Here is a 144,179-nt window from a genome sequence, read left to right as displayed (position 1 = left end):
CCAGTGAGGTGTGTGGACCGGGATGCCTAAGAGGGAGACACATGGAAATGCCTATCTTCTGATAAGGGAGTCCCTTGGCCATGGAAACAACCAGAGAGCAAACAAAGAACCGCAGCCCATGCAAATGACCTCACCTCCCGCTTCTGGCCTTGCTCTTATCTTCTGTCAAGTGGGAAGAAGGCTCCGAGTGATCTCCAAGGGCTCTCCCGTTCTGCATGTGAGCTTCCTATGAGCAGGGAAGTTGCCTGGCATGGTGCCTCATGTGAAGGACACAGGGAAGACAGGGAGTTCGCCCCATCCAGCGCCAACGCCCCTGCTTCACCTTAGCTTGGGCAGGTCAGAATTTCTCATCATGAAGTCAAGCTACCTGCTGTGGTCTCCTGCAGTCTCTTTTGAAACAATGCTAAGATATGTAAATACACAAACTAAACATGCTTTGCAGGCCTAATTTTTATGAGATGAGGAATGGAGGGCTTGTACCCGATTTCATGGAATCCAACAGACTATACACATGCGACAAGCCTATGAACTTGGCAACCACCTCTGAGTTCCGGGAGGTAGGTGAACAGACAAGGACAGGCTGGCGCCCCCACCCAGCACAGCTGCCTCCCTGCAGAGGACACCCACACATGGGGACTTGGTGTGGGTCTTGGTGGCATAGGGGAGTCTACCTTGGCCAGAGGAGCCCTCGGGCCCAGTCCCAAGAAGGGAGGTGCCACAGGGAAATGGAGGGCCAGAGGAGATTAAAGTGGAGATTTGTCTCTGTGTATGGTGCAGAGAGGTCCCCAGGGACAAACTAGCATGTCACGACTGCAGGGTAGGTGCAGGGCACCTCAGAGGGCATGTGCAGGGAAGCATCCCCGCTGACTAGGCACCTGAACACAGTATGACCTGCAGACCCATCCTTCCCAGAGGCTCTGTACCCACACACTCTCTGATCTCCCTCACCTGGGCTTCTATTAGCTTGCCAAGGCCACCAACAGCCACAGAAATGCGGTGGGGCAGAACCCATCCAGGAGTCCACCTTTGATCCTATTTATTTAGGCCAGTTTGTGACTTGGAGGAACCATCTGACTGATACAGATGGTGCGTCAGCTAGGAAGCACTGTGTATAGGCTTTGAGCTCATTCTCACAGATTTAGTGGTCAGAGAAGAATGGGCAATACCTTGGAGAAGCTTGGGAAACTCGGGCCCAAGAGATGAGGGTGGGGTGGGGGGGTTAACTCACTCAGTCTCCACTGGCAAAAGCAGATTTGGAAGCAGCTAGAAAACCACACTGAATAATGTAGTCTGGCTTGGCCCCCCGCATTGCCTTGTCGTGGGCTTCCAAACCATCCACTTGGAAGTGCCCCATCACCAGCCTCTAATGAAATGCAATTGGTGTTTCTGACCACTTCCCCACCTTCACCAGTCCCTCGGTCCCAGCCACAGACACAGGCTGCAGCAGCCCTCAGTCCCGGCCGCACACACAGGCACGCCACGCCAGCTGCACCAGGCCAATCTGCTGTGAGATGCCGGGAAATGGTGCAGATATTTATTACTTTCCAAATGTATCACACTTGGCCTGGTACCGTGGAAAAAGATGGTTTTGATTTCACCATGGATGATCCGGAAGCCCCAGTCTGTGTCTTGCTGGAGCTGGCTGTGGGTACTGAGGCCGGGGCCTGTGCTCAGAGAGGGGCTGGATCTTCTCAAGTGGTCCTGCTGCCGAGAAAGATGCCGGCCCCTCCACTGACCACTGGCCACCTTCGGAAGCCCACGCGGCCATGCTGGGCCTTTCCCAGCACTTTCCAAGCCGGCAAAGGTGATCTCTCTCTGGCAAACAGAAATCTGCGCAGTTGGGAGACAGAGCAGCAGGGATCTATCTTCCCAGAGCCATCCTGAGCACCTGGTATGCACCATGTTGTTCGCACAGAACTCTCTCTCCATCCCTGTCTTAGCGGCCCCAGCAGGGAGCCAGCAGCAGGCCTGAGGAGAACGAGGGAGGGGCCCCCCAGCCGTCCCAAGTTAGGAGAGTACCCCAGGCCCAGTAAGAGGGTCCCGGTTGCCCGTCATAAACACCCAGTCTCAATCTGTGGCTCTCAAGCTCCGAGTCTTCCTGTCTCTCTCTCTTTTCTGTTTCTTTGTGTCTTCTCTTCTGTCTCCCTCTCCCTCTCTGCTTCTCCATCTCTGTCTCTCCTCTCTGTCTCTGTCTGTCTCTGTCTCTCCCTCCTCTCCTCTCCCTCTTTTTTTCTCTCCTTCCTCCCCCTTTCCTTGCATTTCCCAAAGGGAAATGGAGTTTTCCTCCGCGTCACTGTGTGGCTAGGCAAATCAGCCCTGACCTTTTCTCTCCTGCATGAGAGGAGAAGCCCCCACAAAGTCCCTCAGGTTCCGTGGTGGCCCCTCCAGCCAGATCCCCCTCCCAAAACCCTCTGAATCACTGGCTCTGGGAATGGGCAGAGCCCTCCTTCCCTGGTCCTCACTCCATCCCAGACTATTGAGACCAATGACCTGGAGTGCCTATCGCATGCCTCAGGTCGCCCTTTAGGGAAACTGGCCACAGTAGGGGATCACAGCCAGATTGCAGGTCATGGGCAAGGGGCTGGGGGTTCATGTCTGTGAACAGAGGGGCCTTGAGGGGCCCAGGCAGGGAAAGACAGTGCCAGGAGTACTAAGGAGAGTGGTGGGGTCTGCAGGAAGCTGCCACCAACTAGATTGGGCACCCGCTCTCCTGCCGCACGCCTCCTTTCACGTCTGTGGCCAGAGCCTCTAACTTTTCAGGAGAAATTGCAGATCTAGATTTTCATATGAAAATGTCAAGACATAATTCAAAGTTTTTGCAGAAGCATTCTGCAAGCCAAATAAAACGCAACAGCAGGACGGATCTGGCCGGCACAGCACACTTATGACCTCTGTTTGGTGTCCCCTAACAACCACTCCTGAGCCCCAACCACCTTCAGGGCTGGCAGGGAGGCCTCGGCTTCCAGGGCCCACGCTCCTCCCTTCCCTTCTTCCTGGTCACGGGGCTCTGCCTTCCCCGGAGCTGTCCCAGCGCTCAGATGACCCCTATGCAGGAGCCCATGCTGAGTACACAGCCTCCAGACTGGTCAGCCCGTGAGGAAGCCTGATCGCTCTTCATGTCCCTCACCCTGCCCGGCTGGTCACGAAGCAGAGGTCCAAGGCCCAGGAAGCCCAGAAGCACCAGCCTGCAGAGGAGAGGGGCTTGCTGGGGCTTGATGGCCCTTCTTTGCTGTTACCAAAGCTCATGTTTAAATGCAATTACTTTCTGCCCCACTCAGGCAACCCAGTTGGCACACCCTGACAGGGGCCAAGTCCCATGGCCTTTAAGGAAACCCCAGCATGGGATAGCTGGTTCTTCAGACGTGAAAGGCAGTTAGTAACTTTGCTTCTCATTAGCTATGGGGCCTCGGCAGGTGACTTAGTTTGGATGGACTCAGTTTCTTCATCCATAAAATGGGAACATTATCTCATACTAGATAAAAAGGGACACAATTAGACAAATTGGATTAATTCCCTCCCACCTTCACCCATGTGCAAAAATCCTGGAAGAAGAACAAAAGGAGGAGAAGGAGAAGGAAAAGGAGATAGAGATGGAGGAGAGGAAGAAGGGGAGTTAACATTTACTGAACCTGACGCATGAGGCACCTTGACAAGGGCTCACAAATGTCATCTCAACTCACCCTCCAATCAGCCTTGCAGGCTGCCATCCCACTGTTCACGCAGCCCTCATTTCCACTTCACAGACGAAATCCTGAGCTCCAGAGAAGTTGAGCTATTTGTCCCTGGAAGGGCCCAAGATTTGAACCAAGATTCAAATTTGGTCGGTCTCAACATCAAACCTAGAAATCCCAGGGCAGGACCTGGGGCCACCCAGCCAGCTGCAGTGACTCCCCCCGCCCCGCGGTGCCTTCAGTCCCCCGGCCCTGAACCAACACTCCCTCCCAAGGAGCCTGCATTGGCCCTAGGCTCCAACATGTGTGGGCTCAGGCTCCTGCGCCCTCTCAGAGGCTGCCTGCCTCTGCCACCCAGCCCATGCTTCCTGTCTGTGCCGCAGGGGCGCTCAACCCCTTGCTGGCCTCCTCCTCTTGGGGTTGCAGGTGGCCTGCCAATGCCATTCCATGGCTTAAATGGAACCTGTGGACAAGAAAACACTCCACCATTCACTGCCTTCTTGGCCCAGCCAACTCCTTCTCATCCTTCAGAGCCCAGTTCAGACATACCTTGTACTGAGGGCTGTGCCAACAACCCCAGCTCCCCAGGCTGGGCTGAACGCCTCCTTGGGCCACACCAGTACCCACCTTAGCCTTGATCTCATGCTCTGTTGGAGAGCCGCTCTGCAGAGAGGGGCGCCACCAAGCTGAGGTAAGGCAGCTCTCCCAGGGCCACTACCTTAACCTGAGGGTCCCAGCAGCTGTCCCCGGGGCCCCTGGTCCTTGCCTCTGATGCTACCCTCTGATGCCACCTTCTGATGCCACCCTGTGCTGCTGTGTCCCACTCTCAACCAAACCACACCCTGCTGGGCAGCCCTGGGGCTGCAGAGGCTGTGAGGACAGAGCCTGAAGTCTGTACTGGGGCCCCACCCTGAGCTCTGAGAGAACCCCCAAGTTGAAACCCCCAGCCTCTGGGTTGCACTTTGCTCTCCGTGTGGCCGCAGGTCCTGGGCTGGGGACCGAGCCACCTTCCCCTTCTCCTGCTTTAGTTTCATTCCCAGCTCTGAGTGTCTTCTTGTCAGAGCCTGTGCATGTCTTTCTCAGGGCTGAGCAGAGCTGAGGGGTCCAGGAGCCCTGGCTACCTCCAGGTGACATCCCATGGCATTCCTAGCATGGGAAGTGATGCAGTGAAGGCATCTTGTCAGCTAGGCGGGGACGACATGACCATTTAAGCAATGTCAGAGCAGAGCAGGCACTCAAAAATGTACAAACGTGTCTTCCAGCTGTTGGAAGGGCTTGGGCCACCCGGGGACACAGCACCCCCTGCTGGCTTACTTAGCTCCCAGGCTTTTCTCTGCTTCGTCTCGCCAGATTCCAGAGCAGGGGAGTGCTGGGCAGGGTGGGTAGGGGTGTGCATGCATGGGCCATTTCTCACCCTCTCACGTATACACACTCTGACACCTCTCTTAAGGACCTCTTGTGCCCACTGGCAATTAATTACATAGCCAATTACATAACCAATTACATAGCCAATCAACAAATTAACAAACCAGTGTGCACACACTGGCCCAGACTTACCTTACCTGGATGTCCTCGAGCTCCACTCCCTATGTTCCATTTGCCAGAGCCCTCCTGTCCCACCTTCCATGGCCCCCACCCCACAGAACTGGCCTTTGTGCGTTTCCTCCTCATCCAGGTCCTCACGCCCCCCCAGGACACACTCCCAGGGCCCAACCAAGGGGACTGGCTCTGGATCTCCCTGCACCCATCCATCCTGCACACCGCCCACACTCTATTCCTCTTGCTAAAAACACTGCAGCGCTCTCACCACGGGCGCCATGACCTCCAGGGCTTCCCTGTCCTTGAGAAAGAACCCAGGGAAAGCCTTGGGTGATCGGACCCAACCTGCAGACGCAGCCCTGCCTTCCTGACTCCTGCTCACATCTGCCCTCTAAGCAAACCTCAGCAGCACATCACCATTCCCGGAAAGCAGCCCTCACAGCAACCTCCACACACCTCCACGGCCCCCACCTGTGCAGGCGCACTCAGCCTCACTGAGCCCCCGCCTCCCCACGGCCCTGGCCCCTGGCTCCTGCGGAAGACTCATGCCAAGACCATCTTGCCCATTCCCATTGCACGTGGACCCACCAGGCCACTCGCCTCCACCTGAGCCCCCCACACCCAGAGTACCCACACCCCGGACACCCCCTCTGGTGCCCACCCTCCCACCCGCACTCAGGGCTCTGTGCAGAAAGGAGGGATGCAGAAAGCATGGTGAGCACAGGCTTTGATGACCAGTTTCCCTGGAGAAGCTTTTCAGAGGAACTGCTTTCATAGGGCAGCTTTGGTCCTCAGGGAGGGCAGCGGCTGAGGAGGGGACAAGATCGGGCAGCCAGAGACCATTGTTCACGCCTTGGCTGCTGGAGCCGGGCCCCTACCCCAGCGCCCCTTATCCGTTGGAGGACGAGGTCTGGTATCCGAGGGGCCCAGTGACCCGTTTGAGCAGCTCCCCTCAAGCAGAAGTTTCCCACATGACCTTCCAGCCAGGCCCTGGCTTTCCTGCCTTCGCAGCAACCGCAGCCCCTCGCTTGGCACTGGTTCTTGGCCCAGGCACAGGGGAGGGGAGGAAACAGGGACAGGAGGAGAGGATGTGCAGGCCTGGCCCAGGCTCCCAGCTGGCAGCAGCCCTTCCTGTAAGAAATTCTGGGCCCTTTGGGTCTTCTGATCGCCTCTTTCCACCACCCAGAACTAGTCAGGGCCTGCACGAGTTTGGGGACCCAGCGGGCTACACCACATCACTGGGATGCTGCGAAGCAGCTGTGTGATTCCAGGCAAGTGTCAGGACCAGAGGCGCCTCATACCCTCCTGGCTAAATCAAGCTCGAAGGCCCACACAGAGATCAGAGGGGAAATGCACACTCAGCCCCAGGAGCTGCACCTGGCATCAGCAAAAGGCGTTCCCTTCCAACACGTTCTTGGGTATCGCCTCCACCCAAGGTCTGTTTGTCCCCACATTTGAGCTTCCTGGGTTCTACATTGGGCCCAGTGGTGTAGTCTCTGCCCAGCTGGACGTCAGCCTCACCTCGGCCTCAAGGGCCCAGTGCCACCAACCGTGTCTCCTGACCATGACTCTGAGCAGTACTGGCCCCTCTCTGAGTCCCGGGAATGGTGCTTGTCTGCTACACGTGTCTCCACTCCAGAGAACTTCCTCGCCCGTCCTACTGGGTCATCCAGGGCTTGTGGCCCTCTTTGGCCTTCCGACAGCCTCTGCAGCAAGCCCAGACCCTCCTCACTCTCACTCCAAGCCGCCCAGCATCAAGACACCTTAGCAGGGGCTTGGCCAAGGGTGACAGGGCCAAGTTGAACACACAGGTTTCCTCTATGAGACTTTGTGGGGAGGTTGGAGGGCCTGCCGGCAGCCTGGTTTCTTGTCCCGTGCCCTAGGCCCTTTGAAGGGAGCCCCTGCCCTGCCCCTGTGGCCTCTCCACATCTTGCACTACTGCCTTGTGTCCTGTACAGACCCTCACACCTCCCAAGCCCATGTTGGCATGGAGGCCCTGCCACTCACGGACCACACCTGCCATATCCTTGGAGTCTTAGGATGCAGGTGCTGAGAGTTCAGTGTTGCCTGCAAAGGTCCCCCTGGAGGGGTCCCTCCCATGAGGCCTGGAGGCTTGGGTCTATATGCATGCATCTACAGGGGGCATGACTGTTTTCCAGAACCTCAGAGCCCAGCCCACCTGTCCACATAGACCACACCAGCTGACCAATGACAGTGAGGCCGATCATCAGGCTCCTCCTCGCTCTGAGGCCACCCTGTTCCGACTCTGTCCTCAACCTTTAATTCCTCCTTCTTACAGCCCAGCTCCCCCACTGGACTCAGTCCTGGGATTTGGGATCTGGCTGTGACCTCCAACCTTAGACTGTGTCTTGGACTTGGCCCAGTCCGTGCTCAGGTGGGCCGTCTGGAGCCACTTGGGGCCTCTCAGAGCCTACTTCTTTTGGTGATTGGTGCTGTGGACAGAGAGGGGTCTGGGGGAGAGGGGAGCTGAGACATGCATGACGCTGGTTCCAGGAATGGCCGGCGCTGAGCCACTGCTGCCTGGAACCACTGGCTACCTCCTCTCTGGAGCTTGTCTTTGCCACAGTCTGTGAGTCTGGGGCCCATACCCCATGAAGCACCATGGCCAGACCCAGGCAGCAAAGGTGAGGTTGGCCCACAGAGGGACCCGTGGACTCTGGCCCCTGCCCCATCCTAGGCTCACCCTGCAGCACAGAAAGCCCAGAAGATCCCTGGCACTGGAACTGGAGCCTGAGGCATCTCTTACAATGTCCTCCAGATTATAAAAAATATTTAATGTGACATCTCAATTCTTCTTAAACAACATGAAGTGACATCTATAGGGCACTTCCGTTATGCTGAACATCTGGGTCAGCAGTAGAAATGACTCCAGCCATTGGGCTGGTGCCTAATATACAGATGTCAGGCACCAGGGAACTCAACTTAGGGACTAAGATCCTCACGTGGGACTGGTCCTGGGGGCCGTCAGAGGCAGGGCCATCACTCGCAGGTCAGCAAGTGTGCACATCTGGATTCATTTCCATGACTCAGCATCACACTAGGCAGCATTTGGGCCCCAGGAGGGATGAGGGTGGCAGGCTCCTACCCTCCTCTTTGTTCTGGAAACATGAGGGCCTCCCATGCCTCCTCTAATACCACCCATAAGTGCCACCTGTGAGTGTCTGGCACACAGTAGGTGCCCAGTGAATGCCAGTAAGTGCCTGCTGACCAGAGCTCTAATCGGGGAGTGCAGTTCCCTGGCAGGCTGGATACCAGCTGTGTTGGCCCACATGTGCACCAGCCTCGTCTCAGCCCGGAGAGTCGCGTCCGGACAACAGGAAAGCTTCTCCCGTTCCCCTGCCAGGTGGGCCCAGCGCCAGAGCCGTGATCCAGGGTGTTGCTGCCAAGTTTCCAGGCTCCCATCAGGCACCGCTCCCACCCAGAGGGACCCTGCACTGCCTCACTTCTTTAGAGACAGATCAAATTGGAGAGAGTTGGCTTGCATCGAAGACAAGGCCTATATTGTTTACAACATTTTTGGGGGAAGAAGGAACAAATTATTTTCCTTCTTGTCCATAGGATGCCGATAACGAGCTCTGGGGGAACCACTCAGAGGCACCTGTTGAGAATTCCCAGGGCAGGGCGAGTGGAGACGGAGCGACCCGCCTACAGTGCAGGCTCCTGATTTCTAAGGGAAAGTGCAGCGTGGGTTCTCTAAAGTCCAGAGGCAGCAGCTTGCAGGAGACACTGGGGCGCTCACAGTGCCCTGAAAGTCACACGGTATAGAGGCCACGGTGGACGATGCGTGCTGAAGACAACAGCAAGAAGGGCAGGTCTCCACTCAGCCCGAGGGCACTTCTCTCCAGGGCCTGCACTCCTGAACTCCTGGGCACACTCATCAGGGTCAAGGGGAGAGGCAGGCTCACGGCCCGAGGTCTGGGGCACCCTGAAACACCCACACAGTGGCGGAGCCTTGAGGGCAGGTTGCTGCCTGCTGTAGGTGTCCCAGGGAAGAGGACGTGGGGATCTGTGCCTGCCCCATTGGAACGCCTCCCCCACAGGGATCGCTGCATGCTGGGTATCTCTGGGGGAAACCTCACCAGGACCCTGCACAGAGGTTTCCCTAATGCACTGGAGCACGAAGCAAGGATAGTCTGCCTGTCCCAGGGGCACCCTGTCTGGAGAGAGTGACCATGGCACTGGCCATCCTATCAGCAGGGAGCCTCAGGGAACTGAGGAAGGAAGAGTCTCCAGAGGAGGTGACAGCTCAGGTGAGCCTCACATGATGACCTGCAAGAAAAAAATTTCCACGAGGGGAGCATGAGTCAACCGCAGGAGTTAGGACTCTTGGGGGTGCGTCTATTTATTTTATTTTATTTTATTTTATTTTTGGCTAAAAAGAAGAAAGAAAAGTCCCATTCAGCTTTACCATCCAGATCGAATTCAGCAGAGGCTCAAGGAACCTGTGTGTGCCGCCCTGGGTGGAGGAACGCTCTGGTCCCTCCTCCCTGCAAACCTGGATACCAGTGTCCCTCTCGCTGAGGCCTTCCCTGACTCCCCAACACCCGCACCCCATTTCCCTTCCCTGCCCTCCGCTCTCTGCAGCCTGAACATCACAGACATAGCATGGGCTCCACTCACTTGTGGGGACTGCCAGCCCCTCCGTGGCAGCGCCTTGCTTTCACAGGGCTCATGGTCCTGAGCTTTGCTCTGAGTGCCTTCCATGCACAGTGTTCATTCGTTTTGGTTCATTCAGCACCTTCTCATTTTACAGGTGGGGAAATTTAGGCCCAGAGAGGCTAAGTAACTTGTCCAAAGCAACCAGATGGTGCAAGGCAGAGCAAGGACTCCATCCAGGCTTCCTGACCCTAGGGTCTATGCAGCAAATTCTTGGGCCATAGTGTCTAAAATGTTAACGTTACCTAAATTCCTAGATTTTTGCGGTTGCAATGTTCCCAGAGCCGAAAACACATAATGAGAGCTTCATAAATGTTTGTGAAGTGAATAAATGTAGACCATCTCCCCAGCCCTCCTGACACTGGATTTGCAACCCGCCCCCCTCCACCATACACATGCATTACAGCGAGAGACGTTTATCATCTCAGATGCACTGAACCACGTGGCATTTCAGCCGGGGGTCCCCACCAGCTGTGTCATAACCCTGTGAAAACAGCGCACCCCATGCACTTGAGTACGGATCAACCCAAACTACCAGGAAGCAACGTTTGTGTGCAGAGAGCAGGACCTTTGGGCCAAGCAGAAGGTGCTTTCTTTCCCGTTTCTCCTCCTGCCCACAGTTCTCTTCCCTTCCCAGAACAACGTGGAGGTCAGAAGCCTCTGTAGAAGCCTCATTGAAGAGAAGGCAGTTTGTTACTAGAAACTTTAGGGTTAGCACTGGGGTTGAATCCTACCATTCCACTCAGAAGCCGTGTGATCCTGGGCAAGTGTTCCAACCTCTCTGAGCTCCAGATACGTCTGAATTGACAGCAGGGTCAGGGTTTCTCCTTGAGAAGTAACTTTCTAACACCTTGGCATACACACTCTCTAGGCCTGTGTCTGAACCCACTGGGCCAGTTTCAACCTGGAGGCGGCAGCAAGGCCCCTGGACGACCCCTATGTTAAAAGTCCCCTTGCCGCCGCCTCCAGCCGCCTGTCTGCCATTCCCCAGGCCTCAGCGCTATTCTGTGGCGAGCACAGAAGTGTCCTTGCCCAGTCTCAGTTTTTATTTATTTATTATTGCCAGCTTCAGTTCTTACGATCTTACCATTTCCTTAGAGCAAGGTATATTTTTGACGACTTTATCCGCTTTTACCTTAAATCAAGGTGTCATATACGGAGCTCCAAGACTAAAGATGCTTTTCAACATAAAAATCAATTTGATGATGAAAAGGCTGTTGAGAATCCCTCTGGAAATTTCATCAGCCAGTACTCAGAGGGCTTCTGGATTTGACTAACACAGTGGAATCTCCTCTTGGTAAAGGACCTCAGATCTAGATGTTGTCCCAATGGAAAAAAAGAAAAAAAGAACTTTTTCCAACATTCCTTTATAAGGAAGCTGGCACTTGGGATATGATGCCCACTTCACTGGGACAAACCAAAATATCTTGATAAGTGGAAATGTTTTTTTACAAACAATCTGCTGTTGGAAATGTAAAAAAATAAGTAAATAAATAAACACGGTTCTGTAATCTAGGTCAAGTTCAGTGGTAAATTATATAAAAAACTTTAAGAACTAAGAAAGTCGATTGTCATCTAGGAACCAGTAAACTCAACGTAAGTGGTGGTTCGACCAGAGAGCTTAGGTTTTAAAAATGTGCTTTAAATTTTTTTGTTAATTTGAAAATGTACTTTTAATTTTCTGAAATGAGTTAACTTCTTAATAAAATCTAAATAAAATGTCAAATATGTTATGTATTAAAGGCTGGCATAAAATAATTTCCATGCATGCGAAGTCTGCACCCATTTAGCAGTGGGGACTATGATCTTTCAGAAACTGGAACTCTCCCGACAACTTTAGTGTCTTGCTCTGCAAATTGGGAATGACGGCGCCTACCTCTCAGAGTTGACTGTTCACTTCCCCTGCCCCGCAATCCAGGTGAATCCCCGAGACTGGGTGCTTAGTTCCCCAAGTCAGGATTTAAGCCCAGGTGTGTGGGTCCCTATGCCACATCCTGAGTGACAGCATGCAGGCTCTGCCTCTTAACACAGCCCTTCCCTCCCTCCCTTCCTCCTTCCCTTGACTCCCACCTCCACATGGAGCATCTAGTGGGCATAGGTCAGTCAGTGCTTTAGGACTTGGTGATACCACCAACAGTGAGCAAAGTCTCTGTCCTCACAGCGCTTACCATGTAGAACAAGAAGAAAGATATTAACGGAACACACAGATGTCTAAAGTTTAATGCAAATACAATAAAAGCAGAGACAGTAGAGTCCCAGGCCTTTCCCACCCTCCCCCTTTCCAAAGGAATCCCATCTGCTTTGCATGCAGGCTTCTCTCCTTCTACCCCAGCCCAGATGAGGACATTCAGAGAGCTCCAGGGGGAATCAAATGGGGGAATCAAATGAGGTCTCGCCATCTTGCAGCCACAGCGGCGAGTGGCCACTGCCTCTGTCCAGAGTCCAAGCAAGCTAAGAGGGCTTGGGTCTGGTCAGCAGCCACAGGCCACACTTCTTCCAAACCCATGTATGGAGGCAGGCAGGTGCCCTGCTGTGGCTGTGGGGCAGGATTCAGGGGATGGACCAGCTCCAGGAATGGGTGTAGGGCAGATTCATGTCGCAGCCTGGTGGGCAGTTTGATCATGCCAGCATCAGAGCACAGGCCTGCCATGGAGGCTGGAACCTGTGGGCTGGACTGCCAGGCTTTGGGCTGGCAGAGGAACACACCTGCCACTCGGGATGGGGCTTTATCTACAGCGCTGCCTGGCAGACAGTGGGGTTGGATGGGGGAGCAGCAGAGCAGCAGACCAAGCCTGGTCCATCCGCTGTGGCAAGCCCGGTTTGGGGACTTAAGGTGGCTGTACCCTCATAGTGGTTATTACATGGGTTTTCAGAACCAGTCTTAGGATCAAATCCCACTCCTGCTCCTTCTCAGCCAGGTGACCTTCAGCGAGGCTTCCTCATCTGTAACTTGGGAACAGTGACACGTGCCTTACAAAGCTGGCTTGAGACTTGCAGAGATGGTGAAATCTAAACCTCAAACTAAAGCAAGTGGGGAGACAATAGTCACTGCTGTGAACAGACGTATCAGCAACGGCTGTGGTGCGTGGCAGAACATTCCCCACCCCCACAGCATCGTTCCAGCATGGCTGAGTAGGCTGTGCGGGGCCAGCACATTCTTACCCTGCCCACCTACCAGGGCCTGTTTGTGTTAATGTCACAGCTCTGAAGTATTATCACCAGAGGCCATGAGATTTCAAAGGCGTTTCCTTTGCAGAGTCACATTGCTCTATCCATAATTAGCGCAAGTTTTCATAAGCATGATGAGGCCAGAGGAGCTGCCCTGCGGGCTGGTTTGTTAGTGTAAAACATTCCTGGGGCTTCTGCATAGCCTGGGCTGTGCTTCTCCTGCCCTCGATCCCCATGGCCCCTGCCCTCAGCAGCCCCCAGGCCCTCATTAAGGGATTAGCGACATGGGCCATGCAATGCCTTGGCCATCTGCTCCAGCACTGCTGAGCTCTCTGCTCTGGGCCCCTGAACCTTATCAGCGGTCCACCCGAAATGTTTGTGCTGCCAAAATCAAAGCGGGGCTTGGGCGGAAATTATAGACCACTGGTGTCATGAGCTAATTAAAGATTACAGGGTCACACACAAGGGAAAGGACACAGATTTCTCCCACTGTCTGTCCTTCTGCTAATGGGAAGCACATTAACTGAATAGCACAGACCAGGCAGAATGCTGAGAAAGCCAACAGCCCGTGAGAGTGTGATAAAGGTGACAGCGACAGGCTTTGCTTCACCAAGTACAGATTGGGGGACGCTCCTATCGGGGCCCAGCACCCCTGTCACAGAGGGTGTGGCTGCGGGGCCTGGTGGCAGGCTAGGAGCACACCCCCAGCAGCCATCCAGAGCCTGAGGGAGGGGGTCTGTGGGGGGACAGTCTCGTGTTAATGGCAACACATTTATGACCTAGGAGGACATTTAGGACAGTTCCGAATGTCTACCTCTTCATCATCAAAACATAGATTTGAATTCAAGAATAATCCTGAATAATGGAAAATAGGCAGACAGAGAAAGACCAAAATGTAACCTTGAATAGTTTCAACTGTTGTTCTCTGTTTACCAGGAGGCTGTGGGCTTCTTGGAGGCCTTGGCTCCCTCACATGCGAGGTGGGGGCATGGGGTGATCTGAGTGAGTGATGGGAACCTTGCACGTGGGGTGAAATAATACCCTCAGGTACCATCTGAGTATTCTCTCCTCCCCCACACTCACCCCAGTTCTCAGACCCAGGCAGATGGACCAGAGACTCCACTGCTGGAGTCTCTAACATAAAGGCTGCAAATGTATGACCACTGGAGTCAATATCTGGTGACTTAGGTCCTGACTAGAGCATGTGGCATGGATTCCTGCACAGAGGGTGATCCTATACTCCGGGACTGGCTCCAAAGCTTCCACAGGTGAGGGAAGGGGTCGCAGAAGCACACCCCGATCCAAGCAAGTGTGATCCCTGCCAGGAATAGTGGTGCTATAGTAGCCTTGTCCAGTCCCCTGTGGTCAGGCCCCCCAGTGGTGGCACATGTCATCCAGTTTGGAAAGATCATCAAGCCTTAAGACCGGGCAGCACTCCCCAACTCAACGCACCCATGTGGCCAGCCCCTCTAGGCGTCCAGGACAACTTTGGCCTCCCTCAGTGGAGGGTGCGGGGTATTTGAGGAAGGACTTCCCTGGCTGTCAGGGGGTGCTGGAAGCAGATGCTGTATGGTACAATTCAATAATTTTCTGGGGAGACCTTCTGAGCCCCTCCCCTTCCTTCTGCCATTCTCCATGCCCCTTTTTGTTGAGCATAATTCTCAATTTCTTTATCACTCAATCAGCCTTCTCTGGCAGAGGAGAACCTACTATTTCCCAGGAGAGGCTTCTCAAACTAAGACCTGGAGGCAAAATCCAGCCTGCTGTCCATTTTTATCAATAAAGTTTTATTGGAACAGCCAGGTTCATCTATTTATGCATTGCCTATGGCTACTTTCAGGCTACGATGGCAGAGTTGAGTGGCAATGAGACGCTATGGCCTGAAAGCGAAATTTACTATCTGACTCTTAGAAAGTTTGCTGTCTCCAATCCTAGGAGGTATAAAAAAAAAACTATTTTAGTTTAGCTTCGTAATGTCCCTTGGCAATAGATCCCGACTTTCATTTGAAGGAAAGCCACTGAGGTTTGGGAAAGTCAAATAGAACCCAGGTGTTAGGGACGGTGTGGGGGGCGGGTCTCAAACTCACATGCATCGACTCTGAAGTCTGTCCTTGGCATTTGCCATGTTGCATCTTTGGCAGAATAAGCCACCCAGCCCGACCTCCAAGTTGACCTCGGTGGTCAGGCTTGCCTTGATTCCTGCCTGTTTCCCATGCCTGTGCCCCAGGCTTCTCTGTCAACCACCCCATCAATTCAATACATTCGTTTTCTACTGAAGTCAGCCCACACCTGTGCAGAAACGGAGTTCGAGCAATTAGGTGTCTTGTCCAAAGTGATAGCAGATGGGAAAAGACAGAGCTGGGATTCAAGCCCAGCTCCTCTGAACCTAACAAGCACAGGCCTCGCTAGCTCACACCCCCTCAAGGAGCGGCACTGCTCTTTCTAAACCCTCAGAAATGGGCCACCTCCCAGATGCCGCTTGAGTGTCCCGACACCCGCCCCTCACTCTCCTCCCCAGCCAGCACTCCTCTGATGAATTTTTCCAAGACAGCCTCTTACACTAACGCCTGCCTTCCTGAGAAACACCTTCAAACCCGCAGAGGACGAAGTGGGCTCCAGAAGTGAAAATGGAGTGTTTTGCCCTGTGTGGAGCAGTAAGGAAGGGAGGGGTGGGCTTGGAGAATGCAGTCCGCCTGCGGTGAGCAGCCTGACATGTCAGGCCCCAGGACGGGGGGCACTGGGGTCTCTAGTCCCAGGAGGCCCTTGTGGGGACAAGGCCTAGTTGAGGAATGAGGCAGAGGGCCAGGTCCCAGCACACCTGCCAGGCCCCACACCCAGGGCCTTGAGGTGCCAGAGATTTTCCTTCAATGCCTAAAGCTTTGCTCTCTGAGCCTAAAGACATGTGGACGGGACAAGGCAGGACAGCCGTAGACTTGACATCCGTCCCCTTGTTCCCTGAGCCACACCCTCCAGACATGGGCTGGCTGCACACATAGGCTGGACACTCAGGGGGAAGGTCAGACTCCTCAATTTGGGACCCTGATTTTGCTATTCATGGCCAGGTGTCTTTGTCCATTAGCTGTGGGCTGTGTTCACCAGGTGTGCGTCCCCTCAGAAGCTGAGAGGCTCCTCCAGTGGGAGCGTTAGGAGAATAAAGGAGAGTGTTCTGCAGGTCCGCCCTGCTGTGACTGCGTGTGGCCGAGTGCCCCACACTCTGTGCACAGGGCCGCCTGTCTCCCCTATTACAACTGAATATGCTGACCAGGATATTCCAGATCTAGGTTCCTCTGGTGGTAAAGGTGACCCTGTGGCTCCATCTCAGGGGTGTGGCTCCCTGAGACAGGCTTTCACCCAAGAGAGACTTGCCGGAGATCAAGACAGCAAAGTACTGAAGCCCAGCTGCCCCTCCAACCCCTCTCTGGCCGACCTCAGGAATCCGGAGGCTCCCCACTTATTTCCTCCCATGTTCCAGGGCTAAGCCTTTGGCTTGACACACACACCTGCCTGCATTTAACACCTCCAGTCATCAGCCCTGCTCGAATCAGGTTGCTTATCAGCCAGGGAAGTGGCGGAGGCGACCGCTCCTGACCATTCACCAGCCCCGCTCCTGGCTGGGAGCAGTGAGGATGGAAAAGTCATTTTCTCAAGCATTGGATGGAGGCTGGAGGGAAGCAGGCACGCTCTATGGTGGGCTTTGGGGACACAGATTCCTTGTTCTGGGTGAGCAGTCGTGAGGTGATCCCCATTTTCTCATCTATAAAATGGAAAAAGAACCTGAGAATGACCTCATGACCTCATTGTGGGGTACACACAGGAGGGATCAGTCCCGTGGTGGGCGATGCCCCTCCACGGCAGGTGCTCCAGCAGTGACAGTCTCATCCATAGCTGTGGCAACCCCCCAACACCCCCTCCTTACCTTGTGGTCATTGTCATCCGCACCCTCCCTGTCATTAACCTCCCCACGCCCCACGCCCTCCCTTTCACATCCTGGCCGGGCAGTCCATGGCAGCTCTCCAGCAGCCCATGGAAATCCGGACAATGATTGGAGGGAACAGTAATGAATACAAATTTTTCTCCGGGCACCGCAGAGCCTCTCTTGGGTGATGCGGCCTCAGGGTGCTAACCATCCTTGGTCCCTCCTGGAACGGCTGTCAGGACACCGAGGCCGTAGGCTTGATGAAGACGGATGATGGCCCGCGCCTGGGTGATGCTGTGCGAATGCAGAGCCCAGCGTTTAATCAGAGCTCTGCTCTCTGCCAGAGCCGAGTAATTGGAGGCAGGTGCTCGGCGCAATTGGAATAAAATGTGGAGTTAATAAGGACAGTCGACAAGGATGTTACAAGTCCCCTGTCCAAGTTTTCAACAGGAATTGGAAGGCAACTTGGAGGCCTCAGAAACTGTGAGTTAATTTCCTACGTTTCTCTTCAAAAACAAGTACCATCAACTTTAGGGTTATTTTTAAAGCTTTCGCATTTTCACATTTGCGATTCAAAAATAAGGTGGTCAGAAACGCAGTACACGTCTAAGATACTTGTGATGGACTACAGGGGACACCCACTCCATGGAGGCCCAGACACCCCTTTCCCTGCCTTCATGCTCCCACGTGGCCCCAAAGCCCTCCAATCTGCCTCTCTGGCTGTTCCCTTCTCTCCCAGACCATTCCTCCCAGCTGCCGCACCCCTCACCTCGTATCATCCAGGCCCTGGCTACCAAGGCAGTCTTGCTAGTATGTACACGCCCTGCAGAAACTCCTATCCTCTCCCAAGTAGAGCTAAACCCCAAGTCTCCCTGGCGTGGCCCGAGCTGCCCCCCAGCCTTATCTCCCACTGCTCCCATTCCCTTTTGCTGCTCCAGTCATGCTGAAAATCCTCCACCTGCCCGGAGGATCCTTGCCACTCCACCCTTAATACATTCACTCCCTGGTCTGCAAGGGCCTTCCCTTCTTCATTGGCATGCTCAGATAGTGCCCCAAGACCTGTCCCGAGCCTCGCGCCTGCTTCCTGTGCCCAGTCATCCCACCAACAGCATTGTCTATCACATCACACCCTCCACAGGCTGCTGCCAGGGTCCTGTCTCCCATCCCACGACACTCTGCAGTGCCCAGGTCAGACTGTGATGCACGCAGGACTGCACCCGGCACAGCACCTGCACCCTGTCAGGCGCCAGGGAGGCACTGGACCTGCCTGAGGCTGTTCTTGTATCATGTGCTATCACTAGCCAATATGTTCCCTCAGAGCTGCACAGGTGACTTTGGCATGGCCTGTGCCCACCTTCATCCTCAAAACAGTCCCAGTTTGTGATTTCATTTCATAAATGACCGCCCACCCCCCAACCAAGAACCAGAACTATAAGAGGCAGATGAATGAAAGGAAAATAGATTCAAGCCTGAACCCTCCCCGACCAGCCAGCAAGGCTGCCTCGAGTGCCCTCTCAGGCTCAGTCTGCAGCGAAGTGACATCTGGTGAGGATGGGTTGTGGATTGTCCCCCTCACCAGCTAATACACCTGGAGTATACAGTCGCCTGGAGAATGAGCCTCAGATTGGCTCACTTCAGGGCCAAGCGGACTTGAGATCCATGAGACCCAGCTCCCATGCGAGGGGACCATTCTGCATTATCCACACAGTTGGAGTGCACGGAGCTACCATATGATCCAGCAACCCCACTGCTGGGTCTGGACCCTGAACAATCAGCTTATCAAAGCGATATCTGTACTCCCATGTTTATTCCTGCACTATTCACAAGAGCCAACATGTGGAATCAACTTGTGTCCATCAGTAACTGACTGGATAAAGAAATGAGTGGACAACGGAATACTATTCACCCATAAAAAAGAATGGAATTCTGTCATTCATGCCACATGGATGAGCTTGTAGGACATCATGATAAGTCCAACAAGCCAAGCACAGAAGGACAAATATCACATTCCACTCATATGTGGAAGCTTAAAAAGTGGATCTCATGAAGATAGAGAGCAGGTTGGTGGTTACCAGTTGCCAGGAAGGTTAGGGGGAGCAAGGGATAAAGAGAGGTTGATTGACAGGTACAACTATATGGTAACATAAAAGAGACAAGACTTCGTGTTTACTAGATCAATACAGTGACAATAGTTTAAAAAATCTATTGTACTTTTTAAAGTAACTAGAAGAGAATAATGGGAATGTTTCTAGCATAAAGAAAAGACAAATGTTTGAGGTGATGAGTATCCCAATTACCTTGATTTGATCTTTACACATTACATGAATATTTCAAAATATTATATCCCTAAAATATACATAACCATTATGTAGCAATAAAAAAAAGTTGGAGTCCAACTTCCCCCAAGACACCCCAGGGAAGGGATTTCATGATGAGCAACAGCTCACAGGTCAGAAAGCCCCCTCTAACTCTTGCCAAGACCCTCCTGTCTCTGGCAGGAGGCTACAGAGCTACCCTGGAAGCAAATGCTCCCTTCCCCACTGCTCAAATGGAACAGTCCCTTCTGGACATTGTTCCAAGCCCATCTCTTTCCTGCTCAGCCACAACACCTCTTCAGAGGACCCTGGTGGGGTTTGAGCAGCCCCGAGGAGGTCTCACTCCATTTGGGCAGTTCTGCCTCTATGGAAGACAGAAGCACAGAGAGCAAGAGAGTGCCCTCTGGAACCCTCTGTGGCTCTGGTTCACACCCAGGCATGACCTTCCCTCTCCCCAACCCAAGTCTCTGATCACGTGAGGGGCTTTGCACACAATGTCCCTAATTCTCTTGCATCCTTGTCCTCAAGTCAGAGTGGACTCTGCAAAGTGCAATGATCTGAGGGCTATGCTCACGTGAGGCCCATCCAGGCCTGTTCTTTCCTGCCACCCCCAGGGGAGTGCTCCCACCCCCACAGCACCCCCAGCCCCATCTTCCCTGGCTCCAAACTCCAGGCTCCAGGCTCCATTGCAATCTGAAAGTTCTATAGGCAGCTCAAACTCAGATCCCAAATGGAACTCATTATGGATTCCTCCAAACTCACTCCTCCTTCATCTGCTGCTCCAAAGAATGACGTCACCACCAGCTGGTCCCCACGCCAGAAACCTGGGAATCATTTGAGATGTCTCTGACCCTCATCTCTACCCCCAGCAATCAGTCAGCATTGCGGCTGCACCAGCCTGAGGGTTCCTGAGCCCAGCCCACCCCCGTGCCCGCTGTCATTCCCTGGCCCAGGCTCTCATCTTTTGCCAAGGCTGTTACTGCACCAGCGCCCTGACTGTCCTTCTGATTGTAAGCTGGCTCCCTGCCAGTCCTCCCCCAGCACAGGTCTCAAGACGATCTTTCTAAGGTCCAACATGGTTGTGTCATTCCAGCTCTAAATCCCTCAAGGGCTCCCCCTACATTTCAAGGAGAACTCAAATGTGGTGACAGAGAGGGAGAACTTCAATACCTGACTCAGACCTGTGCCTCCTCCTGGGTGCCATTCCTTCCTGCAGACTCAACACTCCTTTTATCTCACTATCATCCCTTGTCCTCCAACCTCATCCCTGGGCAGTGGCTCTCAAACCTAAGTGTACATCGGAACCAACATAGGGGCTTGTTCAAGCACACAGGACACTGGGATCCCCTTGGGGTTTCTGATTGTCGAGTTTGGGGCGGGGCCTGAGAATTTGCATTTCCAATGTCAAGTTCACATGATGGCGCTGCTGCTAACCTGGTGGCCACACTTTGAGAGACAGCACCACTGTTAAAAGACTTCAATAAGTGCTACAAAGGACCCAAAAATGTTGGATGAATGAATGAATGAGTGGCATATGTTCTGGCCAGACAAAGTGTTGCAGCCACTCCTTAGTACTCTGCTGAGTGGGTCTCATGTATGTGACTGATCTTGAGTGGAATTTCTGAATAAGTTCAAAGAGACAAAGCTACATGCTGCCTTTATCGGGGTTTGGAGGACCCCTGTGAGTTTCTCTCTGCTGTCAGCTCCTGCTGTGCGCCCTGAGGGTCAGTATCTTTCCCAGACGCAGAGGTGGAAATTGGAGGGCCTGGGCCTGGGACCTCTGAATGCATTCCTGTTACGTCATTTGGATTTCTTTATAGACTGGAGAGTTTACAACATCATCAAAACACATGTTTTTGTGATTTTCCAATAGCCCTGATTCCTGCTACCATGTCCCGTTCCCAGGCCACCACCGAGCACAGCAGACAGATGCCAGCAAGCATCTGAGCTCTCAAATGCACACAGCATGTCCCTTCTCATGGGCAGGGGAGCTTTGGAAAATGGGACACTGGCTGTGAAAGACCCAGAAAGGGCTCTGTGAGGCTGTGGGAGAAGGGGTGAGGGTGGGGCCAGCCTGCCGGCCAGGCGGTAACTGTGGAGACTCCGTGAGTTTCCAGAGTCGTGATCAGCATGAAGAAGCCCCTGGCACCCAGCACAGCCATGATGACCAGCACAGTTGGCCCACATCAGCCACTGACGGCCGGGGCCCCATGGAACTAGCGGGGGTGGTGCTGTTATCCTGCTCCTCAGCTTATCCGGACTAGGAACCCCGAGGTGGCCAGGACACCCAGGGGAGCTGATGGTCTGTGGTCACATCACTCTTCCCCTCAGACCCACCAGGCTGAAAGGGCAAATTCCAGCCTCCTTCAGAGAGTTCTCCCTGGGGCCTTGGGATCCACTGCTCTCTTGGGGCGCTGTTATGGGCTAAACTCTGCTTACAAAAACTTCAGATGTTGACATCTCAACCCCCAGTACCCCTGAATGTGACCGAAGGTAAGGCATTTAAAGACACGACTGAGTTAAAATGAAGTCGTTAGGGTGGGCCCTGATCCAGTACGGCTGATGTCCATATAAGAAGAGGCGATGAGGACATAGACACACACAGGGAGGGCCGTGTGAGGACACGGGGAGAAGGGGCGTCTGCAAGGCAGGGAGACAGGCCTGGGAGAACCGGCCCTGCCAACTCGCTGATCTTGGACGTCCAGCCCTGTGGGAACTATGTGGGAAACTGCGGGAAAAGGACTGTCTGTAGTTTAAGCCCCCTCGTCTGTGGTTCTTTGTTTCAGCAACTCATGCCGACTGAGATAGAGGCTCCAGAGCCCTGGCCAGTGCGGGCCCCTCTGCTGGGTGAGGAGCCAAGCTGAGTGTGCCTCGTGCAGGGGTGCAGGGGTGTCCCTGAGGCCTGTGCCCACTGCCTGCTCTGTCTTCCCCCTGGGGAGGCCCCTTCAGCTCTATCTGCCCCAGGCATCTCAGCCCAGTCCGGACTTTCCATTCCCACAGGGCGAGCTGCTGGAAATGCAGATGCGCTCCTTGAGAAAGCAGTGCTGGCCCCGGGTTTCCAGGCAGTGCTCTGCGGACTGAGCCCCCAGTGGCTGCACTTTGGGTCCCAGCCCCCAGGCGCGGCCTGCTCCCCTGGAGCTGCACAGAGGATGTGGGGCTGTTTCCCAGAGCTGATCCTTGGTGCCATAAAGCCCTCTTCTCTCTGGACTGAGCATTAGTCCTCTCCCCAAGGGGGTCCCGCCTCCTACCCTCAGAGGAGTGTGCTTCCCTTGAATTTCTTGCTTCTTCCATGAGGATCTGGAAGCCACCCTGCTTCCGGGTAGGATCTGGACCACACACCTGTAGCTGGAGATGCTGCCACGGAAAGGGGAAGGAAGGAGGTGAGATAACAGTAGGGGTGGGTGACAATCCTCTGACACCAACAGAGGACCCAAAATTCAGCTCAATTCTAACCCTGCCTGGAGGTAGCACAGAACCCACAGGCTAGGGACGCTACCCTGCAAGATGGCACCCACTTCAAGACGCCAGCCACAAATCTCAGGGCCTGGGCTATCCGCGCTTCTGCCTAGCAGACTTCCCACAAACTGCCCCCTTGAGAATTTGCTAGAACAACTCACAAAACTCAGAAAAGAGCTGTCCTTACTATTACAGTTTGGGATAAACACTACAGATGGATGGCTGGATGAAGAAGTACTTGGGGCCAGATCTGGGGTGGGGCACAGGGCTCCCACGCCCTCCGGATCCCCTTCCAGCACACCCTTGTGTTTCGGCATCAGAAACCCCGAGCCTACTGCTGCAGGGGCTTTGTTGGGGTTCCATTACACAGACATAACCATGCAATCGCTGGCCATGTGATGGAACTCAGTCTCCAGCCCCGGAGCCTCCCCCAGCCTCTGCGCCTCCCTGGAGGTCAGAGGTGGGTAGGGCTGACAGCACCAGTCCAGTAATCGAGTGCTTGGGTTTTCGGATGCCCACTGCTACCTCATCCCACTCCAGGATACTGACCGCCGGCTTCTCAGCATCTTCATGTGGCAGAAAGAGGGTGAGAAATATTCTGGGGGTCCCTTTCATAAGGCACTAATCTCACTCCAGAGGGCTCTACCTTCATGACCCAAATCACCTCCCAAAGGCCCCAATTCTAATCCCATCACCCTGGGGTTTAAGATTTCAACACACAAATTTGGGGGGACATAAACATTCCATTCATCATCTCTCCCCTCCCTTCCAAGTGACCTTCAAGGGCTCCTGGGTGAGGGCTCCACCCCGGCCTTCAGGCCCCACTCCTCCTGCCACTGCCGAAGCTGTCTAGACCCAAAGGAGAAGACCCAGCCCCGAGGCACGCTGCTCCCACACTGCAGCCAGGCTGCCGGGATGCTGGGTGGGGGTGGGGGGCTGCAGAGGCAGGCAGGGGCCCTGAGAGCGGTGTTAGGGAGCTCCACCCTATCGTCTAAGTGACAGGGAGTGGGGGGCTGTTTTGCTGTCCATGTGGAGAGTCATATCATGGTGTACAGCCTCAGCAAAGTTCTCACTAAACCATGCCTGAATGGAATGGGCGGGGCCTGAGGCAGGGAGGTTGAGGGGAGCCTCCATGCGTCTGAGACCTAAGAGCAGGGCTAACTTGGTGACTGCCAGCTGAGTGGGCAGAGCAGGGAATCCGGTCTTCTGTCTGGGCTGTGAGTAGCCTCGTGGACGCAGGACAGGGAGGCAGGAAAGAGCGTGGAGATGCCATTCCTGTGGAGTGGCATCATTGCAGGCATACTGAGGATGAGGACATGGGAGCCTACAGAGGGGCAGCCACTGGACACGGGGACACCTGTGCCTGGAACTCAGAAGTCAGGGCTAGAGGCACAGAGCTGGGGCTAGCCATGCCGTGGCTGCTGGGGAGGGCATGCTGGGGCTGGATGGAGAAGTCTCCCATGTAGCCCTGTCCCCGACCTCCCACCCTGGCTCTCTCTCTCTCCCCAGGGCATGGCTTCCCAGAAAAAGAAAGTCAATCCTATGAAATATTGGTGGTGTAAGCCTGGCAGCGTCTGTAATGCTCTCACTGCGCTGTTCCTTATTGAGGCTAAGTCAGCCCCACCAGCAGCCTTCCCGAAAGACTGGGTGAGGCCACCCTGTGGAGCACCTGGCCCCCAGGTCTGTGCTCTGCCATGCCCTGGCTGGGGTGGGCACTGGTTAGCCCTTCTCCATTGGCCTCAGGATCTGGGTTTCCAGGCTTGTGGAGACTTGTGCCCTCTTCTGATTAGGCAACTGTGGAGGCTTCCAGAAGAGCAGGGTGACAAGCCTGGCCCCGTGAACCCCATCAAACGCCCAAGTGCTTCCCTTCCCACTCCGATACCTCTGCATCTGAGGCTGGGAGGTGCCTGGCTTCTTTCCAGGGCTCTGGCATGTCGTCTCACCCTGGCAAAACACTCATAAAATGTTAACACAAGACTGTTGGGGCACTGAGGCAGCCGATGGGGAGAACCCGACAGGTGTGGCCTCAGGCTGGCAGCTTCTGACCAGCCCTATGACCCCTGGGTGGCCACAGTTCCCTTCTCTACAAAGAGGCCATGAGTGGCCCCCTCCTCGGGTGGGGTGAAGCCTTGAGATGGAACCCTGTCTGCCTGGCACCCAGCTCCTACTGGCACCGGTGGACCTTCAGTGCAGGCCTTCCCTCTGCCCTCCCCCTCCCCACCTCTCCTATCCTCACTCTGGTTTCTCCGGGGGCCCAGGGCTGGGCAGAGGGCTCGCTGGATAGTACAGGCTCCTCCAGAGCCCAACTCCCCGCTTGTTCTACCCACCAGTGCCTTGTGGGCAAGTTCCCCTCCCACCCAGAGCCCGAGGGCCCAGAACAGCAGCCCCTCTTGACAACTGCTATGAGGTCTGCTTGTCCAGTCAGGAGCAGTGGCCAGGCTCCTGGCTTCTGGCAGAGGCCTGCTGGGAACTCCAGGAAGGGAGTGGCGCCTGGGAGTCCCTGGCCTTCTTCACGTATCGGGATGGTGAAGGGCTCAAGGCAGCTGGGCCCCACGAGAAGCCTGGGTCAGAGGGGCTGGGCCCCGGGGTTGGGGGGTCAGGAGAGGCCAGAACCAGTACGCACTGGGTGCAGGTCCAATCCCGCGGAATCTTCACCCTCTTCACAGGAGGTGGGTACTCTCATGAACCCCATTTTATGGAAGGTGAAACTGAGGCTCAAGGAGGGTTAGTTCCCCAGCATCACACAGCTGGGGGCAGAGCTGGGGTTAAACCAGCTTGGATGGAGCCAGGGACCCTGGGTAAATGCACCACCCAGGCTGCCCTGCAGGACCATGTGGAGATAAGCACAATGACCAGAGGTGGCCTTAAGGGTCAATGACATTTGCAGGCAGCAGTATGGCTCTGGCTGCCTGTAGCATTTCCTGCAGGGAGGCAGCAGGCAGACGGGGTCTCTGCCTGAGTGCTCTGCAGGGAATCTGTCGTCTTAGCACCGGAGCACCTGTGGGCACCTGATCCTGTCCAGCTCCAGCTCTGTCATCCCCAGGAGGGGACAGAGTGGCAGACAGACCTCAGTGCCCCTCCTCAGGAAGCTAAGGGTGACTGGGGTTCACGGGCCTCCACCCAGCCTGGACTCCTCTCTCCCAGGCTTCTGGGAGTCATCTCAGAGGAGCTGGGGCCCAGAGTCCAGCCCATCCAAGGGCCACAGACTTGGATTCCTGCAAGGGCCAGGAGGGACAAGTAAAGTGCTGAGGACGGGGCCTGGTGGGGGCTCTGGCCACCCAGAAAGCACCAGCCTCTAAGAAGGGCACAGCCACTGACTGCACCTCTGTGTGCCACCAGGCTACAGCCTCATGTGGACAGGGTCGGTGAGCTGCCACTCACACAGGTCTGAGCTCACAAAGCCACACAGCCACCCTACTGCACCACATGGTGGGGGTGCGGGGAGCAAAGGCCCCCGACTGCAGAAGCCCCTCCCCATCTGCTTCAGTCTTCTGTCTCTGGTCCTGATGCCCCCACACGTTCCCTACCCTGTGCCCAGCACGCCCTCTTTCACCAACCTTTCCAGACTCCCTCTGAGAGCAGGGCACAGGCAGCAGGCTACAGAAGTGAGGGGCTGTGGAGTTAGGCCTGGCTCCCTCTGCCTCCCCGCTGTGTGACCCTGGGCAGGGGCGTAACCTCTCTGAGCTTCGGTTTTCTCACTTGACAGGTGGCTGTGAAGATCCAAAGCAATAATGTGCGTCAAGTGCTTCGCATGGAGCAGATGAAGCCTTCCTTTCCTCCCTGAAATCAACACGTGCAGCACTGGGAAATGGAAGTCAGGCCTAACATTAAGTCCATGCTCAGACAGGATGTGGGTCTGATGGCAGAGGTTTCCAGCTGGGGCTCATCTCTTAGCCATGAACTTCTGACCCAGAACAGAGCAGCAGAGGCAGGTTCAGCAGCTGAGAGTGTGGGTGGGGAGTCCGATCCTACTTCCCGGGAACTGTCTCTGGCTAGGCCCTGATTGCTGCGCAGGCGGGTAGCGCCACCTAGTGGGCTTACTTAGTGCTGTGACTCAGGGCGGAGTTTGTCCTCTCAATCTTTCTCTCTCTCTCTCTCTCTCTCTCTCTCTCTCTCTCTCACACACACACACACACACACACACACACAGCCGTGAACACACACCTCAGGCCCCTACCCACACCTGCACCTGCACACAAAAGTTTCCCAGCCACCTACCCCTTGGATCCCATCTTGGAGCTGACCATCAGCAGCCATGAAACCAAACGTCCTTCCTCTTTTCAGAAGCTAATTTGGGGATTCTGAGGACAGCCAGCTTGTCTGAAATGGAAAGGGGGTGAGGTCACATATGCTAAGGGCATGCTAGCGCACGCCAGGCTCCAAGCCATGAGGGAGGTGTCTCTGTCACGCTGAAAGGTTAAGAGCTTGCCCAAGCCCACCCAGAGAACACAGGACTGCAAGCCCCAGGCTGTGCAGCTGGACCGCCTGGTTCCTGCGAGCTCCAAAATTATTCCATCATAAAAAAAGGTTTGTCTGGATCCTTTAACTTCCTTCTTGAACTAGGTTTTATTTGAAATGGAATCAGCTTGGCTCATAATTCTATTTAAGATCCCAAGATGATTTTCTAAGTGACAGCAGAACCTGCATTCTCAGCAGCCACTGTCTAACCTATGCTGTTCTCCTCCTCCTCCATTTCCCAGCAACGGTGTGTGTGTGTGTGACTGTGTGGCTTGTGTGTACACAAATGTATATGTGCATGTGCGTGTGCATATGTGGTGTGTGTGATGTGATGTGTGTGATGTAGAGTGTGTGTGGTACGTGTGGTATAGTGTGTGTGGTGTGTGTGTGGAGTGTGGAGTATGTGTGGTGTGGTGTGTATGTGTCTGTGGTATATGTGTTGTGTGTGTGATGTGCTGTTCATGTCTGGTGTGTGTAATGTGTGGTTTGTGTTGTGTGATGTGTGTTTGCAGATTGTGGGTGGTGTGTGGTGTGCATATGTGTGATGTGTGTGATGTATGTGTGTTATGTGTGGTGTGCATGTGTGTGGTGGGTGTGGTGGGTGTAATGTGTGGTGTGTGTGGTGTGTGTGTGGAGTGTGTGGTGTGTGGTGTGTATGTGTATAGTATGTGTGTGTGGTGTGGCATGTGCGGAGTGTGTGGTATGGTGTGTGGGGTGTGTATGTGTGTGGTGTGTGTGGTATATGTGTGGTGTGCATGCATGGTGTGTGTAATGTGTAGTGTGTGCAGTGCGTGTGGTGTGTGGTGTTTATGTGGGAGGTATGGGGTTTGTATGTGTGTGGTGTGTGGTATGTGTGTGGTGTGTGTGCTGTGTGTGGTTTGTGTGTGGTGTGCTGTGCTGTTCATGTGTAGTGTGTGTGATGTGTGATGTGTGTGATGTGTGCGGTGCATGTGGTTTGTTGTGTGTGGAATGTGTGGTGTGTATGTGTGTGTTGTGTGTGTATGTGTGTGGTGTGCTGTGCTGCACATGTGTAGTGTGTGTGATGTGTGATGTCTATGATATGTGGTGCATGTTGTATGTTGTGTGTGGAGTGTGTGGTGTGTATATGTGTGCGGTTTATGTGTGTGGTGTACTGTGCATGTGTGGTGTGTGTGGTGTGAGTGCGTGTGTGGTGACTGGGGTTTGAGCACTGACAGGCACTCAGAGTGGGGTTGAGCCCCTGCTCTCACTGGAGATCCTGGATGTGCTCCTGTGGAACCCCTGACTGAACTGTGGGCTACTCCTGGTGTATTGCTTCCAATGAACAGAACCAGGAAGAAGTCATCAGCAGCCACTTCCAACATTAGGTCACAAAAAAAACTCCAGGTTCCACCCTGGGTGCCTCCTGCCTGCTCGCTTGCCTGTTCCAGGGAAAGCCGGTGGCCAGGCTGTGACCTGGAGAGGCCCACACAGCAGAGAACTAAGCCCGGCCTCAGCCTACAGCCCACAAGTGACAGATGTGCCAGCCACCTCCTGAGTGAGCTTGGAAGCAGAGCCTCTGTGTGAGGGGAGCCTGTGGGACCCCCTGAGGCAGATGACCCAGCAAAGCCACCCTGAATCTGCCCCATAGCAACTGTATGAGGATAACTGTTGTTGAAAGCCACCAAAGGGAGTGCAGTTTGTGATCTTGCCACAGAAAACTAACTCGGTGGGCATTTCTGTGCCCTTCTGAGCCCCACACTACCTGCTATAAAGTAGGGATTGGGTCACAGGCCATGCTTGCTTAACACAGTGCTTGGCACCAAGGACAGACTCAACAAAACTCCCTTTTTCCTGTCCACACTCAGAGGCACGCTCACCCAGACAGCCTGGTGGTGTGATGAAAACCCTAAGTCAGGCTCCATCCACGGCTGACAGCCCCCCCTTGCCAGCCGCAGCAGCTGCAGAAGCAGGACGCCAGCAGCAGGGCTGGAGAGCAGATCTGATGTCATTAGCTCAGGCTCGCTCTGTCCACACCAGGCTGGAGTGTGGCCATCATGCCCAGCCATAGAAGCTCCTTGATCTGTGACCTCCCTGGTGGGAACAAGCCCTTCTCCAGGATGAGCCAGAACAGGGCACCTGCGCTCAGACAATCTGTAGGTGCTCTCTAGATCAAGGCTGATGGCCCCGATGGAAGGGTAACGCCTTGCCTTTGGTACCATGAGCCCAGGAAGAGGCATCTATCCACCACCCACATTTATGGGAGACATGCTTAGCCAAATCTTGCTTCTCTAGCCTCAATCCAGGCCCCTCCAAATGCTCCATCCATCCCCCTGACTAAAGGGCAAGAAGCAGCCTCCCACCCTCCAACCCCTGCTGCTGCCCCAGGTTAGCTCAATGAGCCCCATCTACAGTCTCACGGGGTGGACCCCAGGACCCTGAGTCTCCAGGGTGTGCCCTGGGAGGAGTTTCAGAGCTGCTATCTCCCAGGGGGAGGCTGACCCAGCCCCTCATATCCTGATCTCCCTCCTGTCAGGCACAGCACCCCTGGCTCTGTGAAAGTACAAAGACCTCACCTCTGAGACCCATAAACCTTTGAAGCTCTAAAACCAGGATTCTCGCATGATCCACCCTAACAGCAGCCCTGAAAAGATGTCCTTTCTACTTTCTAGATGAGGAAAGTCACACTCCAAGGCTCCGAGTCATACAGCCAGGGTGGCAGTCTTACACATAGCCCCAGCATCCCTTGACCTTCCTTCCATCGAGGGGCGGGATTCATGCCCTCTCTGCGGGCCTAGGCTCTGTGGCTGCTTGGCCAAGAGAACACTGTGGACGTGATGTTGGGCCGGTTTCTGGGCTCAGGCTATAAGAAATCTGAATTCTCTTGGAACCCAATCACCCTCCTATGGGGGTGCCCAAGTGGTCCCGGGAGAGGAACCAAGGCCTCTAGCGCTTTGTTCTGGCTTGGCTCCCTGCTGACAGCCATGTGGTGTGCCACCTCGACCGTGGACCCTCCACCCCACCTGGAGTTGCCCAGGTGATGCAATGGGGAGCCATCCCATGAAGACTGACCCACACTGCAATGCCATGAGCTAAATGTTTTTTAAAAAAAACCACTAGGTTTCAGGGTAAATTTAAGTAACTGATACAGCGAGAAGAGACACACCGTTCAGATGACATCCAAGTCCGTGGTCTTTTTGATTCCCAACCATGGCTGCCTCCCTGATTCTCACTGCATTCGTCTGAAGAGCTTATTAGAGGAGGAAGAGAGGCCTTGAGAAGACCCCTAAACTGAACTCCCCTTCCCACCAGGGCCAGCCAGCCCCCACCAGGAACTTCCTTTCAGGGCTGTCCTCGCTGCATTTCATCTCTAGCCCTGTGGTAGGGGTAGGATTCTCAGATGACCTGTAATGACTCTTGTCTTTTTTATAATCTTCCTCGAGTAAAATGTGAGTGTGAAAATCAATCACTCCCGTGACTATGTTACTTACTTGGTGTGAGGACTCTGCAAATGTTATGAAGGTCACTAGTCAGTCAGTTGATCTTAAGGAGATTTTTTTCTGGGTGGGTCTAACCCAATCACAGGAGACTTTTAAGAGTAGAACATTTTTTCTGGTGGTGGGAGATGAGGTAGTCAGAGAGATTTGATGCCTGAAGAGGCCTGGACACTAAGGAGGTTCTCTCCTGAGATGGGGGGCCATGGGCCAGGCCCTGAGAACAGCCTCTGGGAGCTGGGGTGGTCCCCAGATATCAGCCAGTAAGAAAGAGAGGACCTCAGTGCAACAACCGCAAGGACATGAATCCTGCCCACCACCCGAATAAGCTCAGAAACAATTTTTTTCCCCAAATTGTCCGGAAAAGAATGCAGTCCTACCAACAACTCAATGTCACTCATGAGATTCTGGGCAGACAACACAGCTGAGCCCACCGAGACCTCTTTTCTACAGAACTATGAGATAAATGAGTCGTTTTAAGTTGCTAACCTTGTAATTTGTTATATAGGAATAACAAAATTAATACGACGCCATTCTTGTTTCCAGACTCTTCCTTCTCTGAAAGTGTCCTTCCTTTTTTTCACTGCAGACCTTGTAAATGGGGTAACACGTAGATCTTCAAGCCGTGGCTGGGGTGTGGGTCTACAGCCTTGACCAAGCCCCCTGGGGCAGCCCTTGGGAGGAATGTTACCACCCATTGCTGAGGGCTGAGTGTGGACCCACAGTGGAATGCCTGAGCGTGCACTAGCTGGGCCTGCATGGCCTCACAGAACCTTCCCAGGCTGGGCCAGCTGAGTTTCTGAGTTCTGGGGATGCCTCCAATGATCAAGTTCCCAGACTTCCTGTTAGGGTGACTCAGCTCAGCCTTAATTAGGTGGCCTCTGATGACCTGGACTCTCCCAATTTCCTCATTTCTAAGACAATAATGGCTCTCTGTTCATACCAGACTTTCCTCCTGAAGAACCAGCCCAGACTCTTCACACAGTTTATTCAATCTTCTCCCTGTGAAGCCCAGCCTTTCCCATCTCTTACCTTCTCTGAAACCCAGAAGCACTTACAGCACCAGCTCACACAGCTGTACAGGCAGGGCTGAGCATGCACGAAGCCCCTCCGCCTCCCCTCCTCACCCCAGTTCTTGGCCTCGCTCTAGAAGGCAGACAGCAAGGGTCTTCTTATGTCCATCTTTCAGATGAGAAGCCTGAGGCCCAGAGCCCTCAGCAAGGAACGCAAGGCTTTGAATGCAAACCTAGAGGGTTCCTAGTTACTTTCTGTCTCTGCAATTACTTTCCAGGTTTTTACGGCCAATGATGTTTGTCTTCTATCACCACTCCTTCAGAATGAAGCGTCGGTCTAGATATGCAACAGATTGTTTTAGAAAAAAAAAAAAAAAACTTTCTAATAATTGCAGGGTGGTGTATTTACTTATCATATCAAGCAGCAACATATGATTTTGACTCTCCATTTCCTTACCAATCATCTTGTCATCTGTGCAGTTCCTCAGCTTCTATAGAAGTAAATGAAAATCTGCCATTATGATTATCGTTTTCCGGTGTCTTACCATTTGCCTCCTTTATGCATGTTGAGATGACAGTTTCACATTCTCTAGTGCACACAGCTCATAATTACAGATTGTTCTTTATAAGATAATGTATTGTCCAGCATTATTCCTTGAATGCCTTTTTCTTTCTTTTTTTTTTTTCTTTTTTTCTTTCTTTTTTTTTTTTTTGAGACGGAGTTTCGCTCTTGTTACCCAGGCTGGAGTGCAATGGCGCGATCTCGGCTCACCGCAACCTCCGCCTCCTGGGTTCAGGCAATTCTCCTGCCTCAGCCTCCTGAGTAGCTGGGATTACAGGCACGCACCACCATGCCCAGCTAATTTTTTGTATTTTTAGTAGAGACGGGGTTTCACCATGTTGACCGGGATGGTCTCGATCTCTTGACCTCGTGATTCACCCGCCTCGGCCTCCCAAAGTGCTGGGATTACAGGCTTGAGCCACTGCGCCTGGCATGCCTTTTTCCTAAATCCTATTTTATCTATTATTAACACGGCTTCATCATCATTACTTTGGTTTGTGTTTGCCTAGTATATTTTTTTCTAACCCTTCATTTTTCTGTGAAGTTTTGAGTTGGGTCTCTTGTAAACAGCATATATTATAAATGAATTTTTAAAATTTTCATCTGATGGTATGTAGACAAGTAAATCTGTTTACTTTTTTGATTACTCATATATTTCAACTTCACTTACTTTATTTTATAGTTTTTATTTCCCATAATTTTCCTTTGCTTTCCTCATGGTTTTGAAGTTATATATTATTTTTCTGCTCCTGTAGTCAGTACTCTTACCTTTCAATCTGCATATTGAATTTTTACCTTTTCTCTGAGAAAACAAATTATTATTTTATTCTTCTCTCAAGCAGACTTGGCATTACGGGGACCTTGTCAGACTTTGACCACCGAATCACCTCTTCTTCTCAATTTGCTATTTTGTCTAAAGTTAGTTCTGTCTCTCATCTTTAGATATGAAATGTTACTTTTAACTTTTCCTATCAAAAGTGAATTCTAGTGTGTGACACATGTGATCAAGTGCATGGTCACCATAGTTTCCTGCCTCTCCATGTCCCCTGTCCCACCTGTTTTGTCCTTGTGGAAGTGCAGGCAGCCCTCACTGTACCATCTGAGATGCGTGAATTTCACTTACTGCAGTTTCCTTAAGTGACATCGTCCCCAACAATAGGGCTCAGATTGCTATTACTATTACATGGTAACTGCAAGGTATTATGAAAAATACAATTTCTGCTGCTAGCTCTTCAGTTTGCGAATCATGACCAGTGACTGATAGCCTCACTTCTTCAACGTCCTCCAGCGATGGCCGCCATATGCCAGTCACTCGGTTCACACGCAGACCACAAACACGCAGTTGCATGGCCTCCCTGTTGCCCAGTGATATCTTACAAAAGCAGAATTTTTCAAAAATGTAATAGGCTGAGAAAAAATGAACAATGCAGCACAGAAATAAAAAGTGATAATGTATTGAACAGGGAAATGCTGTTCAACTACTTTTTCCAAGTTTTTTAACGAAGACATAAAAGGATAATCCCTTTATTCATATTTCTAATATGTTAGATTCTAGTGTTCTAAATATGTATTATTTTGCCTATATTTTTGTCCCATTGATGACAATTGCTTTCTTGACTGAGTCTGCACAGCTGTTTGTATTTGTCTCACACCACCAAGCAAAGCAAAGGGCGCCTCTGCATATTGTGGTAGTATCTCTTTTCCCAGGAATCAGAAGACAGTAACTTTCACAGTATTGGTTTATATACCCTTATATTCTTACTCTTGTTTTTCAGCTTAGCTGATATGAAAGTCAGGTGGTAATTATTTTCCAAGCAGCATTTGGAAATTGTTACTCAATGTATCCTGGCATCTTTTGCTGCTGACGGGACATCTGTCATCACCGTCATTCCTTTGAAGGTTGTCTTTACCCTCCTGCACCTTTATGTACCTTTATCTTTTTTGTTTTACTTATTTTCCTTTTTATTTTGAAAGAATTATCAATTCACGAACACTTGCAAATAGTACCAAGAGGTCCCATACAAACTTCACCCAGTTTCTTCCAATGGTTTTTGTCTTACGATCTACAGTACTGTACTGAAACCAGGAATCAGACATTGGCACATTGAGTGCATGGTTCTGAGCCATCTTATCACTTGCATAGATTTATGAAAACACTGCCACAATCCACATACAGAGTCATTCCACCACCACAAAGATCTTCCTCCCTCGGGCTACCCTTTTATAGACACATTCACCCTCCATCCCTAGTCTCTGGGGACTGCTAATGTGTTCCCTTAACTCTATGATATTGCCATTTAGGGAATGCTGTCTAAATGAAGTCATACAGCATGTGACCTTTCCAAGCTGGCTTTTGTCACTGAGCATCCTGACCTTCAGATCCACTTCGGAAGTTGTAGCATATTTCCAGAGTCCATTCCTTTGTGTTACTAAGTCGTATTCTATGATGTGGATATACCGTGTTCTATTCTAAGACATTGTGGTTGTTTCCAATTTGGGGCTGTTACAGATAAACCTGCTATGGACAGTCACGTACAGATTCCTGCGGAGAGAAGTTTTCATTTCCCTGGGACAAATGTCCAAGGGGGCAGTGGCTAGGTCCTATGAGAAGAGTATGTTTAGTTTTATCAAGAATTACCTAATTATTTTCCAGAATGGCCAAACATCTTACATTTATACCAGCAGGGTATGCGACACCCAGTGCCCCAGTCGTTGCTAGCATTTGGCTTTGCTATGTTTTTCCATGCTGGCTGTCCTGAAGCACTGTGAGATGTGAGATATCTCACTGTGATCTTAAATGGCATTGACCCAATGGCTGGCCAGGCTGAGTGTCTTTTTAGTGCTTATTTGCCATCCATATCCTCTTCCATGAAATGCCTCTTCATGTCTTTTCCCATTTTCCAGCAATGGATTTTGAAAGTCTTTATGTATTCTAGATGTGAGTGCTCTGTCAGACACATGGCTTATGAATTTTTTATTTCTGCTTCACTTCTGAAGGATATTTTTACTGGATCTAGGATTTCAGGTTGACGATTCTTGTATTTCAGCACCTAAAGCACTTCATTCAGGCTCCTCCTGGCTTCCTTTTCCGATGAGAAATCCATCACCATTCTAACTGCTTCTCCCCTGTAGGCAGCGTGCTGTTTCTCTCACTGCTCTCAAGATTCCTTTCTTCATGTTTAGTTTTCAGATTTTTTATTCTTGTGTATCTTCTTGTGGATTCCTGAGGGTTCATCCTGTTTGGGATTTGCTCAGGTTCTTGAATCTGTATGTTTATGTCTTTTTCGAAATTGGGGAAATTTTGAGCCATTACTCCTTGGAATCCTGTCTCAGCCTTACCTTTTTTCTGTTTTTCTGAAACTCTCATGACATGAATGTTAGATGTTTTATAGAGTCCAGTGTGCTGAGGCTCCGTTCTCTCTCTCTCTCTCTCTCTCTCTCTCTCTCTCTCTCTCTCTCTTCTCTCTCTCCAGTCTATTTTTTATTCCCCATGGTTGGCTCCAGGTCTTCATCTTCCTCAATTTTCCAGAAGCCTCGGGCGCCATAGTCCCCTCCCCGTTCCTGGACCGCCTTCCCTGACGGCGCTTCTCCTGGGTTTCCTGCCACACTGTGGGCACCTCGTGATCTTATTTGCTGGAGCTTTCTCATCTCAATGGTTGAATGGTAAGTTCTTGGTTTTTAATCTTCTTTTTCCTTCTACACTATCCCAGGTGGTTCAACTTGTTTCATGGCTTTTACTATCTCCTTGATGTTAACATTGCTGAAATTTATATTTCAGGCTCTGATCTCTCCCCAACTCCAGATTCAACATCTCCACTTAGATGACAACTGCAGAGTCATGCAGCAACCTTCCCCTTCCCCCTCCTGTCTTAAAACCGCAGCCCCCGACCCTCTATTCCCACCTCCATCTCAATTCCACTCACCAGTTTGATGGCTTCAATATCCACTCAAACTCTCAACTTCTTTTCTCCATTTTGGTGGCTCTTAACATTTTCAAATCCCACCACTTTCTGTCTCCCTGTCTTAGGAATATCAATTGCTGTTCTAACACCTAGCTTTATTACTCATGTTGACCTCATCCCATCATGTACGTTATTCTGTGACTCAGCACCAACATTTGAAACACTCATAAAGAAAACAGAGTTTACCTTCGATTTTGAGACCCCCTCCCTTGCTATCGCCCCACCGTGTTATCTGTGTCCACTCCACGATGGCGTGTTCACTACATCACTGGAAAATAATGCCACTCCCTGATAGCACCCCGGACAAAGTTTCCTGTCTTCTCAGAGGATGGGGGCCCAGACTCTCAGCACCCTCTTCACTCTGCCCCCTGCCATTGTCTCCAGGATGGAGGAAGAGAGGACACCAATCTCCATGCTCCGACTCTGCTGGAACTCTGCTCCCAGGTCCTCTGGTGGCCTCTGACTCCACTCTTCTCAGCCACACACAGAAACATCCTCACCTTGGGTTTCTTCATCCCTTGAGAATCATACCAGCTCCCAGGCCAAGCCCTCTGACATTGCCCTCGTTGGCCACAATCTGCCTCCCCTTCACCTCTCCGCAGGCCTGGTTCACCTTTTTATTTCCATAAAGAACATCCCATTCTTTTATCCTGCAAGTCCCTCCTAAAAACCATTTTTAGCTCTCCCGTCACACACAGACAAAACCCTTTCAGAGTGCCACTTTCTGTGGCTGCCTTGTCAGAAACCCACCATGGATAAGCCACCACCTGCTTTCCTCTCGCTCCTGGCCAGTGCAACATCCCGGGGAAACCGTACAACTGTGTGCCTTGGCTCCTTGACAAGCCAGGCAACCTCCACCAGCCCCCCAGGCTGCGGCACAGCCCAGCTCTTTGTCCCTTGCTAGCGTCCCAACAGCTGTTCCCAATCTCCTTCTTTTCCCCTAGTCGACAATCCCACCCCCACTTCCCAACTCATACCAGATGAATTCACTTTGTAATTTATTGAGAAGTTCATCTCATAACGACATTCTCACCTTCTCTCCCCTTCTCCTCAGAATGTCTCTATCTTCCCCCAGTGTGTCTTTTTCTGAGAAATATCCTTTCTCTTTTTGAGACAAACATTTCCCTCTGGGCTCTAAATCTCTGAGCTTCTTGATTCTTTCCTGAACTCCTTCCATTTTCCTGTATTCTAACTTCTGCCAGTTTTCTGTCTCCTAACTTTTTAAACTTTTATTTTTCAGCTGTATTGAGATAGAACTGATATACAGAAAATGGCACACATTTAATGTCTACATACATCTTGATGAGTTTGGACATATGCATACACCATCACCACAACCAAGAAACTAAACATATTCATCACCTCCAAAAATTGTGTACTTTTGTGGGTCTTTTTTTTTTTTCTGTAAGAACACATAACGTGAACTCTGTCCTCTTAATGTATTTTAAAATGCACACTACTATATTGTTAACCAAAGGTACTATGCTGTACAGCAGGTCTCCAGAATCAACTCACCTTGCACGACAGGAACTTTATACCTTGAAAAACAATTCTCCATTTCTCCCGCCCCCCAGCCCCTGGCAGCCACCATTCCACCCTCTGTTTCTATGAGTTTGACTATCTTAGATACCTCATATAAGTGACATTCTGCAGCATTTGTCCTTCTGTGACTGGTTTATTTTACTTAGTATGTCTTCCAGGTTCATCCTTTTTGTTGCAAATGGCAGGATTTTCTTCTTTTGAAAGGCTGAACAATATTCCCTTGTGTATATATGCAGTTTCTGCATCCAGCCGTTGACGGACGTAGTTTGACTTCTTATCTTGGCTATTGTGAATAGTGCTGCAAGAATGTGGGAGTGCAGAGATCTCTTTGATATACCAATTCCTTTTCTTTTGGGTTAATTGATATACCGATTTCTTTTCTTTTGAATTCATGGAATGGCTGGATCATACAGCACTATTTTCAGTTTTTTGAGGAACCACCATGCTGTTTTCCATAATGACTGTACTAATTGACATCACCAACAGTGTGTCAATGTTGCCCTTTCTTCACATCTTGCCAGCATGCTATCTTTTGTCTTCTTGAAAATAGCCATTTTAACTGTGGCGAGATGATATTGCACTGTTTTGATTTGCGTTTCTCTGATGATTAGTGACGTTTAGCATTTTTTTCATGTATCTGGTGGCCATTTGTATGTCTTCTTTTGAGAAATGTCTATTCAGATCTTTTTCTCATTTTTTTTCATTGGATTGCCATTATTATTCTTGCTATTGAGTGATTTGAGTTCCTTACATATTCTGGTTATTAATCTCTCATCAGACAGATATTTTGCAAATATTTTCTCCCATTCTGTAGGTTGTCTCTTCACTTTGTTAACTGTTTCCTTTGCTGTGTACAAGTTTTTCAGCTTCATGTGATCCCATTTGTCCATTTTTGTTTTGGTTTCCTTCACTTTTAAGGTATTACTTAATGATCTTTGCCCACACTGATGTCCTGAAGCATTTTGAACTGGGACACTTTTTAAAGTGAAGGAGGTGTCATTAATAATTATGTAGGTCAATAGGCATCAGATGGACTACCCTCATCACCCTACTCCCAGGGCTTGCTGTAAGGATATTTGGGATTTGTTTTAATCGGGTGTGGTAAGACATGCAGGGATTAAAATGACTGTCATGAAGGAAGAGGCTTCCGCACAGGTCCCTAGAAACAGAAGCCATGGTTTCCCAGTCAGAGCCCAACAAGGAAGTCCTGGGTTTGGTCAGGGGGCAAGGAAAGTTGGGGATCTGTAGGCAAGAGCCTTTATTGAGGTTTCTGAGAGAAGCTACAGGCAAGGCAAGGTCAACAGGCCTAGAACGGCTAACTTGAAAAACAGAAGAGGGCTCTGGGGCACGGGGGCTGCCCAGGTGTCTGGCACCCAGTCCTGGGTGATTAGGGCAGGTGAGTAGCAGTCATGAGTGAGAGTCCCCTGGAGGGGGTGGTTCAGGGTATAGGCTCTGGACTGGTTGGTTTGTGCCTGAAAAGCACAACCTTGGGTGAGTTGTTCACCATCCTTAGGAACTGGCAACCCTGGGAGGGGCAGCAAGGTCCCACAACTGTCAGAGCAGCAGAATACAGAAAATAAAAGGCCTGACGAATATAGTGACTATCAGAGTCACTCAAGAGGCTTTTTCATAAAGTACATGTTCCCTTCCCATCCCCTCCCCTCCCCCAGGTAAGAATGACTGCCTGAGTGAGCCAGAGCCACCCATATGCATGTGCACACACCAGATGTGCACTGGAAAAGGGAAAGTTTGAGAGACAGGGTTTGCCTGCTGCCCCCGCCCCCAACCCCAATCTTATGCTGACTTGACACAGCTAATGCCTCAAGTCTAAGTCTGTGTCCTTCACCTGCTAGACCGGATCCCACCTCCTGCCTGGTGCTGCTGTGACTCCTACTTTCTCCTTCACCTGGAACGCCTCCTCCCTCCACCTGTCAAAGACCCAGCTCTCTCAAGTCCCCCCTACAAGGCTGTTTCCTGGAAACTCAGCACAGGCCTCTCTCCTTGCCTGAGTCCTGGCCACAGTTCGCACTCTCTCCCAGCGCCCCATCCTGCCTTCCGCCATGTCCACCTCTCCTATAAGTGTGCACTTTCTAACCAGCTCCCCTGGGGCAGAGGAGAGTGCAGACACCCTTAGAATGAACGATGCTGCCCACCTCCGGGGTAAGGCATGTGTGCCGATGTGCCAGCGCCTTACTCCCTGGTAGCATAGTCAATGGGAACAGAGGCCTCTGGGGAAAACGCTGTCTTAGCCTAGTGTTTCCCATAGTAGGTTACAGGGGATGCGCTCTTCCTGGGGAGGAAAGGCATCATGCAGAACAAACAAGCTTGCCTCTAGATTAAACCAAGTTACACATCTGATGAACCGCAAAACCTCTCACAGCTTAGATACCTAGGAGCCTGTGATAAAGATGATATTCCCGAGGGCATTGAAAACGTTTTTTTTTTTTTTTTTTTTTTTTTTTGGTAATTTATGCAGTTGGCCTCTTTTCTCTCAGACTCATGGGACTGGTGGTTTTGAAAAACAAATGTCTAAGAAAAGTGCTTTCAGGAGACTGTGGGGCCATGCTTCAGGAGGTGGGTCCTCCTGCAGATCACACTGGCTGGACTATCACCTATTTCACTGATGATCCCGAACCTCCAGTTAAGGTGACCTTTGCCCGGTGAAGCTAAAATGTCCCATCTGCTCCTTGTCTTTGGTCCCCCAAGGGACATACACTAAGCCGGCCCCTCCCCTCGCCCTTGGCTCCAGCCAAGCTAATCAGCTTTTGGTTCCCCGAACACACCATGCTGCTTCTCACCTCTGCACCTTTCTCACATAGCCTGCTTCAACCACAAATCTCTCTCATATACATCATCTAAGGTATATAGAACCATATATACAGACATGTAGATGTATAAAACATAAATATACATACGTATGAGGTTGGACATGCATGTGTGTATATTAGGCTAGAAAGACGATAGATGATATAGATCAGGTGTCCCCAAACTACGGCCCACAGGCCACATGCGGCCCCCTGAAGCCATTTATCCGGTCCCCCACTGCACTTCAGGAAGGGGCACCTCTTTCACTGGTGGTCAGTGAGAGGAGCACAGTATGTAGTGGCCCTCCAACGGTCTGAGGGACAGTGAACTGGCCCCCTGTGTAAAAAGTTTGGGGACGCCTGATATAGATGATAGGTATAGATGATATAGATGATAAACGATGGATAGATGATAAACAGATACATAGGTAATAGGTAGATGATAGATGATACAGATGATAGATTAGATAGGAGAGATTGCTTATTAGGTTGCCTCTGTTAATGAGGATGTATCTAGAAATATTCACTAAATGAGAAAGAAAAATGAAACTAGAGAGTAAGTGACTAGATGGATGGATGGGTGGAAGGATGCGTGGATGGAAGTAGACTCTGTGTTGTCCATATTGGAGAATTTTAATCTGATAATAAATAGAAGGCGTGGCTTGGCAAGGACTCCTTCCTTCTCGGACTTTGGTCCGTCTCCTCTGAGTCCCCTTCTTGATGAGGCCTTGGCCTGTCAAACTCAGTTTATGGAGACTCCGCCAACCCTTGACATCTAACTAGGTTCCTCTCAGTGATTTCCCACCCCCAGACCCCTGACTGTATCCCTGCACCATGGCTATGAACCCTCAGCAGTCTTTGTTGTATGCAGAGTTGAGCTCAGTTCTATACTTGTCTTTCTTCCCTACTGGAAAAACCTTTCTTGCCATTTTTAACAACTGTCCAAGTGCCATTTCTCCTGGACAGGCTGTGAATGTGCAAATATAGATCCCACTCTGGGTTTCACTTGGCTGCTTTGGGCAAATCTTAGGCATTGCCGGTTGTCACCGTCACATTTGTGAAATGGGTATGCTGCCCACTGGGCTGTCTGAGGAAAGGCTTCCAGAAAGGGTCAGAGAGCAATTCTCACAGGCAATGTGTGCTTGACAAGTCAGGCTAGATTTGAAGTGGTGTATCAGCACTTATGAACACTGTGCTCTCCTTCAGCATGCCGGGAAGAGCAGCAAAGTGTGACTCAACCATGTTTCTCCTCTGGGCCCTAGGGCTGCCAGAGTAAAAGGTGGCTTCTCTAGAGTCAGATGGGCAAGAAAACTGGGGGGCAGGAAGTGAACACTGGTCCAACTGCTAGTGCGTTCCTGGCTCATGCTAAGCACTCTGTTCATGTGGCCTCATGCAATCTTGCCAGAAACCTGCTTGGGTAGATATCATCACTGTTTCAGACCTGGGTGCTCATCTGTGTGGCTTCTTTTCACCTGGCCTCTCGGCATTAGTCTAACCCAAGCTTCTTTATAGCATGATGGTGGCTTCCCTAGGGTGGCAGAAGCTGCTGGTCTTCTTAAGGGCTTAGAATCCTCACTTTGTCTACATTTTATTGGTCAGGGAGTGTCAAAGTTTGCCCTCAATTCAAGGGGCAGGACAAGTCTCCATCTCTTGAAAGCAGAGCAGTATTCCTGCATAGGGAGGGGAGGAATCAATGGACACTGTCTACTGCAGGCCCTGACTCAGGGACAGGGACATGGTAGGGGTGCTGCTAATTGAGGCCAGGAAACACCAGAAGTGCATTACACCTACCTGGGCCAGGTACAGGTGCTGACAGACTCAGAAACGAAGGTCAGGATACAGTGCTGACTCCAGGACAAACTTACCCTTGCTTCCAGTAAGACTGAGTGTCACAAATCCCAAGTGGCCCTGGAGAAGGAGCATTTTTCTGCTAGGTTGGGCTAGCCCTGGGCCACAGCAGCCAGCTTGCTGGTCAAGGGAGAGCCTGGAACATGGGGCGAGGCCCTCCATGGTGCTTGCTGGCGAAGCTGTCTGGGCTGTGTGGCTATATCACAGTCCTGACCGCACCCTCCCAGCCTTCCCAGAATAGAGCTTCCAAGGCGAAAACACCTCCTGGCTGTTCTCATTCCCCAAATGGCTATGTTTTATGATGTGCTAAGTTTGGGGGAAAAAAAGAAAATTCCTCCAGCTGGGGCGTGATCCCATCTGAAGGCATTCCAGGGATTTGATTTATGATCTCTGGGCATCAGCCGCATGCTTGGCTCTGTGAGAGGGGCGCCTGTCCAGGGCGCTGCAGGACCAGGACCATCGAGGTCCTCCAGGTGAAGCTGCCTCCTTTGTGGGCTCCGGCTCCTGGCATGCCGGAGCTGTCTCCAAGCCCAAGACCTGCATGGAACAGGCATGCAGCTAATATTCAGAGTCAGGATGAGCTCACTCTGCTACCCCTTTGCGTGATATTTTATTCACTCATTTAACAAATGTTTCTGGAGGGCTAGAAAATACCTTAGGTACTGATAACACGAAATGAGTATGGCAAAGATTGAAATATGTTTGAACCAAGGTTAATATCAGAGGTAGATATTGAAATGATCGACCCAACAATCAGCTTGTAAAACAGTGATCTGTTTTCTTTCCTTTTTTTTTCAATGTGGGGTTGTATTTTTTTGGTAGGGGGTGTGTGATAAGAGGAAGTTCTATATTAATTATTGGACAGTAACAGTTTTGAGATGAGACGTGGCTGTTCTAAGCCCAGCCTGGTGCTGGTCTCTCCAGTGTCTTTCTCTCAAGAAAGAAACAAGAAAGTAGTTCTCAGCAGCCAGAACCATCTGGGTCCTCACACCTTTCCTTCCCAGCAGCCCTGCAGGGTTAAGCCTTGTTCTCACAGCCTGGAACACAAGCACAGTGTGTGTTCCAGCCAGATGGAGCAGAACGATTCTGGCCTGGGACAGACAGACGTGCCGAACGGGCTTTGGATCCTTACCAGTATCTGGGAAAGGATGGTCACTTCTACTTAAGGAAATGCCCACAATCCACTTCCCATCACGGGCAGAACATGCATATGAACCGCACCCTGCAGAGGACCCTGCGTGCAGGGTGGTGAGAGGCCAACGTAAGATCAAGTTGGGCCAGAGAGGACAAGTGTCTTAGCCCAACTCCAGTATTGTGAAGGCCTTGCACAGCTGAGTCACTATTTTGATTCAAAGATTCTTTCTTTTTGTCCTCCCTTTGTCCCTTTGGTTCTTTGGTTGAGGTTGTGCTGGGTGAGTGAGCTGTCCCTGGCCCGCTTCAAGAGTCAGCAGGGCCTGAGTCCCATGTCACCTTTGATCACCATTGGCAGCTTCTCCAGCTTCCTGAGACAGACAGGGCAGGGGGCTGCAAAATCTTTGAGCAGCTATACACATAGAGGGCTGAATCCTAGACACAGCTAACATATTCTATGACTTATTTCATTTTTAGCCAGTAAGTCTTGGGTCTGTTATTAGCAGAAGCTTCTAAGCAAAAGAGGAATTCCAAAATTCAGGAGGATTAGCTTGACAGATTTCCAAAATACCTTGGGCAAACAGCAGCATGAGTTAAATGTGACCCCTATCACCACTACACATTCATCATGACTAACTTGCCTCTCTCAAAAAATGGCCTGGGAGAGAATGGACCAGAGGTGCTGTTCCATCTGTCAAATGTGATATATGTGGTAACCTTAGTTGGCACTGCAGAATGAAAACTCAAATGTGTCTCTTCTCATTCCATGAAAAAGGAAAGCTCCTGAGGGTCCTCTGTGACAATACTTACACTGCGTATGCTTGGTGCCGTGGTGGCACTCAGTTTCTCTAAAAGTGAAAGGGCATTGTGGTGGCCTACTTCACCCAAACGCTGAGAAATCACACAGTGAAAGTCAGGTATCTGCATTTCTTCACTCATTCAAAACTATGTACTACTTGAAACTGAGGAGCAGAAACACCCCCTGTCCCTATGGGACAGTATTGGTAAGGATGGGTTTAGAGACAACAGAGCAAACTCTGGGCTTCTCCCTGCCCCACGTCAATACCAGCTGTCAGCATCAGCCGGCAGACAGAAGGAAGAGCGGCTTCCAAAAAGGAAAGAAACAACCAAAAAAGCCATCAGAACACAGCAGAAAAGAAGGCAACAGGCAGCTGAAGAATACACAGTAGATGAAAACTACGGCTTCCACACAGGAAGAGCTAAAGGAGAGATGCCTTCAAAAAAAGGTAACAGGATAACGAACAGAGTTTAAAAGTGAGTTGGCCATTTTAATGATACTGATTCTTCCTATCCATGAGCATGGAACGTTCTTCCATTTGTTTACATGATCTATGATTTCTTTCAGCAGTGTAATGTAATTCTCCTTACAGAGATCTTTCACCTCCTTGGTTAGATGTATTCCTAGATATTTTTTGTGGCTGTTGTCAATAGGTTGGTATTGCTGATTTGGCTCTCAGATTGAATGTTATTGGTGTGTAGAAATGCTACTGATTTTTGCACATTGATTTCATCTGATGAAACTTTACAGAAATTGTTTATCAGTTCTAGGAGGCTTCTGGTGACGTCTTTAGAGTTTTCTAAGTATAGAATTATATTATCTCTTATTTCTTTTTCTTGCCTGATTGCTCTGGCTAGGACTTCTGTTATACTGGACGGAGCATAGAAAGTCAACACCAAGACAAAAGTATGCCAAATTACAGGGTTTATTGTTGCTGGCAGCCATGGAGGACCTGCGTCTCTCTAACCTGTGGCCCTGAAAGGAGGGTGATAAGACCTTTTTATGCCCACCTTTGGGGGTGAGAGTGTGGGGTGGGGGTGGAGGTGAAGGGATTCAGACATTCTGAGGGCCAAGGGATTCCGTAAATCACTTCCCGGGCAGGGAGGACATTCCGAGGGCTAGAGGACTTGTTGTGACTTCAGTTGTTACCTAAGTGGCTTACAGAAGTCAAGATAAGCCTTAGTTTGCACGTTGTCTGAGTTAAGGTAGAAATAACAGATCTTAATCACTTATTACAAGCTGCAGGAGCCAGGATGGAATTAGATGGGGATGCTTATTCTGGTTATTACCGGTAAGCAAAGACTAGCAACTCTGGTAGTTACTGATAAGCGGCTTTACCATTTTTGCATTTTTCTTTTCTTTTCTTTTCTTTTTTGAGACGGAGTTTCACTCGTTACCCAGGCTGGAGTGCAATGGCGCGATCTCGGCTCACCGCAACCTCGGCCTCCTGGGTTCAGGCAATTCTCCTCCCTCAGCCTCCTGAGTAGCTGGGATTACAGGCACGCGCCACCATGCCCAGCTAATTTTTTGTATTTTTAGTAGAGACGGGGTTTCGCTATGTTGACCGGGATGGTCTCGATCTCTTGACCTCGTGATCCACCCGCCTCGGCCTCCCAAAGTGCTGGGATTACAGGCTTGAGCCACCGCACCCGGCTACCATTTTGCATTTTGCAAAGTAAACTAGTAGTTGTATTTACAGAGGCCAAGGCCCGCAGTTATTGTGAGGAGAATGGGGCAGCCTTTACAACTTATTTTTTTTGAAAATCAGCTTTTTCTTTTTTTACGATGGTGTTGTTTAGGCTGTAATTCTAGGCCAGCACACTTCCAGTACTATGTTGAAAAGAAGCTGTGGGTATGGGCACGAACAGACACTTCCCAAAAGAAGACATAAATGCAGCCAAAAAACATATGAGAAAATGCGGAACATCACTAACAATCAGAGAAATGCAAATCAAAACCACAATGAAATACCAGCTCACACCAATCAGAATTGCTATTATTAAAAAGTCAAAAAATAACAGATGCTGATGAGGCTGTGGAGAAAAGAGGTTGCCTATACACTGTTGGTGAGAGTGTAATTAGTTCAGCCACGGTAGAAAGCAGTTTGGATATTTCTCAAAGAACTTAAAACAGAGCTACCATTCAATCCAGCAATCCCATGACTGGGTAGACATCCAAAGAAAAATAAATTCTTCTACCAAAAAGAGGCATGCACTTGTATGTGCATCGCAGCACAGTTCACAATAGCAAAGACATGGAATCAACCTGGCTTCCCATCAGTGATGGATTGGATAAAGAAAATGCGGTACATATACACTGAGAATACTACACAGCCATATGAAAAGAACAAAATCATGTCCTTCGAGGCAACATGGATGCAGCTGGATGCCATTATCCTAAATGAATTAATGCAGAAACGAAAAGCCAAATACTGCATATTCTCACTTACAACTGGGAGCTAAACAATGAGTACTCATGGACATAAAGATAGAAACAATAAGCACTGGGGACTCCCAGAGTGGGAAGAGAGGGGCGGAGGCAAGGGTTGAAAAATGACCTAGTGGGTACTATGCTGACTACCTGGGTGGTCGGATCAGTCATGTCCCAAACCTCAGCATCACACAATATACCCATGTCACAAATCTGCACATGTATCCCCTGAATCTAAACTAAAAGTTGACATTTTTTTAAAAAGAAAGAAATGACTCCGCATGTCAATGAAAGACTATGTTAATGACAAAGTCTAGTGGAATACATACCTATTTTCTTCACTGTTACATAATAAAATTTAAAACTTTCAGAAATAAAAAATAAATGAGTTGACAACAGTGCTTGGGGAAAACAATGCTTTTTCCTTAATGCCCTCCAACCCAGCTCTTTTGCCTTCATGCTGGCTAGGTCATTAAAGAGTTAAAAGAAACAATAAAATGTGCTTGCTTCCTATGTGTATGAGAATGATGTTTCCAACACAATAAATTCCTCCATAACAACACTGAATGTTAAGAGAAAGTAAGTGAAACAATGTCTACAAAGCCCTCCAAGTGAGAGAAGAATGACACGTGAATTTTATACAGGGCCAAAATGTCATGCACATACAAAGAATTTCAAGAAACCGAAAGAATGCCAGAAATCAAGGACAATGGAACTCATGAGCCCATCTTGAAAAAACTTTTGGAGAATGAACTCACATTAACCAAGTTATGCATAATGAAATTTCTATGTAACAGCTAGAGAGACAAATTTGTCACTACATTATGCTCTTCAATTATTAAATTCACTCCTCCTTATCCTTATAGTCCTAATTTCATGCCAGAAGCTGAAGTGATGCCATTTTATCCATGTAAGTTATTCTTTAGGCCCTTCAGGTGCTAATATGCTTAAATCTCTGCAAATATTTTACAGTGTTTGACTGTTTTCTTCGACAATTGTGATATGATCATGTTCCCGCCTATCCTACTATTAGACAGGTATGTCAAAGGGCAAGTGTGTCACAGGGCAAGTGGCGTAGTGCCAGGTGATACACACCTCCATGAATGTTCATGTGTTTGGGTGTGGGCAACCAGAGTAGCATGAGAAGGGCTACTTCTGTGAGTTTCCAGGACCAAAAGTCCCAATAGAGCCAGGCTAGAGCAAAACCATAGCCTCCTCACCCAAAGGCGTCTCCCCCAGCATTGATCTATCTGGGAGCCCCCAGCCCATCTCCAAGTGTTGCATGGCAACCTCAAGTTCCTCCTCACCCCCTCAGGCAGCTGCTCCGGGGGTCCTTGGGCTCCTCAAACTCTGATTCCCCTGGCAGAACACCCTCCCAACTGCAGGTGTGACTCCTGTCCCAGCTTCAAAGCAACAAGTTCCTATGCTCTCATCATTACAGCGAAGAGTTGAGGGCTGTTTTCTTTTCATGGAAACCCCCTGAGGAGCCCCCCAACAAAAGGATATGCCCAGGCTATCTGTTCTTACCATACTCATACTGTTTGGACTTTATCATACCATTTATCCAGCCTCAACTTGACATAATTTCCCTGAAGTTCTAGATCCAGACAGAAATATGAACAACACTTCTCAACACTTGGCCTCCCTAACATTATTACAAATCCCTTATTCATGGTCCTTGGCAGTCTCTTTATGCCTCGATGATTTTCTCACATACGATGTGACCTGAGAAGTCAGGAATGGCCATTGTGCTCTAATGTCATAGCAAATGGCATGCCACCCAGCATTGGGGGTGGAAGTTGGTGCCAGGGGCCCAGTCATTATCTTCCCTAGAGGCTGTAAGAACCCTCACAGAAATAAGTTGACCCCACCGGTATGCCAGCCCAGACATCCTGGGGAGGCCCCAGCATGCCCCAGTTCCCAGTGGGAAGCAGCTCGGGAAGTCACAAAGAGACCCAGGCACCATTTGGTTTTGTAAGGCCATATAGTAAGGCTCCTACTCCTGGAAAGCCGGCCTCTTGATTCAGTCCTTTGTTGCTTTTCACTTAAATGTTTTTGTGTTCTGCTTCATGCAGGCAGAATTCCTGGTAAATAAGCCCTTCAGCACCCATAGAGTGCTATGCTTTGCTGGAGGTGTATTTTCCTGGTGAATGAAATACTGTTGACATACACATTTTGGTTTGGTCTGTGAAGTGCCTTCTATACAACTGATTTATAGGAGAGATGGTTCTAATCACTAGCATCTCAGTGGTGATCTTGAGGAGAAAGGCTTAACAGAGAATTTTTAAGGTGCTCTGTGGAGTATACTTAACCAAATCCACTCCCTCACCATACCTGAAAAAGAATTCGGGCATTGTTACTAGTGAGGAAGATGTGTTCTTTTACATAAAGGAATGTTTACTTGTTTTCCTGGGGTTTTGGTCTCCAAGCTAGGCTATATGATGAACTCAGCTTCCCAGTTGCGCTCCAATCCATTCTTTTTTTTTTTTTTTTTTTTGAGATGGAGTTTCACTCTTGTTGCTGTGGAGGCTGGAGTGCAATGGTGTGATCTCAGCTCACTGAAACCTCTGTCCACCTCCTGGGTTCAAGGGATTCTCCTGCCTCAGCCTCCCAAGTAGCTGGGATTACAGGCATGCGCCACCACACCTGGCAAATTTTGTATTTTTAGTTGAGACAGGGTTTCTCCATGTTGGTCACATTGGTCTCGAACTCCTGACCTCAGATAATCCACCCACCTGGGCCTCCCAAAGTGCTGGGATTACAGGTGTGAGCCACCACACTCGGCCCTATCCATTCTTTAGAATAGTCCAAGACAATACTTGATTTGTAGGAGAGAAACAATGTTTTACCATAAAATGTACTTCTGTTGTCAGTTTGCTGTAGATATCCTCTAGCAGATTAAGGTAATTGCCTTTTATTCCAAGTTCACTTTTAAAAAATATAGAACAGATGTCAAATTTGATTAGAATTTTTTCTGCATCTATTGAAGAATGGCTCTTGGGAACAGTATTTTCTGAGCTCTGGCATGTTAATTTCAATTTGCACCCTGTGCATCAAGGTCAGTTTTTCTTGATATAAAATATTTGGCGCATGAAAATCTTTCCATGGACTTATTAACCCTTTACTATATTATTAACTAACTTATTAACTCTTGACTATATTATCTCATCTTCTTTTGTTCTTTTGTACTAAAGCCTTACTCTTAAAAATCAGAAAATAATCTAATTTTCTTTTCCTCATATTCTTTTGCATAAATTCTTCCTCCCATTTTCTTTCTTCAAAATACAGCAATTTTACTAAAAACTTTATTTTTTAATAAATTATTTATTAACAAATTTATTAAACCTTGGTATTGGTCATACTCATTTGATGGTTTCAGATATGTACTATATTTCCACATATAATTTTAAGAACAATTATTTCAAGAATATTTTCTTTAGTTATTATTCTAAATATTTCTTGAATTAGTGAATTTGTTCTGAACGCTTGCTTTGGTTTTTTTCCTTTAAACTTCCTACTAATAGTCTTCTTTACCTATCATTGAGTTGTTTATGCTCTTAAGTCCTGTTTTCTTTCTACATTTTGTTTTGAAATTATTCCTAAGCTTTCTATTTCCTGTAAAGCATCAGTTATCAAATTTGTTGTGTTCCTTCTAGCTTATTGTTTTTATTCTAATTTTGTTACTTTCTTGATTTGTCATAGTGCTTTAAATTTGCCTTGTTCTGATTTTTATTGTTTCATCATGTTTTACTCAATTTTCCTATTGTCTTTAAGCTCATTTTGAAATAGTAGGGTATTGTTTTCTTCCCGAGCTGCTCGCCATTGAGAACTGTGTATTCAGGATATCCTTCTGGTGTACCTTCATTGTTTGTAGGGGATGCCATTCAGCTCCTTGGTTTTTTTTTTTTTTTTTTTTTTTTCTTAAGGTAACTTGTATGGGATTTGATCATAATCCTTTCTACTGCTTGTTTCCATGTGAATTTGGTTTTCCTGAACTAACCTTGACTTGGACAGACAGCTCTTATATTTTCACTAAGCTTACTTTCTGAGGTTTTCTGGCTCTATACTCCTCACTCACTTTTATGTGACCTCTTTTCTTCACCCCATTCTCTTCATTCCACTCAATTTTGATTCTAAGGTTTCTGCTTAGTGTGACTCTGTTCTGGAAAGGAGCCTTGACTAATCACCTTTTAGAGTAGATAAGAGCTACACTGCTCTAACCCCTTGAGGCCCTACCATGTGCTCCTCACACTTTTCCACTTTGAAAGTGAGCAATGCCCATCTGGTTTCAGATGCCATCCTTGCTTAGCCCCACCACACATCCTAGTAAAGATCTGTTGGATCTTCTGGCTGGGTTCAGGCCCATTAGTTGGTAAATAAAACTGGCCCTTCACCAGAGTTTGAGAAGCATTGCTGAAGGAATCAGAGGAGGGAGAGATGAGCGTTAGAAGGCTTCGTGGAAGAGAGGCCCTGGAAGGCAATCAGGATGGAAGCGAATGTTGAAGTTCCCCAGCTCATCCAGTCCCATCCGTTCCCTCAAACATCACTTTCAAGGCAAGCATTCCTCCAGGTCTGGGTTTTCAGCTCAGGAATCTTTTTTAACATGAAACTTGTAGAGATTGCATAGGTATACCAAATTCAGCAGGAACCCAACGAGTGCATTACTTTCCTCCCCAAATGTTTTCCCTGCATCTCACACGTTTTGTTGTGTTTTCATTTTCATTCCATTCCAAATATTTTGTAACTTCTAATTTTTTCCTTGACTCATGAGTTATTTAGAAGTATGCTGTTTAATTTCCAAATATTTTGGGATTTAAAAAATATCTTTATTGATTTCTAGTTAATTCCATAAGTATATTTTATATAGTTCCCTTCTTTTGAAATACGGTGAAACTAATGGCCTAAAATATAGTCTCTTTTGGTGAATGTTCTATGTCCACTTGAAAAGAATGTGTATTCTGCTGTAGTTTAGTGTTCTCTAAGTATCAGTTAGGTCAAGCAGGTTGGTAGAGTTATTCAAATCTTTTACATCTTTACTTATTTTTCATTTACTTGTTCCATCAATTACTCAGAGACATGCTAAAATCTCAAACTCTATGGATTTGCATATTTTTCCAATTTTACCTATCAACTTTTGTTTCATGTATCTGAAGCTCTGTATTTGAAATGCTATCTTTAGCATATAATAGATTCACAAATATAAAGGGGTCTGTAATGCTCAACTCTATTTTGTTTCATCTATCTATCTATATATCCAGGTACTAGAATCACATTGTTTTAATTAATGTGACTTCAGATAATACTTTGACTATTGCTAAAGCAAACCCTTTTCCTTTCCTCCAGTTAATTTTTCTTTCTCAAAAATATCTTGGCTCTTTTCATACATTTACTGTTCTTTTAGAATGTAAGCATCATCTGTTACTTAATGTTTTTGTTAAGTTTAATCTTAGTTACTTCATCTCTTTTATAAAATATATATCTTAAAATTGCCTGTTGTGTAGGGATATTTTTCCTGTTGAAGATATAGAACGGGGGTTGGCAAACATTTTCTTTAAAGGGCTAGGTGGTAAAGACTGTGGGCTTTAGAAGCCATGTGATCTCTGCTGATACTATCACTCAGCCATTGCCATAATACAAAAGCAGCCATAGACAATATGCAAACGAATGGGCATAAAACTTTATTTACAAAAAAAAGAACAAGTCAGATATGGCCTGTGGGTCATAGTTTGCCAGCTATAGATGAAGAGACAGATAATAGATATAGAGAAAGATTAATTTTTACATAGTTATCTTGTATCTTAACTTCATAATAAATGTGCTAATACTATTTTGGAGTTGAGTCTATTGTTTCTATGCAGACAACATACAAACAAAAGATAATTTTGTCCTAGCTTTCCAATTTTTACAGCAAATATTCTACTTTTGTAGTCTTACTGCATTGGCTAGAAAACTCTAGAGCAATACTCAGCTACTGTGCTAACAGGAGGTATTGTTTTGTTAATAGGAGGGCTTTTTTTCACCTACAAATTTAATGTTGCTGTTGGTTTCTAAAAAATGTTCTTTGTCACATTCAAGTTTCAGATACCATGGTTGTCTTCAATCTTTTAAGATCCCTTCTAATTCCAGTTGTTTAATTATGAGGTAATGTTTTTTGATTGTGGCTATAGACAAATGAGTGTTCCAGTGTGCAATCCATCACCCCCATTGAATATTAATGATTTGATTTCACTTAACAGAGATCTTCTCAATCTTCTTCTTCAATTACATGAACCTCAAGACAACATAGAAGAAAATGAATTCTTCCTGGGAATTAGAAAAAATTAAAGTAGAAAATAAAAGTTTTTGGCTTTAGAATTTTTAAAGGTGTTTTCCTTTGAGGACTTTTTCAATAAAAATAAATCACTAAAATAACTTTTGAGTAATAAAGGTAAACTTAGCTGAAAATTCAATAATGTTCTAGGGAGATTGAGGTAAAAAGTTCAAAGAAAAATAAATTACTAATTCTAATTAAAGAAAAAAATACACAATGTTTATTTCCAAAAAGCTTTGGTCTCACATGTAAGCCTCAAGAACATACTTTAAAAATATGTATTTAAAATTGCAAGTTAATAAATGTATATATGCTTATATTTAAATTTCCCTTTCCTCCAGTTAATTTTTCTTTCTCAAAAACAACTTGGCTCTTTTCATACATTTACTGTTCATTTAGATGTAAGCATTATCTGGACATGTTTAAAAGTACTTTAAAACTTCCTTTAGCATTCATATACTCACAGGTGTCGATCAGAGTTTTGTATTCATATCACAGGCAGAAACTGATTCATTATTGATATAAAATTATTTCAAATAGTCAAAAGTTTTCAGTTTGGCATTCACCTTCCAAGAATGAAGTGAAAACAAGTGCAATTAGTATTTCCATAGTCACTCCTTTAATTTCCCTGGAAAACTAAAAATTAGTCCAGCTGTAAAAATATGAGGCACACATTAAAGAAGAGACATGTTTAACATCAAACATTGTGGGATTTTTCTTTACAAGACTATTTCAAGGCCCAGATAAATAAAAATACTTCAGGCAATACACAGTAAATATTTTATTTTAATGATAGCACAGAATTCTTCTCAAGAAAACTGTTATACATTATATCTATTATTTTAAGGTAACAGAGAGAAAATAAAATTAGATACAAATATTAAAGGCCAATTATCAAAATGAAATTAATGTTTAACAGACTATTATTTATATGAACAGTGTAAACAGAATCATCTATTTGATTTCATATCAAATATATTTCTGGCATATAATTATTTTTTAAATGAGAATTATCAATTATTCAACCAATTCAAATATACTCATTCAGCCAAAAGAACAAAACAAGCCTCTTAGAAATTCAAGATTTATAGATTAATATTAAACATTTTCTCAATACATAGAATAGTCTGATCTTCAAAGTTAAACTGTAAAACACACATATCAATTGTTTTATAGCTTATAATTAGGTATAACTGGTCACCAAAACTCCTTGTATAAAATATCACTATTAATTGTATGAGGAAATTAATGCAATAATGGCCACAATCTTTTCAAAAACAGAATATGGAAGTTTCCATTTTCATGACTATGAATCTGGTTTTCCAAAATCTGGTTCCCAAATCTAGTTTCTAAATGTTTCAGCAGAGGTGAGATAGTAATGGAAATAAATGATTTAATGGAACTCTGGAGAAAAAACTACCATAGATCTGAGTTTGAAAAATACATCAGGCATGAGAGATATCATGAATGACTCAGAATTATATAATAATGCCTATATCAAACTTTATTAGTTAGCTAAAGGGCAAAGAGTAAGAGGCAAGTTAAATATAATACTTGCTTTTAACAAAGCAGACTGAGTAATACGTTAAGTGTTAGGGTGGGATAGGAAAGAACTCAGGCCTGGCAAAAATTTCCTCTTGGACTTTCTATATAAACATCTATTTTAGTTTTGGACTGTTCCCCAAAAGGAGCCCTGCCCATCTATGAAATGCTTCCCAGACCAACAGGTCCTGGTCTAGCTGCTGCAGGAGGGCAGCAGCGTGAAAATGTAGGAAATGCAAGCCAATTTGTGTCCAAAGTCAGTCCACCCTAACTGGACTCTTTTTAAATTGAGTTATTCAAATGCCAGCTAGAAGTACAGACTCCAGCTAAAGAACATGAATAGATATCTGTCTTAAAAATGCCTGGAAGAGGTCATGATGTGATCCTGTAGTTTACTGGCCTTATTTTCTCCCAGAACAAGGGCTTATAAAGTCTTGGAAATTCTCAGCTCTCTCCAGCCACCTTTCCAAATAAAATCTTAATGAATATAGTTTAAATCCTTTATTGGGCTCTGTAATCCCTTCAACCAAACAGCCAAGCTGCCATTATTTTATGTAACATCTGTTTCACTGGAAAACGTGGGAAGATATTTTTATATCGTCTAGCAAGATCAATGAATAAACACTGTTCACCCCAAGCCAAACGATGTTGCCCTTCAGGGATTTTTAAAAAAGAAAATAAATTGATAAACCAAGAAAGCAGATTGTATGCATAGCAAAGCCCTTCAGCACAGTGCGAAGGTGTTCTTTATGAGGAAGCTCAAAGCCATGCCACTTGGTAATTTCAAATGAGAGGCAACAGATGTTTTTCTTAATCCAAAGTCAGAAGTTTCCGAAGAACTTCAAGCACGATACTGTAACAAAAGTGATACTGCTCCTATATACGTATATATGAAAAACAACAGAATGTTAAGTAATCAAATTATCAGGATGAACTTTCAGAAAACACATTTGAAATTTTCAACCACACTGGAAAGTTTCTAAAAAGAGCAAACATTTAACTATAAGCTCTTAAGAACTTTATGCGAATACATTTTTAGAACTATGAGGAAGATAAATGATCATAATATAGTTCTGGGCCTAGAACTAGTTACCTGAAGGCTTAACACAACTGATTTTTATTATTATTTATACTCTATTAGTCTGCTCTCCCAATGATTACTAACGAATCTGTGACATAAATGATGTATTTTTATGACATCCGAATAACTTTGAAAGTTTAGTGGCAAGTTAATATCTAAAAGTGCTATCTAGAAATGTTTTTAAAATAACTTCAGATGTTACTGAAATAGCACGGCATTATGGACAAGGCATGTGTTTGGACATCAGGAGACCTCAGCTTCAGGCTTGCCTCCTCCCCTTCTATCTGAGTGATCCCATAGAGCACCTTCCTTGCTCTGAATTTGAAGGACTTGGTCAGGAATACCAGAGCACCAGAGCAAAACTGATGTTTCCCTCAAACAGTAGGAATTCAGTTAGATTATGTCAAAAAAGAGGTTTATAAGCAGTAAAGTGTTATGCAATGTCAATCTTTATATTCATTATTCTTATTATAATGTATGTGGTGAAAGCTTACCTTGGTTTGAACCATGCCAGAACGTTGTTCTCTCATTTGGGCCACTATATCCATGATGTTGAACTGTAAGAAGATGACAGCAATTCTGTATGATCCACATAGGGGGAAAAACAAACCCACAGATTGCCAAAAGGGTAAAAGAGATGTCAAGATTTAACCAGAAAGATCTCATTTTTCAGCACAAGAAAATGTACTATTTTTAACCTAGTCCAATAGATCAGGAAAACTTGTTTTAACAGGTTTCCCAGAGAAAGCAGGAAGCAATCATTGATAATAAGAAATGCTCTCTAAAAGAAGTAACAAATTTGTTCTTGTGTGTCCCTGTTTGTTATCCAAAGGCAGAATTTAAAGCAGCACTGTAATTCTGGAAAGGCACAGAAGACTTTGTGGCCCCAACAAAAGCGTATCTGTTTCTTATATGAAGAGCTGAGCCCTGTTGGCTCACACGGAGACCAGGAGCAACACTCAGCCCAACACTAGATTCTGCACTGTGTGTGGACACCAGTACAGCTGGGTGTGGCCATTGAGTTGGTGCAGGCCTACAGAGGCCTGTTGCTGGTCCACAGTGAGTCGAGAAACTGGGAGTAAGTGCTCAGAAACTCTTATGGCAATTTGATACTGTCAGAGCGCTGAGAAGTGTGCTCAGCTGAACAGGATATAAACCAGCTCAGGTGTTGCTGAACTTGCTTGTAGAGTCACATGTGCTACAAGCTGAGTATGAGTCATTTCAGCAAGACATTGTGGACACATGTAAGTTGTGTCAACTGTAACTCCAAAGTATATAAAAACAAACAAACAAAAAAAAGCATTCCTTTTTTTATAACTTTTCATGTCATTTTTATACTTAAAATTTTTAAGCCTTTTTAAAAAAATCTTTTTTTTGTTTTTTAGAAACAGGGTCTTGCTCTGTTGTCTCAGCTGCTAGAGTGCAGTAGTGTCATCGTATCTCCCTGCAATATCAAACTCAAATCCTCCCTCCTCAACCCCTTGAGTAGCAAGAACTATAGGTATGTGCCACCATGCCCAGCTAACTTTTTTATTTTTGTTTTTGTAGAGATGGGGGTTGCACTATGTTGCCCAGGCTGGTCTCAAACTCCTGGCCAAAAATGATCCTCAGCCTTGGCCTCCTAAAGTATTGGGATTATAGGCATGAGCCGCCACATCTACCATAAAAACATTTTATTTTACATTATAGATATACAGGAAATTGTTCAGGGTGGCCCTGTGTATCTTTCACCCAGTTTGCCTCCCATGATGTCATCTTGTTTAAACATATATAATAACAAAACCTGGAAACCAACATTGGGACAGTCCACAAAGCTTAATTTAGATTTCACCAGTTTTACATTCAGCTGGGAGTGTATGAGAGTGTGTGCACACACATGCACACAGCTCCATGCAATTGTATCACACGTGAAGATTCATATAACTATAACCATAGTCCAGATACAGAGCTGTTCCACCACATGACTTCCTCCTGCTCTCCCTATAAAGTCACACTCACCCACCCCAATCTCTAACCCTTGGCAAATGGTAATCAGTTCTTCTTCTCTATACTTTTGCTATTTCGAGAAGAAACAGCAAAAATTCATTTTATGAATAAAATCACACAATATCTAACCTTTTGTGATTAACTTTTTTCCCACCCAGAATAACTTGGAGATAATTTGCTTCTTTTTATTGCTAAACAATATTCCAGGATGTGGATGTGTGCCAGTTTATTTAACCATTAATTTGTTGAAGGACATCTGGGTTGTTCCAGTTTTTGGCTACTGTGAATATAATCTGCTATGAACATTTATATACAGGTTTCTGTGTGAATATAAATTTTGATTTCTCTGGTATAAATGCCCCAAAGAGTGCTATTGCTGGGTAATATGGAAAGTTTTTTTTTTTTTTTTTTTCAAGAAACTGACAAATTGTTTTCCACAGTGGCAGTACCAGTCTACATTCCCAGTGTATGAGTATGGGTAAAGTATGAGCAATTCAGTTTCTCCAAATCTTCATGTAATTCTCCAAATCCTCACCAGCATTTCTCGAAATTTTCATCAGCATGGGGTGTTGTCACTATTTTTACGTAAGCCTTTCTGATAGGTGTGTAATGCTACTCATCCAGGTTTTAATGAGCAGTTCCCCAAAGGCAAATGAAGATGAACATCTTCTTATGTGCTTGCCATCTGCATATTCTCTTTGGTGAATTGTCTGTTCACGTCTTTTACCTATTTCTGCTTTTCTTTTTTTTTTTTTAACTATTGATTTTTGAGGATTCCTTATAAATTCTAGATCCAAGGCCATTGTTGGGCATGTGACCTACATATAGCTTCTCTCTAGCTTGTTTTTTTGTTTTTTATCTTCTTCATAGGGTTTTTCACAGAAAGTAAGATTTTAGTTTGCTTTCCCTATAAGATCATCATAGCAACAATGCCTGTTCTCACCACTCTTATTCAACATAGCACTTGGCATTTTAGTACAGCAATAAGATCAGAAAAATAAGTTAGATGTACCCATACCAAAAAGAAAGTGAAAAATCTATATGCAAATGGCATGACTATTTATATAGGATAATACCAAAGAATCTAAAAAAAAAAAAAAAAAGAAAAAAACCAACAAAACCTCTAAGAACTAATAAGTGAGTTCAACAAGGTCACAGGGTATAAGATCAACAAACAAAAATCAACTGAATTTGTACATACTAGCAATGAATATGTGGAAACTGAAAGTAAAAACACAATACCAATACCATTTACAATTGCTCCAAAGAAAATGAAATACAATAAATTTAACAAAACATATACAAGATCTATACATTGAAAATGACAAAATGCTGATGAAAGAATTCAAAGACCTAAATAAATAGAGATATTTAGCATGTTCATGGACTGGAAGATTCAATACAGTAAAAATGTCAGTTCTCTCCAACTTATCTGCAGATTTAAAGCAATTTCCATCCAAATCCCAGCAAGTTTTTTTTTATAGATGTAGCCAAACTAATTCTAAAATTATTAGGGAAGGCACAGACCCTAGGATAGCTCAAACAATTTTGAAAAGAAAGAATAAAGTCGGAGGAATCATTCTATCTGATGTTAAAGCTTACTGTATCACCACAGTAAGGTATCAGCAGAAGGACAGACATATTGATCGATAGAACAGAATACAGAACCAGAAACAGGCCCATACAAATATGCCCAATGATTTTTGGCAAAGGTACAACAATAATTCGATGGAAGGAGAATAGAATTTTCAATAAATGATATTGAAGCAACTGGCCATCAATAGGCCAAAAAAAATGAATCTTCATCTAAATTTCATAATTTATTAACTCAAAATGGACTATGAACTTAAATGTCAAATATGAAATTATAGAATTTTCATAAAAGAACATGAAAAATTATTCAGGCCCTCAGCTAAGTGATGAGCTGTTAGACTTGACATCAAAAGCATGATCCATAAAAAGAAAAACTAATAAAATACAATCTCATCGAATTAAAAACTGTTACTTCTTTAAAAGCATTTTTTTAAATTGTAATTTAAGATTAGGCAAATTATGGAAACACATTTAAATTATTAATTTTTAATCAATTTACTGACTATAAAATAGGCATCACTGGACTATTTAGTTAAGACACAGCTTTCTGAATGTGGCTATAGTGGTTAATGAAATAATGAAAATGGAAGTGACTGCAAATAAATGAAGACCAAGAGTTATATTATTTTCACTTGGAGTTATGATTCCTCATATATTGAGTTTTGTAGTCATTATTGATTGTGAAGCTCTAAAACTACACTTGTGTTATTTGCAAAGATGTACTGGTTAACAAAGCAAAGGAACCATTTTTTTTTTTTTTTTTTTTTGTAATTTACAAAAAAATAATTCAAAGATAAAATAACTTTCTTAAAGAGAATTAGCTTAAAAAGCCAACAGAGGACTTCTTTTTCCAAAATAATAGTGTAGAAGCAGGCTGGCTTCACATTTTTACAAAGAAAACCAAAACCAAATATACAGCACTGCAAGCATCACCAACAATATCCCAGAAATCAAATACAAGGAGAATACACCTGGGTCCACAGAGATGAAGAAAAAATTCTTAAGTAGACAGTAAGAGAATTGGGTTTCCACATCTATGATGACTATCTGTCCAACTTGCCCAGCACCAAGTGTGCAAAAAATCTCCACCTGTCTCATGATTTCTACACTAGAAAAAGTGACAGCATTAAAGTGGAAAACCAGGTTTCCCACCATCTGTGTTCCCTGACAGGACACCTGTCCCTACCTCAACCCACAGGAAGCACACTACATGTGCCTGAAGAAAGAAATATCCTGAGAACAGTCAGAGACAACAGGTGAGGTGGGACTACCATCCCCAGCCCTGGAAACTCTGGTCTGTAACTCAGCTAAAGGAGATGCCAAACCAGAGTCATTGTTTAGTAGCACCACGTTGCAAAAGATATGTTGCACAGGTCCCCTGGGCATGAATCCCTAGCCACTTTTCTCACATTGCCATGATATCCCCTTTGAGACCTTCCCTATTTGGGATGAGCCGCTCTCTGATTTTTTACTGGAACCAAGGCACACTTGGTCATAAGGTGACATCTAGTGCCAAAAAGAAGGCAGCAATTTAGCCTCTCACCAAACAAAACAAAACAAAACAAAACAAAACAAAACAAAACAAAACACAGGTACATTACAAAGAATCTATAAGCAAACATATTCATATAAAAACAAAAATAAACTAGACAGAGAACACTGGAATAAATAACTAATCCTTCATTCAAAGACATTAATACAAAATATATATTTCTTGCGCATCCACAAAAAACTGCAGCCAACTGGAAACCATGACCTCCCCAGATAGATAAAGCAAGGAACCAGTGATTGACCCTAATGAGATGGCTCTATGAGAGCTCCGTAATCGGTAATTCAAACTAGTATTAATAGCTTTGAGGAAATTCAGAGATCTCCAAGGCAACAGAAAAGCAATCCACAAATTTATTAGACAAATTTTAAAAACAGATTGAAATAATTTAAAAATCAAATAGAAACCTTGGAGCTGAGATATATATTAGCTGAACTGAAAAATTTATCACAGCCTCCCAATAGCAGAATAAATCAAGCAGAGAAAAGAATCAGTGAGCTTGAAAATAGGATAGTTGAAAATACAGTCATAGGAGAAAAAATAATAAAAAGGAATGAAGATCGTCACCAGGTACAGAAAATTACCTCAAAAGACCAAATACAAAAATTACCGGTGTTCAAGAGGGAGCTGAACAAAAGCAAGGGGTAGAAAGCTTACTCAAAGAAATAATGACAAAAATTTCCAAAATGTGACATATATAAATATTCAGGTATAAAAGGGTCAAAGAATATAAAACTGATTCAACCCAAATAAGGTCACACCAAAGCATATAACAATAAAACTCTCAAAGTTCAAGGATACAGAGAGGATCTTAAAAAGTAGCAGGAGAAAAGAGGCAATTAACATACAAAAGAGCTCCAATTCATCTGGCAATTGACTCTCAACAGAAATCATATAGGCCAAGAACAAGTGTGATAAATTTTCCAAGTAGTGAAGTAAAAAACCATAAAAACCAAAACCTGTTATCCAAGAATACTGTATTCAGCAAAGGTACTTTCAAATATGAAGGAGCGATAAAGTATTTTTCAGGTAGGCAAAATCAGGATTCACCACAACCAGACCTGACTTGCAGGAAATGCTAATGCTAAAAGTTCTTCAGAATGAAAAATAAGTAAATAAATAAACATTCAAAAAAAGAAAACTTTTCAAGGCATAAAATCTACCGGTAACATTAACAATATGGACAAAGCCAGAATACTCTGTTACTGTAATGATGGTATGCAATCCACGCCTAACTCTGGTACGAAGCTGAATAAATTCATGAAAAGCTATAAGATAAATTCATGAAAAGCTATAATAGCTACAGCAACCTATTAAAAGAAAGGTGATATAAAAAACATAAATTTAGACAAGAAGCTGATGAAATGTGATAGATATGGAGTTAAAGCATAGATAATTTTTTTTAAAAATTTTTTCTTTGTTTCTATTCTTTACTTTGTGATATAAGTTGTCACTTTCTAAAAATAGCTTCTTGAGATCCAGTCAAGGCAAAAAGAACTGGGAAGTTCCTATGCCTGTCTGCTGAGCAGAAGACCCTGGGCTATGGGTGCCACATCAGCTGTATACCCATGGCAACATGGCCCTGCCTGGAGACCTCACACCCTTAACCCACTATATCAACAAACCACCTGTAGACATACTACACAATTAGCTCTGACCCCCAAGCACAGAGGACCAGCAGACCTCCAACGTGCTGTGGATCTCCTGGTGACCTAATCTTTGGCTCAAGGTGCCCCAAGAGAGGGGAGAGCACAGGCCACTATGGTCCCCCTTGAGGTTAAGGAGACGTAGGCATGGTGCCAGTTACTGGAGGGGGCTCCCCTAAGGCCTGGAAATGGACCTGGCACAGAATCATTGCTACTTCTCCCCACCCTTATTGCTACAAATGCACTGAAATAGAAAAGAGCTGTGTGGCTGAAGAAGAGTCTTACTATCAAGCACCATCTACTATCAAACACCATCTACTGAAGTGAAGCCTAAATTACAACACCAAAAACTCTTCCAGTAAACATTGCCTGTGAAATCCAGTGCCAGACTCTATCCACAAATATTAATAAATATCCCATACAGAGCCTTGGCCCTCTGAAAGCACCCAGAAATAAAGTCAACTGACTATACTCAGCTTACACCACAGTCAAAATCTTAAGGGATAAAAAGAATATAAAAACAAAAAGCCTCATCGAAATGACAGCAAATTCAAAAACATAACAGAACACCAGCCTTCTCAGAGGAGAAAAAATTTAGTGCAAGAACTTTGGTAATTCAAACAGTCAGTGCCTCCTTATCTCCAAATAATTGCACTGGTTCACCAGAAATTGCTCTTGACTATATTGAAATGGCTGAAATGGCAAACATAGAATTCAGAATATGGGTGGGAAGTTTAATGAGTTTCATGAGACAGCTGAAACCCAATCTAAGGAATTCAGTATAATGATCCAAGAGTTAAAAAGCTGACAAAGTCATTTTAAGAAACTAACAAACTGACCTTCTGGAATTGAAAAATTCACTACAGAAATTTCATAATACAGTTGGAAGCATTAACAACAGAATAGACCAAGATGAGAAAAGAATCTCAGAACTTGAAGACTGGTCCTTCAAATCAATTCAGTCAGACAAACACAAAGAAAAAAGAATTTCAGGTCAGGCATGGTGGCTGATGCCTGTAATCCCAGCACTTTGGGAAGTTGAGGTGGGCAGATCACTTGAGGCCAGGAGTTCGAGACCTGCTTGGCCAACATGGTGAAACCCCATCTCTACTAAAAATACAAAAACTAGCCGGGAATGGTGGCACACACCTGTAGTCCCAGTTACTTAGGAGGCTTAGGCACAAGAATTGCTTGAACCTGAGAGGCGGAGGAGATCTCAGTCAGCTGAGATCACACCACTGCACTCCAGCCTGGGCCACAGAGCAAGAGTCTGAGAAAGAAAAGAAAAAAAAGGAAAGGAAAGAAGGAAAGGAGAGGAAAGAGGAGAGAGAGGAAAGGAACTTTGAAAATGAACAAAACCCCCAAGAAATAAGAGATTATGTAAAGAGACCAAGCCTATGACTCACTGGCATTTCTGAAAGAGAAGACGAAAAAACAACTTGGAGAACATATTTGAAAATGTAGTGCACAAAACTTTTCTCAATCTCAGTAGAAGTCAACAGGCAAATTTAAGAAATTCAGAAAAGTCCTGTGAGATACCATACAAGAAGACCATTCTCAAGACAAATAGTTAACAGATTCACCAAGGTCAATGCAAAAGAAAAAATCCTACAGGCAGCTAGAGAGAAGGGTCAGATCATTTACAAAGGGAATCCCATCAGGTTAGGGGAGGATCTCGCAGTAGAAACTTACAAGTGAAAAGAAACTGTGGACCTATTTTCAGCATTATTAAATAAAAGGAATTCCAAACAATAATTTGATATCCTGCCAAACTAAGCTTCATAAGGGGAAATAAAATTCTTTTCAGACAAGCAAAGCTAAGGAAATTCATGAACACTAGACCAGCCTTACGAGAGGTCCTTTAAAAAGTGCTAAATGTGGAAATGAAAAAAGAGTACCTGGCACCACAAACACGAAAGTACATGGCCCACAGACACTATAAAGCAAATATACAATCAAGTCTACAAAGCAACCAGCTAACAACATGATTACAGCATCAAAATCTCACATATCAACATAAACCTTGAAGGTAAATCATCTAAATACCCCACTTAAAAGTCTTAGAATGACAAACTGTATTGAAAAAACAAGGCCCAACCATCTTCTGTCTTCAAGAGACCCATCTCACATGTAAGAACACCCACAGGCTCAAAGTAAAGAGATGGAGAAGGATCTATCACACAAATGGAAAACAAAAAGAAAGCAGGGGTCACTATTCTTATATCAGATAGAACAGACTTTACACCAACAATGATCTAAAAGGACAAAGAAGGACATTACACAATGAAAAAGGGAACAATTCAAAAAGAAGACTTAGCTATCTTAAATATACACACGGCCAACATTGGAGCACCCAGATTCATAAAACAAGTTCCTCTAGACCTATGAAGAGATGTAGCCACACAGTAATATGGGAGGACTTCAACACCCAAGTGACAGGATTAGACAGATCATCAAAGCAAAAAAATTAACAAAGAAATTCCGGACTTAAATTCAACACTTGGCAAATTGGACCATATAGCAGACATCTATAGAATACTCCAAAACCATAGAATATACATTCTTCATATCTGTACGTGGACTATACTCTAAGATCAACTACATGCTCAGCCATACAGCAAGTCTGAAAATGTTTAAAAACAGTGAAATCATCTCAAGCATAATCTCAGACCATAATACAATAAAAATAGAAATTACTACCAAGAAGATCTCTCAAAACTACACAATTACATGGAAATTAAGCAACTTGCTCCTAAATGACTTTTGGGTAAACAATGAAATGAATTCAGAAATCAAAAAAATATTCTCTGAAATTAATAAAAACGAGACAAAATAAATCAAAATCTTTGGGATGCGGCTAAAGTGGTGCTAAGAGGTGTTTACAGTGCTAAATGCCTACATGAATTAAGTTAGGGAGACCTTAAATGAACAATCTGATGTCACACCTAGAGAAACTAGAACAAAAGGATGGATCAATCCCAAACTAGCAGAAGAAAACAAATAATCAAAATCAGAGCAGAACTGAATGAAATTGAGATGCAAAAATCCATAAAGATCAACAATTTTTTTTTTTTTTAGACAGAGTCTCATTTTGTCGCCCAGGCTGGAAAGTAGTGGCACCATCTCAGCTCACTGCAACCTCTGCCTCTTGAGTTCAAGCAATTCTCCTGTCTCAGCCTCCCAAGCAGCTGGAACTACAGGCACCTGCCACCACATCTGGCTAATTTTTGTATTTTTAGTAGAGACAGGGTTTCACCGTATTGGTCAGGCTGGTCTTGAACTCCTGACCTCAGGTGATCCACCTGCCTCAGCCTCCCAAAGTGCTGGGATTACAGGCATGAGCCACTGCACCTGGCCTGTTTTTTGAAAGAATAAACAAAATTGATAGACTGCTATCTAAACAACAAAAAAGAAAATCTAAGCACAATCAGAAATGACAAAAATGACACCACAACTAATCCTACAGAAACACAAAAGATCCTCAGAGATTTTTTAAATATCTCTACACACAAAAATTAGAAAATCTAGAGGAAATGAGTAAATTCCTGGAAACACACAACCTCCCAAGATTGAACCAGGAAGAAATTGAAAACCTGAACAGACCAATAATGAATTCCAAAAGTGAATCAGTAATAAAAATCCTACCAGCCAGAAAAAGGCCCTGGATCACATGAATTCACAGCTAAATTCTACCACCTGTACAAAGAACTGACACTAATCCTACTGAAACTATTCCAAAAAATTCAAGGAGGAAGGCCTCCTCCCTAACTCATTCTATGAAGCCATTATCATTCTGACACCAAATTCTGGAAGGGACACAATGAAAAAAATGTTTCAGCCAATATCTCTGATGAACATAGATGCAAAAATATTCTCAACAAAATACTAGCAAAACAAATGCAACACACATCAAAAAGATAATGTACTATAATAAAGTGGGATTTATTCCCAGAATGCAAGGATGATTTGACATATGCAAATCAACAAATGTGATACATCAAATCAACAGAATGAATAACAAAAACCATATAAGAATCTTAATAGATGCAGAAAAAGCATTTGATAAAATTCAACATGATTTCACGATTAAAAAAAAAAACTCTCAACAAATGAGGCATAGAAGGAACATATGTAAACACAATAAAGACCATATATGACAAACACACAGCTAACATCATACTGAATGGAAAAGAGCTTAAAGCCTTTCTTCTAAGAACTGGAAAACAAGACAAGAATGCCCACTTTTACCATTCTTATTCAATATAACATTGGATGCCCTAGCTAGTGCAATTAGTCAAGAGAGAGAAATAAAAGACATCCAAACTGGAAAAAAAAAGAAATTTAATTGTCCCTCTTTGCAGACAACATGACTACACACACACACACACACACACACACACACACACACACACACATCTCACCCAAAAGTATGGCTCTACCAAAACACCCTTAGAACTAATAAACTAATTCAGTAAAGTTGCAAGATACAAAATTGACATGCAAAAAGTCAGCGGTATTTCTAGACACCAATAACGAACTAGCTGAAAGGAAATAAAGAAGGCGATCTTATTTACAATAGCTATAAAACAACACCTAAGATAAATTTAACCAAAAAAGTGAAAGACTTCCATGAGGAAAACCATAAAACACTGCTGAAAGAAAGTGGAGAGGGCCAAAACAAATGGAAATAATCCCATGCTAATGGACTGGAAAATGGAGTACTATGCAGCCATAAAAAAGAGTCATCCTGCCATTCACAGAAACATGGCTAAGTTAGAGAACATTATATTAAAGAAAACAAGTCAGGCACAGAAAGATAAATACTGCATGTTCCCATTCATATATGAGAGCTAAAAAATCGAGCTCATGGAAGTAGAGAGTAGAACTGTGGGTATTAAAAGTGATAAGGAGAGGTTGGCTAACAAACACAAAATAACAGCTAGATAGGAGGAATGAGCTCTTGTGTTCTGAATCACTGTAGGGCAAATATGGTTAACTATAATTTACTGCATATATTCAAAAAACTAGGAGAGATTTTCAGTGTTCACAAAACAAATTATAAATGTTTGAAGTAATAAATATGTTAACTACCCTGATATGATTACTACACATTATATACATGTATCTATAGATCACTCTGTACCCCACAAATATGTACAATTATTACATGTCAACTAAAAATAAAAGGAAAAAAAACAAAGAACACAGATGGAATCCATTTTAACAAACAAAACTTGGGAATAAAAATAATCATAAAGGGAATATTGTAATCATTATGTCTGATTCCTATGTCTATCTCTTAGCTGGTTCCAAATTAAAAGGAAAAGGATTGTTAATTATTGACTCAAACTCAGTTACATTATTATATTTATTTTGCAAATGAAAAAACTAGGTTTGAGAGAAGATGAGTAATTTACACAAAGTCACCAAAATCTAAAGCATGTGGGGAACCAGCAGTCAGTCTCATTAACTCTGAAGTCTACATTTTTTCTCATATTCTCATGTGCTTGTTAGTTATATTCATTTAAAACAAGCATACTTCATCAACATTCTCTAGTAAGAGTCTAAACACCATATGCAAAAGATACAGGGAAGGAAAAGGAAATGGAACTCACATTTTCTGTATCTACTATGTTCCAGACACTGTCCTAAGCCATTATTTACATTACATTACTTTAAACCTCACAGACACCCTCAGGAACCTGCAGCAAGTTCGGTGAGAATGAGGTATCCAAAGCTCATGTGCTTTTGATTTACTAAGTTGTTTCTGAAGACCAAATATTAGTCTCCCAAATGATCCGGCTGTTAAATGTCGTGTGTTTGCCAACAGCACTGGTATATTTCCTTGATTCACACACTTACTGAACAGTTCTTTACGATGGCACAGAATACGACATCTGCACATAGGAACACCCCTGTCCGGCCTATGCCAGCACTGCAGTGAACAATCATGGGTCCCGTCAGGTGGCTCTTCCTTGCATAACGAACATACGCTATGAAGCTATCTGCTGAGGCAGGAGTGCCATGGTCTGGCCATTTGGTGAACTGCAACTGTTTTACAGAGTGAATAGTTCCCGTCTATTAGAGAAAAAGAAACAGAGCAAGAAAGATATTTATTGATTTCTTATATTAGAAGCCTCATGCCAACTTCTAATATTCAATTGATAATAATAGCTATATGGTATTACCTGGATGTTATATAGAGCTTTCAAAATGTGCTCAAATTCATTTTGATGTTTGTAAGAATTCTGGAAGTTGCTAGGAATAGAGGTTTTCTGCATTTTACAAAGGAGAGCACAGTAACAATAATAAAAATACCAGTACCAACAGGTAACAAAATCAAGCACGTGCTATGTACCAGGTGCTGTGCCAGGGGCTTCACATGAATTCTCTCCTTTAACCCTCACAGCGACCATGTGAGGTAAGCACCACTTTATCTCCATTTTACAGATGCAAGTGTAAGAATGTGGGGACTGAGAGCTGTACGCTAGGTCAGAAGGCTCACGTGGTTAGAGTTGGAACTGTAATGCAGGTGTCTCGAATTCTAATCTACCATCATTCTTTACCACGAGAGGGCAGGAAAACCAAGATTTCAAAATACTTAGAGTGAAAGATGAACTGTCATGTTGGGAATAAGACTAAAAGGCACTCTATCTTAGTTTAGAAATGGCATAAGAAATTTAATTAAGACACGAAAGTGTCTGACAAGAGGAACCAATCTCTTTCAGTGATGCGGACAGGGCAGTCAATGACCAGGAGAGTAGATTGTGGGCCCCACTATTGTGCTGAGCCCCCTTGAAGCGCAGTCATGAAACTCTTCCCAGGGTTGTCAAACAAAGCATTTTAAATTTACCTATATCTCATCCAAGGGGATCATGACCCTTTCCTCGGTGTGAAGCCCTTATTTTATCACACATAGGACCTTAATAGAAAAACCCAGAATGAGTTTCTCACTTCTCTTCTGCTTCTCCCTTGTGCAACTGTTTTTCCTAAGCTTCCTGAATAAAGGTGCTGGTGTTCAGAGCTCTATTTTAATCCATAGTATCTACTGAAATTAGTGATAGTTAATTTTATGCGTCAACTTGGCTAAGCCTCTGTACCCAGAGTATTAGGCCAAATATTATTCTGTATTTCTGTGAAGGTATTTTTAAGATGAGATTAACATTTAAATTGGTGGAAATTTAGTAAAGCAGATTATTCTCAATAAAGTGGGTTGGCTCATCTAATCAGCTGAAGGCCTTAAAAGAACAAAAACTGACTTCCCATGAGCAAGAAGGAATTCTACCAGCAGATTGCTTTTGGACTCAAACTGTAATTCTTCCCTGGGTCTTCAGCTTACTGTCCCATTCTGCAGATTTGTCCACTCTCCACAATCACTTGAACTAATTCCTTAAAATTAATCTCTCTCACACACGCACATGCTCAATAAGTATATACATATCTTGTTTGTTATGTTTCTCTGGATAACCCTAGCTAATACAGATTGCTCCACTAATTTATTTAATACAATTTTCTACCTAGAATCATAAATATAGAAAAACCCTCAAGTCACTTTGGTTATTGATTACTTCTGTATTACATAGCACTTGACAGTGGCAGAAATGACCTGAGATCTGTAAATGGCAGTAGGCAGAAAGGGTTATATTTAAAACCTCTTTGAACTTAATACCAAATAGAAAACTCAAGTTTGAATCATTAATAACTTGAAATTAAATAAGAAAAACAATACTTGAAAATATTGTGAAGGCACTAAATTGAGGACTGCTGTCACCAGACCACATGTTTCAGGGGTTAAATCCCTCCTACTAGCATTGACCACTGGGAATCCACACAAAGGTGGGCGTCATTGATTTCCTTACCCAGTGCCATGAAGATAAAGATGAGGCAGACTCTCCCAACATGAACACCATACTTCTGAGTATGGTGAGCCTTGGCCCAAAAGCCACCCCCAGACCTTCTTGCCAAGGCTGCACAGGTCCACTCTGCAGGCAGATAATTGCTCTGTGACTCCCACCTGGCCTTACATTCTCCAGGTCACACATCATTTGGAATGGACTTGTTTAGTGCCTTCCTTCCCCACTAGACTCTAAGTGCTCTAAGAGTTAAGACTGTATCTGTCTTCCACCCCCAAAAAAGCAGAAGGAAGAATTCAAGACACTCCTTGCTGTTTACTGTTTTCTAATTCATTATTCCTTTCCCTTATATAAAAACCCCTCTTCCTTGTGAGTTTCATACTGTTTAGCTTCATCTTCCCATTGCTATAACCCAGTGGCTAAACCTCATAGTCAAGCCCCTACATTCACTGAAGATTCTTGTCTTCTCCCTACCAAAGATTCTGGCATCATCCAGGGCAAATTCAGTGTCTCCATAGCCCAACAGACACTAAACCTCAGAACAGGTTTATTTTTCTCTTGCAGGGGAAAATAATTCCTTTCTTCTAGTCCTCACCATGATGACCACTCTTTGGACTTACCACCATCTATAATATCTAGTGTCAATTTCCCAGTTCTACAACTCCAACATCAATTTCTGACCCGAAGCTGTTAGGCTACCATCTCATTTGTGCTTCTCTTCAACATGTGACCAAATGGAGCTTTCTACTCCTTTGCATCCTCCATTTACTCCTAGCTGGCCTCATGATCCCATTCCTACTCCTAGACAATTGAGACTTCATGGCTGATTATATGAATTCATGTACTAAACTCTCTAATCCTTTGATCCTTTGCTTCCTGCCACATGTACTAGAAAACATCCCACCCTGGGTCAATCCTGTAACCTGTATTCAGGGATCTCAGTGTTATACTGCTGGAAAAAAACACATAGCCACATATTTTGCTGCTATTGCAAATTTATGGGTCAGACCTCAGCACCATTCAGCAATCCTTTTCCTGGTGATTGTGCTCCAGTCAACTCCTTTGTCGATGACTCCAAAATTCACCACTCTCTACAAGTTTCCTGTTCATCCCATTCCCTTCACTCCTGCTAACACATGTATCACCTACCTGCCAACTGAATCCACTGGAGCAAGCTAAGTCATCATTTTCTCCTATAAACCATTCCTTTTCTATTTCCTAAATCTATTAGACCAACAAATCCAGGAATTATTCTAGACCAACACTTCTCAACAGAACTTTCTACACTGAAGCAAATGTCTTAAATAGTGGCAATATCGTAGCCACTATCCACATGCGACAAATAAGCACCAGCAATGTGGCTACTGCAGGTGAGGAACTCAATTTGTTATTTTACATAAATTTAAATAAATTTAAACTTACATAGCCACATGTAGTTACTGTATTGAATGTATTTTCAACCCCTCCATTGTCACCTATAAATTATAAGTAATAAATCACACGTAAGTCTGCCAATTTTATCTGCAAAGCTTTTGTGTCTGTGCTTTCCATCCCCATGCGAACAGCCCTAGTTGATCATGTTACTTACTAAAATTCTTAAATGTCTGTCAATTATCTTCATAATAAAGTCCATGCCACTTAGCCGAAATTTAAGACATTTCACATTCTAGCTGACCCCTGCTACTTTTGATAGCCTCATCTCATCTTTTGCTACTCCCTGGCATTGAACTTTTATATTCCAGAAACACTTAACTACTTAACATTTGTCTCTGTACATACCCCATGCTATTTTATATTTTGATCACCTACTTTCTCCTTCCATCTTTCTCACATGGATAATTCTCAAACAGATGTCGTCTCCTCCAGTAAACCTTCCCCTAAACCCCAAGTAAAGCTAAGTATTTACCTTCTGAGCTCCAAAGTACCCAAGACATATCTCGACATTAATACTGAACACAGTAAGTGAGGTATCGATCAGTGAGTATACCAACCTCTCCACTACTTGGTAAGTACTGATAGTGCCTGGCCCAGTGATGAGCATACCTCAAGGACTCAACACATATCTGCCACACTTGGCAGAAGCAGGTATAACCCAGAATCAGACAACTTCAACACTCACTCTCCCTGCCCCACCTTTCCTTTCCAATTTTTTCTTTTCTCCAGGATCTGGTTAAGGAGAAATAGAAATGGTGGTGGCTTCTGGCACCAGGGACAAGTAAAAAGTTACTTTAAGAAGTTTCATCAGTTTATTTTCCATCCTACTCCTGCCTTCTATTTCTAAGACATCTGCTTGTATGGTGAAATATATATCTAATACTGATCTTTAAAAACTTACGGACTTCTCCACAACTTGAAACATTCGAATGATGAAATAGTTAAGTATCTGGTAGTTCTCCAGGGATACACGGAAGTGTTTCAATTCCAATGGCTTCTTCAGAGAAATGGGCCAGTACTGGTAGCATTTGATAACTCCACCTTCTATTTCTCTGGTTATCATGGCAATAACATTAGAATTATTTTCCAACACCATTTGCCAAAAGTCATCTATGGTGCTCAGCAGTGGTCCTTGAGTAGCAATATAAAAATACTCTTCTCCACAATTGACTATTCTAATATAACTAGCATTGATGTAGTCCTTGCTTTTTCCAAGAGGAACACGTGTTGAATCATCTATTACAGAAACAGAAACATCCGGTAGATAAAGGTGGGAGATACATTACATTCAGGCTTCACAAAAGCATTTCACACAGGTAAATTCATATATCTCTTTGACCAATAGAGAAGTTGGCCTAGGACTTTCTTTTCAAAAGGGTTGAGTCCATGAGTTTAAATTCTTTCCTCCCTGAAGACTATTGGCATGATCTAATAAATACACAATTATGGGAGGTTTATTTTTTAGATCAGTTTTTAATAAACACAGAATGGTATCATTAGCATCTAAGTACTTTTGGAAATTTCTGCTAGAAATGGCACAGGCAAGATTAGGTCAAGAGAAGTATATTCTAATTTGCAACTGAACACAATAGAGGAGAAACTCTCTGTGGAAGCAAATGAATGACATTCTCCTGCAAATCTGTGAAACCTGCAAACCCAGAGCAGCAGGGGCCAGCGTAAAAAAAAAAAAAAATCTGATAGTTGACTGCAGACAAATCCCAGGATTAATGGAATTCTACCAGTGTCTCCAAAACTAGACAGCAATATTTTATGTCCATTCTCAGCCTTCATCTGGTGATGGGGCATGTTATTCAAAGCAAAGATATTGTGGCAAAAGGATGCTACTAAGGAGATTTGCTCCAAGTAATATGGAACTCATCTAACATGGACTGTTATAACAAATATGAGAGAGAAAAACAGCTATTTGGCCTAGTAAGCTTCACTGCTCCAGGAGTTTATTCTTCATCTGACATAGATATCTGAAGCTCTGGTTCCACCCCTACCCCCACATTAAGAGCAGAAACAGCAAAGGAGGCCCTTCTCTGCAATGCAGCTCTCTCAATAATAACCTCTCCTTGCTACTCAGAATCACACGGACCACTTATCTAGCAAATATGCTGGCAAGACCCGAACAGGCACTTACATAATATCTGGCAGAACTTTTCTCAAATACTAACATAGCACACAGAAAATTTCCCTTGTAAATATGGAGTGAACAGAAAAAACAGCCAGCTGCAGTGGCTCACATCTATAATCCCAGCTACTCAGGAGGCTGAGGCAGGAGAATCGCTTGAACCAGGGAGGCAGAGGCTGCAGTGAGCTGAGACCACGCCACTGTACTTGAGCCTGGGCAACAGAATGAGTGATAGTCCATCTCAAAAAAAAAAAAAAAGTTGCTAGATATATAAAGATACCCAGTATTTCAAAAAGGGATTCCATTCTAAACAATCATGACAAATGTTCTCCTTTCTATAAAAGGTGATAACACCTTAAAAACTCCTATTTGTATTTTTAAATAAAATTCAAGAGAGCATTATTTTATTATTTAAAACAATAATATATATGTTTACTAATATATGTTATATTACTAAGTATGTATAATAAATATGTTATATTACTATGTATATATGTATACATGGTATATACAGTATTTATCATATATATGTATATACATGATGATATATGTCATATAATAATAATAAGCCTCGAAAGTGTTCATCACAATGTTAGCAGTAGTTATTATAGTATCTAAACAGTATGAATTACTTCACAGTAAAAAAAAGCATTTTTCTAATTTTGAAAAGAGATTAAATATGTGAAAATTTAATAATCTAAAATAATAAAAGCTTGATTTAATATAAAAGTCACAATCATTCAACTCAAACTCCTAAAGCAGGAATTGGACAGAAAAACAAATACATTATTTAGAAAACCAGCTTTAAAATTTTTCCCAGAACTCAGAAAAAAAAAAGATTTAAAAAACCTACAATAATGATTAAAATGCTAAAAGACACAGAGCATACAACAGGAATATAAAAAAGGAGTTTCAGAAGCAAACTATGGAAGTCACTGCACAAAAGAAGTAATTCAAGTGATTGTAGGAAAGCTCCATAAACAGAAGTGAGAGTAATAATAGAAGGCAGTGAAACATGCATACCAGGTTCAAGCAGCATAATACGCTGCATGTTATCACCTTGTCAACTCCAAAACAAACCTTTGCAGGAGGTGCTATTGTATTCATGCTTTTCAAATAAAAACCTGTACAAAGTAACTTGTTACATGTTATGCAGCAATTTTCTAGACTCCACAGCCTAGGTAAATCTAGACTCCATGCTCTGTTGTCCATCAAGGAAGACTCAACTTTAAAGACAGAAAGACCTCACTAAGTGTCAGACAACATTAATGAAGAGAGTCACTAAGACCCCTAGACCAGCAGCAGAGCATAAGGCCACAGGAACAGAAAGCAAAAATTATGCTAACGGATCACTATGGATAATGGCTACTGGTCCCACTCTCATTTCCACCCCTTGATTCTTCACTCTTGGCTATGGTAGAAACAGCATCATATATTGGATGCTGATCTGGGGCATACATAACCTGGAGAACATTACCCCCACCGTGCAAGGTACTGCCACCTAGCTTTCACTGTAATTGTCTTCAAAAGGCCATACAACCATTCTATCAAGCCAGCTGCTTTGAGAGGATAAGGAATATGATAAGACAGTGACAGTGAGGCCATTACCACAAAGTATTTGCTACAAAGTGAATTCCTTGATCAGAGAAATGCTGTATGGAATACTATGAGTGGGTAAGACATTCTGTAGGTCCAGAGATGGTAAACTGGCAGGAGCACTGTGTGCAGGGAAGGCAAATCATACCCAGAGTTACTGTCTATTCTAGTAAGAAAAAAGCACTGCTCCTTCCATGATGAAAGTGGTCCCAGTGTAATCAACCTGCCACCAGATACCTGGCTTATCATCCCATGGAATAGTACCCATCAGGTAGTCAGTATTGGTATCTGTTGCTGGCAGATTGAGCACTCGGTAGTAGCTGTAGCCAGGTCAGCCTTGGTGAATGAAGTCCATGTTGCTGAGCTCATACATAACCTCCATCCCTGCCACTATGGCCGCTTTGTTCATGAGACCTATGGGCAATGACACAATGACAGAGATGGCTGGGGGAACAGTCTGATACTCATACAGCAAGTCATTCTATTCACTTGTTTATTAAAGTGTTCCTCTGCTGAGATCAACCTTTGGTGAGCATTCATGTGGGATACAAATATCTTTGTGCCCATCTAGCAAGGTCTATTCACATGCCTTTTCCCCAGACCTTCCTGTTACTTTGTCATCATTTTTTCCAATCATGTTCCTTAAAAGTCCCTGACCATCCAGCTAAGCCATAAAATATACCCATGAATCAGTATAGATTTATACTTCTGGCCATTTCTCCAAGCAAAAAGAACTACTAAGTGTACTACCCTATATTATGCCCACTGGGAGTATTTCTCTTCACTACTGTCCTTCAGAGATGTCTCAGAAAAGGGGTTGCAGTTCTGTAGCTGTCCTCTTCTGGGTGGTACCTTTATATCATGCAGAACCTTCTGTAGACCAGATCAAAGTCTTCTCTTCTTCTATCAGCTGATCACAGGGAATTCCTCATGAGGCAATAGGTACAGGCTGAAGAGAGCAGGTCATGTAGTAGGTGTGGGAACAGTGAGCATTTGGGCAGCTTCTTCATGTAACTTATGCCTTCAGGATCTGCTCAAACCCAATCTTGTATCTACCACTTTCATCTAATGGTGGTGCTGCTGCATATGCCCGACTTTATGGCTTGGTGGTCCATGGTTAAGCATTCTCTACGGAGGCCCAGTAGCAGGCCAAAAGCTATTTCTCAAAAGGAGAGTCCACAGAGTGTGGCAAGAATTTGCTCTAAAATCCTATGTCCCTGCAGTGTGACTCACCTAAAGAGGTCTGCCAAAGGTCCAAACAGCACTCTTAGCTGCCATAAACACTTCAGTCACCATTGTATCTGCTAGATCATACAGCCCACCACGTGGCAGAAAGGCTTGCATGGCAGACTGAACCTGTTTCAGAGCCTTCTCTTGTTCTGGGCCCCACTCAAAGCTAGAAGCTTTTCACATCACTTAGTAAATGGACCAGAGTAGCACATCCAAATAAGGACTATCTCCTCCAAAATGCCTAGGATCACTAGCCATTGTGCCTCTCTTTTGGTTGTAGAAAGAGCCAGATACAATTTACTCTTCACTTTATGAGGGATTATCTCAACATGCCCCATGCCACCGACCCCTAGAAATTTCACTAAAGTAGAAGGTCACTGAATTTTTATTGGATATATTTCCTACCCTCTGGGGACAAATAAGACTAAAGCATTTGCTACTTCTTGTTCACTAGGTCCAATCAGCACAGTGTCATCAATGTAATATACCTCCATAATATCCTGTGGAAAGGAAAGGTGACCGAGATCCCTGAGAACTAAATACAACATAGGGCTGAAGAGTTTATACACCCCTGAGGTAGGACAGTGAGGGTGTATTACTGGTCCTACCAGTTGAAAGTAAACTGCTTCTGGTGTTCTTGACTAATAGGTATAGAGAAAAAAATATTTTCCAGATCAATAGCTACATAGCAGGTATGAAGGGATGTGTTAATTTTCTAAGGCAATGAAACCATATCTGGTACAGCAGCTGAAACTAGAGTCACCATCTGAGGAAGCTTACAATAACCCACTGTCATTCTCCAAATTCCATCTTTGTGTGTGTGTGTGTAGGTCAAATAGGTGAGTTGGGATGTGATAGATATAAACATCACTTCATCTTTAAAGTCCTTGATGGAGGCATTAATATCAGCAATCTCTCCAGGAATGTAGTATTGCTTTTGCTTTTTTACTATTTTCCTAGGTATTACTATTTTCCTAGGTAGAATAAATTCTAGTGGCTTCCACTTGCCCTTTCCTGCCATAATAACCCTCTCCACAGGTCAGAGAAGTCATGTGGGGATCCTATCAGCTGCTGAGTATGTTTATTCCAATTATACATTCCAAGGCTTGGAAAATAATCACAAGATGGGTTTAGGGACCTACTGAGTCCACTGTAAAGTGAACTTGAACTAAAATGCTATTAAATACCTAACGTCCATAAGCCCCTGCTTTGACTTGTAGACCACAGTGATGTTTTGGGTCTCCTGGAATTGGTGTCAATTCAGAGCCAATGTCCAGTAATTTCTGAAAGTCTGATTATTTTCTTTTTCCAAATGTACAGTCACCCTGGCAAAAGGCCAAAGGTCCCTCTGGGGAAGGCTGAAAGATTAACAGTATACCTTTTTGGCTGTGTACCAGGGTCCTCTCATTCATTCAAGGTATTCTGGGTGTGTAAACTGGCTCAAGACTGGGAAATTACTGACTGGCTGTGCTTCTCTGTTTCTATGGTTCGGGTAAGAATTCTGCTTACTTGACCTAGGACTATTCTGCTTATACATATCAAGGAAGAATTTAGTAGATGTCCCATCTAGTTCACTTCTAGGAACACTATGATAAACTAATCAACACCATAGGTCTCTACAGGTCAGACGGTTCTAATTGCTGCTTTGACTCTGCTGTCCATTACCGTAACCACACTCACTTTGCCTTTGCTATCAAGCGCCACCACTTGGCCCTTATCTCTCTGGGATCCAATTATACCCACTGCATTCAGGTTTCCCAATTCAGTGGCAGAAATTTCCACTGTAGTATCTGACCTACAGAGAAGAATAATCACAGCACACTTCAAGGATGCTGGGACTCCCCTCACAAATATGTTGCTCACAGTTACAAGAAAAAGTATATCCTCTGGACCTCCTGGGGTAGGTGGGCAGGTCTTAAACAACAAAGCCAATCTAATGTTCCAGTCTCCCTAATCTTTTGGATCCCTTCCTTCATTGTATATAGTATATCAAGGCAGTTCTGGCATTTTATCTTCCTTTAGACTGGGCCAGCTTTTGATCCATTTAATCCAACCAACCAAATAAACTGAAAGAGCTCTTTCTACTCCCTAAGCCACACAATAAGTCCAGAATCTCTGCTTAGTGGTCCCATTTCAATAAATTTAGCCTGATCAAACACTAAGTTCCTTCCACCATTGTCTCACACCCTTAAAATCTCTCCCCACAAATATGTCTCAGATTTCTGTCAGTATAAATTGTAAAAATCATGTAGTACTTTTGTACTGTAATATACCTCCCCATGGGTCACACTTTGTACCTTACCTTTAAGGGCCTGCTAGGACTTGAATCTAGTTATAGGTCTAGAAGCAATGAAGGATGGTGGTTGTGAGTCTTGAGAAGAATCAGTAATGTCTTGCAAGGCAACAAACTCAGGAGAGGTCATAAAAGTTTCCTCAGGTAAAGTAGCATCAATCTCCTCAGATGGGGGTGGCATGGCTGCTTCTACTGGCAAGGAAGACTCATCAGAGTCAAGGGGTTTAACACACCCAGCTTTATAAGGCTCTTTCCATATGTCTCCACTCCAGTTTTCAAGATCCCATGCCTTCTCAGTCAATGCCCTCATTTTAACAGCAGATACCCTGAAAGGTTGAGGATTCAATTTGCATGGTAATTCAGCCATTTTTAGGATGAGATTTTGGATTTGATTTTCAGTAATCTCAGTTTTGTTGTCATAGAATATAAGGGTTTCTTTCAGGGCAGAAAGGTAAACTTTTGGGTTGTTTATGTGGCACTTGGGCTGGGAAATTTAATCCCTAAGATAATCCTTTCCTTCTCTACATTAGGAGCAACTAGTCAATCTCATTGTTCTCATGATAACTCAAAATGTTCTAAAGTATCAAATACAGGCACCCAGAAGCTTGCTTCTTCTAACTGTCTGAATACGAGTATCCAATGGCAATACTTTGTAATCTCTACTGTCACATTACACTATGAATTACTAATACTCTATTCACTACTGAAAAGTCACCGATGCCTTTATATCTTATCAGATTCACAAAACTCATCCTTAAAATTTTGTTCCTCTAGAATTACTCTCAGTACCAAATTCTGTGTTACTCTAGATTCTCTAGAGAAATAGAATCAATAGGCTATACATGTACAGTGAGAAAGATTTATTTTAAGGAACTGATTCATGATTGTGGGGACTAGCAAGTCAATATCTGCAGGGCAGGTCAGCTGGTTAGAAAACCAGAGAAAAGCTGACATTGTAGTCTTGATTCCAAAGGCAGTCCAAAGGTAGAATTCCTTCTTCCTCTGGAAACTTTAGTCTTTTTTTCTTAATGACTTCAACTGACTAAATGAGGCCCACTCTCATTATGGAGGCTAATCAGCTTTACTCAAAGTCTGCTAATCTAAATGTTAATCCATCTTTAAAAAATACCTGCACAGCAACATCTAGACTAATATTTGACCAAATATCTGAGTATCATGGTCCAGCATAGTTGACACATGAAATTAACCATTACACAAGCTAAAAATTTTAGTAGATGATTTGAAGGAGGAAATATTTTTAAAAACTTAGTTTCCTATAAGACCAAGTAAAAGAAAAAAAATAAGAATAAAAACGAGAGAGAGAAAGTGCATACAAATTACAGAGGCAGAAGTAGTAAGAGAAAAGGTTTTACAAGACAGAACCAAAAGACAACCCTACAATTCACAGAAGCTTAAAAAAAAAAAAAGGCAAGAGTAGACTGAAGAGGAGCAATTACTAACTGATGAAATTTATTACAGCTAAAGGAAGATCAATTAAAGGGTTTATTTGTCTAGAGATAAGACTGATGGAAATGAAGCATACCTGGTAACATTATTTAATTCCAATAAAATAGTTAAAGACTTTGAAATGAAGAAATATATTTCTCATTTCAAGAAGAAAATGAGTCAGATGACCATTACAGTTCTCATCTAAAACATTGGAAGGTAGAGTACAGTAAAAGTAACACTCAGAAGAAAAAAAAAAAACTGAGAAAAAAAGAGCCAAAATCCAAGATTCCTAAAACCAACAAAGATATTCATTTATCAGGAATAAAAAAAAAAAAGAGAGAGAGAGAGATAAAGGTAGAGTTTGAGACTACATCAACTACTTATACCCATCTACAATCAAACAACTAATAGATCAGAACAGCAACTTCAAATTAAGGGAAAAGAGAAAGAAAACAAAATAAAAGCAACAAATACTACAAAATATAGTTTCAGGTCTTTAGGAAGCATGATGACAGACAGACATTCCAGCTACTTGGGAGGCTAAGGCAGGAGGATCACATGAAGCCAAGAGTTTTGAGACCAGCCTAAGCAAAAGAATGAGTCCTTGTTTCTAAATAAATAAATAAATAAATAGCTGGGTGTGGTGACATATGCCCGCAGTCCCAGCTACTTGGGAAACTGAGGTGGGAGGACTGCTTGAGCTTAGGAGTTCAAGGTTTCAGTGAGCTATGATTGTGCTACTGCACTCTAAGTAGATTCTGATTATTTAAAACAAAACAAAACAAAACAATGCACAATAAATACAGTGTTGGTTAAGCCTGGTTTTGAATCTCAGCTCCCTCTCCTACGTGCAGTGTGAATGTGAGAAAATTACGTAATCTCTTTTAGCTTTTCTGTAAAACAAGGACACTAATATACTGATATCTCAGAGGTAAGCTATTGTGGGGATTAATTGTTAGACCCAAAATAGACTTAAATTAGTAACAACCAACAGTAATAAACATATTACTGTTACCACTACTACTACTACTACTACTACTACTACTACCACTACTACTACTACTATTAGTGGGTGGTAGTAATAGGAACAAACATACAGCAACCTCAAGAAGTACAGAAAGAAGCTTGTTAAATCTCTGCCCTAAAGAGCTTGTTTTCCCATCTATCTACATTATGATGGTAAACTGCATGAAAAAATTTTAAACTATATACCTTTTGTACTCACAAACCACTTTTTTCACAGTTTATGGAGCTATAACTGTCATATATGTGCACCCATGAGACCACCACAACAGTAAAGATAATTAAATATCTCCATCAGTGCAAAACTATCCTCATGCCTCTTCGTAATTTATCCTTCCTGCCCCAAGGCAACCACTGATACACTCTGTCAATACAAATTAGTTTAAAATTTCTAACATTTTATATATGTGGAAGCATACAGTGTATTAGTTTTCTAGGGTTGAAATTTATGTTCACATTCTGGAGGCTGGAAGTTCAGTATTGTTATGGTTTGGATGTTTGTCCTCTCCATCCCTCTTTGCTTGTTCCTATCAGTAAATTCCGTTTCCACAGGTGCTGTGGATGCAGCTCCACAGTCTCTTGAGCAGTAGCAGCGTCAGCATGTCCCTGGTCAGCCAGTTTTTCTACAACTCCATTCAAATTTTATTCCCAACATTACCGCTTTTTGTTTCTTTTCTGCAGTTTCATCTCTAACAGCCAGTTCTCTCTCTTGATTATACATTTTGATAAAAGGTCATATGACTTCACTATTGAGAGACAAGGAGACAACACAACCACATGCTTTGCTGTGTGTGAACTGAATAACAGGCTCACAACTACCTATCACTGACATATTTTGAAACAAGTAACATTCATTAGTCACTGGTCATGATGCGCATCCGTTATTTACATAGGGACTGTGGACTGAAGTGCTAGCAAAGACGCTTATTACTTTAGGCAATTACTCGCAGTGCCTGTATTGTGGTAACTAAATGTGAATTGTATTGTTGTAGGACTGGTGTTATTTAGCTCAACACAGTAACTGATATTCGTGCATATCAGGATCATATAAAGTGAAGATTGCCTGTATTTGCAGTGTTCGAAGGTGTGTGCATTCATCCATTTAGTGTTCTCAGCATTTGAAGATGACAAATAAATTACATCTCTAATTTTCTTGATGTGAGTCTTCAGGAACCTTTTCTATAAAGCCAAGAAATGTGTGGTTAAAAAAACCAAAGAGCTTTCTATAATGGCCATTTAAGTTGGCTGAGTTTTAGATTAGATTACACTGTGTTATGAGGTAGATATACCAATGGGCCTTTACATAGAATATGGTTGAATTACAGTTTATTTGCTTTTATGAAAACCAGAAAGTTTTACATAATTTCCCTTACTTTAATGATTTAACTTTATTTTGTATTATATTTGAATTTCTTAGTTGTAACTCTTTTGATACCCAGAATAAAGACTTCAAGTCAGATCAAATATTACGTGTACCCTCTATTGTAAAATGAGCTTCTTACAAATCCCAAGAGGCTCATTTTAAAGGCCTGTTTGCTTTCAGTCTCCTTGGGGGTAAACTGCACATGCAGGAATAGAAATTATAAAATTTGGACCTTTGACTTCTTGGAGAAGCAACAAATTATTAGCATTATTTATTAAAATATCTAATCATGGTTCATTACTCTGATTTCAGAAGTATTCACAATGCACATCTCCACATTCTCCCCACAGAAAATAACAGAATAAATTATTGTAACCAAGTTGGAGGAAGTAAAATGGTAAATTTAGTTTTCAAAAACTTTGACATTGAAAGAAATGTGAGTCATGGAGTGAGATTTCCTGCCTAGGATTAAAATTGCATTGTTGCATTTTGATTCTGCTCTTTGAATGGCCTGAGATGAATAACTCCTGAGAGTAATTGAGTGGGAGGACAGACAGAAGGTGCCACTACCCTCCCATCCAACACAGGGAGGCAATGTTAGGGCCCTGTGGAGACAATCGAAAGGCAGCTTCCTATTGGAGATTAGATTAATAGCTTTATTGTCCAGGACGAAGGAAGCAAATAGCTCTTTTTCTGTGTGTCTAAACAAAATAGTCAGGGAAGGTGGTTAGGGCTTTGGGTACCAAAACTGGCGTATGACTCAGACTATTGGATTTTACGTTTTGGATGGTTCATGCTCTGAGAAGCAGCAATATATGAGAACAAGGCTGAAGGAGTGTTGTAAATGACCCTGTGACAGTGGCTGAAGGATATACCAGAAATAGAGGACCTGACTCTCATATCTAGCATATATCTTAGAATACGTCCAGGTCACCCGCTGCTATGTACCAGAACTCTTCATCATGGTCACAGGCGAAATTGTCTGATACAAAAAGCCATACAGTGTCCTTTTCACTTTTTCTAAATGTAAACAGGAAAATAATCAAAACCATTTTTAGCTTACATGGAAGAATATCTCTGTATCTGTTTTTTGCTCTGTTGCGTGGATGATTCCCAGAGTTGAACTCACCAGGCAGATTCTTAAATTCTAAAGCCTTTAAAAGGTAATAAATAAATAAATAAATAAGTTGTGTATTTACTATAACCAATAAAAAAGAAAAAATCTGCCTTTGTTTAGTGCTCATGATCCTAAACCCCTACATGACATGACCTGCTATTTAATGTATTGTATGATAAGTGAAGTTAGATCCCCATTTAAAAAGTGCTAAATAAAATATCTCAAGTTTCAGATACCAAGCAATAAGTTACTTTAAGAAAATCTTAAACTTTATGGACATACTTTCCACTTGAACTTCATTTTGTTCTTCTTTCATAAAAAAGAAAATACAGACTATTCACTTCTGAGAAACTACCCATAGATCTATCACTTTGTAAACAAAAATAACAAAATAACAGCAACAAAAACATATAAACAAAATATTTATACAAACAGTCTCACAATTTACCCTTACCCTTCGAAGAAATTATAGTTAGGACCCTAAGAATCCTGCCTTTCAAAAAATTTCTTTACCAGGTGTGAATTCAACAAACGCTTACTGAGCATTTAATAGGTACCTAGCCCTGTTTCAGATACTGCAATACAAAGAAGAATTTTAATGGCCTTATACTTAAGGAGTGAACACAGGAGTTAGAGGACATGTAATCAAATACCATGTGACCAATGTACAGAGACACTAGTATATACGACAGCACTAGATTGCACCTAAAAGTCAAGAAGAAAAGCTCCTAGCTGGGTGTGGGGGTTCACACCTGTAATCTCAGCACTTTGGGAAGCCGAGGTGGGGGAATCGCCTGAGGTTGGGAGTTCGAGACCAGCCTGACCAACATTGAGAAACCCCATCTCTACTAAAAATACAAAAAAATTAGCTGGATATTGTGGCGCATGCCTGTAAACCCAGCTACTTGGGAGGCCAAGGCAAGAAATTGCTTGAACCCAGGAGGCGGAGGTTGTGGTCAGTTGATATCATGCCATTGCACTCCAGTCTGGGCAACAAGAGTGAAACTCTATCTGAAAAAAAAAAAAAAGAAACAAAGAAAGAAAATAAAAGAAAGAAGAAAGAAAAGAACAAGAAGAACAAGAAGAAAAGCTCCTAAAGGGGAATTAGCCCTTGCACTGGGCCTTAGTGAGTCATCAGAAGTTAGCATATGAAAAGCAATGTGTATGTAGAAGGAAAGAGGAGAGAAGGTAAAGGGGTGGAAATAATGGAGGCATACATGGTCCCTTTGGGAAATTGTGACTAACATTGTAATAAGAGCACAGAGCACATGATCTAGCCCAACAACAACTATAAATGATCTTGTTTCATATATAAATGAAATTAGGAGGTAGCTAATCTTACTCTCTTAGAATATTTGTGGAGAAAGCCTCAGCATCTATATATTTTCAAAGCCCTTGGGTAACTCTTGTGCAGCCTAACTAGCAACCACTGCCATGGATAACAAGGAGGATGTGAAGGTTTTAAGTAGTATGATAAAATGATCAGGTCTGTATGAAAACCAATTCTAAAATTAATATGAAAAAAATCTGTGGGAAGAATGAGAAAAATTTCATAAATGAATAATGATGGGAGATGAGTCTTACTAGATGTGAAAAGATAATATGAAGCCATGCTAATTAAAAGAATAATACCAATAAAGGAATAAGAAAATCAGCAGAAAAAGTCTGAGAATAAATTAAAATACATGTATGGCTCTAGTATGTGATAAAAGTGGCATTTTACATCACCCAGGAGAAGTTCCAGGAGAATCTTGGGACAACTGGTTAGCTATACAATGCTGGGTCCCTATCAAACATCTTATACCAAATTAAATTCTAGCTGCATCACATCAAAGATTTAAATGCTTTAAAAATCATACAAGTACTAGCAAAAACATGAAATCATTATTGCAATCCCAAAGTAAAAGACGCATTCCTAAAAAGCTCAGAATCCAGAACCCCAAAAGAAAAGATTGCCATATCTGACCACTAAAAAACAGCTATTTCTTCATGGTAAATACGCATGTGTGTGCACATGCATGTGCACCTGTGTGTAACATAAATGACAGCAGAAAAAATACATATAAGACACACAAAGGGATAATTTTTTCCTTAAAGAGTTAGTAATCAATAAGGAAAAAAATAGAAAATGGAGCAAAGAATTGAAACTATCAGTTCACTGAAAATATAAAAGGTTTAAAAACATATGGAAAGATATTCTTTTGTTCTCAAATAAATACCAATTAAATAATCAATAAGAATTTGTCACCTAAGAGATGAGAAAAGATCCAAGCAATTGATAGCCCAAAATATTATCTTTCTAGAAATTTGTTCTAAAAATATTTACATATATGCATACAGTATATGAAGAGAGATGACTGCTGTTCATAATAGTGAAGACTAGAACAATCTAAACATCCAGTGTTCTAAGTGTTGCATCGTAGTTAATTATATGGATAACTACCTTAATTTCAGAAATTAAATATTATAAGTACCTCAATTTTGGAAATTAAGGTACTTATTCATATAACTAACTACCATGCAATACTTAAAAAAAATGAGATACTGCTATAAGTGCTGATAATATATTTGGAAATTGTATCTAGGTGGAAAACAAATTTGAGGATGTAAAGTACATTCCAACAATTTTCTTTAGAAGTTTATACGACAAAATGAATAGTGTAAAGGGTCCCTAGAAAGTCACGAGAGAAAAAGAGAGACTTTCTATTTTATGCCCTTTTATACTATTTGGTTTTTTAAAAAAATTTACCATGTACATCTATTACCTTAAAATATATATAATATTTAAAAGTAAAAACAATGTACTTAAACCAAATAAAAAAAGAAAAGAAACCCCCTGGCAATGATGCAAAAAAAGAAATCACATATGGACTTTTGTTAAGAAAATATTTACCATAAACTCCTGCATGACAGCAAATGCTGCTGCTTTTTTCTCAAGCATTTTCAAACAATCCTTGATGGCTGACTGCTCATGTAAATTGAATATTAATGGCCGAATCTGAGCCAACTGATCTAGCTCCCCTTGAGAAACAATTCTGTGTGTATCTAAAGAAGAGAAAAATTCACATCTGTAAGTTACTGGTATATATGTGAAGGGAGATTTTATTTTTGTTTCTGTTTCTCTTAAAGGCACAGCATTTAAGGGTCAATGGAATTTTGTTTTTCCATGGGTAAAGAATCTATTACTTTGAAAGAGGCTTCCTTTGAAAAAATCATGGCGATGTACACCTTGAAATTAAACAAAATCCACTGTCCTTGGAGAAAATTGTTCAGTGCCACAAACACAACGAATGCTGTGGTTTGAGAAGTGTTCTGTTTTATAATGTGAATTGGACGGTTATGCCAAGGCAAGAACGTACAAGGCTTGGATTAGGAGAAAGAGAGAACTTTTGCCCTCCCTGGGACCAAGTTTTTGAAAGTTCCTAGAGTCTTGAGTTGTAAGGATGAGGAGAGTTCACATCTTGTTTCATTACTCTGAAACAGACTGACACAAACACTTACACACCAAGGCTGGAGAGGATCTATGCAAGGTAATTAATAAGACTGAATAATAAATATGTATGGATACTTGTAACCAATATTAGAAACAACATTCTATTAATATTTAATAGCACACATAGAATCCTTTTATTTTTCAAAATTATGATCTTTCAGGTCATGTTGACAGTCAAGGTTCCAAATATCTGAAATTTTATACATCATCTTCACTGGCCTAAATGCAATAAATCTAGAAGTCAATAGTTAAAGCATATTTTAAAAGTTTCAAAATTTTGAGATAAGACATTTAAGTAAAGCAAATTCTCATAATCTCTTTGCAAAGCCAAATAATGTGAACAAAATTCAAGTTAATACTAGCAAAAAGATATATAAAAAACAATACAGAAAAAGAAAAAGACAGAAATTTCTAAGAATCTGCACATTCCTGGGAAGCACATCTTATCTTGGAACTCCACTATATCCAGAGGCTCTTTATAGGGTTGAACGTGAGGGCTGTTGGTTGGGATAGACAGATATAGAAATCCTAAAATTTCTCACAAATATCCCAAACCTTAGTATGAGAGGAGGTCTAAGCAGGCTAGAAGGAGAGATAAAACTCCCGAAGAGTAGAAGCCATTTTGATCATATTTGATCTCCAACAGAAAACCCCTTAGACTTTCCCACTGTGTTTCACCTTAGCTAGAGCAAAAGCTGGAGAATGCGGAGATAAAAAAACAATGAAAATGTAGAAGACTGTAACAAACACTGGCATTGACTCCCCAACACTGATTCTATCCCTATGGTTAGTTAAAGCCATTTGTGATCATTCCACAGTAAGATCTTTCCAGTGAATAATTCAGAAATAGGTAGGTGATTTGTGCCAGCTATAGAAATAGGCAGGCAGGTCTTGCAAAAAAAGAGAAGCAAACCTCTCTTCTACCCTCATCCCTCTGTACAGATATAAAGAAGCATAAGGCCCTAATTATCATAGGCTGCCCTCTTACGGCCATAAAAGGAAGAAGTATAGCAAATGTGAAAAACATAAAGAACCATGTTCTTGATGACATCAGCAACTGATCATATTGAACCTGGAATCATTCCAGCCAGTTTACAGAAAGGGATTTGATCTAGCTGTTTGGTGCTGGTATCACCACTGGGTGGGCCTGAAGAGCAGATGCCTCTCTCATGATCAAAGAACAACACTGCATAATGGTCTGCCAAGAAAAGTTGTATCTTTGCCACAATGAGGAAACTGAGAAAGTTGGAGACCATTTTTTCTAGCCACTGGCTCCTGAATGACACCACATGAGCAACAATGGAGAAATAAGAAAGTAACTACCGTCACTGTTGGCTCTAGTAACACATCACCTTAGCTATGATGAGGACCAGGAAAGCCAGGCCTGCTATGATGCCTAGCAACAAAACGGATGCCTCTCTACACACATATATCTTGGCTAAGTGCATATGATTGGCCAAGCCCAAATAAGCTACCAGGAAGTCTTGGAAAAAGTAATTTTTCATTTTTCTGCCTGGGCCATACAGGAAGGTACACTAGGAGAAGGGTATGATTAATGTTGAGTAAGGGCACATATGATACCTGGTTAACATTTAAGCCATGCCACGCCCTTTGAGCTTCCTGCTCCTTGGCCCCTACCCCTTCGGCACTCTTATCATTGTCCTCAGGCAAAATGCAGCCCTCCAAAATGTAGTTTATAAGGGAAGATAATGAGATCCAAATAAAAATGGAAATCAGGAAGAATTCATTCCTGCTCAATCAACAAAATTAAAGAGATACACAAAGTAATACATGTTCATAGCAAAATAGAATAAAATGTGAAACACAGAAAAATAATAATACAATATAGCATGCAGAATAATTTTTAAAATCTATTCTAAAATGTAAGATAAGCTTAAAAAAGAAAATTCACTGTGTATGCAACATCTGTCAAAAGAATAAGAAAATAAATTATTTTAAATAAGAGTTCACAAGGAGATAAGAAAACAATAGAATAAGGTTAAAAAAAAGTTTGTAAACCCAAGACAATAAAGTTCAAAAGAACATAATTATAGCAATAATTTATAATCAAACTCTGCAAGAAACAAAGCAGACAGTTGAAAATCAACTTACTGACACAGGACAGAGGCATGTGTAGATACATTAATGAAGAGAAGAAAGGTTTAAAAACAAACAATAAAAGCTAATGCAAGTGAGAACCTCATCAGAGGCTCAGGAGAAAAGTTAGAGACAGGGTGAGGAACTTGAGAAATTCTGCTTTATGGGGCAAGCTTAGGGAGGGAAAAAAAAAACAGCATCCACAGGAATAGCACAAAGGATGCCCAGAATGCTTTCCCCTATTTCCCTAACAGACCAAAAGCATAAGAATCTGGGAAAAGGCAGGAAACTCTATCACCCTCAAGGCACAAGTGAAAACTCATTAACACTGGGGTAGGGAAAAGAAAAAAGCATCCTGGACCTAGATCATAAGATATTCCCTACCCCTGCGGAGTGGACAGAACAGCAAAGCAGGTACCATCGGAGGCCTTCCTAAGACTGAGGCTGAACAAGGACATCAGAGAATGTCACCCCAAACCAGGCTGACAAGCAAAGTAATTACAAATAAGAGTTCTCTACTGCTGGGAATAAGATAAGATTATGGAGAGGACCTTCTCTGAGGTGCATTTACAATGGGAAGACCTAACGCAGAGGGTGGAGTAAATACTGAAGCAAATCCTCTATATGCAAGGTAACACTGGAGGAATTTAAAGGTGGTGGTGCACTAAGGGTAACCACAGCAATATCAAACCCAAGCCCTGCTCTATTATTGAGTAAACTGATGCAACTCCTCACACTGAAGGCCTACCAAAAAAAGACACATGTCCATTCCTATTTGCCTCAGCCTCTAGAACATAGATAAAAAATACAATAGTTCCTCCTTATCTGCAGGGGAAATGTTCCAAGACCCCCAGTGGATGCCTGATAAGGATAGTACTGAACCTTACTGCCATCAATGGAAACATACTTTTGTTCATGTCTTCTGCCCATAAATGTAATGCCTTTTCCATCTTAAGTAAGCACTTATGCACTGTGGCCATAACTTTGGTAGTCTGATGTACAACAGCAAAACTTCGACAGAAGATTCATTCTCACCACAGATCGAAGCAACTTTAGCATATGATTTTCCTTCTTTCCTTATTAAGTCAAGAACTTTCACCTTTTCATGTAACAAAACCACTTTACAGCTTCCCTTTGGCATATCCAAACTGCCAGCATCACTACTCTTTGGGGCCATTACTAACTAGTTAAAATAAAAATTACTGAACACAAGCACTGTGAGGCCAAAACAGTAGATCTGATAACCAAGATGACTACTAATTGATTAAAAGGCAGGTAGCATATATAGCATGAATATGCTGGACAAAGGAATGATTCACTCCCAGGCAGGATAGAGCAGGACAGTGTGAGATTTCATCACACTACTCAGAACAGTATGCAATTTAAAACTTATTGTTGATATGTAGAATTTTCCACTTAACACTTTTAGTCTGTGGTTGACTGCAGGTAACTAAAACTATGAAGAGTGAAACCACAGATAAGACATTTTTACTTCTGTTGCTAGACTACATGATATCCAGTTTTCAACCAAAAAAATTATACAGTACACACAGAAGTAAGAAAAGACGAAAAAAAGTTGTCAAGAAACAAAGCAATCAACAGAAACAGAGATATAACATATGTTAAAACTGTCGAGTGATGAAATAAAAATAAAGATAATCAATGTGTGAAAAGTCAGTGGGAAAAGTAAACAACATACATGAACAAATGGGGGATTTCAATGGAGAAATGGAAGCCGTAAAAAAGAATCAAGTGGAAATATGTAAAGTAAAAAATATTTTAAAAAATTAAGCATGTCATTGATAGCTCATCAGTAGATTTTACAGAGGCAAGAAAAGAATTCATGAATTACAAAATAGGTCAAGAGCCATTATTCAAATTAGGACACAGAGAAAAAAGGTAGATGAGGGGCAGAGAAGAAGAGACCATCCAAGAGTTACAAGCCAATATCAAATAGACTAATATATTATACTGTAAGTGGAATCCCAAAATAGAAAAGAAGGAGAATTGGGCAGAATAAATATTTTAAAAGATAATAACTAAGAGTTTTTTCCAAAATTAATGAAAGACATCAAGCCTCAGATCCAAAAGCTCATCAAAAACAATGTAAGCCAGAAGACAATTGAGTGACATCTTTAATTTTAAAAATCCACATAAAGAAATTAAGATTTCAGGAAACACATGACTATTGATAAAAACTAGTGTTATAGTAACAATCATGTGTAACTTCACGTTTTCTTTTCTACATGATTTAAGAGATGACATTTTTCTGAATTATTAGTTTAAAAATAAATAATTACTATAACTTTATATTGTAACTCTATATTTTGTTTCTATGCAAGACATTAAAACATTAAAAATATTTTATGTTAAGGGACATGAAATGTATAAAAATGTAATTTTGTGGTAACAAATGAAAAACTTAAGTAAAATTTTAAAAAAAACTGCTTCTTTAACAGTTTTGCCCCCCAAAAACTGTTAAACAAGCACAGTTTTTTATACTTTACTGAATTAAGCCAGCATAAATTCAAATTTGAATAAGTTTAGGATGTTAAATATAACACCCATGATAACCACAAAGAAAATAGCTAACCAATATACATTAAAGAAATTTCTAAAGAATTCAAATATTGCATTACAAAAAGCAACTAAATACAAAAGAAAACAGTAAGGCAAAAAAAATATGAGGAACAAAAAAACTACAAGAAATTTTTTTTTAAAACAGCAAAATGACAGAAGTCCCTCCTTATTAGCAATTACTTTAGATGTAAATGGATTAAACTCTCCAATTGAAAGAGAGATTGGCAGAATGTATTATTAAACAAAAATATGATCCGACTATACACTGTCCACAAAGGACTCACTTTAGATCCAAAGACACAAATATATTAAAAGTAAAAAAAAAAAATCATGCAAACAGGAACCAATACAGGGCATGAATAGCTATACTAATATCAGATAAAATAGATTTTAATTTTAAAGTTTAAAATGACAAAGAAGGACATTATATCTCATAAAAGGTTTGATACAGCAAGAACATGTAACAATCATAAACATTTATGCACCTAATAACAGGCCATCAAAATACACAAAGCAAATATTGACAGAAATGAAGAGACAATTTTACAATAATAATTGAAGACTTCATTTTCATTAATAAATAGAACAATTGGACAAAAGACAGGTAAGAAAAGGGAAGACTTTAACAATACAATAAACCAAGTATATCTAACAGATATATACAGGATGCTCTGTGTAACAACAGACCACATTTTCAAGAACACATGGAATATCTTCCATGCGTTAGGCTATAAACTAAGTATTAATCAATTTTAAAAGACTGATATCATAAAGAATTTCTTCTCCAAATATAAGAGATAAAGTTAAAAATCCAAAGATAAACTGAAAAATTTACAAATTTGTGAAAATTAAACAACATAATTATAAAATAACAACAGATCAAAGAAAAACTTACAAGGGAAATTAGAAACATTTAGAAATGAATGAAAACATAACTCAACATATCAAAACTATGGAACACAGCAAAAGCAGTTTTAAGGGAGAAATTTATAGTTATAAAATGATTACATGAAAAAAGACCTTGAAGAAACAAACTAGCTTTATAACATAAGGAACTACAAAAAAAGAATAAACTAAAGCTAAAGCTAACAAAAGGAAGGAGATAATAAAGATTAGAACAGGTATCAGAATATAAAATATATAAAAAAGAAAAATCAGTGTAACCAAAAGCAAGTTCTTCAAAGGTATCAACAAACCGAGAAATCTTTAATTAGATAAACTAAGATAAAAAGAGAAAAGACTCAAATTACTAAAATCAGAAATAAAAATGAGGATATCACTATCAATTCTAAAGAAATAAAAAAGATTATAAGGGAGTACGATGAGCAATTGCATGCAAAAAAAAAAAAACCTGGATAACTTCAATGAAATAGACAAATTCATGGAAACACAAAATCCACCAAGACCAAACCACAAAAAAATAGAAAATCTGAGTAGACCTCTAACTAGTAAGGTGATTGAATACGTTATCAAAACTATCCAAAAAAAGTAAGCCCTGGACCCAATGGCTTCACTGGTAAATTCTACTAAACATTTAAAAAAGAACTAACACCAATACTTCTCAAACTGTTAAAAAAAAATTAAAGAGTAGGGAACACTCCCCAACTCACTCTAAGAGGCCAGCACTATCCTGATATCAAAGCCAAACAATGACCCTACAAGAAAAGAAAATTAAAGGTCAATATCCCTCTTAAATGTTACTGTAAAAATCCTCAACAAAATACCAGCAAACCAAGTATTGAGTAGCATATTAAAAAGATCATACACATGACTATGTGGGATTTATTATGGGAATGCAAGGATGGTTTAACATATAAAAATTAAGGTATTTCAACAAGTTAACAGAATGAAAGGGGGGAAGAAACCCCCATGATTATCTCGATTGATGGAGAAAAAGTATTTGACAAAATTCAACATCCTCTCAAGGACATATTCTTTTTTTTTTTTTTTTTTTTTTTTGAGACAGAGTTTCGCTCTGTTACCCAGGCTTGAGTGGTGCTATCTTGGGTCACCACAACCTCTGCCTCCTGGGTTCAAGTGATTCTCCTGCCTCAGCCTCCCAAGTAGCTGGGATGACAGGCACCTGCTACCATACCCAGCACTTGCTGTTTATTTATTTTTTTTCTGTTTAGTAGAGACAGGTTTTCACCATGTTGGTCAGGCTGGTCTTAAACTCCTGACCTCAGGTGATCTGCCCGCCTCAGCCTCCCAAAGTGTTGAGATTACAAACATGAGCCACTATGCCCAGTCTATTTTTTTTTATAGAAAACAAATTAAACAAACTAGGAATATAAGAAAGACACCTAAACATAATAAAATTTATATACAGAACACCAATAGCAAACATACTCAATGTTGAAAGAGTAAAAGCTTTTCCCCTAAGACCAGAAGCATGGCATGGATGCCACTTTCACCACTTTTGTTTAACACAATACTGGAACTCCTAGTCAGAGAAATTAGGAAGAAAAAGAAATAAAAGTTATCCAAATTGGAAAGCAAAAAAGTAAACATCTCTGTTTACAAACGGTATGATATATATGTATAAATCCTAAAGATTACTGGATTTTTTACACATACACACACACAAACACACAGTTAAGAAATAAATTCAGTAAAGCAGCAGGATACAAAGTCAAACACAAAATATGTTGCATTTATATACACTCACATGAACAATCTGAAAATGAAATTAAGAAAACAATTTCATTTACAATAACATAAAAAAATATACTTTGAAATTAACTTAACCAAGAAAGGGAAGGGAAAGACTTGTACAAAGAGACCTACAAAACATTGTTGAAAAAAAAAATTAAACAAATAAATCTCATGTTCATGGTTTGGAAGATTTAATATCATTAAGATATCAGTACTACCCAAAACGATCTACAAATTCAGTGCAATCCTTATCAATATCTCAGTGATCCCTTTTGTAGAAATAGACAAACTCATCCTAAAATTCACATGGAAATTTAAAGGACTCCAAATAGCTAAAAACCATCCTGAAAAACATGGGGGAAAAAAAAGATCACACTTCATTTCTTCATTTCAAAACTTACTACAAAACTACAGTAATCAAAACAGTCTGGTACTCGCATAGACAGACATACAGACCAAGAGAAGAGAAAAGAGAGACCAGAAACAAACTTCAAAAAAGCTGTCAAGGCCATTTAATGGGAAAAACACAGTCTTAACAACAAATGGTGCTGGGAAGTTGTCCACATGCAAAATAATGAAATTGGATATTTACCTAATGCCATATACAAAAATTAACTCAAAATGGATCCACTACCTAAATGTAAAAAGCTAAAACTACAAAACTCTTACAAGAAAATATGGCAATATCTTCAAGACATTGGATCTGGCAATGATACCAAAAGTATACAAACAAATTTTTAAAAATATAATTACAAATGCTGAATTGTACACTTAAAATTAAGACAGTAAATTTTATGTTATATAAATTTTACCACAATAAAAATAATTTGGAAAAAAATACCTCTAAGTAACCCATAGATCAAAGAGGAAGTCACAAGAGAAATAGGAAGATATTTTGTTAAAAATGAGATTTTATTTTTTAGAAAAGTTTAATATTAAAAAAATGAGCACACAGAATTCCTAAATATTCCCTGACAAACTTTCACCTATTATTAACATTTTACATTTGGATGGTACATTCATTAGTACTGAACCAATATTGATACATTTTTGTTAACTACAGTCTATAATGTATTTTGATTTTCTTAGATTTCCTTAATACCTTTCTACTGTTTCAGGAGCCCATCTAAAATAAACATTACATTTACTTGTCAAGTCTCCTTGGGCAACTTTTGGCTATGATGGCTTCTCAGATTTTTCTTGTTTTTAATGACCTTGATAGGTTTGAAGAGTACTGGCCAGGTGTATTCTTCAATGTCTCACCATTGAAATTTGTCTAATTTTTTTCTCATGATTAAGACCGGGGTTATGGGTTTTCAGGAATAAGATCACAGAGGCAGAGTGCCATATTTATCCATCATATCAAGGGTATATTCTATCAACAGGATGTATGACAGTTGATGCTGAACTTGATCACTTGGCTGCAGTAGTTTTTATTAGGTTTCTCTACTATGCAGTTATTCTTTGTACTCCTCTGGAAGTTATCCTTTGTACTCTCTGGAAGAAAGTCAATATGTGCAACCCACACTTAAGAGGTAGGAATTATGATCCACTTCCTTTAGAATTGAATATCAACATAATTTATCAGGAATTCTTCTGCATGGGAGATTTGTCTCCCATTTACTAGCATATTTAATCATTTAATTACATCAGTATGAACTCATGGATGATTATTTTATACTTCATACTATAATCCACTGTGCCATTAGATTGTTGTTCAAATTGTTCCACCTTTTGCTACTAAGAATGAGAAAACATGAACTGAATGAAAATAAAAACACCCCCGGGAGGCTGAGGCAGGAGAACTGCCTGAACCCAGGAGGCGGAGGTTGCAGTGAGCCAAGATCGCACCATTGCACTCCAGCCTGGGTAACAAGAGCGAAACTCCGTCTCATTAAAAAAAAAAAAAAAGAAAAAAAAAAAAGAAAAACACCCCAAAATGTATGAGATGCAACTAACGCAGTACTTACAGGAAGATCTGTTGTATTAAATGCTTACACTACTGTTGTCCCTCTGTATTTGCAGGGAATTGTGTCTAGGACCTCCCACAGATACCAAAATCCTCAGATGCTCAAGTCCTTCATATAAAATATCATAGCATTTGCATATAATCTAAGCATATCCTCTTTCTCATATACTTTAAATCATGTTTAGATTACTTATAATACCTAACACAACATAAATACCATGTAAATAGTTGTTATATTTTTAAAATTTGTAATTTTTTGTTGTATTGCTATCTTTGTTCTTCACATATCTTTGATCTACAGTTGATTGAATTTGCAGATGCAGAATCTACATTTATGAGGGCCAGCTGTATTTATCAAAAAGAAATACATCAATAATCTAAATTTCTACCTTAATAAATTAAGAAAAAATAAATAAAATCCAAAGCAAGAAGGAAAAAGGAAATAATAAAGAGCCAGAATCAATGAAATTGAAAACAATGAGAAAATAAGTGAAACTAAAAGCTAGTTCTTGGAAAAGATCAATAAAATTGATACAGTTTCTAGCTACAAGTGATCAAGAAACACAGAACAAAGACACATTTTACTAAATTGAAAAAAGGGAGGTGATTAATTAATAAGGGAATATTATCAACAACTCTAGTCCCTTAAATTAGACAATTGACATGGATGGGACAAATTCACTGAAAAATGCCAAGTGCCAAAGCTCATTTAAAAAAAAAAAAAAGAGAGAGAGAGAGAGACAACCTAAATAGTCCTATATCAATTAAATAAATTGAATATTGTTATGGGCTGAATTGTGTCCCCTCCTCCAAAATACATATGTACTAAGTCCTAACTCTCAGTAACTCTGAATGTGATCATATTTGGAGATAGGGTCTATAAAGTGGTGATTAAGTTAAAATGAAGTCATTAGAGTAGCCCTTAATGTAATACAACTGGTATCATTATAAGAAGAGATTAAGATACAGATATACACAGAGGAAAGACCATGTGAAGACACAGAGGTAAGAAAGCCATCTCCAAGCCAAGAATCGAGACCTCAGAAGAAAACAACCTTGCTGACATCTTGTTGGGCTGCTAGCTTACAGAACCATGAGAAAATATTTTTCTGTTGTTCAAACCATCCATTCTTAGATACTTTGTTACAGAAGCCCTAAAAAAAAAACTAAAAACTAACACAAATATTTATTTAACAACCTCACAAATTTCATGTCCAGTTGGCCTCACTGGCGAATTTTACCAAACATTTAAGGAAGCAATACTACCAATTTTATACAGACTTTTCCAGTATATGGAAGAGGAGCAAACACTTCCCAACTAATTTTATAAGGGAAGTATTACTTTGATACTAAAACTAGAAAAAGAAATCACAAAAAAAGAAAATTATAGATTAATATCTGTCATGAACATAAACACAAAATAAAAGTCTTCAGGAAAATACTAGCAAATCAAATTGTAAAACGTAAAAACAATAATACACCATGACCAAAGTGGGCTTATCCCAGGAATGCAAAGCAGGTTAGATATTTAGAAATCAACCAAAGTAACTCATCATATATCAACAGGCAAAAAAAGAAAAATGATATAATCATCTCAATAGATGCAGAAAAAGCATTTAACAAAAGTAAGAGTCCATTCATGATAACTCTTCTGGAAACTAGAATAAGAGGAAGGCACCCTTAACCTGATAAATGGCATTCACAAAAAACCTACAGCTAATATTATACTTTATTATGAAAAAAGAATACTTCCCCATAAAATGGAGAATCTGGCAAGGATGCCCATTCTCGTTCCTCTTAATACTGCACCAAAGGTCCTAGCTAATGCAATAAGTAATTAAAAAAAAAAAGAAAGAAAGAAAGAAAGAAAAAGAAAGAAAAAGAAAAAAAGAAAAGTCACATACATTGGAAAGGTAGAAAAATAAAACTGTGTTTATTTACCAACAACATGAGTATCTACATAGAAAAATTCCAAAAAATATATTTAAAAGGTCCTAGAATTAATGAGTGAGTTTAGGAAAGTTGAAGGACACATGGACAATACACAAAAACCAATCATATTTCTATCAACTATCAATGAATAGTAGAAGTTAAAATATTTTTCATAAGTCCCATTTACAATAGCACCAAAATATATGAAATACTTAGATACAAATCTAATAAAACATACATACAATTCATATGTTAGGACTGCGAAACAACCAAACACGGATGAAACACATCAAAGCATACCTAAACAGATTGAGAAATGCTTCATCAGGGGAAACAACAAATCCACTGAACTGGAAGTTGAGAATGCCACAAGGCCATTTTGGGTTCCTCATATGCTACTGAATCATCAGGGAAAGGGGGATAACTACACTGCCTAGTATGCTTGATTTTAAGTATTAAGGGGAAACTGGGCTAAGGGTTAAGGAAGAATATTTCTGCATTGCAGGTGATCCTCTAGCGTGAAGTGATTAAAATCAATGAAAAACTATAACCACCCAATCTAGGCAGAACTACTAATGGCTTAGACCTTCAGGAATGAATATTTGGGTCACCTATCAGACAAGGAACCACAACCAAATGAGATGTTTGCTGAGATGAAAGAGAATACCAAACAGGTGCAAAACGGCAGTGATCAAAACCAGATACAACCATGTGACCAGCTGCACAAATAGGGATATAATAGTTATGAATTTTTCTTTTTTGATATGCATATTATATATATACCATGTTTTTGTTTTCTTTTAAAAATATTAAATGGAATGTGAATCATTTAAAGAAAGAATATCATTCAAGACAAGAAAGAGACACTTTTGAAGAAGGGGAGAGAATGTTTTCAGTTGTACACAGATTAGTTTTATCACTGTAGATGCAAGCATAAGGTTGTCTTTATTTGAATATTAAGTAACATTTAGAAGGATGTGTATGGGTGCCAGGCTGATAAAGGGTGGACTCTAATACCTTTATATATATGTCAACATGGATATGCTAGACCACTTTTCTCAGAATTTTGTTTCTTGAATGTTTCCAGCTGAGATGGGCACAAGCGAGGTTCTCATGTCAGATCTGGAAATAGAATATGGGGTAGCAGCTATTCTGTGCTCAGAGCCTTGGTGGCTGATCGCCTGACTCCCGTCACTCTATATGTGGAAGAAAGAACTTAAAATCACAAGTGCCCAATCCTACCTGAATGAATATAACTGGCATGTCACTCAATCTAAATTTCAAATGAGTTTACACAGGAATTAACAAAATAATTTAAAATTCTCAATGTAGCAAAAACTTGTCCAAATAGCTACAAAAATTTACTTTTTTGAGAAATTAGAGGGAGAATTTTCCTTTCTAGATATATTTAGAATGACTAGACTCAAAGTAGAATAATAACAATATGTCCACAGGAATAAATAAGTCAATTGTAAAAAAATGTAGAGAATAGAACAAAAAACCAAACATTTTTGGAAACAATATGTTTCCAAAATATAAATATGTTTCCAATATATAAATTCATTTGGGAAATGTAGTTTACTTAGTGAATAGTGCTGGTGTAACTGCCTAGCCATATGAAAGAAAATACAGTTTTCTATGCCCCTATGATATTTAGCAATAAACTGCAGATAGATTAGTGACCTAAGTAAAATAAATCAATAAAAATTCTGAAGAAAATTTAGAAGAATATTTTTATGTTTTTCCTGTAAAGGAGACCTTCTTAAACAGTCTAGAAATTAAGAATGTTCATTAAGGTCTCCTTTCTTAAGGTATAGAATTGAGGGTTACAATTTACAGCACTTTTCTCAGATAGACAACGTCTTAAGATTTCCAACTTGTGAAGAGCGCCTACAAATTAATAAGAAAAGAAAAAGAATGAACGAAGTTTATAAATGTGCAAATCTAAGAGGAAGTTAATAAATACACATTAAGATACTTGATCCTGGCTAGGCATGATGGTTCACGCCTGTAATTCCAGCACTTTGGGAGGCCAAGGCAGGTGGATCACTAGGTCAGGAGTTCGAGATCAGCCTGGCCAACACAGTGAAACCCCATCTCTACTAAAAATACAAAAATTAGCCAGGCATGATGGCATGTGCCTATAGCCCCAGCTACTCAAGATGCTGAGGCAGGAGAGTTGTTTAAACCCAGGAGGTGGAGGTTGCAATGAGCCGACATTGCGCTATTGCACTCCAGCCTGGGCAACAGAGCAAGACTCTGTCTCAAAAAATAAAAATAAAAAACATACTCGACCCTACTAGCAATCAAGATAATGAAAATCTAAATAATGATGAGATGCTATTTTTCATCCATCAGATTAGCAAAAATTGGAAAATGGGTTATCTAATAATAACAGGAAGGTGAGAAAATTGAACCACCCCAAACACCTTAGGGTAACAATAAATTTCTCTAAGTTTTTAAAAGGGAATCTGGTATTGTCCGTTAAAATATAAAATGAACATAAACTTTGACTTAGCAATCCTACTTTAGGGAATCTAACCAAAATCAAAGTACCAGTACATAGGAAGTACATGTAAAAATAAATATTGCAGAAAAGTCAATTGGAGAATGGGTGAATATACTACAGTATTTCCATACAATGAAATATTAGAGAACTATTAATCCTATGTTAGAATATGTCTTTATGTACATGATATAGTTTAAGTTTAAAAAAACTAAGGTTGTAGAGTAATTGTAGCATTGTAAAGCACACATCAATTTTTATTTAAAGTTAAAACAGAAAATGTTTTTATATCCTTGTGTATTCATAGATAAACTATTAATATTGGTTGCCTTTGAATCAGGATTAAAGAAGATGAGAGCAAATTATTAACTTTTTCTCTATATTATCCTATATTGATTTTCATTAAGCTATTAGTATATTTTAACTTTATAATTTAATTTTTTTTAATTTTGGCTTTTAATTTTTTTATTAAATATTAAATAGGTATAAAATAATAGTTAAGTGAAATATCTTTAGGAAAAAGACCAATACATACCCAATTTAAAACAAAACATTAGCCTTTCTCCTGATGCTCCTGTGGCCCCTTCCAGACTTCATTCTTTGTCCTCTTCCCTCAGGGAATAACTATTCTGAATTGTGCTATCATTCCTTTTGTTTTATTTACCCTTTATGCTGTTATGCATATTTTGCAAATTTATATAAATTATTTTGTTTTAAATCTTGACTTTTTGCTGAGACTGCATCTGAGTTTATTCATCTTCAGCATTATATAAAATACAATATCTAATTCATAAATGCTAGTGTTGACAGATATCTGAGTTGCTTGCAGTTGAAGTCTATTATAAACAAGCCCAGTATGGACATTCTTGCATATGTCTTCAAGTACAAAAGGGCAAGAGTTTCTCTAAGTTAAATAACCAGGAAGGAAATTGCTAGGACAAAAGGTATGTACACACTAAAAAAAATACCAAATTATTTTCCAAAATGGTTTCCATCAAGCTACATACTCACCAATATCAACTATTATCACATTTTAAAAAATGGAAACAATCTAGTCAATATAAATTTTTATTTCACCATGATTTAATTTTCAGTCCCCTGATTCAAAATTAGGTTGAATCACATTTTCGTATTTTCTCTTCTGTGAAATGCCTGTTAATGTATTTTGCCCATTTTTCTATTTGGTTATCTTTTACTTATAAATATGCAGTTTTTTATATTTTCTAGGCATTAATCCCTTGTCAGCATAGACCTCAGTAAGAGACCCCAGGAGGAGCCTAACCATAGTCCTAAACTGAAACTGAAAAGGAGGGTACTGAGAAAGCAAAAAGCAGTGTCTATCTACTTTTCCCTAGGAACTGGCTTTACTCTAACAGCTAAGACATGGTAGTCCCTGTTTGCAAAGGAATGTGTTATTTTATTTAAAAAATATATTTATATTCAAAATTCCACATCTGCCTAAATATAGAAAGCTGGTATGAGCATCACTCACACCCTAACAATAACAATATATACGAGTTGATAAAAACACTAAATCAAAATTGTATTGAACCCATCAGAGAGCTGACATTGCAGGTCAATCAAGTAGTTTGAAATCTAAGGAAAGAACTCTCCCAAGGAGTGACAGGAGGACACGAACACTGGCTCCCTGTGGCAGTTCAAGGGAGAAAGAGATACCAGGCACTATACAAATGGGAAAGAAGTATTCAGACATACAATGCAATGCACTGCTGATGGCTGGATGTGAGCCAGTGTGACAGTACAGAACAGCATAAAGCTATAGGCACAAGGAGAACCTCCACATGTTTGCAGACTCAAGTTCACAGACCTCCAACAACTGCTCATAAGAAAGACTGAGAGCTGAGCAGGACAGGGGAAGAACCAATCCCTCAGAAGGGTAAGGTTGAAGGAGGGGAGCTTCTATCATGGTAGAAAATACATAAAGCCCCACTTAGACCTCTTTCCCCCAGAACAAAAGTCTTACACTGAAGGAGGAGGAGCAACAATCCCTGCTGTGTATAAGTGCAGACCCACTGCAGTTGGGAAAAGAGCAAACAAAATCCCTCTATTCCTGGAGAAGGTGCAGAAAACAGTCTTGAGCCCAGGATTTGATGTCATTATTGCTACAAACCTCCTATCACTACACTAAGTGAAGAAGGAAACGTTCTGCACTGTAGACTTGCCAAAGGTATCAGGCAGAGTCTGGATGCCATGAGAAAGGGTAGTATCACTGACCAAGTCTATCACTGAGGACCTGGGACAGAGGGCCTGCCTAAGGCTGAGAATGGAATAGGACAACAAAGAATGACTTGGCCCTTCTTCCTGAGGCAAACAAGAACCAGCCTACTGCTGGAAGATGGGCAAGAGGAGAGATAGCCCTTCTCAAGCATAGGCCTAAAGCTGAGGACGAAATAGAAAGGCAAAACAAACAAACAAACAAAACTCTCTCGCATCCCAGCTGCCACCCTGCACACAAGTTAAATCTTAAGGAATTCTAAGCCAATTCTAAGTCTAAGCCAAATGACAGCAACACAAAACCAAAATCCAGCTCATGTCCTAAATGGCATAGCAGAGGAATAGGCATGACTATTTCTAGGCATAAATTCTATTTACTTCAGTCTCTTTTTTTCTACATGCAGTACCAACACTCAACCAAACACATAGACACATAAGGAAGATGCAGCAGCTGCAACAACAGAAACCAGTGTCAAAAAGCAAGGCAATCACAGAAAAAAGTACCAGCAACAACCCATCTGTCAGAGTTATCCAAGAGGGAATTTTAAATAACTATCATTAATATGTTTAAGTTCTCATGAAAAATTCAGACAAAATGCATTAGCAATAGAGACAGAATCTGTAGGAAAACGTCAAATGGAAATGTACATAAAAAACACTACATGCTTTCAATGAGTTCATTAGTAGACTCAACATCACCAAGAAAGGAATCAGTAAATTTGAAGATAGGTTCACAGAAATTACCTAACTGAAATACAAAGAGTAAAAACAGTAGGAGAGAAAAAAAGTAAAAAGCCACCAACAATATTAGTACAGCATCTTTGGAATACAGTTTGTCTGTTACACATTTATGACCCAGAAATCCCACTCCTAGGTATTTACCTTAAAGTAATGGAAACTTATGTTTACACAAAGTTTGTGATTATCTGTAGTACTTTTATCCATAATTGCCAAAATCTGGAAACGACCCAGTGTCCTTCAACTGGTGAATGGAATACTATTCAATAAAAAAGAAATTAAATACTGATAAACGCAATGACACAGATGAACATCAAAAGAATTATGCTAAGAAGTTGGACTCAAAAGTCTACATATTTATTATTCCATTTATAGAATACCTTGAAAAAGTCAAAAGAATGAAAATAGATTACTGGTTGGTAGGCACTGGGTTAAGAGTTGACTATAAAAAGTTACAAGAGAAATTTATGGGGAGATAGAAATGAACTATACCTTGATTGTGGTGGTAAACCTTGGTCAAACCTCGTAGAACCATATGCTAAAAGGAGAATTTTAGTGTATGCCTCAGTTTAATTAAGCATGTTTTAATTAATTAAAAATTATGTCTCATTCTATAAAAGCATGTTCTTATAAACTATTTTTGTATGAGATCTGCATTTTGATAATTGCATAATGTGATATTGCCTTAATTGGGTTTGATATTTTTCATATGAAGTCATTAGAGATGTTTTCAACATTTAATGGGATGTTGGTTATGGATAACCTCTAAGATCCTCTCCAACTCCAAGGTTTCTGAAGTGTGCATGTGATCCCCCAAGTTTACAAACACAAATTTTATGAATATATATACATACACATATAGATTAACTATATATTCATAGTTCTAATTACCTTTATACTTATATACATGTAAATACATATACACAAGAAGTTCTGAAATATTCTTCAGTGTTATAATTTATTAGACATTTATTTTTCCCATTATAAACATGATAATTTATAATCCAAAAACGTTATCATTTTAAAGTAAAGCATATATTGTGCAACAAATTTTTAAAAAATGAAATTAGTAAGCAGGTTATTTTTCAAACCTATAAAATACCTAGCTTTTAAAAAAATGGATTTTTATGAAACTGACATATTTAATACATTAAAATACTTGAAGAAAGGGCAGAAATTTACCATTTTGAATATGGAGTGTAGGGCATTTTTTATTTTTAAAAGAAACTCCTAGAAAACCATATTTTCCCATTTTTTGAAGTTTTTCCTAGCTCTTTCCTTCACTTGTATTAGAAATATCTAATATAATAAAGCCTCTTCAAGAACTTGCTACTACAAATAGGATGACATCATACCAGAAAGCAGAGGGGAGACAGCCTGTGAGGGCCCTGCATGCTCCTCATCTTCACTGTTCCACCTGTCTCTTCTGAGGCGGCCTCTGGCTGTCCACATGCTGGGAGTGCCGTCCCTAGAAAAAAAATGTATATATTTGGCCATGGTTTCAAAGAATAGGGTACATTTAAGAAGTACTTTCTAATCATCTTTATTGATTATTTCATTGACATTCACTCCATTTCAATTCAGCCATCCACTCCCATTGTCATCACCTGAAACTGGCCCACTTCTGAGATAATTCCAAAATCTCAATGTCTGATCATAAACCCCATCTCCTCCATTACTTTTACCTTGCAAACTAGTAGCCTCAGATCCATCCACCTTAGCTTCAGTGGATGGATCCACCTCAGATCCATTCACCTTACCTTCTCCCCTCCTTTACCTAGGCTGTGGGAGGGAAGCACTGGAGTTGCTGGGCTTTCTAATATCGGCGGAGAGCCATTTGGAAAACACCAGCATGTCCCTGGTTGGTTTCCTGTACCACTCTTCCATGGCAGCTAATTCCAAGCCACCATCCTCTTGTAGTCCTTATTTTAATACTCTGCCTTAGTAAAAATGTAGCTTCTTCTAGAAAATGCAAGCCAGAAAATAGAAATTCTTTCGTTATCTTTTTAAACATTTACTTAGATGCATCCATATCTTTGATATTCCTTGCTTTCTGCCTGTTCAAAATTCATCCTTCTATGTTCTTAATCCCATTCCTTCCGCCTCCTCTGAGGTACCTTACTATAACTTACATTTTCTTAAATATACTATTATTCTCTCCCTATCTACAAATTCTTTCATATCATAAAAATACTCAATTTTCTGTATCTTAAAAATAGGAAATGATTTAAACTCTGTCTAGCTACTAATTGTGAACAGATTTTTCAAATGCTAACCCATACCCACGTTCTGTTTCCTTTCCAACCTCTCCATAGTCAACCGACTCGCTCATGCTATCTACTTGGCTCTTGTACTTTCATTTGCAATCCTACCTAGCAAAATCCTAATTTGACTGAAGCATCTAATCTTCAATGTTTAGAGAAAATTCTTCCTAAAATACACACTTAATTATACCTGCCCACCCCATATCAGGATAAATCAAGGCCCCTTATCCAACACATAAGTTTAGGGTAGGGCACACATGCCCTACAACTCTTGGCACCTAGTATTTCTCCCCATTAGTAAGATATTTTCACAACTCCTTACCCTTGCTCAAACTTCCTTCTCTTGCCTGAAATGTCTTCTCCTTTTCACCTGCTATTTAATTAAATCCCAAATTCAACTAAAATATCTTCTTCAAAGAAGCCTGTGGGAAACTTCCCTCATGCATAGTTCTCAGTCTTCTGTACCCACAATCTTTGGATTTTAACTCTAAAATAATATTTATTACATTGTACTTCAATTTCACTTTTACATGTTTCCCTAATTAAACTGTGAACTAAAGAGCAAGAAATATGTAGTAATTTGTATTTGTGTACAGTGCTGAGTATATCACAGAATCTCAAAATGCCTCTGGAATTACTATTATTTACTTGTTTATTTAATGCACTTCATTAAATAAACAAATTAAATAAAGTTGTACATACAAATTTGATACATATACACATACAAAAACACAATATAAAAAATATACACATTCTTATATATTGCTATTCCAGTGAGTATAGCTAATATTACTGAAAAATCTCCAAGGAAATATGGCTTAATAAAATGTTTTCTCATCTGATGTTTTTGCTTATAACACCTAAACTTGAATATTTTATTAGCATGAAAAATTAGGTTTCTTTCATTTTCCTAAATTTGCTGTTCTTCAGGTACTTTAAATTTTTTAAATATATGTGGATTAAAGATTTAAACATGAGACCAAACACTATAAAAACTCTAGAAGAAAACCTAGGCAATATCATTCAGGACATAGGCATAGACAAGGACTTTATAACTGAAACACCAAAAGCAATGGCAACAAAATCCAAAATCAACAAATGGGATCTAATTAAACTTGACAGCTTCTGCACAGGAAGAGAAACTATCAATAGAATGAACCAGCAACCGACAGAATGGGAAAAATATTTTGCATTCTACCCATCTGACAAAGGGCTAATATCCAGAATCTACAAAGAACTTAAAACAAATTTACAAGAAAAAAAAAACAAAAAAACCCCATCAAAAAGTAGGCAAAGGATATGGACAGACACTTTTCAAAAGAAGACATTTATGTAGCCAACAAACATATGAAAAAAAGCTCATCACTGATCATTAGAGACATGCAAATCAAAACCACATTGAGATACCACCTCACGCCATTTAGAATGGGGATCATTAAAAAATCAGGAGACAACAGGTACTAGAGAGGATATAGAGAAACGGGAATGCTTTTACACTGTCGGTGGGAGTGTAAATTAGTTCAATCATTGTGGAAGACAGTGTGGTGCTTCCTCAAGGATCTAGAAATAGAAATACCATTTGATCCAGCAATCCCATTACTAGGTCTATATCCAAAGGATTATAAATCATTCTATTATAAAGACACATGCACATGTATATTTATTGTGGCACTGTTCACAATAGCAAAGACTTGGAACCAACCCAAATGTCCATCAAAGATAGGCTGGATAAAGAAAATGTGGTACATATATATCATACAATACTATGCAGCCATAAAAAGGAATGAGTTCATGTCCTTTGCAGGGACATGGATGAAACTGGAAACCATCATTCTCAGCAAACTGACACAAAACAGAAAACCAAACACGGCATGTTCTCACTCATAAGTGGGTGTTGAACAATGAGAACACACAGATACAGGAAGGGGAATATCACATGCTGGGGCCTAGCGGGTGGGGGGCTAGGGGAGGAACAGCAGAGGGTTGGGGGATTGGGGAGGGATAGCACTAGGAGAAATACCTAATGTAGATGACCGGGCAATGGATGCAGCAAACCACCACATGGCACGTGTACACCTGTGTAACAATCCTGCAAGATCTGCCATGTACTCCAGAATTTAAAGTATAATAAATAAATTTAAATACATACATATATATATATATATATATATATATATATATATATATGTGTGTGTGTGTGTGTGTGTGTGTGTGTGCTACCAGAAATTCACCATACTAACAATACTATTGTATTTTCAGAAAGAAAATACAGATCAAATTTCTAATAAAATTTAGTGATGTACCAAGAGCTTCATGCTACCTCAAGTGCACTGACCACTTCAAAAGCTCCAAACATATTTGCAAAAGCTTTGAAGCTGTGTAACTACTGAAGGATAGAGAAATCAAATCCTTCAAGAATATTTTTCTCTTATGTTAATTATCATACTTATGAGATTGTAAACATATTTCTAATAAAGCTAAATCAGGTTTATAAAAAGTTGTATCTTGAAAAATTAAACATTTGAGGACCATTATTCACTATCTCCATGCAGAGGGCTAGCTATGAATATAAGTAACATAAACAGAAACTCACTAAATAAGCATATTAGTTATACCTTTTTGAAGGCGCTTCAGAAAAACCCTCATGATCATTACGTGAGAAATTCTGAAGAGAAAGTTTTACCTTCTCTGAGTTAACTTTATTTTCAAAAACCTACAGACATAAGAAAGGAAACAAATTATGGCCCTGGTTTTAGAAAAATATGGTTTAAAAGAAATATGATTTCTATAGATACTTAAAAGAATAACAAAAGGACCTGCAGTAATGGAATTATAACCACAATCACATAGCATAATGTCTGCTCCTAGAAAATCACTTAATTGTGTATTTCTGTATTAAATATTTTCCAATCTATCAAAAGTGTAGAATACTATGCATATAGAAGTTATTTATATTGAATTACTCAAATGATTTTTCAAAACTAAATTTTTAAAAAGCTTCATTTGAGAAAAAATAAATTTATCATTTCAGCCTAGGAGAGATTCTTGTAAGTGTTTACCATGTTTTGTTTACTGTGAATATAAAATTCCTGCCACTATATTTATCTTTAGTACTTGCACCATCTAATTTTCTAATTCTAAGTATTTCTCCACCTTGCACTGCCCAAGTTTGCACTAAAGAGACTTCAGTCTTGATAACTTGCAGTGCCAGTGCCCCAACCACCATATACACACATTTCCTTCCTTTCTTCTCTGATACTGTCTTCTCTGATACATACTCGGCCTTCTATTTTCTCAAGCACATCTTATGATTCAGCTGATCAAATCTCATTCACACACAAAAATAACTTTGGGATTACTACTGAAATTAGGTTATATAAATTTTTTAACTTAAATTGGAAGTAAGTGGTATCTTGATGTATTAAATGTTATTATCCACTAATATTATATAGCTTTAAAGTTTAAAGCATATCAGAATTCACCCTAGATAGGCCAAGCTATAATTTAGCAAGAAAAAAATACCCAAAAGTAAAAATATAAACAAAATCACAAAATATGCTTAGTTCTAGAAGAAGTCAAATAAAACTATACAAAGGATCTACTTGAGCCATTCTGTGAAGCTTTCAAATCATCTCTGCTTCAAAGAGAAAACCATTCTGGTCAGAGAAAAGTATCAAGAGTGAGCTGAGAGCCCAACACAGCACTAACAGCCAGAGAATCCCAGCCAAAGATGTGATGGTAGCCCTGATGTGGCCATCTTAGGTATAACAGAGAATGAACAAGAGATAATAACCAAGTTACAATGTCGTTTTTAAAAGCTTCACTCCTGCTCACTTGGGGTGGAGGCGGCAACTGAACAGGGGAAGTGGTAGCAGTATTTGGTCTATGTACTGACTTCATCCCATCCCTATTACTGCTCTAACTTACAGGAAGGGAACACAAGGTCAGCATCATCATGGCAGTTCCAAAGCTCCAGTTGACTAAGTAAGAGAAAAAAAATGCAAAGCACCCAGCAGACTAAAATGCATTTCCCGTTTTTTGTGCTCTAACCCTAGCACTATCTCCACAAATAGGGGAATGTTTTGAAGTAAGAGGTTTTGTCACAGACTTCTCACAGCCCTCTACTTTTCCATAGTTGGGAGACACCCAATCATGCTATCTCAAACAATGAAAAAGTCCACAATCAATACATCTAAAGGTGCTTCATACTTCATGTGGAAATTATTTTGTATCTTCATTAGTAACACAAAACAAGTGCCAGTAAAATTTCCAGAGTAGCATTGAAAGGAATTTTCATTCGAAAATGCAATTCCTTAGAAACTTTGCAAAAAGTTCCACTCTTTCAAATTCCTATTTTGGCCACTGTCAACAATACAGTGACAAAGACTTAAGATATCATTTTGGTGAGAACAAAATAGGTATCTGTTTCCCAGAGAGCATAGTCAGCAATTTAGGTATTAGCCAAAATTAGTAGAGATCCTAGTCTTACCTTTGATCTAGGTGTGTTTTTCTGACTTGATGAAGGCAAAGTCTCCCTGAAATTCAGGTCTTCTGCTTCAGGGTCACTTCCCTCATAATCTTTTACTTAACAAAGGGAGAAAAAAAACTGATCAAATAGAAAACATTACACAAAGGAAAGCTGGAGCCTTAATGAGAAAAACCAAGCTACATGATGGTAATTTTCACCTACTTCTGTTTTCCAAACACCTCATCTTTATCTCCTGTAATAATAATCTCTTTTCCCCCTACTTTGAAAAAAGAAACATGGCAAAGATGATCCTTCTTCTAGGATTATCCTCGGGGAGTTGACTTTTGAGCAGTTCCCCTGTTTCTTATTGCCACATTATTCAAGAAAGTACTCTTCAAGTAAATCCTAGATATATACAACCTTCAGAGCCTATGCATTGGGATCTACAGAATATAGTCTTCTGTGTTTCAGAGTTTCTTTCTTAAATAAAGAATACTGTGTTATGAAAGTCTCACTTTAACTTCTTATATTATTTATAATTCATAAGTTAGCACTATGTTAAGCTATATAGAAAATTGTTTTTGGCTTTGGTGAAGAATGTAGTATGAATCATCCCAAGGAAAAGTCTCGGTTTCTTACATGATTGTTCCTAATTACTTTTCTTAATTTTATGGCACAGACTCTTCAGATAAGAATCCAAGGGCAAAAATTTTCTCTTACCTCAGTATTGAGCACCCAGAGTACTGCTTCTCAAACCATGGCAGCCTTAAATATTTTGACTTAGAAATTCAGTGACATAGCATATTACAAAATCAAAAAAAATATAGCAAACAAGCACTATGGAAATGAAAAAAATGTGTTCCTGAACATGTGTTAAAAAGAAAATCTAACACAAATTGTGAACCTTTATAACATATGAATTAATTTTATAAATTAAAATATTAAGAAATATCAGTGAAGAGACAACATATCAAAACTAATGTAAAATAGCTAAATGAGTATTTAGATAGAGGAAAATATATAGTCTTAAATGTATTTACAAAAAAGACAGGAAAAAAAGCTAATATAAATTACTTTTGTATTCAATCACAGAGGCCAAACAAAGAAAAACTAAGGAAACCCAGAGAAAGTAAAAGGAGGAAATCATAAAGAAAAATATAATAATACAAAATAAGGTTAAAGAATAAAACAATTAGCAAAATCCAATAAACTAGTTCTAAAAAAAAAATCTTACAAATATATAACCCTCTTTCACTACCAGTCAAAGGAGAGTAAGTACACAAATAACATTAAAAATGAAAAAGGGCATGGCAACAAATGCAACTCTAATTTTTAAAGGTAATAAGCAAATACTATGAGAAACTTTAGAAAAATCTGATGAGATGAAAACTTTTATAAGAGAGTTATAAGTTATGAAAATTTACCCCAGAAGATGTAGAAAGCCTAAATAGTATAATAACCACTTAAAAAGTCAAATCAATAATCAAAAATCTCACTCCCAAGAGAAAAAAGCACCTGGGCCCAAACAGGTTTCCAGATGGGATTTTATCAGACTTTCAATGAACAAAAATATCTTTCTCATGCAAATGGTTTTAAAACTTTTTATTAAAGTTGCCTCATTTATATTACAAGGTTAGTAAAATCCTAACATAAAAATAAAACATGTAAAATACATGTTAAGAAAAATTATAAACCAAACCCAGTAATGAATATAGATGCAAAATTCCTAAGTAAAATGACATTTGCCATTACTTTCAATGGCAAAAACCACAATTACTTTTGCACCAACCTAACAACTAAATGGTACAGTGGAAAGAAATGCATCTGAACTAAATTGGATTTATCACAAGAATTCAAAGTATGTATAGTATCAGAAAAAAACTATCACATAAATTAGCATATTAACAAATGTTAACAAATAAAGAACAAATCATATTATATCTGAACATATAAAGGGAACTCATTTGAAACCCAGCAGTCAATCAAACTATAAATAGAAGGAAACTTCTTTAACTTAAAATTTATCTATCCAAAACTGGCATTATACTTAATGGTAAATTTTAGACATTGTCTCATTATTTTAAAGAAAATACAAGAATGCCTATCACTACTCTTATCCAACACTGTATAAAATACAGAGCATAGACAATAAAGAAAAGAAGAAATAAAAGCATAAGAATCGGAAGCAAATCAAGTAAATTGTTATTTTACAATATTATAATTATCTGGATGGAAAATTAAATAAACTCTGCAGTCAAACTACAGGTTGAGCATTCCTAATCTGAAAACTAAAAATCTGAAATGTTCCCAATTTTGAAATTTGTGAGCACCAACATGATGCCACGGAGTGGAAAATTCCATACCTAAGTATTTAACACAATTTTTTCCATGAACAAAATTACTTAAAATACTGTATGATATTACCTTCAGGCTATGTGTGTAAAGTATATATGAAACATAGATAAATTTCATGTTTATTTTTGGCTCCCAATACCAAGATATCTCATTATGTACATGCAAACAATCCAAAATCAATCCAAAATCTGAAACACTTCTGGTCCCAAGCATTTTGGATAAGAGATATTCACCCTTTATTAGAAATAATAGAGTCTGGCAGGATATCTTATACAAGAATCAATAAATTAAGGACTTTCCATATATCTGTGATAACTAACCAGATATCACAACAGAAGAAAATATACCATTCACAATAGTAATAAAAAGTAACTAGAAATCAGAAATAATTGAACCAAACATACAGTGAAAATTTAAAAATTATACTGAAGGGCACAAAAGATAGAACAAAGAACTTGTATTCTTATATGAGAAAATTCAGTGTCATCATAATGCAAGGATCCCTCAAATGAACACACAGATTTAATTCAAATGCAATTAAATTGGAGCAGGATGCTTACATGTGTATATACATCTTTGTATAGACAAACTAGAGACTACAGTTCTCAGGACAGCAAAGACAACTCTGAAAAAGAAGAACAGATTGGGGCCATTTACCCTACTGAACACCAACAATTGTTATAAGCTAAAATAATCAAAACTATGTGCATTGGTGCAAGGATAGACAAATAGATCAAAAAAAGAGAACAAGGATTCAAAACCAAACTCAATCACATGGGGCACTTGCCATAAGAGTGGTGGCATTGAAGATCAATGAGAAGAGTACTAAAATAAATGGGGTGGGACAACTGATCAGAAAAAAAGGTTTTATTCCTATCCCATAGTAGAATAAGATCAAAGATCAAAATATTTTTTAGAAGACTATTTTTATTATCTACTGGTAGGATGAATTATTCAATTACAAAAGGTTAACTTGTAGAAGAAAATATTGATAAATATGAATATTTAATTAAAATACACCATCAAAAAAGTTGAAAAAGTAAGCATTCACCAGGGAGAAGTGACAGAAAAGATAACAGAACACATCTAATAAATTTCTAAAATTCAATGGGAAGACAAGTCAATAGAAAAAAAATTAGTATATTAACTAGTTGATATTCTTGGTTGCAAGTAACAGCAACCAATTCCTGCTGATTTGAGAATAAAGTGAATAGCACACATCTCCTGGGCAGCTTCCCTAATTCCCAGAAAGACTGAGCAATAACATGGGTCCTCTGGACACTGCAGGGTACACATCAAACATCCCTGGACACTAGACACTAAACCTGCACCTTATCTTCCATAGCCCTTGACAATGGATGCCATTGTTTTTATTGCTTCATATCAAGATGCAAACGGTAGCAAATTATTCAAACCCAGGAAGGAGCTTCAAGTGCTAAGAAGAAAAATTAACAGAAAAAAAAAATCTATAAGAATTATAAACAAGCAACTCATAAAAGGCAACTTGCAGGCCAATTATGTATAAATATTTTTTAAAAAGTCCAGCCTCACCTGATAAACAAAAAATTAAAATTGAAACCACCTACAATTGACTTTCACTTCTGCTTATAAGAGATTTACTGTAATAGGATTTAAACACAGCCAACCAGAAAATACATAAAACAATAATTTTCAGACCTTGAACAACAGAGACTGTGATCCTGGAGAGAAGGAGGTAAGCCTTCGGGTTGCTCCAGATCATCCTCTCGAGGAGTTTGCAGGCTATAGCACAGGAAAGGAATCACAGAGTCCAGTGATTCACTAAGTTGAGAAGAAAAAAATCAAAGTTAGGAGAGCTGAGGCCACCAGAATTTGTAAGGCAGAGTACCAGGGAGGAGGGAGCTATAGAGAACAAGAGAAGTTTAAGTAGCTGCAGAGAAACCTTCTCATGTCCTTTGCAGAATATGGATATGCTTATCTCTGACACTACGGAAAGAACACTGGAAAGTAGCAAGCCACACAATTCCTAGGTACAGTTCATATGAGCCAGAATGAGGAGAATCTGTAATTCAGGGGACATTGAGACTAGTGCACAAAGAGATACCTCTTGATAGTAAAACTATCCCTATAACAGAAACTCCTTAGGGCCACCTATAAAAAGGTGAAGAGCAAGCCTCAGACAGGATCAGGTTAAACTTCAAGTAACATAACTACAAGGCAGAAAATACCCAACGTTCTTTAAAGAAAATTTTTTAAAAATCTAGCATCAAAATCGTATAATTCACAATGTGTAGTCAACAATTAACAGCTATGCAAAGGAATAGAACAGTATAACCCATAGCCAAATCAATCAATCAATAGAAATGCACTTAGAAATGACAGATGGTAAAATACAGAAAAAAGAACTTTTAACCAACTATTATAAATTTTTAAAAGGTGCTCAAGAAAATAAAGAAAAACATGGTACAATAAAAAGAGATATAAATCATGTAAAAATAAGATCTGAGATTTCTAGAGACAATGTATGAACTAAAAGAAATTAACAATAGATGGGGTAGTAGAGAAGGAACAAATCAATGTCTGTCAACATACAGCAAGAGTATATCCAAAATGAAGCGCATGGTAGGGAAAAAAAAAGAAACTGAACAGAGACTCAGCAAACTGGGACAACACCAACTGTACTGAAATTCCTGTAAATGGAATGACAAAAGTAAAACAAATATGGAGAGATAATAACTGAAATGTTTCTACATTAGATAAAAACTATAAACCAACAGACCAGAGTCAATAAAATACAAGTGTAATACATAAACTTATAGAAAAATCATATTCATGCATGTCATATTCAAATTGCTAAAAAGAAAAAAAGCCAGAGAAAACAAACACATTAAATACAGAAAAACAAAGATAAGAATGACAGATTTCCCATTAGAAATCATGCAAGTTAGAAGACAATGGTGAGACATTTTAAAGTATTGGGGGAAAAAAATACTGTCAATATAGAATTCTATACCCTGAAAATATGTATTTCAAAAATTAAGACTTCTGTAGACCAATAAACGCTAAGATAATATACAGCCTGCCCTAAAAAACAACAACAAAAAGTTAAAGGAAGTTTTTCAGGCAGAAGGAAAAGGATAAAATATGAAAATGTAGACCTAGACAAAGGAATGAAGAAATATAAGAGGACATAAAACATACTCTTTTACATGTTTTAATTTCTTTAAAAGATAACTCAATGTTAAGAAAAAATAATAGCAATCTATTATAGGGTATATAACACTCACAATAAAATTGATATCAATAATAGCATGAAAGGCAGATAAGTGGAAATGGATGCATCCTCTGTTCCTACAACAATATGTGAAGTGGTAAAGCAGTCCCTGCCTACCCACAGGGAATGTGTTACAAGACCCCCAGTGGATGCCTAAAACCTAGTATAGTACTTCCTGCACTGAAGTCTTAAATCCCTCAAAGTCACTCATGAGGGTTAAAGTAAACTTCTCCCAAACTCCTGTTAATGTTCACATATTGCCCTCCTCCCATAAATCACAAATGTTCTTAATGGCATCTAGAATGGTGAGTTATTTCCATAAGGTTTTGAACTTACTTTGTCCAGAGCCATCAGAGGAATCACTATCTATGGCAGCTACAGCCTTACCAAATGTGTTTCTTAAATAATAAGACATGAAACTTGAAATTACTCCTTGATTCCTAGGCTATGGAATAGATATTAAATCAGAAATTGAATCAGTAATTTTTAAAAACCTACCAATCAGAACGAGCCCTAGGCCAGAAGGATTCATAGTTAAATTCTACCAGATGTACAAACAAGAGGTGGTACAAATCCCACTGAAACTATTCCAAAAAATTAGGAAGAAGGACTCCTCCCTAACTCATTCCATAAGGCATTGTTCTGATACCAAAACCTGGCAGAAAAACAGATCTAATATCCAGAACTTACAAGGAGGTTAAACAAATGAACAAGCAAGAAGCAAACAATCCCATTAAAAAATGGGCAAAGGACATGAGCAGACATTTTTCAAAAGAAGACATATACCTAGCCAAGAAGCATATGAAAAAAATGCTCAATATCACTAATCATCAGAGAAATGCAAATCAAAACCACGAGATACCATCTTACACAAGTCAGAGCAGCTACTATTTCAAAAGTAAACAAAACAAGCAACAAACAAACAAAAACAAATGTGTGTGAGGTTGCAGAGAAAAGGGATGGGAATGTAAGTTCAGCCACTGTGAAAAGCAGTTTGGAGATTTCTCAAAGAACATAAAACAACTACTATTTGATACAGCAATCCCATTACTGGGTATATGAAGGGATTTAAATTGTTCTGTCATGTAGACACATACACATGTATGCTCATCACAGAACTTTTCACAGTATCAAAGACATAGAATAAACTAACATGCCTGTCAATGGTAGACTAAATAAAGAAAATGTGGTACATACACACCATGGAATATTACACAACCATAAAAATAATAAAATCATAGCCAGGTGCAGTGGCTCATGCCTGTAATACCAGTACTTTGGAAGGCTGAGGCAGGTGAATTACCTGAGGTTAGGAGTTTGAGACCAGCCTGGCCAACATAGTGAAACCCTGTCTCTACTACAAATACAAAAATTAGAGTGTGGTGGCACATGCCTGTAATCCCAGCTACTCAGGAGGCTGAGGCAGAGAAATTGCTTGAGCCTGGGAGATGGAGGATGTAGTGAGCTGAGATCGTACCACAGCACTCCAGCTTGGCCAACAGAGCAAGACTGTCTCAAAAAAAAAAAAAAAAAAAAAATGAAATAATGTCCTTTGCTGAAACATGGATGCAGCTGGAGGCCATTATCCTAAGTGAATCACTACCCCTTGGGGGATGAAATCATTTGTTGACCAAACCACAGGGACAAGCAATTTGCCCATGTAACAAACCTGCATATGTACACCCAAACCTAAAATAAAAGTTGGGAAAAAAAGAAATCGTCTACAAAAAAATTGGGGTAGATTTCCATATTTTTCCATATTCTAGCATAATTGATTTATCACTAAAATCAGCTCTTTCATAAAAGTTTGCAACTGTTAAAGGATAGTTTTCAGAAACATTAAAATCATGGCTCTTATACAGATATATAAATGACCATGTTACTTTATTATATTCATTAATCAGTAACAGAATCACGCAGATGTTATTTTTTAAAATACTCTTTTAAAAAACCCATATTACTATGCATTAGCATGTTTGCATTACTATATAGGAATGTCTAAGGCTGGGTAATTTATAAAGAAAAGAGGTTTGTTTTGGCTTATGGTTCTGCAGGCTGTATAGGAAGCATGGTGCTGATATCTGCTTCTAGTGATGACCTCAGGAAGCTTATAGTTATGGCAAAAAATGAATGGGGAGCCAGCATATCACATGGTGAAAGAGGAAGCAAGAGAAAAGGGGAGGTTCCAGACTCCTCTGAACAACCAGATCTCACATGAGCTAAGCAAGCACTCACTCATCACCAGGGGGATAATACCAAGCCACTCATAAGGGATCTGCCCCCATGATCCCATATATCCCACCAGGTTGAGGATTACATTTCAACATAATTGGAAGAGACTAATATCCAAACTATACCATACTGGAAGTCCTTGCCAGAGCAATTAGGCAAGAGAAACAAATAAAAGGCATACAAATTGAAAAGGAGAGTCAAATTTGTCCCTGTTTACACATGACATGCTCTTATAAATGCAAAAACCTGAAGAATCTACCAAAAACTCTGAGAACTGATAAACAAATTAAGTAAAGCTGCAGGATACAAAATCAACATGGAAAAATCAGTAGCATTTCTATATACCAATAACAAACTACCTGAAAAAGAAATCAAGTAAGCAATCTCATTTATAATAACTGCAAAAAATATTATCTAGGTATCAATTTAACCAGATATTAAAGATCACTACAATGGAAACTATAAAAAATTGATGAAATAAATTGAAGAATATACAAACATATGGAAAGACATCCCATGTTCATGGAAGGAAAGAATAAATATTTTTTAAATGACCACATAACTAAAGCAATCTGAGAGCTCAATGTAATTTCCATCAAAATACCAATGACATTCTTAAGAGAAATTTTTAAAATCCTAAAATTCATATGGAAGTACAAAAAATACTTCAAATAGCCAAGGCAATTCTGAGCCAAGAAAAACAAAAACAAAATAAAAACAAAAACAAAAGAACAAAGCTTGGGGTATTACACTCCCTGATTTCAAAATACACTACAAATCTATAGTAACCACAAAATCATGACACTGGCATAAAAACAGACACATATACCACTGGAATAGACTAGATAACTCAGAAATAAAGTAATATGTTTACAATCAACTCTTTCATGACAAGACACAAAGAACATGTATTGGGGACAAGATAATCTCTTCCATAAATGGTGTTGGGAACGACTGGATATTACTATGCAGGATGAACTTAGACTCCTATCTTTCACCTTACACAAATATTGCATAATCTTACTTACAGACAGAATCCAGACTCACAAAAGCAGATAGTAGAATGGTGGTTGCCAGGGCATGGGGGAAGGAGGAAATAGAGAGTTGTGGGTCAGATGGCATCAAATTATCAGTTATACAAGATGAATAAGTTCTGAAGATCTGATGTATAGCATAATATATACAATATTGTATTGTAATGATACTTGCTAAGAGGGTAGATCATATGTCTGTAATATACACACACACATAGAAAGAAAATGGTAACTGTGAGGTGATGAATATGTTAGCTTAATTTTGGTAATCATTTCACAGTGTATAGACAAATCAAAACATCAAGTTATGTACCTTACATACACACAATTTTTGTCAATTTTACCTCAATAAAGATTGGGAAAATACCTCTAGGGAGGGAGCAACAATAATGACAAGGAGGGCAGGTAGAAGAGTGTGTAGAAGCTGGGCTGAATGTAAAAGGAATGAGAAAAGGCATAAAAGAAATACTGAAAAATGATGGCAAGCAAGACTAATATTTCAAGCAAGACAATAACAATATGAGTTGGCTAGGAGACAGCTAAGATTTAACTAAAACATAGCATTAGTATGATGCATCAAAAACTTTAGAAATGTGTATGCTTTGCGTTCACATCTAACAAAATTATGGAAATAGCTTGGTGGCAGATTACAGGTTGTTTTTATTGTCTTGTTTTGTCTGTTTTGGTGCTTTTTTGTACTTCCAAAATTCTTCACAATAACCCTATATTATATTTATAATCAGGAAAAAAATGTTATTTGTAAAGAGTAAAGTAAAACACTAGAGTCTAACTGTTGGTTCTCTAAGTGTGATGGCTTATAAGAAATGCAGAATCTTGCCTCCCCTCCTCCATGACGACCCAGGCAATCAGAATATGCAGGATAATGATCCACAGGTGGTCCCTATGCAAATCTACAGTTTGAGAGGCACTGTTATAGCTCCCCCTGATCCCATACCCAAAAAAGTGGATGATGCACTTACCAGATTCTGCTCTGAAGTCCCTGGGTGAAGACATGTTGTCTCCATCCCCCAAATGAGACTGGTAAAAGGCTTCTTCAGATACAGGGGCTTAAAGTTCTGTGAGCCAGGCCAAAGGTCTAATTAGTATCCTGGGGGCCAAGAAACAATTTTTGTTCACCTGGTAAAATACACAAAGCCAAGGATTTTTCTTTTAGACAATTGGAGCTATCATACCTTGACATATTATTATTCATCAATTCAAAATATTTAAAACAGTGTAATTTTAATTAAAGACAATTAAAATCAGTTTCATTTGAAATTTTATCAAATAATTTCTAAATATTCCTTGAGAACTAGAGATACATTTATTTATCAAATATTAGTGTTTAAATATGCTATGCCTTGCATTTCACAAATAAATAAATATGTGAATGGCCCTCCACTCCAATGATGGAGCTCTTTATATAAATACACACACACACACACACACACACACACACACACACACACACACAAATTCAATCAGTGTCCCTCAATGGAAACTCAATTATTTAAGTGCCACACCTAAGCTAAATTAGGTATTGAGAATTCAATACTGAATAACTAAGAATTAATTACACAGCCCATCTTCAAGGAGTTCTTGTTCATTCAATCTATAAAAAGTTCTCGAACAAAATATTTTTTCTTTTCTAATCCTTGCCTTAAGTGGCCTATAGGCCATGTTACATGGCTCCTATTGGTTAAAACCAAGAATACTTTTTGTCTGGAGATCTTTCCATTAAATACCTGCAAATAAAATGGTATCCCTATAATCTGAATCTAAAGTTGATGTTGTAAAACAGATTTATTTTAAAACTTTGAGATATAGGTGTTAAAAAATTATTTAAGCCTGGGTGTGGTGGCTCATTCCTACAATCTTAGCACTTTGGGAGGTCGAGGCAGTAGGATTGCTTGAGCTCAGGAGTTCAAGACCAGCTGGGAAAATTGGGTGAAACCCTGTCTCTACAAAAATTAGTCAGGTGTGGTAGCATGTACCTGTGGTCCCAGCTACTCGAGAAGCTGAGGTGGGAGGATGGCTGGAGCCCAGGGGGTGGAAAATGCAGTGAGCCAAGATCATGCCACTGCAGTCCAGCCTGGGCGACAGAGCCAGACCCTGTAGCTAAATAAATAAATAAATAAATAAATAAATTTAAAATGTGAAAGTAAGGCAAAAACATAAGTGGCATGTCCCTTCAATGTCATACAATAATGACGGGCCATCCCAAAGATTACTTATGTGGGGAAATTATACTTTATTCATTTCATTGTTTACTACCGATTAAAAGTCCAGCAGTGAAACAGATAATTTCTGTCTGATAAGGTAACACTAAAGATTATAATTTATGTCTGTCTGGCATGAACTAGGTTTTCTTAATCTAACCTAGGATTCTTACTCTAACATTAGTTATAAAATGTCAGTGAAAAACCTAGATCCTCAAACTGTTCTTTGAACTACCTTTGCCATCTTCCTGGTTTCTTCACTAATTAATACATTGAGTAAAATCTTTAACCTGGTTTCATTTCAAATTTGAATGAGTCAAATTTTTAATTTTTAAAAAACACGACTTTGACAAGGGGAAGAATATCTTTTTTAAATAGGAGGACAGGACTAGGCACAGTGGCTCACACCTATAATCCCAGCACTTTGGGAGGCCAAGATGGGAAGATCACTTGAGCTCAAGAGTTTGAGGCCAGCCTGAGCAACCAAGTGAGACCTCCTATCTGCTAAAAATGAAAAAAATAAAAATAAAAAATAGACAGGTATTGTGGCACTCACCTGAAGTCCCAGCTACTTGGGCAGCTAAGGCAGGAGGATCACTTGAGCCTCGGAGATGGAGGCTGCAATAAGTTATGATTATACCACTGTACTTCAGCCTGCACAACAGAGCAAGACTCTATGCTAAAAACAAAATGATGGCAGTGGTCTTGTGACTGAGAGTGATGTAACAGATTTCACAAGGAGCCTTCCCTGGAAGCAGACATGAAATGTTAAAGACCTCAGAATTAACTGAGAACCTCTAAGAATGACACCTAAGCTTCCGTCTCCCAAGTATGTGATTGAAAACATATAAGATAGTACAATTTTAATTAAAGACAAAATAAATTTTGTTTTACACTCCTTGATAACTGGAGACACTCTTACTAAATCAAATACTGGGGTTTAAATATGCTATATCATACATTCCATAAATATGTGAATGGCCCTCCACCCCAATGACTTATCCTCTTTATATGAATACACACACAAATTAGTAAGATCTCTTTAGTGCACAGATGAATAGATCAATTCATACCAACAGTCAGTTGTCAGACCATCCATAAAAGTATCAGAACAGCTTTGATCAGAAATGAATGCCTAATCCTAGCATTTTAGTAAACAACAGTGCAGTAAATCACAGATAACCCTACAGAAACACAAGAATTAAATAGATAGATTTCCCTTTCCTGACATGTTTCTGGTATATATTAAAATAGACAAAACAAAGCAATATTTAAATGATTAACATTTAATTCAGTTTTGAGTTACAGCTACTGTAGTAAATCAGTAACAACATAAGATCATACAAGTCAACATCAACATATATGTACTGAAATTTTAGGTAGTCTATGAGGTCTACAATATAAATTGTAAACTATATAATAAAAACAAAATCTTCATTTGCAGAAGAAAACTTTTCAGAAAATATAGTGCAAGCTTTTACCATATTTCCCACCTCCCCTCAAGCTTGGCTAAGTAAGCCCCTGGAAGTGCTTCCCCTATAAGCTCCATGTTTTATAATGATTTCTGGACTCATTGCCTCAGGTTGGACCATAAGTATGCTGAGGACAGAAACTGTAAGATTTTCACTTTTGAATCTCCAACCACTAGACTAAAACATTGGAGACATGCAAGAAATGTTCAAGGGACTAATTAGTTAATTCCATAAAGAATGTGTATGTGACACCAGGTAACTAATTCGCATGTTCACATCAAGAACTCTGAGAAGTCACAGAGGTGTCACTTGAATGATATAGGCACCTGGTCCCTGAGGGAAAGACTGTGAAAGACATTTGGAACCAGTGGTCAGGTCTGTAAGATAAAGGTTTCCCTCCAACTCCTGGGGAAGGTGCAAAGTATAGAAAGTAGAGAATTAGCCCTGATAAAAGGGAAATCCTTAAAATAGTATTACTTATTCTGTGATAGAGCACTGAGGATAGAGGAACAAAAGCTCCAATATGACACAAAGTGATCCCATCCAATCATAAAAAAAAAGAAAAAATACAAGTGTTTGTTTTGCTCAGGAAACAAAAGCAAAACACCTTTCCTCAGGTGTCAGGGTGACACAATTGGGGAGTCAATGAACACTGTACATATTCCCAAATTCTCAGCTGGGACACTATTTTCAGTCTACCACAAACTGGCAAAACTGCAGAAGATGCTAACAAAGATTATTTCTCCACAGTGGACTTTGGGTTGAGTGTAAGATGCCAAGATATACAATTTAAAATGGCATGCTCAGCACCTTTGGGCTCCTGGCAGTTCTTAGCACCAGGGCTGGGGCCACTTCAAATTCTTAAGAAAGTTCTATCACACACTACTCCCTGAGACCTACACTACCCTGAAGAGAAGGGAATTAAAGAAGTCTCAAATGCTCAATAGTACTGACTCTTGCCCTACCTGTGGTCACTCCAGGGATAATAGTTCCTTCCTCTGAAATCTATATTTTTTGAGACTAATTTCTCAGTACAAGTTTTTTGAACTACTAGTAATTATTTGGCATGTTTTATGAATGGTTTTTAGTTTTTTATAAGAAATGATGGTGTTGGTTTTTCTGATTATAAACATAACAAGTAAGCAATGTCATTCAGGGGTTTATTAATCAATCATTCTCTGTAGTATGTGAGCGTGAGGGCTGGGGGCTCAGAGGGAAGCAGGGAGCAGCGAAGTGCTAAAGTGCCTCCTCCAGAGCCACTGACAGTTCTGGGCAATGCAGTCAGGCAAAACAAGAAAAATAAAAAGATTCAAACTGGGACAGAAAAGAGAAAATCATCTTTGCTTGCAAAGTTAAAAGCTTTATACATAATTATATTTCAATATAATTGATTTTTTAAAAGCCACAAAAAGATAATGTACTTCAATTAAAAATAGAAACACTTGTACAAAGATAATATTGTTATTAATGAAAGTTTAAACATTAAACAATAGTTATTACCAACCCATCATAGACATGAGAACAAACTGTTACCATCTGTGTTAACAGCAAGCTGATTAAAGATTACTGTGAGCATCCATTGGAACAATGTTAGACTTAAGGTTCCAAAGGCACTGGAACCCTATGTCAACAACGCTTCACCCCTTGAAGCCCAGGGACTGATGATACAGTTGGATGAGCTACATTCTGAGCAAATGCTTTTTCGATTATTAGAATGGTCCAAGTAAAAGTAATGAATGACTTAAGACGTCTTTCCAAAATGACTGTTATCTGGATGCCTCTGCTACTAAGGCGCCAAAGTAAACAACCTTCTACTGTTCATTTCACTCCTGATATAAATTATTTTGACATATTCTCTCCAGTCTCCTGAACCTCAGGTCCATCTGTTTGTCCATCTGTCTGTTGAAACTTCTTTTCTTCCCTCCTTCCGACATTCCTCTCTCTCTCTTTTGGAAGTGTATCAGTAATTATAAGAGGATGCTTTACTTCAAAATACACAATTCTTGTACCTCTACTCAGTGTTTCCAAGCAAAAGAGTTCACTGCTCAATGTGTTAGAAGCCAATACTACAGCACCGGGTTTTTGAGAAAAGAAAGACTATTTTTTTTTTTTTTTTTTTTTGTAGGTGCTAAGAACAAGGAGACAGGAGTCTAACCCAAATCTGTCTCCCTGTATTGGCTTAAAGGCACCATTTTTATTAGAAAATGTTTAGGGAGTGAATTTTGAAATAAGTAGGAGATTGGCAGATGAAAATTGGGGTCTGAAGAGTCTTTGGGCATGTGCAGTATCTTTTATGCTATCTCATGGGTCACATATGTAAATTCGGAGAGAGTACAAAACATACAGTGGAAATTTGGGCTGTGGCATCAGCAAGCACATTTTGTGTAGACTCTATTTGGCTATATTGGTTTCAACTGATTTCAGTCAGTTTTGTTATCTTACAAGAAGAGAATTTCAGCTTTTCAGAAAGTTGTTTTTATCAACCAATCCTATAAGCTCAAGAATTTATCTTTGCCACTGGTTAACTCCTTGGGGCATGGTTTCATTAGTAGACCTTGGCTTCCATAATCCAAAGAACTGCTTATTTATAGGGTGCAGCTGAACTATTTCCATAACTGAGATCATGTCAGTCAGGAATGTATGCACATTACTTATGTGTGCAAACAAGAGTTCATGACTTCACCTAGCAGGCCCAAGACTACTACTCTCCTTAGGAATGTCTGCTTACAAAGCTGGTCCTTGGCTGACATCTGGGAACTTGGTAAAACCACTGCCTACACAAATGGTAAAACCATTGCCTACACTAATATAAAATTTTTCTAAATGAACCTCGGGTCCATCTGTTTGTCCATCTGTCAAGTAGCTCATTTTTCCTAAAACATCTGCTTTCCTTCTAGGTATCTGGAATTTCAGTGACTGCTATCAGTCACACTGACAGCCCTGATAAAGGCCCTAAACTCTTAGGCTCAGATGAGTTTTCCTGATAGACAACACTTCACACAGGTTTCCATACCTTGTCATTCAGAAAATTAAGTACACCCTATGTGAATCCACTAGAAGATTCTGGGAAGCTTGTATCTGATTTCCCTTTACTGACTTTGCTTTGTACTGTTTCAGTGTAATGTATCGTAGCCATGAATGTGACTACCTGCTGAATCCTATGAGTTCTTCTAGCCAATCACTGAAACTGGGAGTAATCTTAGAGAGCCCTGACAAAGGCTATCATGGGAAATACATTGTCGTCCTCATTAACAGACCCTCATTAACTTAGTTATAGCTTATCTTCTAAGTTCCTGCCTTATACTTCCCAGGAAAGAAAAAAACTACACAGCAATACCTAAACAGCATCCCAGGGTAATCACAGAACAGCCATCTCTACAAAAGAAGGAAAAATGAACTGTATAATGTTGCAGTATTTTTACCGCAAATAATTTTGCATACAAGGCTTACCTAAATCTGACCATTTCTGCACTAAATGTTTTTTTTAAAAGTAACAAGTTAACATGTTCTTAATATAGAAATATATCTAACAAAATTTAACTTGTTCTGCTATCATGAAAAGAGGAATTCCAGACAAATGTCTCATAATGTACAGTCAATGGGCATATATAAATAAGGACTAAAATTAGACTCAATAACAGATCATCAAACCCAGGAAAACTCCAAGTAAAATTATAATATACAGTTGTCCCTCCCACCTGAGACTCACCTAAGACTCATGCTTTCCTTCCAACATGCCTGTTCTGCCTATTACCTCAAGACTCAGACTTCAAATAAGTTCCCTTTAAGTAGATATGAACAGTTTCACAATGGTTTCCAGAAAAAACAATATGCCACCTAAAGGACAAGGAAAACATCTGCACTAAGGAAATGGAAAGAAGGGCCGGGCGCAGTGGCTCAAGCCTGTAATCCTAGCACTTTGGGAGGCCGAGGTGGGTGGATCACAAGGTCAAGAGATCAAGACCATCCTGATCAACATGGTGAAACCCCGTCTCTACTAAAAATACAAAAAATTTGCTGGGCATGGTGGGGCGTGCCTGTAATCCCAGCTACACAGGAGGCTGAGGCAGGAGAATTGCCTGAGCCCGGGAGGTGGAGGTTGCGGTGAGCCGAGATCGCGCCATTGCACTCCATCCTGGGTAACAAGAGCGAAACTCCGTCTCAAAAAAAAAAAAAAGAAAAAAGAAAAGAAAATGAAAAGAAGTCAGAGAGATAACTTACTGACTTACTCAGATCATATCCATGGGTTCACATGTGCCTAAAGGCCAACCTTATCCTTAATCTTTAGATACTTAACCTGTAAAATAAAATATTTAGAAAAGGGCTATCAGCAATATGGATCTTTCGCTGATACAAAAATTTTTAAATCCATAATCTTTCTCCTTAAAACACTGAAGATCATTAGTGATAGTCATAATACTCTTATCTGAACTGAGAGCTGTAGTCAGGCTCCTTTTAGAAGCCCTGGCAATGACAGAGAAAAAAGAAAAGGCATGTTCCTACTCTTCTATCCTCTGTAGACATCTTCCCCATGATATGTTAATAAGGAGAAGAGAAAACCAACCTTCTAGCTTTCTCATCATTTAATGGTTTGAACTTTGAGTTTCTGCAGACTGGTAAAAAAAAAAAAAAAAAAAGAAAAAAGAAAAAAAGAACCAAGCTCCCTATATTTGAAATTTTTCCCTCTCCTAGCTCATCTTCCCCATCTTCTCCCTCCTCTGTGGTCCTCATAGTCAGATATGAGGTCAAAGGTGAAAAACACTTCCCTGTGACAAGGCAGTGATGCCCAAGCCACTCACTTCTGATAATAAAGCTGTTCCTAAAGAATAGCAAATGGTACTCATGTTTTGAGGGACTCTATGCTACTTAGAAGTGAGTGGCTAAAGTTGCACAGTGATTAATTAATTCAAGAAAAAAATACATGAAAATAACAAACAGAAAAATAAACAGAAAGAGGTATGTCCTTAGCCTCAATCAGGTACTTCTAAAAAAGTGATTGGGAAGGTTCGGAGACCACCAGCCCCATACCTTCTCCAGTCACCAAACAACCCAGGCTGGATGTGGTTGCCTGGCAACTATACCTTCCACATACTGAGCCACAAGTATGACTTTCATGTGTGTGATCACAGCTCTTGATTGTGAAAGTAAAATGCTAAATCAATTCAGCAGGCTTTGAGTGTCTACAATGTGCCAGTCACTGTATCAGAGATGTGGATCCAGGGATGATGCAATAATCTCTGCCTCCAAGGAGCTCATAGTTTAGTGGACATCTGGCAAAGTTTGCAGAGTGAAGAACACTCCCAGATGAAATTGGTAGTGGTTTCAACTGGGCTCAAATTTTCTTGAGTGGAGTCCAAGGAACAAGGAGGAGCTGCTGCAGATATAAGCAAGTGCAGGAGCACAGGAACTGCCATCAACTGAGTGGGGGCAAGGTCTGAGTGGGGCACTGCAGGATATATGGCCTCACCAGCTGCATGGGAGCTGAGTCAGGCCTCTTGCTACTGGCTATTCCTGACTTCCCTGGTGAACTATATAATACAACAGAGGGGGCCAAGATCCCCTATGGAACATAACCCCATTGACCTCAGAACCAACCCCCATCCCCCACAGTGGCCTCGGCAAACCCCGCCCAAGGAGAGTCTGAGCCCAGATCTTGCTGCCACCTGATGGCATTCCCTACCTGCCCTGGTAGCTGAACACAAAACATAGAAACCCTGGGGAGCTTTATCCCCCGCCCACAGCCCCCATCACCTGAGAAACCAAAATAGTTACCCTGGCCATCTTAGGGCAGACTTAGAGTCCCCTACTACTATCACAGCTGGTGCTCTCCTGAAAGCTTCACCTCCTAGCTAGAGGCCAAGGAACCCAGGCCATTACAGCAACACAACAGAATAATCCTAGTCTCAGAAAGGAGAAGTCAACACCTAATTCCACTGCCTGCAACATCCTGGCTAACCAGAGGTCCTAAGTGTATCAACATGACAACCTCACTGTAGTATAACCAGCATTCAAGAAAGCCAGCACACTAAACTTATCTACAACCGAGGACTCTCAGAGTCTACTTCACTTTCCTGCCACCTCTACCAGAGAAGATGCTGGTATCCACGGTGAGGGAAGCTGAAGATGGATCACATCACAGGACTCTTTGCAGACATCCCCCAGCACCAGTCCAGAGTCTGGTAGCCCTGCTGGGTGGCTAGACTCAGAAGAGCAATAGCAATTATTATAGTCCAGCTCTCAGGAAGTCTCATCCCTGAGGGAATGGAAAGAACACCACATCAAGGGATCACTCTGTGGGATAAGAGAATCTGAACAGTAGGACTTGAGTTTCAGACCTCTCTACTAAAATAGTCTACTCAAATGAGAAAGAACCAGAAAAGTAATTGTGGTAATAAGACAGAACAAGATTCTCTTACACCCACAAAAGATCACACCAGCTCTCTAGCCAAAAAGAAATCTCTGAAGTGCCACATAAAGAATTCAGAAGGTTGATTATTAAGCTACTCAAGGAGATACCAGAGAAAACTAAAAAAAAAAAAAAAAAAAAAAAAAAAACTTAAAAGAATTTTTTTAAAATACAGTGTATAAATGAAAAATTCTCCAGAGAAATAGATACCATAAAGAAAAAAAACCCACAACTTCTGAAAATGAAAGATACTCTGAGAGAAATACAAAATTCAGTGGGAAGTTTCAACAATAGACTAAAATAAATAGAAGAAAGAACTTCAGAGCTCTAAGACAAGGCTTTGAATTAACATAATCAGACAAAAACAACAAAAAAAGAATTTTTAAAAAATGAACTAAGCTCCAAGAAATGTGGGATTATGTTAAATGACCAAACTAAGAATAATTGATGTTCCTGAGGATAAAGAGAAATCTAAAAGTTTGGAAAACTTACTTGAGAGAATAATTGTGAAAATTTTCCCTGGCCTTGTTAGAGATCTAGACATCCAAATAGAAGAAACTCAAAAAACACCTGGGAAATGCATTGCAAAAAAGATCATCACCTAGGCACAGTCATCAGGTTATGTAACGTCAAGGCGAAGAAAAGAATTTTGAGCTGTGAGACAAAAGCATGAAATCACCTATTACGAAAAACTTACCAGATTAACAGCAGACTTAGCAGAAACCTTGCAAGCCAGAAGGGATCAGAGTCCTATCTTTAGCTTCCTGAAACAAAATAACTGTCAGCCAAGAATTTTGCATTCAGCAAAACTAAGCTTCATAAATGAGGGAGAGATTAAAATCTTTTTCAGATAAACAAATGCTGATAGAATGTGCCACTAATAAATCAGCAGTACAAGAAAGGCTTAAAGGAGTTTCAAACCTTGAAAAAAAAAAAAACTCAAAATACACCAAAATAGAACCTCCAAAGCATAAATCTCACAGGGCCTATAAAACAATAACACAACCAAAAAAAAGGTATTAAGGCAATAACTAGCATGATGAATAAAACAATACCTCACACCTCAATACTAGCATTGAATGTAAATGGCCGAAATGCTCCACTTAAAAGATACAGAATGGCAGAATGGATAAAAATCCACAAGCCAAGTATTTGCTGTCTTTAAGAGACTCACCTAACACATAAGGTCTCACATAAAAGGATTAGTCCAACAGGAAAACATCATAATCCTAAAAACATATACACCCAACACTGGAGCTCACAAATTTATAAAACAATTGCAGCTACACCTAAGAAATGAGACAGATGGCAACACAATAATATTGAGGGACTTCAATACTCCACTGACAGCACTACACAGGTCATCAAGACAGTCAGCAGAGAAACAATGGGCTTAAGCTACACTCTTGAGCAAACGAACTTAAAAGATATTTACAGAATATTCTACCCAACAAATGCAGACTATGCAATATTTTCTTCAGCACATGGAACATTCTCCAAGATAGAACATATAATAGTTTACCAGTCTCAATAAATTCAGAAAATCAAAATTACATAAGTATTCTTTAAGACCCCAGTGGAACAAAACTGGAAATTAACTCCAAAATGAACCCTTGAAACTATACAAATACATGGAAATAAATTAATTAATTAATCTGCTCTTGAATGATCTTTGGGTCAACACTGAAATCAAGACAGAAATTAAAAATTCTTTGAGTTAAACAAAAATGGTGAAATAAATTATCAAAACCTCTAGGATACAGCAAAAGCAATGCTAAGAGGAAAATTCATTGCATTAAATGCCTACATCAAAAAGTCTGAAAGAGCACAAACAATCTAAGGCCACACCTCAAGAAACTAGAGAAATAAGAATAAGCTAAACACAAACCAAACAGAATAAAAGAAATAACAAAGATCAGAGCAGAACTAAATAAAATTGAAATAAAAAATACAAAAGATAAATGAAACAAACAGCTAGTTCTTTGAAAAGATCAACAAAATTGATAACCATTAGCTAAATTAACCAAGACAGAAGATCCAAATAAACTCAAGAAGAAATGAAACAGGATATTAAAACAGATAACACAGAAATACAAAAGCTCATTCCAGGCTACTATTAACACCTTTATGCAAACAAACTAAAAAATCTAGAGCAGATAAATAAATTCCTGGAAATATATAGCCCTCCCAGATTAAATGAAGAAATAGAAAATCTGAACAGACCAATAACAAGTAGCAAGACTGAATCAGTAATAACTTTTTTTTAAAAAGGCCAACAACAACAACAAAAGCCCCAGACCAGATGGATTACTGGCTGTATTTTATCAGATATTCAAAGAATAATAGGTACCAATCTTATTGAAACTATTCCAAAAGACAGAGAAAGATAATTCTCCCTAAATCATTCTATGAAGCCAAAACCAGAAAAGGACATAACAAAAAAAGAAAACTATAAACCAATATCCCTGATGAACTCAGATACAAAAAACCTCAACAAAATACTAGCTAAGTGAATCCAACAGCATATCAAAAAGATGATATGCCATGATCAAATGGGTTTAATATCAGGGATGCAGGGATAGTTTAACATACACAAGAAGATAAATGTGATAAATCACATAAATAGAATTAAAAACAAAAAATCACATGATTATCTCAATAGATACAGAAAAAGCATTTGACAAAATCCAGCATCCCTCAGCAAAACTGGCATAGAAAAAACATACCTCAAGGTAATAAAAACCATCTATGACAAACCCACAACCAACATTATACTGAACAGGGAAAAGTTGAAAGCATTCCCCCTGAGAACTGGAGCAAGACGAGGATGCCCACTTTCACCACTTCTATTCAACATAGCACTGGAAGTCCTAGCCAGAATAATCAGACAAAAAAAAAAAAAAAAAAGCATCCAAATTGGTAAAGAGGAAGTCAAACTGTCACTGTTCACCAATGATATGACTGTATACCTAGAAATCCCTAAAAACTCACACAAAAAGCTCATAGATCTGATAAATTCATTAAGTTTCAAAATACAAAATCAATGTACACAAATCAGTAGCACTACTACACCCCAACAATAACCAAGCTAAGAAACAAATCAAGAATGCAATCCTTTTTACAACAGCTGCAAAAATAAAAATAAAAAATAAAAATAAAATACTTAGTAATACACCGAACCAAGGAGGGGAAAGATCTCTTTACTGGTGAAAGGAATCAGGGATGACACAAACAAATGGAAATATCATGTTCATGGATGGGTAAAATCAATATTGTGAAAATCACTAAACTGCTTAGAGCAATCTACAGATTCAATGCAATTCCTATCAAAGTACCATCATCATTCTTCGCAGAACTAGAAAAAATATCCTAAAATTCATATGAAACCAAAAAAGAACCCACATAGCCTAAGCAAGATTAACCAAAAAGAACAAATCTGGAGGCATCATATTACCCTACTTCAAACTATACTACATGGCTATAGTTACCAAAACAGCATGGTAGTGGTATAAAAATAGGCATACAGACCAATGGAACAGAATAGAGAATCTAGAAATAAAGCTAAATACAGCCAACTAATCTTTGACAAAGCAAGCAAAAACATGAAGTCAGGAAAGGACACCCTGTTCAACAAATTCTGTTATTTACCAGTGGGAAAAGTGTCATTTCCCCACTTTACTGTGCTGGGATAATTGGCAAGCCACATGCAGAAGAATAAAACTGGATCCTCATCTCTCACCTTATGCAAAAATCAACTTGAGATGGTTCAAAGACTTAAATCTAAAGACCTAAAGCCATACAAATTCTCGAAAATAACATTGGCAAAACTCTTCTAGATAATGGCTTAGGCAAAGACTTTACGACCAAGAACCCAAAAGCAAATGCAATAAAAACAAAAATAAATAGATGGAAACTGATGAACCTAAAAAGCTTCTGCACCACAAAAATAATCAGCAGAGTAAACAAACAACCCACAGAATAGGAGAAAATATTCACAAACTATGCATCCAACAAAGGACGAATTTCCAGAATCTGCAAGAACTCAAACAAATCAGTAAGGGAAAAAACATTCCTGCTAGCAGGAATGTAAACCAGTACAACCACTATGGAAAACAGTATGGAGATTCCCTAAAGAACTAAAAGTATAACTACCATTTATCTAGCAGTCCCACTACTGGGTGTCTACTTAGAGGAAAAGAAGTCATTATATGAAAAAGACACGTGCGCAGGCATGTTTATAGCAACATAATTCACAATTGCAAAAATAAAGAATCAGTCAAAATACCCGTCAACCTACGGGTAAATAAAATGTGATATACATACACACCATGGAATACTACTCAGCCATAAAATGGAACAGAATAATGGCATATGTAGCAACCTGAGTGGAGTTGGAGACCATTATTCTAAGTGAAATAACTCAGGAATGGAAAACCAAATATCATATATTCTCACTTATAACTGGGAGGTAAGCTGAGGATGAAAAGGAATAAGAATGATATAATGGACTTTGGGGACTTGAAGTGAAGTTGGAATGTGGGATAAGGGATAAAAGAATACACAGTGGGTAAAGTGTACACTGCTCAGGTTGTGGGTGCACAAAAATTTCAGAAGTTAGAAACTTATCTCTGTAACAAAAAAAAAAAAAACACCTGTTCTCCAAAAACTATTGAAATTTTTTTTAATAAAAGGAAAAGAAACAAAAAATAAAGTGGGCAAAATACCTAAATTGACACCTCATCAGAGAACTTATGATGTTGAGCATCTTTTCATACGCTTATTTGCCACCTCTATAAGTTCTTATTGAAATTACAAATTAAAACAATGAGGTAATACTATGTACTTATTAGAATGGCTAAATCCCAGAAAACTGACAATAGCAAATGCTGGTGGGTATATGGAGCAACAGGAACACTCATTCATTGTCAGTGGAAATGCAAACTGATACAGCCACTTTAAAGATACTTTAAGCGAATTCTTTTAAAGCTACACATAGTATTGGCACATGATTCAGCAACTGTACTCCTAGGTATTCACCTAATTAATCTGAAAACTTACATCCATACAAAACCTGCATTCAAATGTGTGTAGCTGCTTAACTCATAATCACCCAAAACTGGAAGCAACCAAGATGTAACCATAATTTGAATAAACTGTAATACATCTATTATGGAGACAAAAGTTACTCCATTTTGGATGTTAATCCACTATTCTGACTTCTGATGAACCCCAGTCACGGAAATGCCTCCTTGATTCCTACCTTACTTCCTATCTATAGTGTAAGAACATATCAACCTTGATGTTATCACAAAAATTACAGGCAATGATGCATACCGAAATCTTTCCTGTTCCCAAGGGTTGCCTTTAATTGTCTATGGAGCATGTATATACCCTTTTCCCATGGTATATAAGCCCTGAGTCTGGAGAGTAACGGTATGAACATCAACATGTCTTACGCTGCCCAAGAACATATTTCTGTCCAAAATTTCCTCCTAAAAATCACCCTCTGCCAACAAACTAGTTATGTTTACCTCATTCTTTGATTTCTTGGCTCCTTCTATATTTGGGGGTCATTTTGCATATATGGCCCTTTCAAGGAACATCTATATAATGATAAACAATAAGCTATCAAGCTATAATAAGATATGGAGAAACATTAAAGTTTCTAAAGAAAAGAAGCCAATTTGAAAGGCTATATATATACTACATAATTTCAACTATATGCCTGTAGAAAAAGCAAAGTTTTTAAGAAAACAAAAAGATCAGTGGTTAGTAGGGGTTCAGAAGTTGAAGTGAAATAATGAATAGATGAAGCAAAGAAGACTTTTAGGGCAATATAACTATTTTGCATGATACTATAATTGTGGATACATCACATTATATATTTGTCAAAAACTATAAATACGTACAATAAAACTAGTGAACCCTAGTGTAAACTAGAGGCTTCAGTTAATACTAATCTATAGATATTGGTTTATTATCTATAACAAATGCACCAAACAAATGCAACATATTAATAACAGGGAAAACTGTGGGGCTGAGGAGTCATAGGATAACTTTATCTGCTCAATTATTTTATAAAACTGTTCTAAAAGCAAACTATAGAATAAGATTTTTAAGAGTGAAGAGAACAAGAATTTAAAAAGATAATTGTCTAAAGCAAAAATAATGACAATTAAATGGTGGCATTTATAAGATGTGTAGACATAAAATGTATGGCAATCATAGCACAAAGTTTGGGTGGGAAATAATGGAAGCACACTGTTGTAAGGTGTATATTACATTATATGTGAAATGATATATTATTTGAAGGTAGACTGTGACAAACTTATATAGCCTGGAGTAACCACTAAGAAAAAGAATAAAAAGAAGGAGAAGAAGCATGGATGAGAAAAAGCAGAGGAAACAGGAGAGGAGTGGTACTGGTATAAGAATAGACATATACCTCAGCAGGAAAGAACAGAGAGATTATAAATGATTCACACATAGCAGCAATTGATTCAGGAAAGGAAAGGTGCCAAGATAATATAATGGGGATAGGATAGTGCTTTCAACAAACGTGTTGGGAAAATGAGACATCCATATACAGAATTATGAACTTCACCCCATATTCATATTATGTACAAAAATCAACTCAAAATAGATGGTAGACCAAAATGCAAACTCTAAACCTATAAAACTTCTAGATGAAAACTTAGGGGGAAACTTTTGTGACACTGGATTATGCAAAAATTTCTTAAGACACTAAGCACAAACCACAAAAGAAATAATTGATAACTTGACTTCAAAAAAATTAAAATCTTCTGCTCTTCAAAAGACAGTATTTAAGAAAATGCAAAGTCAAGCCATAGTCTGAGAAGATACTTGCAAAACACGCATTTGAGAAAGGCTTTACATCCTAAATATACAGACCCTTATGACTCAAAAAGAGAACAACCCACGTTTAAATAAAACAGTCAAAAGGTGTCAAAAGTATCAAGAGATACTTCACCAAAGGAGACACACAGATGGCAAATAAATACATGAAAAGATGCTTAACACAAATGGCCAACATAAAAATGTAAAGGAAAACCATAATAAAATATTATTATATACCTATTAAAAATGGTAAAATCAAGCACACACACGCAAACCAATACAAAGTGGTTCTAGTGAGAATGTGGAGCAAATAGAATCTCATGCATTGCTGCTGGGATCACTACTTACCATCCTGCTTTATTTTTCCCAAAAGCACTTTGTATTACCTTAAAGTTTGCTTACGTATATAAGTCCATATGTACCTTCTCACATGTTTATTGTCTATCTCCCCCAATATAAGTACTATGAGGATGGCAACTTGGTCTATCCTGTCATCACTGTGTCATTCTGGAACCAAGAACAGCACATGGCAATCTTTACATATTTGTTAAAAGTAGGGAAGGAGTGGAAAGAAAAGACGCTAAGATATCTATAAGTGAATGTATGAAGACAAGGAACCCAGTCAGAGCAGTCTACAGAGGGGCAATCTATGTGCATAAGAGAAAATTAATTTAGACCACCAGGAAGCTGCATGGTATAACGCAAGATTCCCAATTTCAGCTGCACATTAGAATTAGCTAGAGAGCTTTGCAAAATCCCAATTCCAGGCCACACCAGACCAATAAAATCAGAATCTCTGAGAATGGAACACCAGCACTGGTAATTGAGACAGAGTCTTGCTCTGTCACCAGGCTGGAGTGCAGTGGCATAATCTCGGATCATTGCAACCTCTGCTTCCCATGTTCCACTGATTCTCCTGCCCCAGCCTCCCAAGTAGCTGGGACTACGGGCATGCACCACCACACCCAGATAATTCTTGCATTTTCAGTAGAGATGGGGTTTCACCATGTTGGCCAGGATGGTCTCAATCTCTTGACCTCATGACCTGTCCACCCTCGGCCTCCCAAAGTGCTGCTGGGATTACAGGCATGAGCCGCCACACCCTGCCAAGCACTTATTATTTTAAAGTTCCTCAGGTGATCCCAGTGTGCACTCAAAGTTGAGAATCACTGAGAAAATGGAACCTAGATTTTGGAAATATATACAACTGAGTGTGCAAGCTACTTAGCCTCAAACTTAACCTCCCTTAGCCTCAACATTCTCATCTATAAAATGGGAATTATACATATCTCCCACAGTTGCTGAAATATTGAGATTCTACATAAAGCTCTCACGAAATTCTCATCCTCCGGGGAAACTTGATCAAATCTTCATAGCTTAGTGTAAGAAATGCTAATTTTATCAGCAATTCACATTTTTAATTGTTACCTGATTATCATATTGAACATTTACACTGGGGAAGTTCAGAAATGCTCATGTTTCCACTTTCCTGGTGGTAAAGTGCTGCCTGAAGCTATGTTTATTTTAAATTTTCAAGAGCAAATAAACTATGGCAGGAAATCTAGCTGACTATGGCAGTGATTCTCAAACCTAGCTGCACATTAGAATCACCTGAGAATTTTTTTTAAAAAAATACACAGTTGTCCTGAACTAACCCAGGTCAAATTAAATCAGAGTCCCTGGGGTGGCTCCAGAACATCAGTACTTAAAAAAAAAAAAAAAAAAAAAAAAAAAAAAAAGCTGATTGAAAGGTAATTGCAAAACATGGTCCGGGCTTAAAAGCACTGATTTGCACTAACAATATCCCATGCTAACTGCACTTGGGGAGCTCTTATGAAAACAGATTGATTCCAGAACCCTACCGAGACTTACTAATTCTGAATCTATGGAAGTGGAGCCTGTCATTCTGCAAATCTTCATAAAGCTCCCCAATGGTGATTCCGATGCAAACTCACTGGGAACCACTACTTTATATCATACATTTACTCTCCATGTTGTATGTCAGCAAAGATCATTTAGAACTTTCACTGGTCTCAAATGACAAGCCTACCAGTCACTTTTTTTTTTTTTTTTTTTTTGAGACGGAGTTTCTCTCTTGTTACCCAGGCTGGAGTGCAATGGCGCGATCTCGGCTCACCGCAACCTCCACCTCCTGGGTTCAATCAATTCTCCTGCCTCAGCCTCCTGAGTAGCTAGGATTACAGGCACATGCCACCATGCCCAGATAATTTTTGTATTTTTTAGTAGAGACAGGGTTTCACCATGTTGACCAGGATGGTCTCAATCTCTCGACCTCGTGATCCACCCACCTCGGCCTCCCAAAGTGCTGGGATTACAGGCTTGAGCCACCGCGCCCGGCCTCGTCACTTTTAATCAGTATCTGACACAACACATCACGGTAACTCCAAAGACATTACAGATCTTTTCACAACACCTTTATGTGCAGCCCACTGACCCACATCACTTACCATATGCTATGCCTAATAGTGGCTATGTAGTCCACTGGTCTTTCTAACCAAATTCCTCTAAATGGGCTGCTCATCTGGGAAAAGCAACATGGAATCACATTATTCTCCAAGCCTTATTACCCTTTGCTAAGTGGTAAGTAATGTCAGGATTAGTGAAATGAACTCCATTGATCAAATGAGTCTAAGTGAAATCTGAGTTGTTTTCTGCACCTAGAAACAAACTATTATCTATTTGCTTCCCTCAGAGAGATGAGCTCAGAGGAAACAAGAGTGATCCCTGAGGTGGAAGTAATAGAGTGCACTGCAATTTTAAAACTCTACTTAGACACAATAACAGGACACTTAGAGAATTTTTCTTTCTTTTGAGACAGAGTCTCATACTGGTGCCCAGGCTAGAGTGCGGTGGCGTCATCTCCGCTCATTCAACCTCCACCTCCCAGGTTCAAGTGATTCTCCTGCCTCGGCCTCCCAAGTAGCTTGTATTACAGGCACCCACCACCATGCTCAGCTAATATTTTTGTAGTTTTAATAGAGACGGGCTTTCACTATGTTTGCCAGGCTAGTCTTGAACTCCTGTCCTCGTGACCTACCCACCTTGGCCTTCCAAAGTGCTGGGATTACAGGCGTGAGCCAATGCACCCTGCCAAATTATTTTGATAGATGAAACCAATCAGTATACATAACACCTTGGTGGTACTGCCAGGCAGATGATAATAGTAGCATCTAAACAACCAGGTACTATGTTAGCCATATTAAATATATTAACTCATGTGATTCTCAATTGCAATGATAATAGCCCTATCAGGCAGGTACTACTATTAGTTCCATTTTGTCAAAAAGAAACAAAGGCACACAGAAGTCAGATAATTTATTCAAAGTCTCATAGCTAATAAGTGGCAGTTTTCTGAAACCAGATAATCTGGCTTTGGAGTCCAACAACTTTAAGTACTCCACTGCAGTGCAGATGAGTGAAGACCAAGCAGTTAAAAAAAAAAAAAAAAAAAAAAAGGTTAATGTCTGCAGTAGAAACAGGAGGTCAGGGTATGTGTACCTTGGGCAAGTTACTTAACCTCTTGGAGCCTATTTTTGCATCTGAAAAATCAAGATAATAATTGTACCTGCCTTGGAAAGTTGAAGTGGAGATTAAACAAGATTATGCATGAGGTGTGCTTAGATTAAGTGTTCAGCACTTTTAGGAGCTCAGTCTGCTATACTCGAGCGAGTTTAAACAGAAGCGCCACGCAGTGAGTTTGTTGAGAGTCCGTCTTTATGCTGGCATCTGAGAGTCAGCTAAAGCTCAAACCTCTTAGCCAAGAACAAAGGGTGGTCTACATTTTTATACCAGTTTAGGGTCAGGGGGCGGTAAGCAGATTATTACAAAAGCAGAAGGAGCAGGTTAGGGAGAAGGCGGGCCTAACAAAAAGTTCTATTTAAAATTGTTTTTTTACTCAGGATGTGGAGTAGCAGTGTAGGGTAGCAGTTACAGAGTTACAGATACAGTATGTACAGGGCTGGTGGGCCCTGTTTCACAGAAAATTGGTTACAAAGATGCCAAGTGTCTCAGACCACAAGCTTTCAGAACAGAATGCCCTATATAACTCAGGGTGGGCAAACATAGCTCAGGGTGGGCAAAATGGAGTTGGCAAGACTGTTTAAAATGTATTCATTATAGCCAAGCTCAAGCTAAGGTATTTCAAGTCAATGTCCGCCATTATTATTATTATTTGTATTTTAATACAGCTCACATGGTCAGGGAGAAATAAAAATCTGTGAAATGGAAAATTTTCCTGCCGATCTTAGATTTGCAGATTCTGTAGATTACTAGTACATCAGATCCAATATGATATGCAGTCCTAAAAGATTTTCACAAAAACTTAAGGACGGTCACTGTGACAAACCTCAGCCCAACCAGTCCAGGACAATGGCTCTAAAAGGCAAACACTCTCAATTATCAGGCTGTGTACATGTCACCACAACAAGAACCAGACTTCTGAGCAGCTGCAAACTGCAGTTCTCTGTGATTGGAGAACATGCCACAGAACAGCCTGTCAGGTGGTAATTGTCAGCCCTCCTCAGTCACATGTATATAAACAGAAAAGAAAAACAAAACGAGGGCTCAAATAAAAAGCGTTAACATTCATCAGATGCCTGACACTCTATTGAATATTTTTCATGCATTACTTCATTTAATCCTGTCGACACTCTTCCAGAGTTGAACACGACACCACCACACTGGTTTGTACCACTTTAGATACGGGACTACACATCTCAAATGGGTGCTCAGCACTGCCTGGGAATCCAACTCCATTGGATTGGGTGAAAGTCCACTTTCACCCTCTCTAGGACTCTGTCATACATCTGTTCTCCAAGTTCCCACAACGTTCGTCTCCCGTGCTGCCCTCCCTCTCAGCTGATGACTGCCTGGACGGATAGACTCTCATGCTACCCCCAACAGTATCTGCACCTGTTATCTCAGCTTCCCCTCTGGTTACAACAGAGTAAGTGTCCCTGCTCATTCCAAAACCAGCTACCCACCTGCTTAGGGTCTCCTCCTTTCTCAGGTATTCAACAACTATCCTCTACAATGTTCCCCTCTTTCATCTGCAGCAGTTTTTCCTTTTTACGAGTTTAATCACATTGGCATATAAACATTCTGCTTTCTTCTATATTGAAAAACAAACAAACAAACAAACAAACAAACTCTACCCAAGCTTAAGGCCCCTCTTCTCCATTAACATTGTTCTGGTCAAAATGACGAAAATCCTCCTAATTGCCAAAGTCACCTTACACGGTAACATTCAACACTGTTGACACTGCCTCCCTCCCTTTTTTGGCTTCCGCCCTCTTCTTTGTGTACACTATTGAACTAGATGTCTTCACCAGTCCCGTATTTTAAATACTATGTACAGTATATGATGCTGATTCCAAAGGTCAACTCTAGTCCGACATCCTCCAGGTCTTCAGATTTACATTTCTAAAGAGCATATTTGATATCTCAACCCAAATATCTACTAGATGATTTATGTGTGTATATTTCACATTTTAAAAAATCTACCAGTTGACTGATAAATTGATAAATGGAGAGAAGGATGAATAGGTAATATGAAAAATCAAATGTGCTAAATGTTCATGGCACCTGTAGCTGGTAAGTGGCCAGAGTCCGCTGCAAAATTCTTCCCAGCTATGCTCTTTGTAAGTCTTCTGTTGGGAAAAACCTACTCGGCATCTCAAACCTAACACATTCAAAACATAAATACTGATTCCATGACTTCCAAAAATGAAACTTACTGCACCCTACAGTTTTCCTTGAGTCAAGGCTAGAATATGAGGGCCTTGCCGATCACGTTCATTGATATTCCCAGCCTCTTGAACAGTGTCTGGGACACAGGAGGCGTTTAAAATAGCTGCTGAATAGACTGATGAATTCATGTTATTTCTTTCTAGGTCTCTCGACCTCCACCAGCCCTTGAGTCACTGGGAAGTTCTTGGCCATCTTAGCACCTGATGATGGCTTCTTATCAATCATACCACATCCCTGCTCCTCGGGGAGCTGGCGGCCTTGCCCTGGCATGGAGCCACAGGGTTCCTGTCCCAGTCCCGTCACGCACAGGCGCCCCGACACGCGTCCCAGTGCAGCTGGCATCACAGGGCCAGGGCTGGGTCCTGCCCTCGGGCTGCAGCGGCACTGCCTCACAGCCCAGGCTCTCCCAGGCAGCCTCCCGAGCCAGCGCCACAACCCAGGCCTTGGGCCCCCTGCGCACCAACGGCATCTTCCTCTTCGTGCCCGGCCTTCCCCACGCCCCCTGCCCACCTGCCCCCGGCCACCTTTCCTCACCTGGGCCTGCGGGCCTCCCCAACTGCCCCGCCGCAACCCCAGCAGCCTCGCCAGTTGGGTCCACGCCGAGCCAGCCGGCCTTCGCCGCGGTCCAATCCCGCCTGCGCCCGCGAGCCTGCGCACTGGAGCCTCGCCCTGGGCGGCCCTCTGCCGACCGGGCCCCGACTGACGGTGCCGCCCTCTACCGGTCCTCCGAGGCACTGAGAGCCCATCGCAGGCGCTGCTGTAATTCCTGCGGGCCCTGCACCACCCTGCGCGTGCGCCCCTCTCCAAGACCAGGCTGATAATGCCAACAGCGCTCTGAACCATGCTCATATCCTGAACCACTAAGGACTGTGCTCTCCAGGATTGCTCGACTGACCCACGCCTGCCCTCTAAGCCCCTACTGAGGCCCCAGAGTGCTGGGGGTGGGGGCGGCGATGGGGTGGGGGGTTCTGTTTGTAGTATCGGAGCAGGGCAGATAGGTTATTGCAAAAGGAGTCAGAGCTTGTGCCACAATATGAAGTCAGTTGGCTACTAGGTCAATTAAGACAACTTCAGCAAGGGTGGTCAATGTAGAGGCAATTCAACTGTGAACGTTGCCTGAAAACAGGCAGACAGGATCTTTTTTTTTTTTTTTTTAATTTTTTTTAATTTTAGGTTCTGGGGTACATATGCAGATCATGCAGGATTGTTGCATAGGCACACACATGGCAATGTGGTTTGCTGCCTCCATCCCCCTGTCACCTACATCTGGCATTTCTCCCTATGTTATCCCTCGTGGACCTCCCGTCACCACCCCCCACGCTCTCCCTCCCTTTCCCCCACCACAAGCCCCAGTGCCTGATGCTCCCCTCCCTGTGTCCATGTGTTCTCATTGTTCAACACTCACCTATGAGTGAGAACATGCGGTGTTTGATTTTCTGTTTTTGTGTCTGTTTGCTGAGAATGATGGTGTCCAGATTCATCCATGTCCCTGCAAGGGACACGAACTCATTTATCTTGATGAACACACTTCTATTCATTGGTCCTGACCAGAGCCACTTTGGTGAATGTAGTTCCCCTGAAGGTGTTAGAAGACCTGCCTCACTCATCCCCCAGCTTTCAGTGCTGGTCTCGCAGAGAGCCATATGCTTGAGCTGAACTGCAGTTAAGCAGCGACAGCCACCCTCTGTCCAGGCTCTGAGGC

The 144,179-nt window shown here is 41.2% G+C and overlaps 1 protein-coding gene across 21 annotated transcripts; it reads right to left on the bottom strand.

Moving 5' to 3' along the window:
• Positions 1-53,250: 53,250 nt before the first annotated feature.
• PTPN20 (protein tyrosine phosphatase non-receptor type 20) lies at positions 53,251-143,116 on the bottom strand. 21 transcript variants are annotated; one of them, XM_074382150.1, is made up of 13 exons: positions 143,012-143,116; positions 127,666-127,741; positions 120,734-120,890; positions 114,912-115,034; positions 110,901-110,995; positions 109,027-109,124; positions 105,503-105,615; positions 86,836-86,987; positions 83,889-83,979; positions 72,639-72,973; positions 68,313-68,528; positions 56,171-56,233; positions 53,251-55,471 (listed from the first exon to the last, which is right to left on the bottom strand). In XM_074382150.1, exons 4-13 carry the CDS (start codon positions 114,973-114,975, stop codon positions 55,406-55,408), a joined length of 1,293 nt encoding a protein of 430 aa, XP_074238251.1. In that variant the 5' UTR covers positions 114,976-115,034; positions 120,734-120,890; positions 127,666-127,741; positions 143,012-143,116; the 3' UTR covers positions 53,251-55,405. The 21 variants fall into 21 exon arrangements, with proteins under 21 accessions (XP_074238251.1, XP_074238250.1, XP_074238249.1 ...); XM_074382149.1 differs by having other exon boundaries at positions 127,674-127,741; XM_074382148.1 differs by lacking the exon at positions 127,666-127,741.
• Between the last annotated feature and the right edge of the window lie 1,063 nt (positions 143,117-144,179).

The sequence above is a fragment of the Saimiri boliviensis genome, chromosome 12, assembly GCF_048565385.1.
Source record: "Saimiri boliviensis isolate mSaiBol1 chromosome 12, mSaiBol1.pri, whole genome shotgun sequence".
Taxonomy (NCBI): Eukaryota; Metazoa; Chordata; class Mammalia; order Primates; family Cebidae; genus Saimiri; species Saimiri boliviensis.
The sequence above is the reverse complement of the archived record's forward strand: the minus strand, read 5'-3'. Positions and strand labels throughout refer to the sequence as shown.

Coding starts and splice junctions, on each gene's coding strand:
- PTPN20 (XM_074382150.1), bottom strand. CDS start 114,975: ATGATCTGGAGCAACCCGAAGGCTTACCTCCTTCTCTCCAGGATCACA. Junction 105,616..109,026: donor TCTGAAGCGCCTTCAAAAAG/GTATAACTAATA, acceptor TTTTTTTTCTAG/GGACGGCACTCCCAGCATGT. Junction 72,974..83,888: donor ATACAGAGATATTCTTCCAT/GTAAGCTAAAAA, acceptor TTTCTGTAATAG/ATGATTCAACACGTGTTCCT.